The 136,252-nt window shown below is 37.7% G+C and overlaps 9 protein-coding genes, 3 long non-coding RNA genes and 2 pseudogenes across 16 annotated transcripts; 9 read left to right on the top strand and 5 right to left on the bottom strand.

Moving 5' to 3' along the window:
• Positions 1-2,428: 2,428 nt before the first annotated feature.
• LOC149037470 (intraflagellar transport protein 25 homolog) lies at positions 2,429-7,680 on the bottom strand (annotated as a pseudogene). The gene is made up of 5 exons (XR_016181185.1): positions 7,526-7,680; positions 6,431-6,541; positions 4,999-5,067; positions 4,569-4,612; positions 2,429-4,295 (listed from the first exon to the last, which is right to left on the bottom strand). The product of XR_016181185.1 is annotated as an intraflagellar transport protein 25 homolog (transcript).
• Positions 7,681-9,573: 1,893 nt separating this feature from the next.
• Positions 9,574-13,036, top strand: LOC149037469 (uncharacterized). Of its 2 annotated transcripts, XM_089187814.1 has the most exons (3): positions 9,574-10,096; positions 10,664-11,020; positions 12,919-13,036. In XM_089187814.1, exons 1-3 carry the CDS (start codon positions 9,887-9,889, stop codon positions 12,964-12,966), a joined length of 615 nt encoding a protein of 204 aa, XP_089043940.1. In that variant the 5' UTR covers positions 9,574-9,886; the 3' UTR covers positions 12,967-13,036. The 2 variants fall into 2 exon arrangements, with proteins under 2 accessions (XP_089043940.1, XP_089043939.1); XM_089187813.1 differs by lacking the exon at positions 12,919-13,036 and having other exon boundaries at positions 10,664-11,222.
• On the top strand, positions 12,246-15,124 carry LOC149037468 (uncharacterized). The gene is made up of 4 exons (XM_089187837.1): positions 12,246-13,092; positions 13,458-13,746; positions 14,226-14,464; positions 15,053-15,124. Exons 2-4 carry the CDS (start codon positions 13,698-13,700, stop codon positions 15,092-15,094), a joined length of 330 nt encoding a protein of 109 aa, XP_089043963.1. The 5' UTR covers positions 12,246-13,092; positions 13,458-13,697; the 3' UTR covers positions 15,095-15,124.
• A 547-nt stretch (positions 15,125-15,671) lies between these two features.
• On the top strand, positions 15,672-16,816 carry LOC149037467 (uncharacterized). The gene is made up of 3 exons (XR_016181192.1): positions 15,672-15,807; positions 16,487-16,602; positions 16,720-16,816. It is a non-coding gene; the product is annotated as an uncharacterized LOC149037467 (long non-coding RNA).
• Positions 16,817-29,135: 12,319 nt separating this feature from the next.
• Positions 29,136-47,618, top strand: LOC113664468 (fibroblast growth factor receptor 1-A). The gene is made up of 22 exons (XM_089187845.1): positions 29,136-29,354; positions 30,487-30,657; positions 31,244-31,417; positions 34,570-34,842; positions 35,289-35,612; positions 35,795-36,058; positions 36,232-36,516; positions 37,131-37,379; positions 38,680-38,925; positions 40,116-40,400; positions 41,175-41,456; positions 42,022-42,123; positions 42,482-42,497; positions 42,826-43,016; positions 43,444-43,560; positions 43,688-43,872; positions 44,221-44,340; positions 44,643-44,719; positions 44,820-44,860; positions 45,347-45,443; positions 45,784-45,880; positions 46,665-47,618. The coding sequence occupies exons 1-22, from the start codon at positions 29,267-29,269 to the stop codon at positions 46,815-46,817; spliced, it is 3,837 nt and encodes a 1,278-aa protein (XP_089043971.1). The 5' UTR covers positions 29,136-29,266; the 3' UTR covers positions 46,818-47,618.
• Positions 47,619-51,083: 3,465 nt separating this feature from the next.
• Positions 51,084-56,373, bottom strand: LOC149037466 (intraflagellar transport protein 25 homolog). Of its 2 annotated transcripts, XM_089187747.1 has the most exons (5): positions 56,161-56,373; positions 55,071-55,177; positions 53,640-53,708; positions 53,209-53,252; positions 51,084-52,942 (listed from the first exon to the last, which is right to left on the bottom strand). In XM_089187747.1, the coding sequence occupies exons 1-5, from the start codon at positions 56,250-56,252 to the stop codon at positions 52,838-52,840; spliced, it is 417 nt and encodes a 138-aa protein (XP_089043873.1). In that variant the 5' UTR covers positions 56,253-56,373; the 3' UTR covers positions 51,084-52,837. The 2 variants fall into 2 exon arrangements, with proteins under 2 accessions (XP_089043873.1, XP_089043874.1); XM_089187748.1 differs by lacking the exon at positions 53,640-53,708 and having other exon boundaries at positions 52,306-52,942; positions 56,161-56,298.
• LOC149037465 (uncharacterized) lies at positions 56,289-59,470 on the top strand. Its single transcript, XM_089187746.1, has 2 exons — positions 56,289-57,664; positions 58,312-59,470. Exons 1-2 carry the CDS (start codon positions 56,459-56,461, stop codon positions 58,717-58,719), a joined length of 1,614 nt encoding a protein of 537 aa, XP_089043872.1. The 5' UTR covers positions 56,289-56,458; the 3' UTR covers positions 58,720-59,470.
• A 2,216-nt stretch (positions 59,471-61,686) lies between these two features.
• Positions 61,687-65,119, bottom strand: LOC149037464 (uncharacterized protein KIAA1958-like; annotated as a pseudogene).
• A 1,453-nt stretch (positions 65,120-66,572) lies between these two features.
• On the bottom strand, positions 66,573-78,772 carry LOC113681328 (aplysianin-A). Of its 2 annotated transcripts, XM_089187745.1 has the most exons (7): positions 78,608-78,770; positions 78,418-78,490; positions 72,120-72,305; positions 71,158-71,200; positions 69,953-70,711; positions 68,996-69,196; positions 66,573-67,553 (listed from the first exon to the last, which is right to left on the bottom strand). In XM_089187745.1, the coding sequence occupies exons 1-7, from the start codon at positions 78,614-78,616 to the stop codon at positions 67,358-67,360; spliced, it is 1,467 nt and encodes a 488-aa protein (XP_089043871.1). In that variant the 5' UTR covers positions 78,617-78,770; the 3' UTR covers positions 66,573-67,357. The 2 variants fall into 2 exon arrangements, with proteins under 2 accessions (XP_089043871.1, XP_089043870.1); XM_089187744.1 differs by having other exon boundaries at positions 78,418-78,772.
• LOC149037463 (uncharacterized) lies at positions 72,673-75,422 on the top strand. The gene is made up of 3 exons (XR_016181174.1): positions 72,673-72,790; positions 73,152-73,231; positions 74,691-75,422. It is a non-coding gene; the product is annotated as an uncharacterized LOC149037463 (long non-coding RNA).
• Positions 78,773-80,116: 1,344 nt separating the features above from the next.
• Positions 80,117-80,655, bottom strand: LOC149037462 (uncharacterized). The gene is made up of 2 exons (XR_016180752.1): positions 80,394-80,655; positions 80,117-80,277 (listed from the first exon to the last, which is right to left on the bottom strand). It is a non-coding gene; the product is annotated as an uncharacterized LOC149037462 (long non-coding RNA).
• An 18,084-nt stretch (positions 80,656-98,739) lies between these two features.
• On the top strand, positions 98,740-101,141 carry LOC149037461 (melanocyte-stimulating hormone receptor-like). Its single transcript, XM_089186462.1, has one exon. It carries the CDS (start codon positions 98,867-98,869, stop codon positions 99,809-99,811), a length of 945 nt encoding a protein of 314 aa, XP_089042588.1. The 5' UTR covers positions 98,740-98,866; the 3' UTR covers positions 99,812-101,141.
• A 729-nt stretch (positions 101,142-101,870) lies between these two features.
• Positions 101,871-106,560, top strand: LOC113665733 (microfibril-associated glycoprotein 4-like). Its single transcript, XM_089188530.1, has 6 exons — positions 101,871-101,971; positions 102,312-102,401; positions 102,889-103,145; positions 103,368-103,485; positions 103,710-104,093; positions 104,526-106,560. The coding sequence occupies exons 2-6, from the start codon at positions 102,314-102,316 to the stop codon at positions 104,789-104,791; spliced, it is 1,113 nt and encodes a 370-aa protein (XP_089044656.1). The 5' UTR covers positions 101,871-101,971; positions 102,312-102,313; the 3' UTR covers positions 104,792-106,560.
• Positions 106,561-118,693: 12,133 nt separating this feature from the next.
• On the top strand, positions 118,694-119,998 carry LOC149037460 (melanocyte-stimulating hormone receptor-like). Its single transcript, XM_089187094.1, has one exon. It carries the CDS (start codon positions 118,958-118,960, stop codon positions 119,963-119,965), a length of 1,008 nt encoding a protein of 335 aa, XP_089043220.1. The 5' UTR covers positions 118,694-118,957; the 3' UTR covers positions 119,966-119,998.
• Positions 119,999-136,252: the final 16,254 nt, after the last annotated feature.

Here is a 136,252-nt window from a genome sequence, read left to right as displayed (position 1 = left end):
TTGAGACGACATGGTACAGTGCGAGTTGTGCGAGGAATGGTTGCACATAAGCTGCGAGGGATTTAAGACTGCCCCGGAGGGCAAGTGGCTCTGTATCGTCTGCAGACCGCCAGACTCTAGACATCTTCGTAATTGTTAAGGATCGGATCCCTCAACAGTTAATAATCGTTAAAATTAGAAAATAAGATTGAGTTAGATGTAATAGTCTCCACTTCTGTTAAGACGTAGACATCAATATTGATTTTCATTTGAAAATAAGCTGAGAGTTCCAATAGTTCAGAATAGAAACATTTTTATCATCATAGGCTTTATAAACGACTTGTAGTAGGAGTAGTTACTTCGTTCTTGTTCAAAAACTGTTTAATGTTATTCAATTAGAAAATCAGAGTTATTTTTGTGACTGGACGCAACAGATCCGCTGCAACACCGGCTCTCATTGCGTCAATAGGTAATCTCAGTTCCCTGCCAAACATTAGCACCTTGGGGAGTACCCTGTAGTCATGCGTTGATACTCGCAATGCAAAGGGAACCTAAGGAAAGTGCTGGCCCCATTCTTTCTGCTCTTCTGCAATCTTGGCAATAACATCGGCAACCATACGGATAAGTAGTTCAGGGCTGAATCAAGCTATGTAACCAACGGAAATTCCGAGACTAAAAATTTCGACTTTCGTCACGAAGCACTCGACGAAGATGACCAAAGCGGCATATAAAGTCGTCCACGACAGATTGCCCTCGGTCGAGGAATTGGCTCATTTCTGGTGCCACTTGTGTGACACGTTGTACAATTAATCATCCGTACAGAATGTACTGACCAGTAAAAGCGTCCCTAGTCTTACGCACTGACAAGTGTCTGCACTCGTCATCTAGCTCCTTCAGCAGATCTCCCTTCAAATGCAGTCAGACCCTCAACTGTAGGCTCACGTGCACTGTCTTTTCGTCAAACCATCCCCACTACAAAACTCTATCCTGTGACTTCCACAAGGCCTCAGCGACATATGCAATTAGGCGCTCCTCGGCGCTCCTCGTCCTTTTGCAATTAAGACAACACAGCAGCGACACAAGCTGTACTAGGGTCAGTTAATAGTAAGAATGGAAGGTCAAATCTTGGGAATGCTAGTACTGGACCTTCACAGAGGACTTGTTTCAGAGTATCGTAAAAGATTTTCATAGTCAATGGACCACAGAAAGCTGGAGGAGAGGGGTTTCAAGTGTAGCAAAATCTGGTATGAACTTTCTATTGTAAGCTAACGTTCTCAGAAAAACATTCAGCTTGGAAAGACGGCTGGGTGGTGACCAGGACTTCACTGCTGAAACCTTGTCGAGGTCTGTGGACACTCCTTGCGCCGACTAGTTATGGCCAACAAAGGGTGCCTTTGGTGGTAGGATACAGCTTTTTACCCTCTCTGAAAGCGTCCTGGATATTTTCTGTTGAATTCATTGAGTTAAAATCTCGGAATTTGGCAAATGATTAGGAACGATAACTTTATATCGGTACTATCATTAAAGCACATTGCGGAAAGTTTTGTTAACACATTATTAGTTTACAATTCGTGAACCATCTCTGTAATCTGCTTGGATACTTTCTTTTGAATTAATTGAGTTACACCCTCGGAATTTAATCATTAATTAAAAATGATAACAAGCACAAGTGAAGCACATTTCAAACTTTCCATACGATTTTAGGAAACTACACTTAATTAAATGCTGATTCTCGATAAAATGGCCCGGCATAACTCGTTCATTATTTGATTACCTTGTAGCCCCAAAAACCTGGCTTATGACTCTGGAGGTACCGAATTGATGCATTTGATACACAAGGCACCCTTTATGGGGGAAGGTTAGAATAAAATTGCTTCACCTCCGTAGACTACACCCGGTTTACAGATGTAATTGCACAAAAAATTCCTATTTTTTTGTATTCAGAAGCATAGACATGTGGGTAATATGCTTCTGCTTTGTTTAATTGTAATGGGTTTCTCTTAATGTAACATGATCCATTCCTGGAATTTCCTATCTAACCCGCGCGCAAATAATCAAATTTTGTCATAATTTAAGTGTGAGAAGATAAGAAGTGTTGCAGATTTCTTTTTCCAGATTGAGTTCAGGTGAGGAGACCAGTAAACTAACTGATGTCATATGCTTCTCCTGAATCTTTAATTTTATCGCCCAGGTTTTTTTACAAAGCCTCTTTTACATCTGTGTGCCAGCTAATGATTAAAATCGCAGTGAATAGGTATGCCATATTTCAGCAGTTTTTTTTAATATTCCATCTTTAGTTTCTGGTATTTTCTATTTTAAAATTTGTAAATGGCATTGCTTTTTCATCTTTGAAAATAGGCACTACACATTTCCTTAACCAAAATCTGAATCATTAAGTTAACTTAATTTAAATTAGTTTGAAACTTCATTCTACACAAGAACACTTTCCTGGAGTATAACGTTATATTTATTTTCCGTCTTTCTCGTACATATGATTACTACATGTGTCTTAAAATGGGGATTTCATTATATTGTAATGATTAGAATAAACTTATGCTTTCAAATGTAAAAAAAGCGTGATGATACTTGCGATACCGCTGCAGTGCTCTACCAACTGAGCTAACAAGCGAACTGGGAGCCGGTCACTGTGTTGGTTCCAGATAAACCCGTGAAGTAGTGAATAAACGGCTGTGAGTATACGAAAGTCATATATTTGAACTGCGCCAGCACTACACCGGTATCGCGGAAGTCATGGGTTCAAATCTCGTACAGGCCTGAATTTTTTACAGGCCTTCTTTTCACTACTGCTTAAGTAGTGTTCATTACTGCGAAGATCGCTTTCATATCCACGTCTTCATCCACAGTTCAAATATATGACTTTCATATACTCACAGCCGCTTAAAAAGATTGTTTGGTATGGCCGTTGTTCGTGTTAATCTTTGTAGCCAAAAAGCTACTGAAGGCACTGAACTTCAATCTTTATGTACACAAGGCACCCTCAAGGTGGAAGACTAAGGCATTCTTGGACAACAATTTTGAAACTCCTTTTTTCTTCTTTTTCTCCGCTCACGTTGCTTGTATTCGATGTTCCGACACGTGCGTCGTTTTAGTCCGCTCTTCAGTCTTGCGTTCAATTGAAACAGAGTTCACATTACTTTTGGTTGTTATTTGATAACAATAAAACTGTCCATCCTTTTCCTTAAACAAAGTTGCGTTTTCATCCCAATAAATCCATCATTACTCTTTAAATGTACATAGAAGTTTTAATCTATAACAAATTGTAGGTGACAAATTTCTTTTTAAAATGAAATTCTTTACGAATGCCGCTTAAAAAGTTGGAATTAAATTAATTTATTCCTCCCGGCCCTCCAGCGCGATGCTTTTAGAACGAGGAAATTTTTGTTCTTTGAGCACTTCGTGAAGTGTTTTTTTTTGTAGAACGAGGAATACTCTTGTTGATTGTGCCCTTCGCGCGGAGCTTTTAGAACGAGGAATGCATTTCGCGCGGTGCTTTTAGAACGACGAATAGACTTGCTGTTACATTCCTGGTAGAGTGCGGAACTTTTAAGCAACTCCTTTGATAACCAGAAAATAACTGACTTTCAGAGTTTGGCCCATTGCTGCGGGACTGTTAATAGTCTATTTCCCATAGTGACAGTTCTCTTAGCTTTAACCTTCTCTTTAATAATAAATAAATATACCAAGGTATTCCCTTTTCCCTAAAGTGGACACAATTATTACAACTATGTTGTCCAAGAAAAGGGTTTATTATTTCGCTTTCTCTTTTCGCCTTATTTTCTTGGTCTGTTTTTTTTTTACCCCCTAAATAAATACCTGAATTGTTGTAAGGAATCGTTAGGATGAAGGTCACAGTAATACTGTCTAATAACTAATAATCATGTCTCTACACATGGGGAAAATGTAACATACTAAAAGTTCTCAATGATAATAATAAAAAACTGAAGAAACTTTTATATTTGTCAAGTGGGGGGGAGGGGGGGGGGCAGTTGGTGAGGGGACCTACATTTAATACTTAGTGTTAAACCAAGTTTTCCCAGAGGACAGTGACAAAAAGGTTTTACATTACACCCATATAGAACTGTAACCAGAAGTCAACACCCTTCTGCTAAGAGATAACTATAATTATTTGCTTCACTCATGTACATGTATTTACTTATATTCACAACTTGTCTGAATGTGGAGACTGAAGTTCAGTGCACAGCTGTGCCATCAACACTGACATTATGAATGGAAACAAAATGGTCAAATCCACTTTTGATAAGAAATCTTAGATGACATGCTGATGTAACAGGAATCTACAAAGGAAAAAACATACAAATAATATCAAAATGTAACAGCCCTACATTCACAATTAGGAGTGAATATTTGTATTTTTATACACTGATCAATTCTAAGTTTCAACAAGTCTCCCTCCCCCCCCCCTCCCCCCCGAGGAACCCATGGCATTCAACTGAAAGTGCACGTCTTTCCATCAGAACACACACATGGTTCAGAATGCCGGATACATATATTTTAGACCTGAAACACCATTGAAGCAGGATTCAATTTGCTGAATTCTGAATACTTACCTTGATCTCATCTCTCTGCATCTGACCCTCTAAATGTTCATACTCTGTCACAGATAACAATTACACATTATTAATAAATTGCATGTATGTTTCATTGAATTTGTCAGTCTTAAATTCTACAGTCAACCACACTCTGCAATCAGTCAGGCCTGGGCCATGTCAATGTGCATTGTACTGTGCTGTCGGTGATCAAAATCAGAGGATTATTTGACTGAATGTCCTTGCTTAAACTTGTTTTAATTATTTTGTTATCATGTTCATAATTTTTTCCTAATTAAATTTTCAAAGAAAAATCAGGCTATCAATTGTATCATAAATGGTAGCCTTACTTTACATTGTGAGACAAATGCTTTTAAAAAAAACCATTTACCTCTAATTAACCAGGATGAACAACAACATTTTCTATAACATATCTATGGCTTCTTTTTACCTTTGTCCACAAGAGGTTCAAAGTCTACTGGTTCTGTTTTTGTGCTTTTCTCAATGCAGAGGCTTTTAACTGCAAATAAAAATTCATATATGCTACAAAACCTTGAAGCTCCTGGTCTCTAATGAGCTGATAACCCACATGTACCTGACTCCTCACGAAGACTTTTCTCAATTTTTTACATCACAATAAAAAAAAATTAGGTCTAATTTTTCACAATGCAGCACAAAAACAATGATGTAGTCCTTGTGATAAAACACAGGCATGCATAGCATGCAAGAGTTATTTTTTTGGCAGGGTGGGTTGAGATTGGACACTTTGCATACCTAATGTTTTCATTTTTGTGACAGGAAAAGAGCATAACTTTCAAAAGAACAAAAAAATATTGCATTACTTCACCTTAAGAGAAAGAAAAAATAATCTAATTCACCTGAATTCACACAGGTAGTTTTTGGTCTATTGTTTCTATGGTATAATACTTCTAAGCAAAAATAGAATGCAGCGGTGCCATGCTTATACTGTTGTCTTCTTCACACCCATTGTTTGATCTCATCACACAACACCATCTATTCTTCATTGAAGAGAGAGTGCGTTGCATGGCAAGAGACCAAATAATGGTTGCAAAAGGGACTATGCTTACTACTGTTCCTCTACAAAAAAGAATATCAAAATTATTTGTCTAAAGTTAGTTGCCTTAAAAATATCATTCTATGTAATTTTACTACGAAAAGCAAACTGAAACTCTGTTGGACAATGCTGTTACTAGACATAATAAAATGCAGGTTATTTACATGGAAATGATACAAGATGGAGCAAAGTCTAAGGTGGCAAAATGGAATTTGATGGGTGGAGTACAATTCAAGCATGTGAAACATTGCCTACTGTTCATGTAGAGCAATGATTGGGCATGTTCTAATTAGATTTTGGACGTTGTTTTCATGGTACGTGTTTACCATGTGCATTGTAAGTAAAGGAGTGTAAAAGACACCTTTTAACTTAAAAAATGATGCCGAAAGTTAAATAGAAACCTTTCATATCACAAGAAGTCTTGACCTTTTGATGAAGATCTTGTGAAGGCCACAAAACATTGCCCTTATCAAATGAGCCCAAAATATTTGATTAATGTCATTATTTATGCACAGCCCCCTAATTCCATGACATCATTTGCAAGAAAAGCTGATTGGTACAAGATATCAAAATGTTGTGATATGATTGGTGTAAGATACATACCCCACTGCAGCGATCTGATTGATGTGAGATACATTACATACCCTAATGCAGGGAATCTGATTGGTGCAAGCAACATACCACTCCACTCGTTAACATAGAGTTAATTATTGTTATGAAAAAAAAAAACTCAAAAACCATTAAATTGATAATGCCCATGTTACATTACACTAAACACAATTTCAAGATCTTCCACCATCATCCTCACCATTTGAAGATAGGAATTTTATATTTCCAATGCTCATTAATATATGCACTAAAGGTGATGATGAATTCTTGAGGAAACATTCCAGTTGTTGGCCAGAAAGTATCAAGGCTTCTATGGAGCAGAATAAAAAGACAATTAGTTCTGTTTTGGCTGATCAGGATGCAGCCATAGGAGTCACAGATGGTAAAATTTGAGACTCGCAGATTACAAAGACCCTTGTTTGAAAATGCAAGAGCGTGACTATATATAATTTAAGCTGCTTCACATGACCTCTCACTTTGGCTGTAAGACTTCTAGATGGGAACTTGAGTTGATTCTAAACAAGCTTTTTAGCCATAAACAATTGACGGCTCATGATCTTAAAGGTATCATTCATCAACCTTTGCCTTAGAGTTTTCCATTTACTTATTACTGAAATGTACTATAATAAAGTAAAACCCTGCCAACTTGAAACCCAAACTAACTCAAAGAAGATCCAATTTTCCCTGGATTTGACCCTAACTTTTTCTGTCATTGGTAAAATTTCCACACAGCCCCATACTGTTGTAAAACAAATCTGTTTTCCCAATGGCAGTGTATAGTTTTAGTCATTGTTTTCTCTACCCAAGAACTGAATGCATAATGTAGTATGGGGCTGTGTGGAAATTTTTACCCTGTCATTAAATATCACCTAACTTAAACCATTTTCTGTTTCCCTTTGGAGTTTGAGTTTGCAGGGTGCTAACTTAGTTTTCAACTTTTGTGTGACATTACCAAATACAGATAAAAGCAAGCATCTGCAAATATTGCGTTACTCCTCATACCTTTCTTTCCCTAAATCTTGCTTTTTAAGAATAAACAGATCATGCACATTCAAGAGGGCCACGGGTTACCATGACAACTACTATCGTAAAAATGTTCACGATAATACATGTAGAATGATTAGGTCATGGTCTACCAGTTTAGCAATTCCAAAAAGCATAGCATTACTGGGTTTCACATAAATTGGAAGTGGTCTTGAAATATCTTAATTGTCCTTATCAAAACCTCAATTAACTTTGCTTGTTCGAAATTTGAAATGTTTGGCAAGATCTTCACCGAACGTAAAATACTTACCCATCAATGATATTTTCTGGTGGATGATTTTCATCAAATGATGTAGCAAGGGCAATAGTTGCTCCAGCACTACTTAAAGCCACATCAAACATGTTTTTAGTGCTATTTTCTGAGGAGGAAAACCCTCTATCTCGCAAGTGAGGGGTTCAAAACATTTCAAAATCGATTGCCCCGGAGAATACTGGGCCGAGCTCCATGCTGAATATGCGCAGCTTGGTTTTAATTGCTGACAAGCAGCATACTCATTGAAACTGCCATAAACCTGCAAGACTCCTGGCCTTGAATAATAACACCACACACCAAATAAAAAGAAAAAGATTTATTGGAGCCGAACGTGCTTGATACTAAGAGTGTGGGTTGAAACTAAAACGGGAAAAAAAAAAAGCAAAAAGGTTACAAGTTGCGACTAAGGTAAATAGAGTAAAGAAATAACAAAACTGCAAAACGAGGACTGTGAAGTACACTTACATTGTTTTGGCCAGAGAAAACTTCTGTAAAGAGGACTGCGAATAACGCGAAGAGGCTAGAAACAAACTAAACAGAACTGCGCTAAGCGCGGACCAAACTGAACTCACAAACTGTACTGACAAACTACGATATTCAAATACGCTAGAACATGCGGAAAATAAAACTATAGAAAGGCGCTAATGAAGATAAAACAGCACGAAAACGCTAACGAGGGCACGAAAACTGACAGAAAGAGATAAACACCCAAATTAACGCCAAAAAAGATGACTAAACAAATGAACGAAAGGAAGTATAAACTAATTTGCGTACGCAAAGGAAAAACAAATTAGGCAAGAACGAATAATCAAAAAAAATGTTACACTTGGATCTAACACTCATGTTCAAGATGGCGGACGTTCTATGCAGAAATTGTTGCTGGTATTGATAAGAAATGTTTTTCACTAAATACGAAACAATTTTCTGCTGCATTCCTGGATGTAAAGCGTAATAGTCAAGGTTATAACGAGGAGGTCAGTTCAGTCGACAGGGGTGCAACCAAGAAGCTACTGAGGCCCTTCCATATTCCCCAAATCGGGCCTTCTTCTATTCCACAATGTCATCATCTTGGGACCATGATGTGGAATTTCATGTGGAATTGTGCGAGGATGTCATCCGCCCGCTCATCATTTGAAATCAAGAGAAGACTCGCGAGTGGAATCGCGAAAAACACCTGAACAATCATGTTCTTCAGTTCTTCCGGAATTTGAATTACATCGTATAACTTCAAAACGTAAAGGGCGAGAAGCAAACGAGCGACAGAGTGCGGAAAATATTGAACTTTCAAGACTAAATAAAACACAATATTTAAACAAGACCTCTTCTACAAGGAGTATTGATTCTTCTCGAAATAATGTGTAAATGCGTGACTTTCGAACTTGCGTGACATTTGCGTTACAGTTGGCCTTTGTGCCATTTGATTCCTTTAAATAGTTTTTCTCGCCCGCTTTCATTAATCGCCTGTTCATGTTCGGAGTGCATACAAAGTTAATTTATAAAGTGTGATTTCAAGCCACCGGCGTATAGGGACTGATATGTAAGTTGTTTTCGCTTTTTTGTTGTTTATCTCGTTTCGAGCAAGCTCTTTCGTCCTTATTTGTATGTATATTTTGTGTTTACCGTAGCATTTGGTTCATTTATTAGTTCCTTTATTATGTTAGATTCATTTACGCTGTTAAGTCGCCACGTGTTTAATTGAATACAATCTATTATATAAGTCCCTTTTTAAATTCGTTTACAGTTTACGAGATTGATTAAAGTTATGTCCCTGTAATATATTCCCTGGATTTGGTTGGCATTTTTCTCCGGTCACGATTTTCTTGGTATTTCATCGAGCCTTGATGTTCGTTTGCCGCAACATAATGTTTGTTGTGAGGAAGCAGATCAACCACAAAACAGAAGTATCCTCCAGCAATCTAGCTGTGAAGAAGCAAATGTTTCCAATGAGACTTTTGTTAATAGCAAATTAAGTAAATCGATAAGAGCATCCCACTGGGATAGTGACATGAAATCTTCAGAGTCTGAATATTGTATATTTGTCTCAGATTATTTTGACAGAGAATCAAAGTTAAGTCCAACTTGCAATGTACTAAGTGAGTTGGAAACCAAGGTGGATGTTAATGGTATATATGGCAGAGAAAGTTTGCAAAGCGATTTGGTCTGCAATGGTGATTGGTGGCTAAACAGTGAAAATATTTCAAACCCCAAGGATTCGACTGCATCTCTCATTCCTTGTGCATGTAGAGATTGCTTGAGACAGAGCTGCAAATAAAGCCTTTGACTCTGGTTAAGGATGGCATTTATAGCTAAAGGTCAGTTTCAAATACTTTTACCCTAAATCTGAACTTGGAGACAGTGATGTCTGTTCTCTTCACTGATGAGGAACATTCAAAGAATGCTGAACACAGTGATACTGATCTATGTGGGAAGATTTCCATTCTGTATGGCATCCAGGATACAATAGTGTCAGTGGTTGCTAGTGAGGTGGTAGGAATGTATGATTATATTTCAGGAGCTGTGTATGGATTGAAGGGATGCTGTCATGATGAATCTGAATATCAGTTAAAGGTAATTTATTCAAGTAGCTAGAGAGTTGGTGGCTTTGATGACCTAACATAAATGAACTGGTTGTATCTTTAGACTCCTGCTTGTTTCGTTGAATGATTCTGCCTTCTACAAAAATGTGTCTATGCTTGAAAATTGACTCGTAAAAATTTGGCAGATTTATCATGTAGTCTAAGCATTAGTAACATTGTGTTTCATCCAGTTCTAGGATGATTCATCCTGCAATCTATTAGTTACCTTTTGTTCATAGTCAGTTCTCAATCAGGCTTTCCAACCAGTCCAGATATAAAATTGTCTGGAACTTGTCGTCAAGGTTGTGGGAAAGTGCATGTAGTTCGTCTTTGTGTGTGGCAGTGGACGTTTCACAGTGGCATAGCTAAAGCCAGACATCTTTTATCAGCTTGTCTTGCACTGTTTCCCAGTGGGCCCATGGAATTGGATGATATATCTCAGTAACTGTAGCTAAGTTGTTAACATATATTTATCAAAATTGCCATGATATTAAAGCTAGAAAGCTGTAATTTCATAAAGTACTTTAAATCAGTGCTTAGAATTTGTTTATCTATGTAGGACAAGAAGTACCCCCTTTCATCAAGTGCAGTGAATTTGGACCTTAAGGAATTCATAGTTCATTTTCAACAAAAACTGAGAATGTCATCTCACAGTGTTGACAATGACAATGACAATTTGTTAAAGGAGCACTCTCCTGTTGCCTGGTTACTGATCTCACTAGCTCTTGGAGTGACCCTTGACTGGCAAGTACAAGAGAAAGTCCTTGAATTTATAGAAACTTTGTCATCAGAGGAATTTGCTGACGAGCAAGCATCTGACAGTTACAACAAAGGATGTTTTTCTAGCCAGTGGTACAATCTGTTGGTAGTTGTTGACCAATATCGTTGTTGTGAGAAAGATATTCCACTGATTGAGGTATTTGAGTTTTGCAGGAATGGTGAAATTAATGTTGTAAACTTTGACTTAACTTAAACGATCAGTCCATGTGAAACAAGCCTAACTAAAGAATGGAACAATTGAAGTATTGCTGGTCATGCTGTGCTTTGATACATGTATGTCATCATGTAAAGTATTGATTATATTCATCTGCAAGGTTTTGTTTTACAGTACATTGTATGAGCTCTCTCATGAAGCAAAAGTTTAACATTTGTTTGTAGCAACTCTCATATTTTTGCAAGATTTTTGAACTGCTATAAAGAGGTTAAACTTCCTTCAGGAAGTGTTCAAAGATGAACTTTAACCTTTAACCCCTAAGAGTGATTTACTTCTAATTTCTCCTTACAGTATCAACCTTGATTCAAATGTAAAGGTTATCAGAATGTAGGAAATAATCACCAATTTAAGTAGTTCCTGATTGTCAAACAAATTCTCCTTGTCAGTACCAAATGTAAGGGCAACAGTGTGGAGAATATTGACACTAGTTAGAATGTACAGGGTAAGGAACTCAAAATGAGAATTAAGCTTTTTTTAATTTTCCTTGACTTGGCCAATCAATTACCCAGCTGAAACATTTTGAAGTGAAGGAGGAAAAAACAGGCAAGGTTACAGTTGTATTTATTAGTTACATAACAGGAAGTGCCATTTACCAAATTTAAAGCAAGAGCAACATTGTTAAGCACAGCTAAAGTAGACACCCCAAAGATCTCCATACATCCAATAGTTCCAGTTGCAACATTATGCCATTTTTTTTTCGTATTAAATATGCTGCTCTTATTGAGTATTGTTGTTTATCTCATAATGTACTCACTTCGAATATGGATGGCGATGATTCAACTGCATGCTAATAAATTTTATTACATAAACTGCAGTGTTATATAGGGATTTCCAGCCCTAAGAAAAGCCATAACAACACAGGTGAAAAAAAAATACGTTTTTTTTTCACGAGTGCTTGATATCGCTAATCAGCTGCTTACATGTTACTCACCTTTTACACCACTCAGTCATGTTGATGAATGAATGGCAAAGCCCTCACTGTTGTTTGTCGGAATTTCCTCAGATTATGGCTGCTAAAAAACCGAAAAATCCCTATCACTTACAGACAGTAACGTTCAAACTTGCCTAGAAGGGGAAGAAAATCAAAATACGAAAAGGAAAAATGAAAGTTATGTATTCAGTGGCTTTGGTAATAATGGGAAAATGGTCACTAAGAGAGTGGCAGTGTAATGTGGCCTTACATGTTACAGAATTATAAAATGTTTGCGTGCATCATGGATTCTCATGGGCTTACATGTGAAGCCATATCAACAGTACAATAAAGTGGCAAAATTTGGAAGAATGGAAAAATGACGCAACTATTTGCCTTGGTTTAGAGGCAAGTACAAGAGTTAGGCTTGAAACTTTTTCCACTGACTGTCCTTTGACAGGGACATAAAATATTTAAAATTGCCATTTTAGCAGGATATGTTACAGTTGTAGTAATATGTATTGAACAATCTAGATGAACTGTGTTCAAATGAACACTTAAAATTTGTGACAGATTTCTACAATTCAGGAATGTTTGGAAGAGATATTTGAGCAATCTGTGGATATAAAAATGAAAACAAGTGTGAGCAGTGCATAAGCCATGCAAGGGCATAAGGCAAAAGCAAGAAAGAAAGGGGAAGCTAGGAAAGGGTAAAGCAAGGCATGGTGTGCCACTGTGTCTAGAGAATCCAGAAAATTCACTTAAATTATTTCACAATGGTCCATAATACAGGTTAGCCCCAGCATTTCATCAGACTTTCCTGACAATTTTTGTTTACCCACTTATACTCCTGTAATATCTTTATGTTATTATTTTGGTTGATTTTAGTTGATTTATCTTTTCAATCCAGGTGGAAGGGAAGTGTTATTTCAGGCAGGTCCTGAACATCCTTGGCTGATCAAGACATATTCAGAGGTAGTCCCACACCCCTGTGCACAAGCTCTGGGCCAAGAATTCTTTCAGAGTGGAATCATACCTAGTGACACTGATTTCAGGATTTACAGGGACTTTGGCCAAGTACCAGGTATCTGAACTATGGACTGACACCCAGAGACTGATTGAATGACTGAATGACTGACTAAGGGAATAAATGACTTATTGACTGATTGTTTGAACGAATGAGTGAATAAACAACTTGATGACTGGCTTACTGAACAACTTACTGACAGATTGACTGACTGATTGAATGACTGACTGACTGATTGTATGATTGACTGACTTACTGAATGAATGAATGAAATGCTCCTTAACTGACTGAATGACTGGTTAGTATTTGATCAATTCATTATTCACTGATTACCTTATTGACTGATTGATTGTAATCTTAGTGAAAATCTCTTTTGCATTGAACCAATCTGGTTAGCATACTAATAATTTTCTGATGTGTAGGAATGGACCTTGCCTATATTGCCAATGGTTATGTTTATCACACAAATTACGATACACCAGCTGCTGTTACTCCAGGCTCTATCCAGCGTGCTGGTGGTAACATACTGGCTTTGGTCAGGAGCATAGTTAATTCACCATTTCTGGCTGACCCTGGAGAGTATCGTTTTTGTGGTACATTACCCTGAAAGAATTGCTTTGGTGATAAATCTGACATCAGCTTTTGTGGCAGTTCTTTGTCTTATGAAAAAATTCCTTCATTTTCCAGCAAAGAGAACCATCTTTGAAGAGGGTAAGGCATAATTTACAAGTAGATATCTATTATTAACATTCTACATTTTCTAAATTTTGTACAATGCGCTATGAAAGCATAGGCCTTAGAGCTGACCTGAGTACATCTTCTTTTCCGTGTGTGAATTAATCAAAGTTTTGTGGTCTAAAAAAAAAAAAAAACCATGCACAACAAAATAAACAAGGTAACAATGGGGGTTTTTTTTTTTTTTTTTTTTTATCAACTCTTTTAGAGCATTTCGTAAAATATGATTAGGTCATTTTTGGGACTGGTAAGTTTTTATATTCTGTTCATTGTTTCCATGCATGTTGATAAAATTGTCAACATTTTCAATTTTCTGTTAAGCCAGTTTCCTACTGTGATAGGGAAAATGGCATAGATGGGGGGTGTCATACAATGTTTACAATATTGTGGATCTTAAAGTACACTGCAATTGAAAGCTGTCCTTAACACTCTTTTTAACTGTTTTTTTTCATCAGGCAAAGTATTAAGACTTTCATCTGGTATAGGAGACCTTATCATCTCTCTGTTCATCCTATTACTCTCATGGATAGTTGGAACATCATTTTCTGTGGCTGTAGGTGTCCTTCTGATGTACTCCGGTCACTCACTAACTTGGTACTGCCGACCCTACCTACTCTTGGCATTATACACAGCACCATCTCTACTGGGCATTGGTTTGGTTCATTTTCTCATTAAGAAGTCTATTGTGGCAAAGGTAGACACAATTTAGTTGTCAATTTAGTGACAAGCAAAGAAAATTTGACAATTTCCTTTCTTCTTATGACCAATATATTTGATCTGGGGGGTGACAGTCATGGACTTCAAGACAAGCTGTTGACTACCAGAGTTCCACCACATACTTAATATGTCCCTGGTTAATCTGGTCAAAATAATCACCTTTTGGCCTCTTAATGAACTAATTCCCACTCACATACTTTTGCTGCATCTAATGCTGACTTCAATACATTTTGAAACACCTGGACAGCAAGGGGTTAATGGGTCAACAGAAAAGTTAATATTGTTTCGCCTCCTTTTTGGTCTGCATAACGTACTTTTTGTGAACTGATCATCTCAAGTCTTTGTTTGTGCTCATTTGAATTTCATTATTTGTCTCCAGCAAGGGGTTAATGGGTCAACAGAAAAGTTAATATTGTTTTGCCTCCTTTTTGGTCTGCATAACGTACTTTTTGTGAACTGATCATCTCAAGTCTTTGTTTGTGCTCATTTGAATTTCATTATTTGTCTCCATTGAAAGTGAATTTTATTGTTGGGTTAAAGATTTATCAATGTCTTAATTCTTAAGTATGAAAAGAACCAAGAAGAAAGAACAAAGAACAACATATGAAAAGAACCAAGAACCAAACTTTATATTTTCATTTTGAACTCTGCTTTCAGTTTGCAGAATTTGTAGCACTGAGCTATGTAGTGTCCTCCTTTTCAGGCAGTAACTGGTAAAATTCATCACCAGTAGCACCTCTTGTTACCACCTAAAATCACTAAATATTCTGGAAAATTCAACATTTTGAAGGATTGGTCTAGAAATTTAATATACCTGTTGTGCTTAAAATAATGGAGAACAGTGGCTATGCACACTTGTTATGCTTCCAATGAAGCAGAACAACCAGGATTTGCTGAAAATGCAAGTTGCAAAGCCCTAACACTGTGCATGCTTGCATTTTAATTATTCAAGCCTTCAGCATAGATTATTACTTTTTGGAGGGTTCTAAATTCACACTGGAGTGCACATTTTCACAACCATTTATTAGACCATTAAATAGTGGGTATGTTCACACCATTGATGACACCATCCAAAAGATGTTTTTCAGTTATACCAGTCCTCTCATCAACATTTTTTCTACATGCAACACACATCAAAAACATTTTACAATAATGCTGGTGAAGTGGTTCAACAAGATGCAGGTGCCTGGATCACTCCACTAGACTATCTTGGCATACAGCCATTCAGTGATATACCCATGTTTAAAAAGGCTTTGCCTCACCTCAGGATGGAGTTTATGGAGGTTTTCCTTATTACCTGCCATTGAAGCATCTTGTGCGGTATGTGGTACTTGCTCATTCAATGTTTATCTGTTGGTCTCTGGTCATTCAGTGCATGGCCAATTCACTGGAATTTCATCAAAGAAAAGTATGGAATAGAATACAAGCTGTCAGGCTTTGCTAACTTAATATGTTAGGCAAGTTGGGCAGAAAAATACACAGCCTTGCTTTAACTCTGGAAAGAGAGGGGTCAACAGAAAATGGCACAGAAATATTCTGGTGAAACAGTAGCTCTATGTACCCAGATTTTCAGAGCTTGTACATCATCATGATCCAATTTTGCTTCATTAATCAACTGGCTAAAAAATGGGGACCATGTGTTATCTAAGTGTTGATCTTCCTTTCATACCATATTTGATTTATTTACTTTGCTTACCTATCCTTGAATCTTTAAGGAGCACTTTCACAGCTACTTGATAACAAAGCTACAGTAAACAATAGGTACCATGAGCCGTTGCACTTTTTTTCTTTCACTGTTACTCCAAAATACCTATAGCATTAAGTTTGTGACATTTACTAGGTGATTTGTTGTACTTGTTCCATAGATCCTATATATAGAGAAAGAATCCTGCAGGAACTTAACTCTGAATTTATTTTATTACCATTCTAAATATTTAAAACTACTGTCTAGTTCAATTTATAATTCTGTTTAACTGTGAAGTGTTATATTTGCAATCAGAAAATCTTGGTATCTCCCTGGTCCTCCACCCCAAGTCAAAACATCTCCAATGGAAGTGAAATTGCTACATAGGAAGAAACAGGATCAAGTTTACTCATTTAAATTCTCAATATCAGGTCAGGTTTCTCTCTTTTAACCCTTTGACCCCTTGAAGTGACCAGCATCTAATTTCTCCTTTCATTATCATGTCATGCATTCATATCTCACTAGTGTCTGACTTCTCACTGCCTTAGGTCCTGATCACATGGCTGTATATGTATCACCTGCTAATGACATATATATATATATATATATATATATATATATATATATATATATATATATATATATATATATATATATATATATATAAAGACTCACTTATGTGGTAGTTGGAGTAGTTGTTGTTGTTGTTGGAGCAATGACATAGAAAGCTATACTGAGAGAGGGTTACTGCTGAAGATCACTTATTTCAAGGAACTGTGGAGACAGCAGTGAGATTGTGTCAGTGGTGAGCTATGATTTAGACTGTGGTGGGCTTAATTAAGTTTATTAATGTTAAGTATTTTACTGCTTTGAGGAGTTGCTCCTTCTCAATAACATCACTTGCTGTTTAATAAAATATTAAGTTTGTAGGATTGTAGTGTTTTCTGTCAGTTAGATTATACAATAACAAAATAAACTACCAGTATTAGTATCTGGTGTTTGAAAATTGATAACCTTAGTCTGTAAGCAGGTCCTTATTATAGGTGCTTTGGCACAAGTGTTTCTTCACTTGCAGGAAAATATGAGGCCTTGAGTAACACAGCACCACAGCTGTAGAAATGTACACTTTTTAAAAAGTGCAAGACTTCATTTTGTTGTTATAGAAATGAAGAATGCTTCATATTGTTGTTATAAAAACAAACAATGCTTTGAGAGTCATTACTCAAACATATTTCAGTTCTGACTAAATGATTGCTTTCTGTGTGTTAGTCAAAGTCTTCATGGTTTTGGTGGAAATGAACACTGCATAAGTGATAAAAATTTCTCAAATTCACAAAACGTTTGTGAGTTCAAAACAAGTTCATATCAAATGAACAATGCTTCATTTTGTTGTCATAACTAGAACATATTTCTTTTCTGATCATCATCTTCATGGTATTATTAGGAACAAACAGCGCTTTATTGATAAAGATTTCTCAACTTCATTTAGAGTCTGTCAGTTAGATCTTTTCAGTATTTGTTTCCTCGTGAGGCATGACTCAGGATTTCTGGCAACAAGACTTAAAGTTTCAGGCAACTTGACTCTGGTTTTGAGCAACATGACTTTTGGGTGACTTGACTTGAGCCCTGGTGAACCCCCTCCTTGACCTGTCTCAAGTATTCCTTGGGTAGAGAAACGTGGGTCCTGCAGTACTGATAGCAAGCACTTGCTCTCAGGCTAATATATCCCAAGATTCTTTTAATTTAAATATCATTTCAGCCAAAAAGACACCTCCCGGCCAAGAGCAATTTGTTGGACTTTGCTGTGGCAGCTCAATATATTCACGGTAAAGAGTCATCTTCACCTTTCCTCAAAGAAGTCATTCAAGCTATTCCAGACTGGATTTTTGCTAATGATTGGGTGGACACATACAACAGCTGGTCTTACACTAAATAATTCCCTGTATTGCAAGAATGCATCAGTCCAAGACCTTCTAAACACTACTATGAAATACTGAAAAACAAAAATTTCAAGCCAGGAATTTAAAGAATTGCACCAGTTTGAAACAGTTCACAGGTTGAAAATTATCATGAAGATTTTTACATTTTAGGGCGGATGACCTCAAAATTATTTATCAGGATTATAAGAAAATTTGACAGGAAAAAAATGGATGTGAAATAACACATCATCAGAAGAAGTCAGGCTGGTCATACATGAATCCAAAAAATTTTTAAAATCACCTTAATTAATTTATAACGATTTTATCTGGAAATTAAGTTCCAAATAAAACTAAGGAATCAAGAAACAAAGTAAAGGATTGTTTGCTAGCCTGTGGTCTGTCAGCAGACCCTCAGTATAATGATCCCCTTTAATGCCCAAGAGTGCCATAAGGGACAAAGCATGTTGAGGGCATAAAAACATAGCCCCCTCCACTATAACACTTGATATACCACCCTTCAACTTTTTGTCTTTTTACTGTATTGGTCTATATCTCACAACAAACAATGCTGTAGGAGCTACAATTTAAGCTATAGTTTATTTCACAATCGGTTCATACGTCAGCGTGCGTTCATCGAGATATGAAGCACGCGGAAAGTTTGGAGAGCACGAGAGATGCGTAAGAGTTGCTCGTGGCGTAGCTCTAGCTTCTCGAGTGCTCTCTAAACTTCCCAAGTGCTTCATATCTCGATGAACGCACAGCTGACGTATGAACCAATTGTTTTAAAACATTTTCAACTCAATGGAAAATTTTTTCTCGAGGGGTTTTGTTTGCTGACGTTATGAGCGTGCACAATAGGAATATGAAGTACGCTCGCGCAATTGAATTTGATTATACAAATTTACTAGCCGTTATAATATAACATAGCGTGTGAATTTGTCTAATCAAATTCAATTGCATGAGCGTGCTTCATATTCCTTTTGTGCACGCTCATGACGTGAGCAAACAAATCCCTCGAGAATTTTGCACTCAATCAGAAAATGAATTCACCTGTCAGGTTTTTGACCAATCTAAGACAAGATCGTTTACAGCGTAGCGAAATGTTTTCCTGAAATAAAATTATTAACGGGCTGAAGCGTAGCAGAGGGATTATCGACCCTTTCACAACATTTAAACCATCGGGTTGAAAATGTTATAAAACAATTGGTTCATACGTCAGCTGTGCGTTCATCGAGATATAAAGCACGCGGGAAGTTTGGAGAGCACGAAAGATGCGTAAGAGTTGCTCAAGGCGTAGCCGAGAGCAACTCTAGCCTCTTGAGTATATACCTATATACCCCATATGTATAAGGCAAACAAAATTTCAACCTTTTTTTTATTTTTCGCTTTGAACACTTCTCAGTATTTTTAGTTACATTCTCCTCGCCTGTTTGTGTCGTTATAGCATACCCCTGAAAATATCTTTGAAATGATATATTATACGTGGTCTAAAGGTTCATCGTTCTCGTTTTAGAAAAATTTGGCATTTCCCTAAGGCAGTAAAGGGATAACCGTTTCCGCACGAGTGGTTCTTTGTTTGCGGGAGAATATTAGGCCTTGTGTGACGCAATCCAGTCAGCAAGGGGTCTAGTACTCATTATTGATGCTAACCCCCCGTCAAACTTCTCCCTGACTTTATTCAAACTTTCCTGTGGAAAGAGAAACGCATGTCCTACACCCTGTTAAAGCAGTTTAGTCAGAAAAATGGAGCATGATGGTAAACTGAGCGAGAGTAGCTGCAGAGCGAAAAGAGGAGGGAGGTTTTGGGTTGAGTTAGATAATAGTGGAAACCTTGATTCTATTTTCGCTCTACTGCTACTATGTGCTGTTCACTATTGTGCTCTGTTTTACTGACCGAACACCTGGAACAGGCTAGTTGTTTTCAAATTTTAAGCTCTTAACCAATTGAAAGGCGATATAGCTATCACCCCTGGCTTTTATAAGCCTTTAAAGAAAAAGCTGAAATGAGTTGGAACTCCCCCTATTGCCAGCGTAACTGGCATTTTTGTATGCGCTTTGATATGTCAAACCAGGAGGAGCCTTGGAAACAAGTGACAAAGCCATGAGAGGTTTGGAACAGAAAAAGTGGTTTCTCTGACCAAACTTCCACTTCTTATGGGGAGCCACTTGTGCCAATATCATCAATCGCTAGTGATAAAACTCAGTTATTAGTGCTAAAATATCAATCGCTAGTGATAAAACTCAATCGTTAGTGCTAGCAACAACTCCACGAACTCCTTGTGACAGAAGAGACCTTAGGTAGATCATCCTGTCTACCTACCTCACGCCCTGACTTGAAACCGACTCAAAGCCTGAGTCTCCGAGGATGACGCAACACGCGCTTAGCCCAAAAGAACAGCACAACTCTGTCGATTGTGACTGTGCTCGGCGCCTGATGGACAGCAAAAAACCCGTTTTCTTTAACTTCTCGATGCAAAACATTAATTGATTGCAAGAAAGCCTCATTTTGGGGGTTAGAGCATTTACTGTAACAGAAACTCAGTCCGACTCAGGACTGATGCTGAGAAAAAAAATTGTTATCTCTCATATATGCTACATGCGCCGCCGTTTGCAATTTGTACGCAACATATTTCATCGTATGAAAATCTGACAATTTTTGTCCTACGCAGTAAGACATCGAGGCTTGATATTTTGAGAAAGTTTCATTTTTCACGAGAAGATCGAACAACGAAATAAACCTTGCAATAATTGTTTTTAAAGCACATAAATAGAGATATATATTGGTCAATGTTTGCACATTATTTGAATGACTTCAAATTTGATTCCACTAGTAGTACGGTCATTTGAAAACTTTTTTCTCGGCTTAATGAGTTACTAGCAAATTTTATAGGTATGGTTGGCTCTGTGAGCTCTACTTTAATAATATAAAATAGATATATGGGATCGGACGAGGTAAAAGCGATTGATGATAAATGGACTCTTCCCCGGGATAAAGTTAATTCTGTTTTCGTATGGTTTCAGCTGGTTTGTGCTAATTTAAGTTTCAAGTGAAACTTTTCATTAATAGTTGATTAAAAGATGACAATCTGTTAGTAAGCCTTTGCTCTTTTGTTTCAATAGCCTTGATAATTGGTCGTCAAACACTTGAATACTTATTTGTTTTGATAGTATGCCAAAACAGTACTAGCACTGTGCGCCCTCTGTGCGCCTGTCACGCTTTAAGTTCGCAAGAAAATTACTCCATCATCGAAGAAACTCAACTTTGAAAGGTAAATGGACACTTACGTATTTTATTTTTTTTGTCATGAATGCATGGTGCGAGTATAAATGCGGTCTAGTTTTGCTGGTAGTTTTTCTTTAATTTTTCATCTTTCAAATGCGAAAAAAAAAAAACTTCAAGGAAGTTTTCCCTTTCACAATGATGACATTTTAAACAGGCTAAGTCTTGCAAGTTTACAATTGTAGTAAATGAAAAATGACGAGTTCAGACCTGATAGTTTTAAAAGCGTGATGTATACTACTCAGTTTAAGATACGGCTGTCTAAGACAGCCGTAATCTTCACAAGAAACGTGACCAAAAATTGGTTTATTACTTGGTTGAAAGCTATATTGAGAAAAAACATTGACAGTCCTCTGGCATCAAGTAGACTGAGCTTCCCTTTAATGTACCGTTGTTATCGACGTAAAATGACCCATTTTAGATAAAGAAGTGAAAATATAAAAAATAAAATGTATAATATAAAATATTCTGTGAATTTCCATTTTTGGAAAAAAGAAATAGGACGTCTTTCCCATATCAGTAATGATGTTTTAAAGACGTTGACCTTGATACTTCATTTTAATAATTTTGGAAAATCGGAAACGATAGGTTCTGGGAAAAGATTTCAAAAGCGTGATGTATATTCGTCAGTTTTAGACAGTTGTTTAAGCCGGAATCTTCACAGGAAACCTGGCTCAGAATTAATTCATTTTTTCGTGAACAGGTGGAGTTGAGAAAACATGTTCAGGTCTTTTGCTTCAAATCGACCGAGCTACCCTTTATGTACCACTTTTCATAAACACAAAATGACCTATACTAGAAAAAGAAGCTGGCACTTGATGGGGAACATTTTATGCCCATTTGAGATTTTATGGACTTCAAAAGAGGTGCGAGGTCCTCCACCTAGTTTTCTAATTAAAACGCATGGTGCTAAGAACTTTGCTAATTTCAATCATTTTAAAACATTCCCCACTTAGATCGCTGGCTTACATCTGAAATAAGGTATTCTCTTTTTTTTTCTTAATCAAGGTGAGTGAAACCTGATATTCTGCTTGCTGCTCCAGAGTAAACTGACATGAAGGTATTAAAACGTAAAGATGTTTTGCGCATGCAATCTAAATTTAGAATGATGCCCCTTTTCTCCAAGCTTACCTTCTTGAAAGTCGTCTTTCACGACTTGAAATCAATGATATGTCACCTAAGAACAAGACCAAAAACATCAAAACAAATAAAAGGCGGAAAACACACTTTGCACAATATTGCGGGAGTTATTTTACCGTTGGCCTCACATTTGTCTTTAGAAAAAGCAATACATTGACGCATGAGTGAGACATTTGGCCACAAAATGGCTGGCAATTGTTTCAGGAAGTTCGGGTGATATCTAAAAAGCTCACTACACGGACATCCGAACAAAAAAAAAAAGAATTCGAAGGAGTGAATATTACTGTACTCAACAGCTGTTCTCACGTTAACCTCAAGTTAGGTAAGACTCGGCTTTAATCATCAAGCTACAGGAACATATAAATTGAATAGTGAAAGAAGTGGCCCACATTGTACTCAGTTTTAGGCCTGAAACTTAAATCGGCTAAGCTCTGGGATTTGCTGTTTAAATCTAAAAAAAAAAAAAAGAGAGAGCAAACGGAACGAAAAGGCCATTTGTTAATGTTTTATGCAATCAAACGTGAGTTTGTGATAAGGTGGATCTGAAGCCCATGTGCTTCTATGACGTATTTTGATGTGATAACCACTTTGCAGTAAAATTAGAGGAGCCAACAAGCGTGGTTTTAGATTGTCATTACTTAACCGGAAATTAACAAATTCAGTTGACGCCTCCATCTTTCAGTAAGTGTTCAATAATAATGTATTTATTTTAGTTATTTTTTTTTACCAACTAAAAACTACCAAGATTACACAAATGAAATGGATGTGTGTACGAGAGTTTATTATATCGCTGGCAGAGCCCGCGGGCAATATGAGGCGAATTCTGTGTTACAATTGCCCACCTGAGAGGGGCCCATCTTGTCCGCAGGGAATTTCCCATTTTGATTCAGCGCAAGAAAAAAATTACTTAGAAAAACAACTTTCTTATGTTTGGACAATATCGGCGATAAGGTCGCAAAAAGCGGCAAAAGACAGTAAAAACACAAGATAACATAAATGATAAACTTAAACGATCCTCGTAGGTTTATTTTCTACAAACACAGGGGGCTTCCTTTCCAGTCTTTCGAAATGAATGAGTGTTGATTCTTAATAAAGCGATGATCTTTTTGTTTATCATGAATCCTTTATTGACTAAGCTTGTTCGGTCTAAATGGCTGGATATTAGCCTCATTCTTTTTCCGTGTTATTGACCTCGACTTAGTCTCGTCTATGAAAGTACAAGAAAGGAACTCGGCCAATATCTAGCCCTCGTGACCTCACACTTGTTCAATACCGCATATATAGGATAAACTAATAAGATTACCGTTTTTCATTGATACTAATTTTAAAAATAATTTTATTTTCCCCAAGGGATGCCTCAGCCACAAATTGTTTTCCTATTAGTGATGTTATTTGGGGTACAATGCTTAGGTATGTTGACACTTTATTCTTATCGCCTACACATAATGTGTTACAAGTCTTATCAGATGCCTAAGCTGAGAAAACTCTTTAAGGTGGCCAATTTACGTTATAAACTAAGTTTATAAGAAGAATTATGGGTTGTGTGTCAGTTTATATGCAGAAAATGAAACTAAGCTATTGGTGGGAACAGGGTGTCGAGAAAAACAAGAATAAATTAGGTGAATGAAGAGCGTTCGCTGATACCGTGGGAATTACGAGTGAGCACATGGCAGTCTGCGACCTTCCTTACAACTAAGCAGTTTCGAAAGCCGCAAAACTCTTGAACAACTATTTATCTTTCAAATCGGAACTCTTAATCCCCGCGGTATCAACGAATGCTCTTCAATCAACTAATGTATTCTTATATTAAAGTTCACACGGCAACCAGGTGGACAATCAGACATAGTTTGAAGCTACACTGGTTTGCAGATTTAATGAATGTAACCGAAGAAGTTACAATTCATAGACCCAACGTTTCGACACTCCTGTCTAGTGCCTTCATCAGGGGTGATCTAAACGCTGCAACAAGTGGTCCTTTTATATGATCACTAATTAGCGGCCTTTTTTCTGACGAGGTGTAAATAGGCGTCAGGAAGCAGACCGCCATCGTCACGGTTTAAAGGAGCGTGGGCGGAGTTAATGTGCCAAGCCTCCAAACAAAGGCGCTGGTGGTAACGCCGATTAGTGGTGATAATTTTAGAATTATGTATTCTTATTTATCCATTTCCTGCATAGAAACACACACGCAACCCACAATTCCTCCATTCTCTGTGAAGAAGGGCTAGCGCTCGAAAGTCAGCTTTGAAACTCTTTGCGGTGGCCAATTTACATTATCAACTCACTTGATAAAGCCAAAATTATCTTGTTCTACTCCCTCACCGACGCGGCACCATAGTTTCTTTGGAAACTGACCCCCTTTATCAAATGATAAATAGCATGGTTTCCGCAGGGCATTTGGGACAACTTCCAATTAAATACCACTCGCAGCTTCGCCGTTGGTGATATGAGTGTTGAACGCCCATGATTTTCAATTTTCACTAAAGAAGTAACGTAACGTCAGTCACAGTCCACAGCAAGTTATCAGTATCGGTCCAATTAGAACGAAATTCAATACCAGCAAGATCTCCCCTAGTAACACCCCAGAAATATAGTGGTGAGGAACTGCAAATGCAATTATAATTTATTTATCGCTGACAAGAATTCTCAGCCCTTATTTCAAATCAAGAATTACTGTAATAACTGGAATTCTTGATAACGAACGTCTCTGAACGAATCAGGGGGAAAAAATTCATTCAAAAATGTAAAAATTTTAGATTAGAGTGAAGTAAGTTCAACTTTGAAAATTATTATTTTTCTAATAATTATCTCATTTTCTTTCTCTTCCTGTGGAAATCTATAAACAAATCAGGAAGTAAGTGTTCTAATTATTTTATTCACTTAGTTAGGAATACATGCGTGTGGCATTTTCCTTTCAGTAGATAGTAGTTCTGACATTAATAACTGACAGAATTGATTAAAAATTCAAATGGTGTATATATTTCAGATAGATTGATACTCTTATAAAAATCAGGGGCAGTCCTTCATCAAGGAATCTGCATGACTACTCGATGAACAAACAGATTGAAACAACTTCCAAGATGATTCTTTTCTTCATTAAAAAGTTTCATATTTTTTCCTTTTTACGTGTCTGCATGCTGTTATCCAATGTTGGAAATGAATGATCTTATTATCTTCATATGAATGTTTTTATCAAACTCACTGAGACAGTAATTTAATTAGCAAATCTAAGCTTTGACCAAATCATAACTTTTAAGATAACTCTTTTCTTATATTGATAACTTGAATCTCCTAACTTTATCAAGAATTCTATCAACGATTCTCCTAACTCTTCAAAAAAGAATCAAGGATTCTGCTAATATGAGAATGAATCAAATTAACTTTTCAAATGATTACTTTCTTTTAATAATTAATAATATCCTTTTACTTTTCATGTGTACTTTGTGGAACGAATCAGTTTGTAAGTGTCTTCATACTTTACATAATGATTAATATGAAATTGGCTTGTTCCTTTTCGTGAGGATGTGGTGCAATAACCCCCATTATGTACAGTATTGATCTAAAGACATCCTCATAACTGATCAATCCTATAAAGTTATCACGCCCATAAGAGCCCAATAGAGACGACAGATCATCAGTGATTTCAAAATAATACTATAATAATATGAGAAAAATGATTTTTCTTCACATTATATTTATTATTATCATTTAAGTCCTGTATCAAGGATTCTGCCACCTCTTGAGTTTGAGAATAAAATTAACTTTTCAGATGATTACTTTCTTTTAATAATTAATATAATCCTTTTACTTTTCATGTGGATTTTGTGGAACTAATCAGTTTGTAAGTGTCTTCCTACTTTACTCAATTGTTAATTAGAATGTGACTTGTTTACTTTTCATAAGGATATGGTGCAGTAACTACCGTAATATGCAGCATTGATTCACTTCTAATCACATCTCATAATTAATCCATCTTATGATGTTCATCATGTCCATGAGAGCCAATCAGATGGCATGGATCACCAGTGACTTCGAAATACTATCCCTACTGATATAATAAAAATGACTTTTCTCTACATTATATCACATTATATTTATTATTATCATTTAAGTCCATGATATATTCTTTGGTGCAAGAACATGATTACTTTAATCATAGCAAAAAACCCTGATTTCCTTTCATATTAATGCTATCTGACCAGAAAAAAATTGGCTTAAAATATGAGCCTGGCTGTTTTTCTGATTTACATTACTTGTTTACATGATAGTTAATGAGCATCCCGTAGTGTGGTGATTTCATTTTACTTTCAAATTAAGGTTGTTGTTTTTTTAAATTGAATCTTTTTACTTAGATTGAGAACTCTAGCAAGGATTCTGCTAACTCTTCAATATCAGAGTGATTGAAATGAACTTTTCTAATGATTACTTTTTTTAAACAAATAATACTATCTCTACTTTTCATGTGGATTTTGTGGAACAAATCAGATAGTAAGTGACTTCATACTTTACTTAGCTGATTTATATTGATTTTTGACATCATGAGCATTTGGTAGTGTGGTGACTTCATTTTACTTTCAAATTAAGGTTGTTGTTTTTTTTAAATTGAATCTTCTTACTCTGATTGAGAACTCTCTCAAGGATTTTGCTAACTCTTCAATATCAGAGTGAATGAAATTAACTTTTCAGATGATTACTATTTTTAACAAATAATACTATCTCTTAACTTTTCATTTGGTTTTGGTGAAACGTATAAGATCGTAAGTGTCTTCATACTTTACTTAATTGTTTGAGAGAACTTGGCCTTCTCTTTTTTATAAGGGCATGGTGAAATAGCTACCATTATATGCAGTATCGATCAAGTCTAAAGACATCCTCATAATCGATCAATCCTTTAAAGTTATCACGCCCATGAGAGCCCACCAAAAAGGACAGATCATCAGTGATTTCAAAATAATTAAAGAGAAATGACTCTTCTTCACATTATCTTTATTATTATCATTTGAGTCCTGTACCAAGGATTCTGCTAACTCTTGAGTATGAGAATGAATAAAAATACCTTTACAGATGATTAATTTCTTTTAATAATCAAATTAATCCCTTTACTTTTCATGTGGATTTCGTGGAACAAATCAGCACGTAGGTGACTTCATACTTTACTTAGCTGATTTATATTGACTTTTGACATCATGATGATATTTAATGAGCATTTGGTAGTGTAGTGATTTCATTTTCCTTTCAAATTAAGGTTGTTGTTGTTTTTAAATTGAATCTTCTTACTTTGATTGAGAACTCTTTCAAGGATTCTAACTCTTCAATATCAGAGTGAATGAAATTAACTTTTCTAATGATTACTTTTTTTAAACAAATAATACTATCTCTACTTTTCATGTGGATTTTGTGGAACAAATCAGATGGTAAGTGACTTATTATCATTTAAGTTCATGATATATTTTTTGGTGCAGGAAAATGAGCACTTTAATCATAGCAAAAGGACCTGATTTCCTCTCATATTAATGCTATCTGACCAGAATAAAGTCAGTTTAAAATATGAGCCTGGCTGTATTTCTGATTTACATTACTTGTTGACATGATGGTTAATGAGCATCCCATAGTGTGGTGATTTCATGTTACTTTCAAATCAAGGTTGTTGTTTTTTTTAATTGAACCTTTTTACTTTGATTGTTTGCTAACTCTTCAATATCAGAATGAATGAAACTAACTTTTCTAATGATTACTTTTTTTTTAACAAATAATATTATCTCTTTACTTTTCATGTGGATTTTGTGGAACAAATCAGGTGGTAAGTATCTTCATACCTTACTTAATGGTTAATGAGAATGTGATTTGTTCCTTTTCATGAGGATATGGTGCAGTAACCACTATAATATGCAGAATAATAATATAATATCTGACCAGAATAAAGTCAGTTTAAAATATGAGCCTGGCTGTTTTCCTGATTTACATTTAATTGTTGACATCATAATGAGCATCCTGTAGTGTGGTGAATTCACTTTACTTTCAAAGTAAGGTTGTTGTTTTTTTTTAATTGAACCTTTTTACTTTGATTGTTTGCTAACTCTTCAATATCAGAATGAATGAAATTAACTTTTCTAATGATTACTTTTTTTTAACAAATAATATTATCTCTTTCCTTTTCATGTGGATTTTGTGGAACAAATCAGGTGGTAAGTATCTTCATACCTTACTTAATGGTTAATGAGAATGTGATTTGTCCCTTTTCATGAGGATATGGTGCAGTAACTACTATAATATGCAGAATAATAATATAATATCTCACCAGAATAAAGTCAGTTTAAAATATGAGCCTGGCTGTTTTCCTGATTTACATTTAATTGTTGACATCATAATGAGCATCCTGTAGTGTGGTGAATTCACTTTACTTTCAAAGTAAGGTTGTTGTTTTTTTTAATTGAACCTTTTTACTTTGATTGTTTGCTAACTCTTCAATATCAGAATGAATGAAATTAACTTTTCTAATGATTACTTTTTTTTAACAAATAATACTATCTCTACTTTTCATGTGGATTTTGTGGAACAAATCAGATTGTAACTAAAGTGACTTCATACTTTACTTAGCTGATTTATATTGATTTTTTACATGATATTTAATGAGCATTCGGTAGTGTGGTGATTTCATTTTACTTTCAAATTAAGGTTGTTGTTGTTTTTAAATTGAATCTTCTTACTTTGATTGAGAACTCTTTCAAGGATTTTGCTAACTCTTCAATAGCAGAATGAATGAAACTAACTTTTCTAATGATTACTTTTTTAACAAATAATATTATCTCTTTACTTTTCATGTGGATTTTGTGGAACAAATCAGATGGTAAGTGACTTATTATCATTTAAGTTCATGATATATTTTTTGGTGCAGGAAAATGAGCACTTTAATCATAGCAAAAGGACCTGATTTCCTCTCATATTAATGCTATCTGACCAGAATAAAGTCAGTTTAAAATATGAGCCTGGCTGTATTTCTGATTTACATTGACATGATAGTTAATGAGCATCCCATAGTGTGGTGATTTCATGTTACTTTCAAATCAAGGTTGTTGTTTTTTTTAAATTGAATCTTCTTACTTTGATTGAGAACTCTATCGACGATTCTACTAACTCTTCAATATAAGAATGAATGAAATTAACTTTTCAGATGATTACTTTCTTTCAACAAATAATACTATCTCTTTACTTTTCATGTGGATTTTGTGGAACAAATCAGCTAGTAATTATCTTCATACCTTACTTCATGGTTAATGACAACTTGGCTTGTTCTTTTTGATGAGGATATGGTGAAATAGCTACCGTTCTATGCAGTATCGATCAAGTCTAAAGACATCCTCATAATTGATTAATCCTTTAAAGTTATCAAGTCCATGAGAGCCCACCAAAAAGGACAGATCATCAGTGATTTCAAAATAATACCATTATTAATATAATGAAAATGACTTTTCTTCGCATCATTTTTGTTATTATCATTTAAGTCCTCTAAGATAGATATATTTTTTGCTGCAAAAAATTACAAAAAGGTAATTTCCTTTTATATTGATGCTATCTGATCAGAATGGAGTAAGATCAAAAGTGATTTTCAAACTATCAATATTGATATAAGAAAAATGACTTTTCCTCACACTATATCACATTATATTTATTATTAATACTTAAGTCCTAAAAAATGGCTGAAATCGTCTGTACATCTATCACAATCATCATTCTTTAAACTTTGACACCCTAACATATTGGTATGCGTATTCTCAATAGCAAGTGAGCATGGAAACTACCAGCCATCTGTTACCATGGTTATAACTCATGAGGTCTTATAGTTATTTTAATTTGATATAGTGAAAAACTTAAATGAATGGGCAATGTTTTTTGCATGCAATTTGCAATAATGACATGCAGTTCTTCTATTTAGAGTCATTTTAACTTGTTAATCATTTAAAGTTCTGATATAAATATAGTTTATGGTGGCTGGTCATCCTGGGGGTCATGGGGGAGGTGCAACCAAACCTGTGGTGGTGGGTCACAGTACCGAAGTCGCAGTTGTACAAATCCTCCCCCAAGTGGGGATGGATACTTTTGCTATGGACATAATAACATGATACAATCTTGCAACACCAATTATTGTCCTGGTAAGAGTGTGTAATCAGTGTTAAAACAATAATCTTTTATCAATTTGATTATTAATTTTGCTGGTTCCAGGTGCTCCATGCATCTTTAAATTAATTACATAGTTTTTTAGAAATCAATGTTTAGTAATTACAAGGTTTTTACCATAAGCTGCTATTTAGATTTGGTTAAGTTCTAGTCATGCCTTATCTTTATATGCTTTGTTCAAAAAGTTTAATGAATCAGCATTGTATATGCATGCATTTTGCAATATCAATGTAGGTGTTAATTTTTAGTAGTTGCAAGTTTTCTACCACATGCTGGTATTAAGATTTTGTAAAGTTTCTTTCATGCCTTATTCTTATTTGAAACGGTTAAAATGTTGAATGAATTAGCAATATATATGCAAGCAATTTGCAATATCCACAAGCAGTTCTTCATTTTGTAATATATTTAACTTGTTAATCATGTTAACCTCTGATATGATGAGAGTTGATGGTGGCTTGTCATCCTGGGGAGCATTAGAGAGCTGCAATGTAACTTGAGGGGGTGGATTACAAGGGCGAGTTTTAAAGTTTTTAAGTTGTTTCTTAATGGCTTATTCTTTAGTCAATGGTGGCTGGAGTGAGTGGAGTCCCTGGAGTATCTGCACTAAAACAGTCAGTGGCATACAAATAAGGTTTAGAGAATGTTTCAATCCAGAACCAGCATATGGCGGGGAACATTGTAATGGGAGCAGAGCACTTGTAAGGGAATGTAACAAAATGTCCAGCTGCCACGAAGGTAACATACAGATGGTAAAATAAGTGAGTCAGAGTTTTAGTTACAAAGGGTAACATTAATTGAAATACAGACATCATGGATGGTCCGAAGTCTAATCATAGTTGAACCCCACATTTTATAAAGGCTAAGTCCTGTCAAAAGCCGTTGTCGTTTAATCTACATACTAATAAATTGACCTTGTCCAAAATAAGCATTAGCATTACATCGCAGCTTGAATCACAGGCGGCCCAAGCTCCAGCTCTTAGATGATCATCTTGCGTAATAACAGTCATGGCGGAATTTACGAACGCTTGAAGGAATTAGAAAATACGTCAAATTCTCAATAAAAATACCTACCTTACTTCCACAGCGTATTACTTGTTACCTGACCCCTAACTTTGATGAAAAGAACCCCTTTTAGCGAGTTGTCCATTTCGAGGTTTCTCACGTACGTAAGAAAAGCCCACGTCTGAACACTCCATTTCCGAACGTCCGATCCGAGAAGCGAAAAATTCCAGCGCAAAATGACCGGGCGGCCACAAATCCAACGCAGAATCCAAGCACATATACTTTGGTTACATTTCAACTCACTACAAACTCAATCTTTCCCGTGCAACCGACGCTAAACCGCAGTTTGCCTCAGAAATGTCCAGTTTAGAGGTTTCTGCCAGCCTTCGTTCACATCAACCTTGACACACGACCGTTGAGAATCAGCTTGGTAGCCCTGCCTCCTTTTCAAATTGAATATCGCCAGGGACCAGCACCATGGGTGCCAAGTTACGGTGTGGGCCCCGGCGAGGCCCAGTTTAAAAAGGAGGCAGAGTTACCAAGCAAGGCCATTTTTCGCTGGGATTTTTCGCTTCTCGGATCGGGCGTTCGGAAATGGAGTGTTCAGCCTTGGGCTTTTCTTATGTACGCGGAAAACCTCGAAATGGACAACTCGCTAAAATGGGTTCTTTTCATCGAAGTAAGCGGTCAGATAACAAGTGATACGCTGTGGAAGTAAGGTGAGGTATTTTTACTGTGAATTCGACGTACTTTTTAATTCCATAGAGCGGTCGTAAATATTCCCATACAAACTCTTATAATTCCGCCACGACTGTTATTGCGTAAGATGATCATCTCACAGCTGGACTTTGGGCCGCCTGTGCTTGAATAAAGTTGTTTTCATTACTATTATCATTATTATTTTCTCACTTATTATTATCATCAGGATCATCATCGTTATCATTATTATCATTATTATTATCCAGGCGGTGTGCGCACTCCGATTGCGTTGCATTGGGGTAGCTTTATTTTCAATATGGCGGTGAAAGCGGCAGAAATCGGCAGATTTTGACTGAACATTCCGTAAAAGTTAGGCCGCTCCTTTTTCCTTTCACCATAGGTAAATATAACCTGGTTTATTCTGAATGTGTAAAAGTATTTTTTGTACGTATTTGTTGCGTATTCTATGGTTCTCAAGGACAAACGCAATCACTGTTTTTTTAGTATGTAATTTGAGACCAGTTTTCGAAAAGGTCAAATTTGATGTACGTCGTAGTTTGGAGCCTTTCAAAGATTTGGATGGCCGCTTTGATCCTTCTTCAACAGCTCTGACTAAACACTCTCAAACGCTCTCCAACGGTACACGTGTTTCGCGTATTTTAAGTGCTAGTGTTTGAGACCGATTATGACCAAAAAAAGGCCCATTGTTGCGTTACACAGCGTTACTATTGTATACTCAATTGTGTAGTAAATCTACTTTCTTAAGTAGAAGCAAATTAACTAATCGTGAGTGTTGTATGGTAAATCTATTATCTTGATCACTGAATGAAGGACAGTTGAATTAGAGCAATGAAAGAAGTCACTTGGCCACTGAATAACTCTACAATGCATATGGCGACACGCTAGGTAAGCCGGAAAGCAAAATGCAGTCGATCGTGAAAAGGTGTTGATAGGCTTATGAACGCTTGTGTTTTTAAATCTTCTGACCTGAAAACTTAGCTGTTATAAATATATCTTTTAATGACTTGCCTCTGTGATGTGATAATAAGGGTTAGTTTTTAAGGTGTAATTCCCTGTCTGTATGTTCTTGAGGTTTAGCAAAGCCGAATGAGATCGTGTTACAAAAGGTAATATTTTCATGTGCGCGCGCTATTTTCTTTGTTTTCAAATATACTGTCTCTCCCACAGAAGATAACTCCAGAGATATGGTTTTCAAAACCTTATTTTAAGTATTCTCTATTCTTTTAAGTATATTTGAAAATCTGTATGTTTTTTTATTAAACGTTGAGCGTGACAAATTTGGTCGTAGAAGGCGTAACGCTTCTCCTTTTGTGAATCCCGTATTTACACCTTTAAGTGTATGACATGAAAAATAACTCGTATAAGAAGGTAGCTGTCTCTTTGTAATGAGTTTGCATGTCAAGGGTTGATTCCCTATTAAATAACTCGGGAATTTGATATTATTCACACAGCCATCGGGTGTGAGTGTAACTGCTGCCAAATGAATAGATTCTTGGCCAAGGCTGCAGTTTCAATTCTTTCTGAATCTCTTCAATTGCCTCCTAACAACAAGTTTGTCACAGAGGAATAACAGGAGTTGGGCAGGCCTATCAACGCTTTTTAACTTTCAAAAGAATGGCAACAGCAGTGAATCCCCATTACATTCAATGCGCTATCTTGCTGCCACCAGAGATGTTCACTCGACCACGACAGGATGTAAATGACTCACTTTTCATTTTACGACCATCATGCAACACAATCAGAGTGTGCACACCGCCTGATTATTATCATACAATCCCTATTACTATTATTGCAAATGTTTATGTTACTTTAGTATCATCATTTAAATTGTTATTATCCTCATTACAGTGTGCACTGTTGTCATTCGTAAGCATTTAGCACTAAATTTCTTGTCAATCACTACTGAAATATTTAGTTTCTTGATAGAATAGTATGGGATGTCTGATGTGAGCAGTATCAATTATTTTCTTTTTTTAAACTGGTCCTGAAAGATACTATTTAATTTGAGGCTGATGATTATGTTTCTAACTCTCTTAGAACTGGTATTAACATATGAAACTAAGTACCTATTTGGGGCAATCATCAACAAAATAATTAAAATTTGTAGAATCGTGAAGAGGGCCTCTCAAGATGTACATATACTTTTGTATTATTTCTTTCATTAGTATTTCCACTGCGCTTTAAAACGGAGAGCAACCCGTCAGTTGGTACAATGGAAATCCATACAAACAGCAGCTGGAAAAAGCTTTGCACCAGTACGTGGAATAAAGTTGAAGTAGATTTGACATGCATGGCAATGGGATACTCTAACAGCAGTGATTATGGTAGATGGTATGAAGACAGTGGCAATGTATCAGAGACATCTACTAATTTCAACTGCACCACCACTTTGACTAAATGTGAAGAAAGCTTCTCAAACAAACTGCAATTCTGCAAAGGTATTAATCAATTATGCATTTTGGAATCTGTTGTCAGATCTATTTCAGTCTGTACATCCTATTCAAGGTACCCTTATAGACTTGATCATAATTCCAGTGGTAGACCTCACCAAAACATCCCTTCTTGCTTTGGTAATTGATTATGTACCAGTGTTTTCTCGAAGACTGCTCTCTAAAAAAATATGATGTATATTGACAATTAGATTTTTTTTAAAGGAATAATTTAAATTGTTGAAGGTGTAAAGAGGCCCAAAAATGATACCTGAACAGCTGCCCATCAAAGAACCCGTACAGCTAAATTGGATTTCTAAACCTGTATGAACACCTTGAACTTTTAAATTTCTTCCTAATCCTGCTGTCCCCTTCTCTTATCCATATTTCTTCCTTTTATAAATTCACTGTTAACTTACCTTTACTGATTGCTCAATATTTTGTGACTTTATAAGTTCCCGTTTGCTTGAATGGTGCAAATGTAGAGTATGGTGGTAGAGTGGAAGTATTTTACAAAGGGAAATGGGGAAAAATTTGTACCAATGGATGGGATTTCAATGATGCCCAAGTTATTTGCCGTCAACTCGGCTTTGAAGAGGCTCTTGCTGAATTCATTGGCTCAAACGTAGAGGATGGAAACATTACTTCTGTAATGGTGGATGTTTCCTGCAATGGAGAGGAGGTAGAACTTGCATCTTGTGCACGCACTGATGGAAAGTTAAATGTCCCCAGTCAATGTCGAGGAGATGGCAAAGGTTCTCAAGCACTGTGTCAACCAAGTAAGTAAGATATTAATAACATCGAGGTGGAAATTCCTAAAGGTGACTGGTCCTCATGAATAGTCACATGTTTAAAGTTAAACATCAAAGATCAAGATATTATTAGTTTTGAAACAAACTAATGTCAAAATACTGAGACAGAATGCACTGATAATTGTGCTACTTGAAAACATTTCTTTCAGAGAACAAAAAAGTATTGGGAAAAGAGAATCTTTACTTTGATATTGGCAGCAATGAAATCCTTCACTGCTCAATACGTAACAAAACCAGTTTTGCGAGATGGGTCATAAATGGTCAAAAGGTGCAAGAGATGAATTCTTCTTCTAAGAGGGTCAAGACCACAGAAGATGGTAAACTGGTCATAGAAAATGTGCAGTTGTCTGATGGAGGAACATATGAATGCCTCAGACTGGAATATGTTCAGTATTACACGGTTTACATTAATGGTAGGAAAATCCTTTTCAACACATTTAGAAGACCTTAATTGCCTCATTGTAGAGTAAGTTAACACAGCAGTGAATGTGCCCGGCACTCACAATATAGACACACAATAGGGACTAGTTAGCTTTTCTTCATTGCAGCTTCAGTAAGCGGTTATTTTCTTTATTTATTTCAACAGCAAGATTCACTGAGAACACTAGAGACCAGCAGAGCCTCACTGCTTACACATCTGGTATTATAAACTGTGGTGCTGAAGGAACACCACGTCCACAGATAACTTGGAGGAAACAAGGAGAAATGTTAGTACCTGATGGGAGAAGAGTCACTCAAATTCCCAGTGGCAGTCTACAAATTGATCCTGTTCACCCTGAAGACGGTGGCACATACAGATGTACCATGACACAAAATAAAGGATCAAAAAGGGTCACAAGCAGACAAAAAAGCATAAATGTGTCTGTTATAGGTGAGTGAGTTATTGGAAAAATCTGAAACTGGTTCAGTCATTATACCAACACATAATAATAGTAAAAATAGTGATAAAAACTTTATTTTAGTGTCAAACCATGAAGCCTGAGGAATCCATGCTAATAAGGGAACACAGACTAATACAAAATACAAAAATTAAACAACTTAGATATCTACTCTAAAATATGAATAGTACAAAATGCAGTCTAAAATATATTAAAGATGAAGCTAAACATTATAGGTAACTATCAAAAGCTGTTTTTAAGAATTTAGTCATTAAGTAGTTCAGTTGCATGTAGATAATGCTGGTAAGATGGGTTTCTGATTTCATTTGAGGTTAAAACAATCTTTGTTACTTTTTTTTTAAGGGCTTTTGATTTTTTGCCAATAGGCATTTCTGCAAGGTCACCTTATATGTTCCAATGATTTGTTGTTTTTAGCTGTTCGAAAAGGACTTTCATCTGGTTATTCAAATTAGTCAGATGAAAATGCATTGTCTAATTTATACCCTGATGTTAGTAACCAAAAATGAAATTGCCCTTTAGGATATTTGTATTATGTGTGTATAACTAAAGCCACTGTGTTTTAACTTTTTTACTTGTTTATTCAAAGTTCGACCAGTGGTGAATGTTTCAGGGTCAAGCAATCTAATCAGAGAAGGAGACACTGTGACTTTGACTTGTAAAATCATTCAAGGTCAGCCTCAGCCACAGATAACCTGGTCTAAGAATAACTCTTTTAAGGGACACAACATGTCTCTCTCCTTCAATAAGATAACAAAGGAAGACGCAGGTCTGTACACCTGTGAAGCAAAAAATCGTGGAGGAATTTCTACTGGAAATCTCTATATTTCTGTTAATGGTAAGTTATCAGGTCTAAAATTGGATTTTAAATCATTCAGTTCTGTAAGCTGCGGCCGGATAGACTCTGGACTAATTGCTGTGGGTTAAGGTGCTGGCCAGGATCATTATGCCGTCTTCTTGAGTGAGGAAATACCTCCATCTAGTTGGAGGGTTTTCTTCTTGAAATCTCTTCCTTTTTTTAACATTTACTTTAAAATTTTGAACTGCAAATCGATATGATACATATGTACTGCTGGTTAGTGGAGCAAGATCATTTCTGTGGTATCCTCTTGGATGACAGGCCTCGCCTGCATGGTGCCTGACTCTCCACACAGACAGTGGAGCTACGCTATTGGTGGGAATGTGGTGACGAGAAAACACGAATAAATTAGTTGAGCGCTTTTCATTCAACTAATATATTCTTGTTTCTCATCACTATGTTCCCACCAATAGCATAGCTCTATTTTCTGCATATAAACCCACACACAATCCAAAATTCCTCCAATTAATCTGGCAAAGGGCTAATGCTTGAAATGTCAGCCTTTAAGTTCTTTACGGTGGCCAATTTACGTTTTCAACTCAGTTGATAACACTCAATTACCCTGTTATACTCTCCCACTGACGCAGCACCAAAGTTTTTTTAGAAACTTACCCCCTTTCTCCACACAGATGTAGTGTTGAACTTATAAGAAAAATTAACAATTGATAAGTGGTAGTAACTAATTTCCGTTACTTCTGTTACGTTCCTCTTGATTGATGACCGTGAAATCTCTTGTGGTTCCCTATTATTCACAAATCAGACTTAAAGAATCTGCCACAACATTACATTTTGCTAACTTTTCAATTTCGAACTCCATATGGCAATGATGCGGTTGTATTGGTGGTTAGCCATGAAAAATCATTTGTGTAAGTCTCTGAGGATGACAGTCTTCACTCTCATGATGCCTGAATCTCCACCAGGAATTTTAATGAACTTTTAGGAAAACCCTTACTAGTTGTTAAGGGTTTGTAATTAATTTTCCGAGCTTGATCCATAAGCGAAGAGTTACGAGTGATTTGCGATCATTCACAAGTTCAATAGGAAATATTTTTCTCCCAATTTAATGTGTAGTTGAATCCTTCTTCAGTAAACTGAGAAGTGTGGTGCTTGCTTCCAACTTTTCGTTTCTTAGCTTAGTTATATTACACAGCTGCTATTTGTTAGTCATTGGCTGGAGCAATGAGTTGGAACCAAAACAAAATGTATGCCATGACAATATTTTCTCTGTATCTGTTAATATTATCTCATCGTGACTTTTATTTTAAATTTTTCTTTGTAGTTCCACCACATCTAAATCCTGAACTCAAGAATCTTTCAGTCCCACTGAACTCCACATTTGAAACATATTGTTTTAAAGGGGGTGATCCACTAATATCTGTCAACTGGACCAAGGATGGTAAAGCTCTTCCTAGCAACAATACGTTAGTTATTAAGCGCGTGACCTTTGACGATGGAGGTTTCTATGAATGTGCTGCTGAAAATCAGGTTGGAAAAGTTAACATCTCCTTCTGGATCGATGTTACTGGTAAATCAAAATCATTTTATGAAGATTTACAAACGGTGCTTGGTTACTTCACGTTGTAGAGTGTTGTACTGCCGTGCGATAGTTCAAGCCCTTGACTGGACCAACGTAACGTCTTAAATAGAGGAGGAGAATGTGCTGCCTTTGCTATGGCATGAGCAAATGGATAGGCATTCTAGTTTCTTGGACAAGGAGAATAAACTTTTAAGCCCCATTTCCTGCGTCCTGCATCTTCTAGGAGGCCTTGGGTTCGACTTGGAGTTCTTTTTCCATTAATGCCTGTGTCACTCACTGAAGAACATCATCTTAAAAAAAAAAACAAAACAAAAAACATAAAAATTGCCTGAAGCTTGAGAAACCGCAGATAACCTTTTCGGGCATCTATGGGTCGAGTCTTATGACTAACGATGTGTATTTTACCATTAGCAAGCATTTTCTCGCAAAACCTGCCTCCGAGGCTACCAAGATAGGCTGGTGACAAAAAGTCCAATCTTATTATTTGTCGTCTAAATCTTAATTTTTTTCTAATTTCAAATTCATTGAACCTATCTCACTTAACTTTATCCTACTCTATTCTCTGCATGCCGCTCATGCCTAAGGTAATCTTGACACTATCTGCCCGTTAAGGACTCGAAATCCTAATGACAGAAGGTTGGAGTTGCTCACGGTCCACTTTCTGATCCTCAATAGATTCTTCATTATTTTGGGGAATTTTGTATTATATCAACTGCAGTTGATAATTCCCCTATTGATATTTCTCGTTATTCTCAAAACTCTTGTCTGCTTGATATGGTGTTGATGCTGTTAGAAGAAATTCTACCTTGAAGCGACTTCAAAGTGGCAGCAACCTGTTTACATAATGGATCAGAAATTCAACGAATTTATTCTGGCAGCAATTCAACCCGCAAAGGCGATCCGACCGATAGGTTAAATCCAATAAACATTACAATTAGGATTTATCGAAGATTACCTAAACTGTCTCAATTTCTCTCAACTTTAAAGAGGTTTGTCAATAAAACACGAAAACAAAGTGTTTCTGCGCATGTTTAAACAAAACTATTGGCTTTGTATTTTAGAGATTTTAAACTAGAAGGCTCCCAAATTTGCTCTTCTTACTGCCAGATTACTTGTGGTCATTTGATTGTATCTTGAGAACCTTTGTTGAACATCAGTGGTGCTCTTTTTATTTTCAGTGTGTCCTCAGATCAAACTGTCTCCGGTAAACCAATCTGTTATTGATGGAGACCCAGTAAACTTTACTTGCCGTGCCACAGGTGTTCCAACACCAAAACTGACCCGGACATTTAATGGCGGTAGACTTCCATTGGGGATCAATGAAAAAAATTTTAAGGGAGACTTATTCCAGGAATCATTCCTGAAAATACAGAGAGCAACAAAGAAAATGGAAGGAACATACAAGTGTACAGCAAAAAACAAAGCAAATGGAACAAGTTATTCCACAATACTTCAAGTATTTGGTAGGTTCAATAATTATAATGATTACGATGATAATAATAGTAATACTGACAGGGATGGTGTTGATTGTAATGATAGTAATAGTAATCTTAATTTTAATAGCAATAAGGGTAATGATGGCGATAGATCCGTTGCAACAATGATATTTAAAGATACCTTCCAAATATGAGGTGAAAATGGTGGCTGGTGGCTAGAGGTTGCCCAAGAAGAACTGATAGCTTGTTAAGAATGAGATGGAGTCTCGATAACCCTGGAATTTCTCCAAGACAATGGAGTCAAAGAGTGCAAATACAAGCTGAGTGAAAAATATCGTAATGAATTGTGGGAAAGATAGTTGTTGCACATGCATCATTTACCAGTTGTTTAAGATGACTCTTCCCTATAATCACTTTGTGACATTTTGTTATGGTCACTCTAATCATTTTGATCCAAAAGCTTATGATCACTGAGATGATCTGTAGCTCTGTATAGGGCAATATGTCTTTATAATAAGAAAGAAAGGGCCGGGTCTCAGTTTATTTAGAAACATCTTTGAATGGGATCTGAGACCCTTTGGCAAATCTTCAGACACATTTTGGACAAGTATTTCAAACCTTCTTTAAAACGTCTTTGAAGCCAAGTTCCACTCAAATTGGCACGTTATACCCCGTATGTACCATTTGGAGGGTTGATTTCGAATCACTTAGTTTCTCTGATAATTACCTTACTGAGGTATTTTGAGTAAATTTTTTTAATGAAAACCAAGTTATGTATAAATTATCTTTTTCTCAACACAGAAAAACCCACCGCCAAAGTAACTCCAAAACCATATCCAACGCTCACCCAAGGTGATAAGCTTAGGTTAACTTGCAGCGTCAACAAAGCAACGGTAAATATCACTTGGAAAAAAGATGGAGACCCAGTAAAAGAACGGGCAGTCATTGAAACGCAATTAGATGAGACAACAAGTTATCTGATTATTGCAAAAGTTGTGGAGGAGGACAGTGGTGAATATTCCTGTGAAGCCCGTAACAGAGTAGGAAATGTGGCCCGCTCTATTGTGATGATAAAAGTCAACCGTAAGTTGGCAGTATTGTAGTGTAGAAACAATCTAAAATTTAACAGCAGTAAATCGTTCAACTTGATGGAACCTGAAACTTTTAAGCATGCTATTTGCTGTTTTCTGTTTGTTTGTTTGTTTGTTTTGTTTGTCTTTGCTTTTATTGTTGTTTTTTGTGTGTGTGAATGCGTGTATGGATGTCGGGTGGAAGCCTATAATTAAAATATGGGTCCCCTGGCCTGTTAGATACAGTAGAACCTACTTTTAGATACCCAAATAATTATCACCATTATTGCTTGTTTCCTATTTGGCAAAGGGAATTGCTCTACATCTATTCAACAAAAAAGCAGATAATTTCTCAATTAAAGACAAGATTCTGGCCAGGTCTTCTCCAAATAGTTTTGATTTACCTTTCTTTGAATCTCAGCCATAAAACAGTAGCCATTTCTAATGAGCCAGCTAGGCTCAAGCGAAAAAAGTATCCAGAGGAGCTGGCTAATATTGTGTAACAACCTTTTCCTTATCATCACATCTACTACCTTTGTCATTTGGCTAAGAAGCATGTGTTTAATTTACACCAACAGCTGTTAGTCCATTTCTGGTGTGGTATTATATTTTTGGATCAATGGCTGCTGTCATTGTTATTTTGCTCATGGGCTGCTATTTTTGGAAACGTCGGAGGACAGGTAAACCTCTTTCTTCAGATCTTGTTTTGGGTAATTTTTCCAGACAATAATAAGTTGTGTGAGACGCAAAAACTTGGACCAGTTTATGTTTACTTTTACTCCACCTCGTATTTCAATTGTTCTCCTCAAGTTCGCTATTAGTTAGGTATTAATATCATCTCGGTTTGCAGGAAAATGAAAACCCTTGAGGCACTATAGGCATGTTTCTACTGTTTCTTGTCTTGCGATTTTATCTGATTTCTAATCTTTTATTAACCACTGACCAAAGTGCATATTATTTTTATTTAAATATTAAAGTTAAGGCAGAACTTTTATCCCTTCTTTATTTCTTTCTTTGATTTGTCAATCGGACCTACAGTGGCTGCTACCGCTCTGTAAGTCAATTAGTTTGCCTTTTATTTACCAAATTGAAATGTTTTTTGAAAAAAAATTGAAGTTGGGGTTTATATCTTACTGTCATGTCAACCATTCCATTTGGAAAGTTAACTTGAATGATAGTCTGTGTGAACGAGTAGTTCTACAACTGTAGTTTTTCTGCACAAGAAAATGTTGTTTTTTCATTTCTAGAGTGATTATCTTTCCTTAAATTAAAAAAAATCAGTCAGATAATTAAGAAACTCAAAACGTTTCCGTAACTTCTTTTCCTTGATCACTTATACTTTGATTTAGCAATAGAAATTGTGTGATTTTCATAATATTTAGTCCTGATCAAGGGGAGGCAGTTGAGATGGAGCTGTTGAATGTAGAAGTGGATGAATGGGAGATTGAAGTGAACCGAATCCTGCTTCAAGATGTCATTGGGCGAGGGGCATTTGGAGCAGTGTGGAGAGCTCTTCTTAGTTCTCCAAATGGGAGACCTGGAAATCGTACAGTTGCTGCTAAATGCTTTACACGTAAGATCCATTCAACTATCTCTCCTCAAAGCACGTGGGTGGGTACTTAGCGTTTCTTGCCAAGGGTACTTTGCACTTTCCAGTAATCATTTATCTCAGGTTGACCAAGGCGCTCTAAGAGATTCGTGCAAAGTTATTTTTTATAACAAAAGCAACAATTAAACAATAGAGGCATCAATAACAATAAAAAATTTGAAGATGGCAGGCATGTGCCACAATCGTGAGGCAAAGAAAATATGAATTCCTCGAAAGAATTCGCTCGCCGACCGGTTCCATTTTTGCAGTTATGAGCTTCGACAACTGGGTTTCAAAGACCTCCTAAGATGTGAGGTCTAAATCCTCACCCGAAATTTCGCTTCTTAAGCACGAGAAAATTCGTCAATAAGGATTTTTTCCCCGGTTATAAAGTATTTCCTTTTTATTGTAGCCACCGCAGGGGAGGAAGGAAGAAAATGTTTGATGAGAGAGATCGAGCTGGGAAAAATTATCGGTGACAGCAATCAGCCAAACATAGTGAAGTTCATTGGCTGCGTCACTAGACAAGGTACATGCTAAGTTTAAGGCGTCATTCTTATTATATGCAATAATATTTCAACTGAGTATGAGATTGTTAGCTTGTTTGTTTGTTTGTTTGTTTTTACTGATTCGTTCCTTCTTTTCGTTATTTTAAGTTCATCCGATCCTTATCATGGAACATTTGCCGTGTGGCGACCTGCTTGGTTACATGAGAAAATGCCGAGGAATTAATGATCGGTATTATCTTGGAGAAGGAAGGCCTCAAGTTTTGAACAACTATGACCTTGTGCTCTTTGCCAAACAAATCGCCGCCGGTATGGTATTCCTTGGATCAAGGGGGGTAAGTAACTAAAATGCTTCTACATTCAATTTTACCGCAGAAATATCTGTAAGGGATTGTTACACCTTTTGAGTTGCTTGAATATAGATATATCTAAATTATATGAATTTTTTCGGAAGCAGGTTTCATATTCTCAATATTTCTCAAGAGTTCCTTTGGTATTGTCAGTGGGTCACCTAATGTCGCAGTCATTCTGGTATATGTTTGGTTTGTAATGAACACCCTAGGAACAATAGTTCTTACAACCCATGAAAACGTCTGTATAATTTTCCCTCTGGTCATGGTAGATTTCACAAAAGATATGCATTTGTTAGCAAGTTTACATTTTGGATCTTTGTCTTTGGGTAGATAATCCATCGTGACCTGGCGGCTCGAAACGTCCTCCTTGATAACAACTATGTGTGCAAAGTGACCGACTTTGGCATGGCATATCAAAGCTTCAAATACGGTCATGGAAATGCCAAAAAGGTAGAAGATCGTCTTTGCTTTAATTTTTTTTCGGTGGCACTTGTAAACAGATTCCTAAGGTTAGCTTTGATTCTGCCTAAAATTCACCTTAACTGCCAACTGAGGATAGCTCCACGTTTTGCCATGCAACAGAATACAATTGAGTTAGTTGACTTTATCATTTAAATTTATGACATTTGCTAAATTTTGACACTCCATAAAAGTCTCGGAAGAGGTACACCAGCCACCTCACGTTTACGTGCATGTCCTTTGTTAACTCGCTAGTATTAAAACCCTTATTTTTAAACAAACTGTCGTTGCAGGGCTGTTTGCCAATCAAATGGACTGCACCAGAGATTTTGTTGGGAAATTTCGCTGGACTTTCCACGTTGAGTGACGTGTATGTATATTTTTGCACTGAGCTGGCCCTCTCTTTAGTTTTTGTCTTTACATGCTCACTTAGAGAATATCTCGGCAACACTTTTTCGAAATTTTTTCAGGTGGTCTTACGGAATCGTCCTGTATGAGATAGTTACCCTTGGTAAGTCAAACTATGTTCAACAAAAAATATTTATACTTCCCGTCCGTCTATGTCTGGAAATGTTGTAGGTATCGTTTTTGGAACTCGTTAGTAATGTCAATGCCTTTAGGACCCAATTGGCAGACGTTAGTTTGATGAGCTGTGGCAGAAAAACTTGTTGTGCCAAAGTTTACCTCAATGATGAATTTTGCTCCGCTTGTCGAAGTTTCATTCTCTGTAACTGAGAACCGTTGTTTCAGGACTTTCCTTGCCCTGGCTATCACCCAAGACGATTGGCATTTTGTGTTCGACTTTAAATGACGAAAAACCTTTCAAATTACTTGGCAGAAAAGTGGTAATCAATTACATAAAACATCAGGCTAGGAAACATCAAGTTTCGAATGCTGCTGTCAAGCACTAGAAGTGGATCTCTCTGATTTAAATCTCAACATTTTTAAACGAAATATTCGGGTGTATCACGGCCACAATTTGTTTATTTCTTCGCAGGAGGAATTCCATATGAGGGATGGACAGAAGGGAATGTGGTTGCACGAGTCACGCATGGATACAAACTTCCAAAGCCCGATCATGTTGATGATAAACTGTGAGTCTTGACTTTCAAGTTGCCATGTTCCATTTTAAATCGCCCAATCCCCCTAACCCCGATGAAAAACACATTCTCTCGTATAATCTGATTTCTTCTTCCGTTACTGAGCTCTGCTAAATGAAACAAATTTAACAGTGGTCACCAGTTTGTTCAGTTAAAAGTTGTCTTTTCACTCAAGAATTTTGAAAAGATGAATTTGCAGCTATAACAGCTAGACATTTCTCATCATTTTAGCCATTATTTGCCCAGGGCTCTCTTAAGATTTCTGTAATGGTTGACTTTTATCACATATTACATAAACCACAGTCCAGTATTGACCATCATTCCTTTGTTCCAGGTATGCTATAATGAAAAGGTGCTGGAATTTTGACCCCGACTTTCGTCCTCCCTTTGAAAACCTTCGAAGAAGAATGGATACCTACCTTCGTGAAGAGGTTTGTAGCACGATTTGAACAAGTCCTTGACGTTCTTGTAGGCCTCTAAGATTATTTATTCCTCCAAAATTACTTCATAGACCACTACTCTTTCAAAGTTGGTTTCAGCAGATTAATGGAAGTGATTTAGGATTGTATTGGTTTCTTCTAACTACGGCTGCGGCCGCTTGCGGGAATTTCAGTGCCTTGAGATTTCATTTTGACGGCTCCTGCCTGTAGTTACGTTTCTTACTATTTGCCTCAGCTTATCGATGTTTTTTAAGTTTTAAAACATTCAAACATAAAACGCGCTAAGATGTCCCATGCCTACGAACCCATCTATCACCATTCCTTCCGCCCTTCCTGCTACTTCCCTTCCAAAGTGCCTGAGCATCTACATTCATAATAAAGGTTGATGGGAGAGTATAACAGGGTAATTTGGTATTTTCAACTGTGTTGATAACGTAAATTGGCCACCTTTAAGATTTTAAAAGCTGACGTTTCGAGCGTTAGCCCTTCGTCAGCGCAAATAGCAAAGTTCTAACGCTCGAAACGTCAGCTTTTAGACTCTTTACGGTGGCCAATACGTCACGTTATCAACTCAGTTGAAAATACCAAATTACTCATCTACATTCATAACTTCGTACCTACCAACCAACCTGCCTAAGAAAACGCATTACTCTGTGCCTTTAAAGCGAGGATCATTTCTGTGCTTTGAAGTAGTCATTAAAATTTTCTTCTTGACTTGAAGTTAGAGAACATTGTGACGATCGTGAAAATCCTCTCTTATTGCTTTCCCCTTTAGACATATCTGCACCTGCTCGACATGGGATCTTATGACACGACCAAATACTCCAAGGTTGAAGATCTCGGAGGTGAAGATGCCGAACCAAGTGCACGACCTCTAGGGAACGCCGCGGCAAAGAGATTAGGAAAGTGGGCCAGCGACCGTCGTTAGACAGTGTCATTCTGAATATTGCTTAGGAACCAAGCACTCTGTAGTGCATAAAGTATTAGAAGAAAATATGTACTGGTGATAACGGTGATAATTTAAGGGCCTTATTGTGTTATAATAAATCAAAGCTGTTTCCTCGATGAGGCACCTTTAAGTCAGTTTTTTCTTAAGGTGCAATTGATAAATAACTCGATTTAGCTGGTAAAGTCCGGATATTTAAAAAGGGAGGTTATTGGTAAAACAAGACGACTAGTTGTTAGCAATCATGTTATTGAAGTGTCCCCTGCTGGTGATATAGTCCTGATAAGATATTTAGTAGTTTAGTGTTGATTTAGTCATGGATCTTTCAGTAGCGTGTCCTTTATCGACGAGACTGGTGACATGTCTTGTAATATGGTGTTACATGGGTCGTAAATTGCTTAAATTTTGTGTCATTGGTATCAGAAAACAAAAAAAAGTGCATCGCTATCGGTATGTTTACTCTAACTTTCTTGTTGTTATTGTTAAATGCTTTTTCATAAACGGAGAGAACCGTCTCAATAGAGTGATTCTAAAATCAAATTAATCAAGTTATTATTCCAATATTTTCGACTTGTACAAGAAACAGAGAGCGCTATTCAGAGGGGTTGTGGCTGATAGACAGACCTTTACTATGATGAAATGAACCGCTTACTTCAAAGTGGAAATGTCGCTAGAGCAAGGATAAGCGTTTATTTCTGTACATTATCGAAACACACTAAGCTGTATTTAAAATTTTGTAAAACACTCTATTTGATATCTGCAATAAAAGAGTAGAAGCGTACCGCATGGCGGTATTCACAATGTTATATCACTATTTAAGCCGCTCTAGATATACACAGAAGAAAGAAAAACACCTAATCTTGTATCATATACAACGCAATTTTCTTTTAAAGGACATATTTGAACAGTTCGTTCGTAGTTTTTTTCTAATTAACTCCGAGTTCATTTTACGGGTTTGTTGATGTTTACTGCCTCGCTCACGCTTGGACGTAATACCCATATTTAATATGGAAGACTTCGAGAGATAATCGATACCAGCGTTGCAGTGTGTATCATAAACATCCTTCGGAGGTTGGTATCCCGATTTCCCTCCACCCGTCCCTTCACGCTGTTCTTGACAAGAAAAAGGGTAATCAGTAAATTATTCCCATGTAGGTCCGGTGTCCTAGCGGATTTGGACCCCCAACAAAACCGAGTGAAAATATCATCCTTAACACTCTAGTAGAAATAGATAATGCTTAACGTTCCGGTGCGTACTAAAGTATGTTTTTAATTGAAAATATGCGTATCCCCAATGCATACGAACTGAAAGCTGGAAATGACCCTTTTGACCAAGGGAAAATGCGCAAGCATTTAGTTTAATGTTTCGAGAAAGGTCGTTTTTGAAACTTTTCCGCGATAGTGGAACACCGCTAAATTTAATAAGAGACAAAATTGTGACACTAATTTATTTTGTTATTGTTCAATGTCCGAGGGTTGGGACGACATGGTACAGTGCGAGTTGTGCGAGGAATGGTTGCACATAAGCTGCGAGGGACTTAAGACTGCCCCGGAGGGCGAGTGGCATCGTCTGCAGACCGCCAGACTCTAGACGTCTTCGCAATTGTTAAGGATCGGATCCCTCAACAATTAATAATCGTGAAAATTAGAAAATAAGACTGAGTTAGATGTAATAGTCTCCACTTTTGTTAAGACGTATACATTAATGTTGATTTGCATTTGAAAATAAGCTGAGAGTTCCAATAGTTCAGAATAGAAACATTTCTACTATCATAGGCTTTATGAACGACTTGTAATGGGTGTAATTACTTCGCTCTTGTTCAGAAACTGTTTAATGTTATTTAATAAGAAAATCAGAGTAATTTTTGTGACTGGACACAACAGTCTCCACCATTGTTATGACGTTTCGTATCAATGTTAATTCGCATCAAAAGAAGCAAAGATTTATTGTAACAATTTCACTAGTTCGAATGTAGTAGTTTGTTCGCATCTAATTTTTGTGTTTGCTGTACGACTCGCCATAATAAATGCGGAAGAATTGGAACGAAATGGCTGTTTTTCTTTACCTTTATCGAGGAATGTTGTGTTGTAATTGAAAAGAACATCCACAAAAAGCTTGCAAATAGGATTAGTTACCAAATATGATACAAACGATTCTTAAAAGGAAAGTTTGGTCGGGGGTCCAAATCTGCGAGGGGGGGGGGGGGGGGGTCCAAATCCGCTGCAACACCGGCTCTCTTTGCGTCAATAGGTAATCTCAGTTCCATGCCAAACATGAGCACCTAGGGGAGTACCCTGTACTTATGCGTTGATACTCGCAATGCAAAGTGAACCTAAGGAAAGTGCTGGCCCCATTCTTTCTGCTCCTCTGCAATCTTGGCAATAACATCGGCAACCATACCACGGATAAGTAGTTCAGGGCTCAATCAAGTTGCGTAACCAACGGAAATTCCGAGACTAAAATTTCGACTTTCGTCACGAAGCACTCGACGAGGATAACCAAAGCGGCATATAAAGCCGTCCATGACAGATTGTCCTCGGTCAAGGGATTGGCTCAATTCTGGTGCCACTTGTGTGACACGTTGTACAGTTCATCATTCGTACAAACTATACTGACCAGTAAAAGCGTCCCTAATCTTACGCACTGACAAGTGTCTGCACTCGTCATCTAGCTCCTTTAGCAGATCTCCCTTCAAATACTGTGAGACCCTCAACTGTAGGCTCACATGCACTGTCTTTTCATCAAACCATCGCCACTACAAAACTCTGTCCTGTGACTTCCTCATAGCCTCAGCGGCATATGCAATTCGGCGTTGCTCGTCCTTTTGCAATTAAGACAACGCAGCAGCGACACAAGTTGTACTAGGGTCTGTTAATGGTATGAATGGAAGGTCACATCTTGGGAATGCTAGTACTGGACTTTCGATGAGGACTTTTTTCAGAGTATCGTAAAAAGTTTTGACAATCAGTGGACCACGGAAATTACGTCCCTTCTTCTAAAGCTGGAAGAGAGGGGTTTCAAGTGTAGCAAAATCTGGTATGAACTTTCTGTAGTAACATAACGTTCTCAGAAAAACATTCAGCTGGGAAACACGGCTCGGTGGTGTCCAGGAATTCACTACTGAAACCTTGTCGAGGTCTATGGACACTCCTTGTGCCGACTAGTATGGCCAACAAAGGGTATCTTTGGTGGCAGGATACAGCTTTTCACCCTCTCTGAAAGCGTCCTGGATATTTTCTGTTGAATTCATTGAGTTACAATCTCGGAATTTGGTAAGTGATTAGGAACAATAACTTTATATCGGTACTATCATTAAAGCACATTTCGGAAAGTTTTGTTAATACATTATTAGTTTACAATTCGTGAACCATCTCTGTAATCTGCTTGGATACTTTCCTTTGAATTAATTGAGTTACACCCTCGGAATTTAATCAGTAATTAAGAATAATAAATCCGTATATGTAGCACAAATGAAGCATATTTTAAACTTTCCATACAATTTTAGGAAACTACACTTAATTAAATGCTGATTCTCGATAAAATGGCCTGGCATAACTCATTCATTATTTGATTACTTTGTAGCCCCAAAAACCCGGCTTATGACTCTGGAGGTACCGAATTGATGCATTTGATACGCAAGGCACCCTTTATGGGGGAAGGTTAGAATAAAATTGCTTCGCTACCGTAGACTGTTACCGGTTTACAGATGTAATCGCACAAAAAATTTCTATTTTTTTCTATTTAAAAGGATAGAAATGTGGGTAATATGCTTCTGCTTTATTTGATTGTAATGGGTTTCTCTTAATGTAACCATTCTATTACTGGAATTTTCCATCTAACCCGCGCGCAAATAATCAAATTTTGTCATAATTTAAGTGTGAGAAGATAAGAAGTGTTGCAGATTTCTTTTTCCAGATTGAGTTCAGGTGAGGAGACCAGTAAACTAACTGATGTCATATGCTTCTCCTGAATCTTTAATTTTATTGCCCAGGTTTTTTTACAAAGCCTCATTTACATCTATGTGTGCCAGCTAATGATTAAAATCGCAGTGAATAGGTATGCCATATTTCAGCAGTTTTTTTTTAATATTCCATCTTTAGTTTCTGGCATTTTCTATTTTAAAATGTGTAAATGGCATTGCTTTTTCATCTTTGAAAATAGGCACTACACATTTCCTTAACCAAAATCTGAATCATTAAGTTAACTTAATTTAAATTAGTTTGAAACTTCATTCTACACAAGAACACTTTCCTGGAGTATAACGTTATATTTATTTTCCATCTTTCTCGTACATATGATTACTACATGTGTCTTAAAATGGGGATTTCATTATATTGTAATGATTAGAATACACTTATGCTTTCAAATGTAAAAAAGCGTGATGATACTTGCGATACCGCTGCAGTGCTCTACCAACTGAGCTAACAAGCGAACTGGGAGCCGGTCACTGTGTTGGTTTCAAATAAATCCGTGAAGTAGTGAATAAACGGCTGTGGGTGTACGAAAGTCATATATTTGAACTGCGCCGGCACTGCACCGGTATCGCAAAGGTCATGGGTTCAAATCTCGTACAGGCTTGAATTTTTTTCAGGCCTTCTTTTCCCTACTGCTTAAGTAGTGTTCCTTACTGCGAAGATCGCTTTCGTATCCACGTCTTTATCCACAGTTCAAATATATGACTTTCATATACTCACAGCCGCTTAAAAAGATTGTTTGGTATGGCCGTTGTTCGTTGTTAATCTTTGTAGCCAAAAAGCTATTGAAGGCACTGAACTTCAATCTTTATGTACACAAGGCACCCTCAAGGTGGAAGACTAAGGTATTCTTGGACAACAATTTTGAAACTCCTTTTTTCTTCCTTTTCTCCGCTCACGTTGCGTGTATTCGATGTTCCGACACGTATGTCGTTTTAGTCCGCTCTTTAGTCTTGCGTTCAATTGAAACAGAGTTCACATTACTTTTGGTTGTTATTTGATAACAATAAAACTGTCCATCCTTTTCCTTAAACAAAGTTGCGTTTCCATCCCAATAAATCCACCATTACTATTTAAATGTGCATAGAAGTTTTAATCTATAACAAATTGTAGGTGACAAATTTTCTTTTTAAAATTAAATTCTTTACGAATGCCGCCAAAAAAGGTTGGAATCAAATTAATTTATTCCTACCGGCCCTCCAGCGCGGTGCTTTTAGAACGAGGAAATTTTTGTTCTTTGAGCACTTCGTGAAGTGTTTTTTTTGTAGAACGAGGAAACTCTTGTTGATTGTGCCCTTCGCGCGGAGCTTTTAGAACGAGGAATGCACTTCGCGCGGTGCTTTTAGAACGACGAATAGACTTGCTGTTACATTCCTGGTAGAGTGAGGAACTTTTAAGCAACTCCTTTGATAACAAGAAAATAACTGACTTTCAGAGTTTGGCCCATTGCTGCGGGACTGTTAATAGTCTATTTCCCATAGTGACAATTCTCTTAGCTTCAACCTTCTCTTTAATAATAAATAAATATACAAAGGTATTCCCTTTTCCCTAAAGTGGACACAATTATTACAACTATTTTGTCCAAGAAAAGGGTTTATTATTTCGCTTTCTCTTTTCGCCTTTTTTTCTTGGTCTTTTATTTTTACCCTCTAAATACCTGAATTGCTGCAAGGAATCGTCAGGATGAAGGTCACAGTAATACTGTCTAATAACTTAATCATGTCTCTACACATGGGGAAAATGTAACATACTAAAAGTTCACAATGATAATAATAAAAAACTGAAGAAACTTTCATTTTTGTCAAGTGGGGGGGATGTTTGAGAGGGGACCTACACTTAATACTTAGTGTTAAACCAAGTATTCCCAGAGGACAGTGACAAAAACCACAAGGTTTTACATTACACCCATATAGAGCTGTAACCAGAAGTCAACACCCTTCTGCTAAGAGATAACTATAATTATTTGCTTCATTCATGTACATGTATTTACTTCTATTCACAACTTGTCTGAATGTGGAGACTGAAGTTCAGTGCACAGCTGTGCCATCAACACTGACATTATGAATGGAAACAAAATGGTCAAATCCACTTTTGATAAGAAATCTCAGATGACATGCTGATGTAACAGGAATCTACAAAGGAAAAAACATACAAATAATATCAAAATGTAACAGCCCTACATTCACAGTTAGGACTGAATATTTGTACTTTTATACACTGATCAATTTTAAGTTTCAACAAGTCTTCCCCCCCCCCCCCCGAGGAACCCACAGCATTCAACTGAAAGTGCATGTCTTTCCATCAGAACACACACATGGTTCAGAAAGCCAGATACATATATTTTAGACCTGAAACACCATTGAAGCAGGATTCAATTTGCTGAATTCTAAATACTTACCTTAATCTCATCTCTCTGCATCTGACCCTCTAAATGTTCATACTCTGTCACAGATAACAATTACACATTATTAATAAATTGCATGTATGTTTCGTTGAATTTGTCAGTTTTAAATTCTACAGTCAACCACACCCTGCAATAAGTCATGCCTTGGCCATGTCAATGTGCATTGTACTGTGCTGTCAGTGATCAAAAATAGAGGATTATTTGACGGAATGTCCTTGCTTAAACTTGTTTTAATTATTTTGTTATCATGTTCATCATTTTTTCCTAATTAAATTTTCAAAGTAAAATCAGGCTATCAATTGTATCATAAATGGTAGCCTTACTTTACATTGTGAGACAAATGCTTTTAAAAAAAAACCATTTACCTCTAATTAACCAGGATGAACAACAACATTTTCTATAACATATCTATGGCTTCTTTTTACCTTTGTCCACAAGAGGTTCAAAGTCTACTGGTTCTGTTTTTGTGCTTTTCTCAATGCAGAGGCTTTTAACTGCAAATAAAAATTCATATATGCTACAAAACCTTGAAGCTCCTGGTCTCTAATGAGCTGGTAACCCACATGTACCTGACTCCTCACGAAGACTTTTCTCAATTTTTTACATCACAATAAAAAAAAAAATCACGTCTAATTTTTCACAATGTAGCACAAAAACAATGATGTAGCCCCTGTGATAAAACACACATAGCATGCAAGAGTTATTTTTTTGGCAGGGTGGGTTGAGATGGGACACTTTGCATACCTAATGTTTTCATTTTTGTGACAGGAAAAGAGCATAACTTTCAAAAGAACAAAAAAATATTTCATTACTTCACCATAAGAGAAAGAAAAAAATAATCTAATTTACCTGAACTCACACAGGTAGTTTTTGGTCTGTTGTTTCTATGGTATAATACTTCTAAGCAAAAATAGAATGCAGCAGTACCATGCTTATACTGTTGTCTCCTTAACACCCATTGTTTGATTTCGTCACACAATACGAGCTATTCTTCATTGAAGAGAGAGCGCGTTGCATGGCTAGAGACCAAATAATGGTTGCGAAAGGGACTATGCTTTCTACTGTTCCACTACCAGAAAGAATATCAAAATTATTTGTCTAAAGTTAGTTGCCGTAAAAATATCATTCTATGTAATTTTACTGCAAAAAGCAAACTGAAACTCTGTTGGACAATGCTGTTACTATAAATAACGAAATGCAGGTTATTTACATGGAAATGACACAAGATTGAGCAAAGTCTAATGTGGCAAAATGGAATTTGATGGGTGGTACAATTCAAGCACGTGAAACATTGCCTACTGTTCATGTAGAGCAATGATTGGGCATGTTCTGATTAGATTTTGGATGTTGTTTTCATGGTGCGTGTTTGGCATGTGCATTGTAAGTAAAGGAGCGGAAAAGACACCTTTTAACTTTAAAAAATGATGCAAAAAGTTAAATGGAAACCTTTCGTATCACAAGAAGTCTTGACCTTTTGATGAGGATCTTACGAAGGCCACAAACCTTTGCCCTTATCAAATGAGCCCAAAATATTTGATTAATGTCATTATTTGTGCACAGCCCCCTAATTCCATGACATCATTTGCAAGAAAAGCTATGATTGGTACAAGATATCAAAATGTTGTGATATGATTGGTGTAAGATATATACCCCAATGCAGCAATCTGATTGATGTGAGATACATTACATACCTAATGCAGGGATCTGATTGGTGCAAGAAACATACCATTCCACTCACTAACATAGAGTTATTTATTCATTTATGAAAAAAAAAAAACTCAAAAACCATTAAATTGATAATGCCCATGTTACATTACACTAAACACAATTTCAAGATCTTCCACCATCATCCTCACCATTTGAAGATAGGAATTTTATATTTCCAATGCTCATTAATGCACTAAAGGTGATGATGAATTCTTGAGGAAACATTCCAGTTGTTGGCCAGAAAGTATCAAGGCTTCTATGGAGCAAAATAAAAAGACAATTAGTTCTGTTTTGGCTGATCAGGATGCAGCCATAGGAGTTACAGATGGTAAAATTTGAGACTCGCAGATTACAAAGACCCTTGTTTGAAAATGCAAGAGCATGACTATATATAATTTAAGCTGCTTCACATGACCTCTCACTTTGGCTGTAAGACTTCTAGATGGGAACTTGAGTTGATTCTAAACAAGCTTTTTAGCCATAAACAATTGACGGCTCATGATCTTAAAGGTATCATTCATCAACCTTGCCTTAGAGTTTTCCATTTACTTGTTACTGAAATGTACTATAATAAAGTAAAACCCAGCTAACTTGAAACCCAAACTAACTCAAAGAAGATCCAATTTTCCCTGGATTTGACCCCAACTTTTTCTGTCATTGGTAAAATTTCCACACAGCCCCATACTGTTGTAAAACAAATCTGTTTTCTCAATGGCAGTGTATAGTTTTAGTCATTGTTTTCTCTATTCAAGAACTGAATGCATAATGTAGTATGGGGCTGTGTGGAAATTTTTACCCTGTCATTAAATATCACCTAACTTAAAGCATTTTCTGTTTCCCTTTGGGGTTTGAGTTTGCAGAGTGCTAACATAGTTTTCAACTTTTGTGTGACATTACCAAGTACAGATAAAAGCAAGCATCTGCAAATATTGCGTTACTCTTCATACCTTTCTTTTCTTAAATCTTGCTTTTTCAGAATAAACAGATCATGCACATTCAAGAGGGCCACGGGTTACCATGACAACTACTACAGTAAAAATGTTCACGATAGTACATGCAGAATGATTAGGTCATGGTCTACCAGTTTAGCAATTCTAAAAAGCATAGCATTACTGGGTTTCAGATAAATTGGAAGTGGTCTTGAAATATCTTAATTGTCCTTATCAAAACCTCAATTAACTTTGCTTGTTCGAAATTTGAAATGTTTGGCAACATCTTCACCGAACGTAAAATACTTACCCATCAATGATATTTTCTGGTGGATGATTTTCATCAAATGATGTAGCAAGGGCAATAGTTGCTCCAGCACTACTTAAAGCCACGTCAAACATGTTTTTAGTGCTATTTTCTGAGGAGGAAAACCCTCTATCTCGCAAGTGAGGGGTTCAAAACATTTCAAAATCGATTGCCCCGGAGAATACTGGGCCGAGCTCCATGCTGAATATGCGCAGCTTGGTTTTAATTGCTGACAAGTAGCATACTCATGTTCAAGATGGCGGACGTTTCGTGCAGAAATTGTTGCTGGCATTGATAAGAAATGTTTCCACTAAATACGAAACAATTTTCTGCTGCATTCCTGGATGTAAAGCGTAATAGTCAAGGTTATAACGAGGAGGTCAGTTCAGTCGACAGGGATGCAACCAAGAAACTACTGCGGCCCTTCCATATTTCCCAAATCGGGCCTTCTTCTATTCCACAATGTCATCATCTTGGGACCATGACGTGGAATTTCATGTGGAATTGTGCGAGAAGAGAATGTTATCCACCCGCTCATCATTTGGAATCAAGAGAAGACTCACGAATAGAATCGCGAAGAGCACCTGAACAATCATGTTCTTCAGTTCTTCCGGAATTTGAATTACATCGCGTAACTTCAAAACATAAAGCACGAGAAGCAAACGAGCGACAGAGTGCGGAAAATATTGAACTTTCAAGACTAGTTAAAACACAATCTTTAAACAAGACCTCTTCTACAAGAAGTACTGATTCTTCTCGAAACAATGTTTGTTGTGTGAAAGCAGAACCACAAAACAGAGGTATCCTCCAGCAATTTAGCTGTGAAGAAGCAAATGTTTCCAATGAGACTTTTGTTAATAACAAATTAAGTAAATCGATAAGAGCATCCCACTGGGATAGTGACATGAAATCTTCAGAGTCTGAACATTGTATTGTCTCAGATTATTTTGACAGAGAATCAAAGTTAAGTCCAACTTGCAATGTACTAAGTGAGTTGGAAACCAAGGTGGATGTTAATGGTATATATGGCAGAGAAAGTTTGCAAAGCGATTTAGTCTGTAATGGCGATTGGTGTCTAAACAGTGACAATATTTCAAACCTCAAGGATTCGACTGCACCTCTCATACCTCATGCATATAGCATTGAGGAGGGTGATTTTGTTGGCAAAAAGAAATTTTTAGAGAGATTGCTTGAGACAGAGCTGCAAATAAAGCCTTTGACTCTGGTTAAGGATGGCATTTACAGCCAAAGGCCAGTTTCAAATACTTTTACCCTAAATCTGAACTTGGAGACAGTGATGTCTGTGCTCTGCACTGATGAGAAACATTCAAAAAATGCTGAACACAGTGATATTGATCTATGTGGGAAGATTTCCATTCTGTATGGCATCCAGGATACAATAGTGTCAGTGGTTGCTAGTGAGGTGGTAGGAATGTATGATTATATCTCAGGAGCTGTGTATGGATTGAAGGGATGCTGTCATGATGAATCTGAATATCAGTTAAAGGTAATTTATTCTAGTAACTAGAAGGTTGGTGGCTTTGATGAACTAACATAAATGAATTGGTTGTACTAGACTCAGGTTAAATATAGAACAGGTTTCTAGTTAAAATGATGGTCAGTGTCTCTTGTCAGTGTTCAGTCAGTGTTGTGTGGGGACTCCTGCCTGTTTTGTTGAATGATTCTGCCTTCTACAAAAATGTGTCTATGTTTGAAAATTGACTCATAAAAATTTGGCAGATTTGTCATGTAGTCTAAGCATTAGTAACTTTGTGTTTTGTCCAGTTCTAGGATGATTTGTCCTGCAATCTATTAGTAACCTTTTGTTCATAGTGAGTTCTCAATCAGGCTTTCCAACCAGTCCAGATATAAAATTGTCTGGAACTTGTCGTCAAGGTTGTGGGGAAGTGCATGTATTTCGTCTTTGTGTGTGGCTGTGGACGTTTAGCAGTAGCATAGCTAAAGCCAGACATCTTTTGTCAGCTTGTCTTGCAATGGTTCCCAGTGGGCCTATGAAATTGGATGATATATCTCAGTAACTGTAGCTAAGTTGTTAACATATATTTATCAAAATTTCCATAATATTAAAGCTAGAAATGCTGTAATTTCATAAAGTACTTTAATTCAGTGCTGAGAATTTGTTTATATATGTAGGACAAGAAGTACCCCCTTTCATCAAGTGCAGTGAATTTGGACCTTAAGGAATTCATAGTTCATTTTCAACAAGAACTGACAATGTCATCTCACAACGTTGACAATGACAATGTGTTAAAGGAGCACTCTCCTGTTGCCTGGTTACTGATCTCGCCAGCTCTTGGAGCGACCCTTGACTGGCAAGTACAAGAGAAAGTCCTTGAATTTATAGAAACTTTGTCATCAGAGGAATTTGCTGACAAGCAAGCATCTGATAGTTACAACGAAGGATGCTTTTCAAGCCAGTGGTACAATCTGTTGGTAGTTGTCGACCAATATCGTTGTTGTGAGAAGAATATTCCACTGATTGAGGTATTTGAGTTTTGCAGGAATGGTGAAATTAATGTTGTAAACTTTGACTTAACTTAAACGAGTAGTTCATGTGAAACAAGCCTGACTGAAGAATAGAACAATTGAAGTATTGCTGGTAATGCTGTGTTTTAATACATGTATGTCATCATGTAAACTACTGGTTATATTAATCTGCAAGTTTTTGTTTTACAGTACGTTGTATGAGCTCTCTCATGTAGCAAAAGTTTAACATTTGTTTGTAGCTACTCTTATATTTTTGCAAGATTTTCAACTGCTATAAAGAGATTAAACTTCCTTCAGGAAGTGTTCAAAGATGAACTTTAACCTTTAACCCCTAAGAGTGATTTACTTCTAATTTCTCCTTACAGTATCAACCTTGATTCAAATGTAAAGGTTATCAGAATGTAGGAAATAATCACCAATTTAAGTAGTTCCTGATTGTCAAACCAATTCTCCTTGTCAGTAACAAGGAAAATGTAAGGGCAACAGTGTGGAGACTATCAATACTAGTTAGAATGTACAGGGAAGGAACTCGAGATGAGAATAAAGCTCTTTTTAATTTTTCTCAACTTGGCCAATCAATTACTCAGCTGAAACATTTTGAAGTGAAGGAGGAAAAAAAAAGGCGAGGTTACAGTTGTATTTATTAGTTCCATAACAAGAAGTGCCATTTGCCAAATTTAAAGCAAGATCAACATTGTTAGGCACAGCTTAAGTAGACACCCCAATAGATTTCCATTCATCAAATAGTTCCGGTTGCAGCATTATGCAATTTTTTTGTTCGTATTAAAATATGCTGCTCTTATTGAGTATTGTTGTTTATCTCATAATGTACTCACTTCGAATATGGATCGCGACGTTTGAACTGCATGCCAATAAATTTTATTATAAACTGCGGTGTTACACAGGGATTTTCATCCCTGAGAAAAGCCGTAACAACACACGTGAAAAAAAAATACGGTTTTTCTTCAGGTGTGTGTGATATCGCTAATCAGCTGCTTACACGTCACTCGCCTTTCGCGCCACTCGGTCATGTTGATGAATGAACGGCAAAGCCCTCACTGTTGTTTGTCGGAATTTTTCTCGGATTATGGCCGCTAAAAAACCGAAAAATCCGTATCGCTTACAGACAGTAACGTTCAAACTTGCTTAGAAGGGGAAGAAAATCAAAACACGAAAAGAAAAAACGAAAGTTAAGTATTCAGTGGCTTTGGTAATGGGTGATCCTCCATGGGGAAAACGGACACTAACGCTTTTCCGTTTAAACTGCGAAACCGTTTACTATCCGTTTAAATCCGTTTAAACGGTTCATGAAAGCGTTTAAGCGGTTTGGTCATCCGTTTAAAAAATTTGCATCCGTTTAACGCTGTAGCAAAAACGTTTAAACAGTTTCCTTATCCGTTTTAAAAAAATTATTTCCGTTTAACGTTCCAAGGAAAACTTTTAACTGTTTATCATTCTGTTACTGGCAGTTCGAAGTATCAATCTTACGTTCGCTCGATACTCGCCGGCTCTTGAAATGCAGATTTATTTTTGTTTTATCTTTTCCGTCACATCCTTGGACAAACTAGTTAAGTTAAAATATCCGTTTGTACAAACGTAGAGCATCGACAGCCAATTAAGCCATTCATTTGACCATGATCTTGCTATCGATCTTGTTTGAACAGTGCGCCTGATCTTGATTACAGATTTGGTGAAATCGAGATAACCCTGTCTTGGTTCTCGTGTAATGGTTTTGCTAGATCGACTACTCTCTATCTGTTTATATCACCTTGATTCATCTTTCTTGGTTTTATTGACAATTGGCCCCGCTTGGTGCGTGACACCGATTGGACCTTTTATTTGCAATGGAACTTCATTGCGCTATTTGACCCTGAAGCGTCTCGGCTTCTGACAAGGTCGCGGCATTGCGTCTGCAGATTTTTTTCGTGAAACTTTAAAAAAAAAAAAAAAATGAAGTTCATTTTCAATAATAATAAGAATAAACAAAGGAGGAGATTATGAGTTTCTCGTAATAGCCGATCAGGATATTTGGCCGCGAAACTATTCTCGGTAAATTGCGCTTATTTCATAAAATGCGCAAGTGTATCTTAGTTATTATTTTTCAAATTATTATGCTCAAATAGTTATCGGTTATCGCCCGAAAAGTTTTTCCGCAAAAGATCTCGCCGGCTCAACCACAACCGTTTAACATTAATTTTTAACCCTCCGTTTATCGATTTTGGTCAACCGTTTCTTGGTTTAAGCTATCTACTTTTTGAGACTTTTGGTCAACCGTTTAACCTTTCGAGCTAACCGCTTTTTTATTTTTGGTCAACCGTTTAGCAGTTTTAGCTATCCGTTTTTGGACTTTGGTAAACCGTTTAACGTTTCTTGCTATCCGTTTTTATTTTTGGTTAACCGTTTGAAGGCCTAAGATATCCGTTTTTGGACTTTGGTAAACCGTTTAACGTTTCTTGCTATCCGTTTTTATTTTTGGTTAACCGTTTGAAGGCCTAAGATATCCGTTTTTGGACTTTGGTAAACCGTTTAACGTTTCTTGCTATCCGTTTTTATTTTTGGTTAACCGTTTGAAGGCCTAAGATATCCGTTTTTGGACTTTGGTAAACCGTTTAACGTTTCTTGCTATCCGTTTTTATTTTTGGTTAACCGTTTGAAGGCCTAAGATATCCGTTTTTGGACTTTGGTAAACCGTTTAACGTTTCTTGCTATCCGTTTTTATTTTTGGTTAACCGTTTGAAGGCCTAAGATATCCGTTTTTGGACTTTGGTAAACCGTTTAACGTTTCTTGCTATCCGTTTTTATTTTTGGTTAACCGTTTGAAGGCCTAAGATATCCGTTTTTGGACTTTGGTAAACCGTTTAACGTTTCTTGCTATCCGTTTTTATTTTTGGTTAACCGTTTGAAGGCCTAAGATATCCGTTTTTGGACTTTGGTAAACCGTTTAACGTTTCTTGCTATCCGTTTTTATTTTTGGTTAACCGTTTGAAGGCCTAAGATATCCGTTTTTGGACTTTGGTAAACCGTTTAACGTTTCTTGCTATCCGTTTTTATTTTTGGTTAACCGTTTGAAGGCCTAAGATATCCGTTTTTGGACTTTGGACAACCGTTTAAATTTTTTGCCACCCGTTTAAGCGGTTATGGAAACCGTTTAAACGCTTGAGTTAGCCGTTTAGTATTCGTTTAAAACCGTTTTTCTAGACCGTTTAATGGAAAAGAGTTAGTGTCCGTTTTTCCATGGAGGGTCACCAATTTAAGTATTTAGGCATGGTATTTCTCGTGGCTTAGAGTGAAAATTGACAACTTAAAGAATTGCCAGAGTTCTATTTTGGCTGTGTACCTGAAAAGATTTCTTTTGTTGGTAAGGACAAAGTCAATAACTGAGAATTTTGTATATTGAAAATTACGCCCATTGTTGTTTTCGTAATGATTCTAGGCATTTTCCATCGTAAGCCTTAGTGCCAGCACACTTTACGATTTTTATTCGGGGATTGTCGATCCTTTTACCTTCATTCGTAAATGAAAACGACTTTTCTTGTCAGTTAGGGGCTTTTGTGTTTGTATGATAAACAGAATGATACATGGTTGCTTGTAGATACGGAATTATTCTTGTCGTGTTCAACTCGATAGCTATCGAGTTGAACAAACGAAGAGAAATTGCATATCAACGCGCGCCCATGTATTATTCCGTATGAAAATTTCGGTTTTGTGATTTTGTCAATGCAAGGTTTTGTAACGGAAACCAGCGTTTTCCGGTTGTAAGTGATTTATTGCAATTTACGATTTGCCTAGCTCTTTTCAGTTTCCGTATTTAGACCAACACTGCAGCAGTGATTTGGAGTTAGTACTCATCGTGAGCTCCGGTTATGCGATCAAAGGAAAAGGTATTCAGTCGTTTAGTACCCACAGTCGTTTCGTACCTAATCATTTCGTAACCAGCCCGTACCCAAATTCAGCCGATTCGCACCCAGTCTGAGTCGGATCTAACCCGAAGCACCCAATGCTCAATATATATAGATTACTTCGTGGGCACGCATACGGTATTTTCGCATGAGTTGGTGATGTATCAGAAATGGAACGAGTGAGATTTCTAATACAAACCATCAAGTGCGAAAATGCTGTACAAGTGCCCACGAAGTAATCTATACATACATACTGAGATTTTCACTTTTTTTTTGTTTGTTTTATTTCACTTTTATTTTCAAATGAGCTCACAAGTCATTCAAATAAAAGTGAATACGCTGCTTTCACTTGCAAAAACGTAGCTCTAAATGCAAGAAAATTAGCTCAAGTAGCTCTACAAAATTTCAAACGAGCTTTATTCATGATTAAGTCGATCACTTTAATAATTTTTCAAAAAAAGGCAGTTAGTGGTAAAGTTTTTCATTGAAGTTGTGGGCTGCCGTCATCCTCCGACGATTCAAGAATTCGTTTGATTCGTTAGTAGCTTCGTTCCATTAAAAATTAACCACCTGCACAAGTGTCTGGTGACTTGTTCACAGCGTTTATAGTTATGTTGAATTGTCCACCATGGAATACGGCTCCACTGAAGGGACAAGCAGAAGGAAACATCGAGGTTTTTATGAACGAAGCCCCTGCTTCGGCCATCAAAGCGGTGGTTGCAACAGTGCGTGAAGCATTGTTGTTTGCGTTGCTCGCGGCATTGCATATTGAAGACTTTGAGCTCAGTATCAATGACATATTCTTCTGTTGCTCTTTAGAAACACAGCTGTAGTCGTTTACACTTTTTTCATGACGGTGACCTGAAAGCTTCACGATGTGAGTGGGGGAACATTGCTGTCGTTAAGTTTTTGTATTATCGTTTTTCTTACGCTGCGGTTCGTAAGCCGTCGCTTCTTGTCGAGTCCAGCTTTGTTTGCTTTAGTTTTCATTAACGATTTCAGTTTGTTTACCCCCATTGCATTTGCCTTAAACCAACATCTACTAGAGTCCTTTGAATAGTTGAAACTAAGATAGAAAGGGGCCTCGGTGGTCAGCATTGAGTTTAGTCTTTTCTTGCGATAAAGTTTCTAAACAAACACGGGGTTTCTCTCATCTCGCCCGTCTTAAGTAGCGAAAGCTTTAGGCTTGGCTGATCTGATATTTCGGGTTTCCGCTCCAGTTCGTGATTTGGTCTGTCGTTCAGAATATTCTAAATATTCGGTTTTGTCCACATCTCCTGATAAGTTGAACATCTCCCCAAGTCATTTGTCGGTGCTCGTCGCAGCCTCTCAACCCGAAATGAACAGAGTTCATAAACCGCAGCGTGTTCAATAAAGCCTCAGCACTCGTGATTCCAAGCAGGTTTTTCATGTATAGAATGTTGACCTCTTCGTCTTTCAAAGCCTCTGCTGCGTTTGGCTTGTTGCCCTTCCCTTCCTTTTCCAGTTGTCTGCTTTGAGCCTCCAAAGCTTTTCGAGTTTGTTCAAAATCAAGGTCCCCCATTATCACGGTTCTTTGGATATTTACAAACTTTCAATTGACTGCTGAAGCTGAAAAGAAATCCTCTGAGGCTTGAAGGCTCGAATTCGTCTCTGTCTTTTCTCTTGAAAGTTATGATAAATTCACTCAAGAAATCATTTAGCTGCTCTGACGGAATGACATCCAGTTTTCTCTCCTCATTCTTTTCTTTCAAAAACGCCATTAAAATGGCAATGTCTCTCCGCGTTTTTGATAGCGTGTTCTTACTTTCCTGCTCCTGAATAAACTAATTTACGGGCTTTTCTAACGCAGGAAATCGTAAACCTGAGGTTTCAGCCGTCTCAAAAAGCTAATTTTAGGAAATAAATTTGGCTACAGAACTCCAAACCCCTTTCAAAATGTTCACACAACCAACGACGAGTAAACTGACGGGGCAGGAAGAGGAGAATTCGAAGGCGCGAAAACCCAGTACTTCTGACGGGTTCTTCTTGATTGGACGAAACGTTTTCTCCACGCGCGAAATTTTAGTTTCTCTGATTTGACTGGCTGTAAACAGCTATGAACTGGGTTTTGAGACTAAAGATTTCGTAGTGAAAATCTCTCTATGTATGAAATAAGCATTCATTCGTAATACCTCACGTGCGGGAGAGTGAACAGGTGTCAGTTGTTGCGTACGACAAATTAGTAAAATCAAGTGAGTAAGATACAAGCAAAATGATGTTGCGTATTCATGCGACCTTAAAGAAAATTTCAAATCATTGCCTATCGCGAGGTAGGTGCGATGTCTTTAAAAGAACAGTCTATTGTTTATACTTCTGACTTTAGTAACTGAATAACAGCAAATGTAAGTGTAATTATTTTACTTCCTTGGTTGCTAACCGTGATAAGTAATGCTAAAAGGAGTGAAATTTGGTCTGAATAACGCGTGAATAATGCGTGACTTCAAATCAAACGAGTGCGCAGATTTGAAATCACAAGTATGATTTTAGACCAAATTGCACAATAGGAAGTTCAATTACCACTTTATTACATCCATTTTGAAATCGCAAATTGAGTCTCTCAGAGTCAGGATTCTTTAGTCTGTACAAATGTTTTGTTGATCCAGTAGTGAGCTGGTTTAGAGAAAGTTACAAAAGTTGTTTTTCATTTTCTTGAAATTTGTTCATTGTTGTATTTTAGTAAAGCTTCCTTACTGGTTGGGTAAAAGATGCAAGAAAAGATAAGATTCGTGAATAAATCGTACCAATGGGAGCCAATCAGATTCATGGAATACCATTGATTTCAAAATGAATAGAATAAAGTCTAAGAACTAAAGTTCTCTCCGTGTGTTTTAAGACTTTGCGCATTTTCTAGTTGTTCGTTGCTTGATTAATGAAAATATAAAATCGCCAAACTGTCATCAAAGTCTGTCTCGATCCTGAAGCGGTTTATGTCAGTTTTTCGTGGCGCTGACAGATATTGACAATAAACAAGCGATAATAAAGCCCGTTTTGTCTTGAGTAAAATGATGATCAATTCCGACGAAGATGCCGAAAATCTGAAAATATCTCGATAAAAAATAAACACTCAAACGTCTTGAGACTGACTGACATCTAATTTCTAATTTCTTCTTACAATATAAACCACGAATCACAAATTAAGGTCACAAGAATAAAGGAAATGATCACCATCCAAACAGGCTCTTGATTGTTAAACAAATCATGTTTGTCAGTACCTTAGGAAATGTTAAGAAAACAGTATGGTGAATATGTGTACTGATGTCGTGGTGTAAAGTGTTAATATGGCACAGAATCTGATATTCCCCATCCTTCCTTCCTTCCTTCCTTTTTTCTTTTCTTCCTTTCTTCTTTCCTTCCTTCCTTTTTTCTTTTCTTCCTTTCTTCTTTCCTTCCTTCCTTCCTTCCCTCCTCCTCCTCCTTCCTTCCTTCCTTCCTCCCCGCAAACACATCAAACGATGAAGGGGATGGTAATTCCGATAGGACATTTTCGTGCGGTGAATACTTATGCGCAAGTTCAAAAATGAAAATGTCACTAACTTTTCGGCCAACACTCCAATTTCCATAAAGATACATTTTTTTTATAATAAACAGTTGTTGAGTAAAGATTCTAAAACCCTTTCTTGATTAACGGCTTGAATATAGGGATTTTGTTCATTGTATGAGGTACAGACGGGCAGGCGTACATTTCAAGAGGCGAGTATGATATGACCCTTCTGTAATGGATACTGAAGTGTTAACGTTCCTCTTTTTTTTTTATCACAAAGGCGGCTGGTGTTCTTTTATCGAGTTAACGTCCTGTCGAATTCAATTTCTGTCGAAAGACGGTACAATGCCCAATTTGAAAATTTTTAAGGACCATTTTGGAAAACAAAATAGAACGAAGAAAGAGAACAATTATCATCAATATCTTTAAAATAATTGTCAACATAATTTCCATTGAATTACATTCTATACTCCCCTGTTCCTCAGGAAAGAACCGAATAAACAATATTGGAAGACGCAAAGTTGAACAAATCAATTTTTAGATTTTGATCAATAAAATTACAATAAAATTAAAAATTACAATAAAATTAAATTAAGCGAATAAGAGAGCAAAGTAATAAACTAAACTTTTGTTTCGAGCCAACAGCCTAGGTTAAGGAGTAGGGATGAAATTCTGGTTTTTGAGTCACCATCCGAGCTACCATCACTTTTACTCAGAGTTAGAATAAGGTACCGATAGCCGGTACTTGAGAAACGGTACTTGAGAAACGGGTCCCTAGCCTAACAGCAGGACTGAGTTTGCTGTTGTTTCTCATCCTTATTTTAAGGGTTTCTTTTCTCTGAGTGATACGGTTTTCCTCCCTCCACCAAAACCAGTACTTTGATTTACAATGATAACTTTCCAATTTTAAGACGAGTTCTAGACTGAAGTTTCAGCTTTCAGAGAAATTAAAATCTGTATAGTTTTTGTATCCGCAGTGGTGATGTAAGCTCATGTTGACTAACATTCACTCATTAGGTAAAGTAAAAGTTATCCCTTTCATTTTGTTTTACTAAACGTTTCAGTAGTCACATCCATATTGTTTGATGATATAAAACTGTCCCAGTCTCTTGTGTCTTTGCTGACGAACACTTGTATCACATAGAATCACTTAAAAATTATTTTTCAGGTTTCAGATTTCAGAACCTTAACCTCGCCCAGACATGTGATCATGGTTAAGAACGTGAAGGGAAGGATTCAAAAAATATTCTATTTTTCCGAAGTATAACCTGGCACAACATCGGCTCCTCTTTCAATTCGTCTCAGGATCTGATATTTCCCATCCTTCCTTGAGTGCGTTGTACGCACTCGACAGAGCTCCTTCATTCCATCCAACCTGTAACGAAAACGCTTCACCAACCAAGTAAATTTCTTCTCCAGGGAAAGGACGTTTCGCCCATTTCTTCACATCGTGTCGGCTCACGTTGGACCCTGCCTTTGTTTCATGCCTGTTAAATAGAGGCGTGAACAAATCTAAATATATACGAAGGTCTTAATCTCGCTACTTAAACGAATAAATAGCTTTCTATAATGGAGGGAACTCCCTCGTGCGAAACGGTGGACTAAGTCGAAGTCTATCAAGATTAGGTAGTAAGGGTACATATGAATGTTGTGCCGCGTAGCACTGGGAACACAAATGGTGAAACAGAGAATTAACTCTGAAGTGTAAATTAAAGTGCTATTTAAACCCATGAATAACCCACAGGGCGTTAGCCCTAATAAAGGGAAACAGGGAACCACACGAGGCAAAGAAAAAATCTTTTGACCTCGGTGGGAATCGAACCCACGACCTCCGGATTAGATCTACCGTTACTCTGCCGACTGAGCTACGAGGTCGCACAGAGAAAGTCGGGGACGATTTAGGATGGTGAATCGCGGCGAAGAGAAAGTAAGGGTACATATGAATGTTGTGCCGCGTAGCACTGGGAACACAAATGGTGAAACAGAGAATTAACTCTGAAGTGTAAATTAAAGTGCTATTTAAACCCATGAATAACCCACAGGGCGTTAGCCCTAATAAAGGGAAACAGGGAACCACACGAGGCAAAGAAAAAATCTTTTGACCTCGGTGGGAATCGAACCCACGACCTCCGGATTAGATCTACCGTTACTCTGCCGACTGAGCTACGAGGTCGCACAGAGAAAGTCGGGGACGATTTAGGATGGTGAATCGCGGCGAAGAGAAAGTAAGGGTACATATGAATGTTGTGCCGCGTAGCACTGGGAACACAAATGGTGAAACAGAGAATTAACTCTGAAGTGTAAATTAAAGTGCTATTTAAACCCATGAATAACCCACAGGGCGTTAGCCATTTGTGTTCCCAGTGCTACGCGGCACAACATTCATATGTACCCTTACTTTCTCTTCGCCGCGATTCACCATCCTAAATCGTCCCCGACTTTCTCTGTGCGACCTCGTAGCTCAGTCGGCAGAGTAACGGTAGATCTAATCCGGAGGTCGTGGGTTCGATTCCCACCGAGGTCAAAAGATTTTTTCTTTGCCTCGTGTGGTTCCCTGTTTCCCTTTATTAGGGCTAACGCCCTGTGGGTTATTCATGGGTTTAAATAGCACTTTAATTTACACTTCAGAGTTAATTCTCTGTTTCACCATCTATCAAGATTAGGCCTCGGAAAATTCTCTATGCGAACCAACCTACAATGAACGAGATTTACGGCTATAAAATCACAGAATCTGGTTCCCTGGAACTCAGTCGGTGAAGTAGCAGGCCATTATCTAGGAAGTGGTGAACAACGCGTCCAACTTATGAGAAAATCTCACTTTGAAAAAGTATTTTTGAGTGAAGAAAATCAAAGACATTACAACAGACTACTTCAGCTACGAGGTTATTCCTAAAGCGATTTAAAGTTGATCCTAAGGTAGCCTACGTACCAAGCTACTTTATCCCAAAATTTGAACACCATATCCAGTGGATCTGGCACAACTTTATCTGGAAACACTTCTTGGACAGCTTTCTTTATTTCCGCTTCAAAGATTGATCGTGGAAGCTCAGACATCTTTCCCCACTTTGCAGCGCATCCCAACCAGGCATACGACAATTGGATAATGGCTTCTCCTTGGGGTCCTCGTCCACTTAATAAACAACAACAGTGATGAAGACAATGTCAGCTACCACAAAAAAAATAGTGCTACGCTCCTACTCTTTATGTTTGCTGATTGATATCTTAAAATAATTCTTCATGGCCACCCGACCCGTGAAAGATATATCTCCTTCTCTTTTTTTGTGTTTCCAGAGCTTTTCAATAATAATAACAGGTTTTTATGCTATCCATTCAAACTCCTAACCGTAATTATTTTAACATCGGGAGAAAATTAGAAATAGAAGGAACATGAGAGGAAAATGTGGTGATTGGAGGCGTTTCTTTCCATAAAAGTGGGAGCCATACGAATGCATAAGGTGAAAGAGAGCAAACGGACTAAGGGCAGATGGAGGTGAATAATGTGTTACTCCTCTCTGGAAAGGAGTGATGATTGTCTTTCATGTTACAATGAGCGTGACTAGTGACACCCCGAGGAAGTGGAAGTATCAGGGAAGTAAGGCAGCAGCAGGCTCTTCTTTTTTTTTTTTTTTTCTTTTTTTTCTTCTTCTGTATTTTCGCTCCTTAAGCCCTATGCCTTCGTTTTAGTTCCGCTTAGCCCATGCGTCTCCCGTTTGGCTTAACGGTAACAAAATGGACCGGCACAGACTATTCTAGTAGTGGTGCTGGCAGCAACAAAGATAATATCAACAAATTTAGGAGTGACAATGGTGTCAGTTTAGAATTATAATAGCAAAAACTCATGGTGGTCATAGAACGTAAACTAGATAGAAATTCCGCTTTTACTTACTTATAAGGGACTAACACAAGACATGTCGATGCTGACCAAAACGTTTCGACAATTGGCTCGGTTCGGTTCCGTTTGGGAAGATAATCTTCCCACCAAGGAGAACTGTAAATGGCCACTGCTTTAAATGCGTTTGCTCCCTGAATGGAACCAAATAAAACATTACTTTTGACATCTGCAGCGACATCTCCCCTAATGGCTTCAAATGGAAGAGTCGGAACAGCAATAATTAGTTTTTTGGCGGACACTTTAAAATGATCCGTATGGACGTCAAAACCATCTGCCTTCCTCTCTAAAGCATTTATTTTCTCTTTTAAAACCAGCTTTGCTCCAAAGCGCTGCGCAGAAATTTTTAATGCTGTTGTAATATCTGATATACCGCCTCTTGGTTTGTAGAAATCGTACGAAAAGTAGCTGACAGCTTCATCGTTTTCGTATTTGTCTAACGTACTTTCTTCGTAGAAATCTCTCTTGTCAACGTATCTGGCATATAGTAGCTCGCAACCTTCACTTCCAAGTCTTTCGCACATGAAGTCTCGGTAAAAAGGAAACTCAAGTGCTTTTTCTTTGGTCATGTTCCTCCAAGCAAACAGATACATTTCCAACCACGTCATATTGGAAAACGGTCCTGACATAAGCGTAGGGAAAGCTTTTTCCTTAAGAGACTGAAAGGTGTATGCACGAACACCTCTTGCTTGAAAAAAAATGTCTGTGAGTTTTCCAATAGACAACATGGGAATGTTGAGGCGTCGCGCTATATCCCTGACAACAAGATAAGATAACGACAAACGTTCATCAATGTTTTAAAAATAAGTAAGAGGTTTTTGGACAGTTGTGCAGTGAGACATACTGAAACGGATAGATAGATAGATAGATCAGACCAAGAAAAACAACAGACAGACGGGGTACGTTCGATGGATAGATGAACGGTCAGGCGAAAGTAAGCAGAGAAACACTGATCAGGCAGACAGAAGTAATCAAAAAGGTAGAGGCAAACAGATAACCACAACCTGCTTGAAATGTTTGAAGTTTCAGATATGGATATTTATCCGCACAGCAGCGCTCGTTCGAATTTTCAAGAACAGTGCAATGGTTATAGTGAGATAAGTCACTCGGCCCTTCAACATTTAACACTACCTCCTCACATCGTTCCGACATCATCATCAAGCACTTAGCTATAAACAGACCTAAAAGAGATATTTCCTTACATTACTCTTTTGTTTTTCTTATCCACACGCCAGGATCCTAGATCTTTTGGAAATAAGACAACAGAAATAAAAGACAAAGTTAAATAAGTATAAAGCTTAAAAAAAAAGCTAAATTGGAATTAAAGAGAGACTCTCCTCTTCCACAATAAAGTTTGATAAATAAACAGATAAATAAATAAATGAGTAGGTAAATGAGTAATCAAATCAATCGAGAAAACCTTTCTTTTATTTCACCCTTTAACTCCCAGAAATAGTAAACATGAAACTTCTTCTTATAATATTCATACATTATCCAACAAAGCTACAATGAGAGTACTAAACCGTATCAGGTAGAAGTTTTTATCCTGATCTAACACCAAATTCTCACAGCTAATTTACAAGGAAATATGTAGCAGCTAAAGGGGAGAATTAAAGATTAAATCATGGGAGTTAAAGGGTTAAAAAATATATTATATGCTGTCGTGCGCCTGTTCAGTAATGGATCAAGGATAATGTCAAAATGTGGTTTGAAGGAAAAAATTGGCGCCTCCCGTATCACTGTCCTCTGTGATGTTTCATTGGATAGATTCACGGTAAGATGGAATATCTTAGTTTTATTTGATAAAAATGTTGTTAGAGGTGATGCGTCCGTCTTCCAGTAGCTCATAGTAAGAACCAATCGAAATGAGTGCATAATTCAGCTTATCATATCAATCGCGATAGGGCGAATTTTGTATTCGTTGTACTCACTTTAAGTTAAATTGTTGTTTGAGAGGACATTAGCTCTCGACGCACGTCCGTTATTATGGTTTGCATAGAGCACTATGGAGTATAGAGTTGGAACAAGGGTACCTGATTTGCCATAACCCGTGGAGAGTCGTAAATTCATTTTTTTCAGCTTACCACATACTCGCTACATAGGAATTTAATCTCCTTCATAACGGAAAAATTTGTTTCTTTGCAAAAATTAGTACATTTCTTACTAATGCTGATGTTTGGTGCTTGCTTAAACCTGACGTCGTAATTCCTTCCACCAAATCTGGAATCTTTCTCGAACAAGCAAACGTTGTTTTCTTTTTTCAACCGCATGAGTGTCTCTGCCATGTACAATCCTGATATACCCCCACCAACCACGACGACATTACAGGTCATTTGTTTCACGTGGGACTCTTAAAATGAAAGAAAAACCAAATGATTCATAGCCAATCCGGAGATAAATGGACACCTCTAAGTTTAAATTCTACTCTACCCCTCTGGCCCTTTAATGATAAGGAAAACTATGAAAATTTCACGTTCATCGTCCTTAGTTTATCGTTCGGTTGCTAACCTGGAGTCCGTTTCTCAAAAGTCCTAGTAATTAAATGGGCCAAAGGTTAGGGTTGGGTTTAGGAAACAAGCTTATTCTGCTAAAATTCTCATAGATTTTCTCAAACTCAGGTTAATTAAGGCCTGGGTCAAAAATGATTTTCGCCTCCAGTGCCCCCCGAGCAAGGTTCGCGGAATTCGCGTGGACTGCGCGAGTAACCATAGTTACTTGGGATCCAGATCGCGTAATTCGTGAACGGCATCCGCCATTTTGAAGTGTCGGCTTTGCATTGGTTTTTCCCATCTTCGCTGGTGAATGCGACAATCAAGAGGAAGACATCAAAAGAAGGTAATAAAATTTTCTTTGCTATCTTCATTTCCTCAAAAAATGGCATGATATCGCTATCTTAAAGCCAAAGAGAACCATTTTGAACCTACGAAGACTTCTAAACACCGCTCTCAACATGTTCATTGATTTCACTGCAAATACAATGCAACATGAATTTATAATATAGCGCTCATTTCTAGAGCTCAATAGCGTTTTACAATGTTTGTAACTTTTGCATAGAAAAAAGTACCATGTTTTGTAACAAATGTATAGAAAAAAGTTTCATTGTGGATATACCATTCAATTTTGAAATTAAATTTAGCTTGATAAATCCTCTATCACATCGTGATGTGTAAACTTATGGTGTTTATCAAAATTTAAGCTTTTGAATGCTTTGGAAACAATTTCTCCAAGAAGCAGATGAATTTACGGACAAACGTAATCCCCCAAAGCAGTTGTTGGGTAAGTTTAATTGGTAACATGTAAGATGCAGATTGTCTCGTCATAAATAATCCCTTGAAAACTAAGAGGAAAAAAGCTGTACTAATGCGTGTTAGTTTATTCCGAGGTCCCTTACTGAATTGCTATAAATATATAATAATAATAATAATAATTTTAATTACTCACACAGAAAACCAGCCAGCCCTTGCAGATTCCAAAGGGAATCTACTTGATTAAAACCAGTTTTATTTACTGTTATCCCTGTTTGTTTTCTTGAAGAGGTCCTTCCAGTTATTCCACACAACTAATTTATTACAAGCATGTTAATGGTGTTATTTATGAGGCATTTTTTTGGTTTTTAAATCATGTTATATCAGTTTTAATTATAGTCAACAGTTTGGTTTTTAAGTTTTGACCGGTAATAATTGCAACAATCATTGTCAATGATGGACTTGTAATTGATATATGTGTCTATTTGAATGTAAATATTCTACCCACTACACCAGTGGAGTGTCTTTTAATTCAAATGTATCACAAAAGTTCTGATACATGCATATGATTCTGACCATAGCCTTCTCTCTTTTTTGATAAGACGTGATTAATTACCAGTGCTTACTGTTGCCCCAAGTGGGGCACTGTTTTTTTTTTGTGACAAGAGCAAACACAAACTGGTATAAGATGTGTCATCTTCTCAGCCCTACTCATAAAAGATGTGCCATCTTAAGAGCAGGATAGGTTGCCCTTGTTACAAAGTCAGAAAGGAAAATTTTAAAATTGTATTTCTTACTTTTTTTTGTTGCTCTTCTAAGTCAATATTCCTGTTAGAAGGCTATGGTGGTCTAACTGGTTAAAACTCTGGTTTATAATTTTAAGTTTGATCTAGCAGTTGCTTGCCTAAATTCAATCTCATAGATCAATAATTGGCAGGAATTGGGAAATAAATCGGTACATGTATGTTATCTAGCAGCGATGTAAAATTATAGACATGAGTATGACCTATGAAGTAATTTGTACCTGATGGACCCTAGAGCACCTTATCTGTGCATTATTAAAAATGTCCCTCTAACATTCATTCACAATTCGTAAAGCAGAAGTACAAAATTAGTTTAGACCAAGAGCACACATAAACTTGCTAAAGACATGCACATACATTGTGATTTTAACTTTGCAAAGCCCAATAAAAAGACTCCTGCCGTGACATGGCTAGGGTCACTTTACCTGATTAGAGTGTTAATTATTACTTTCTTAAGCAGAGGTTTCATTAAGATTTTGAGGTGATGGGAAATGTACATGGAAGCAGGCAAAATATGTTTTGATTCTGATTTATGTCAGTCACAACATGCAGGAAAAATTATATTCCCAGCCAGTCAATTTGCCCAGTGTCAGGCCCGTGAAACCCCTGCTTAAGCTTATAGTATTTAGTGAGATATTATGGAAGCCAGTGTTGCCATAATGCCTGTTGTTGTTGGTCTTCTTACAGGGCTGGCATCCAAACATTCTTGAGCCATGGAAACCAAAAGTGGAATGTATTGCTTAACACCTACTTTGAACAGAATTTTACTAAGGGAAAAAATATCACTGGCTTCATTAATTCTTTGCAGGAGGAAAGGAGCTGTCACATGCTTTTCCAAAATCGATGATGTAGCCATGTTTGTTACTCACAAGAAAATTATTAGCCTTCAAATCACAGTGAAGAAAGCCTTTTGTGTGAATATGTGAAAGGGCTTCTGTCAAATCATTTGAAATAATTAACCAGTCATTTGTTATGAGTGAGCTTTGCACATTCTGTATTGTTGCACTGTTTTTCTGACAAGACAATAGTTTGCTTATTGTTACAGATGTATTGTCTTCCCCTTTAAACTCCATTATTAAGGAAATGGGCTGCTTTTGAAGCTGCACACCTATTATGGTTGGGATATTTTTATGTGGGAGTGCCTGCATAATGTGAGCCTCCTTCATTATCTCTGTGGTGTCCTGCATCAAGACTGTTTTTCCACAACCTCTATATCAAATCGTGTGTACTGTCTCAGAAGGCATCGACCATAGGATCCTTCTCCCAGTATTATATTCTCTTCATTGGTTGAAAGAAGTTCAGTATGATTGATTAAGTTTACAGTGGATTATCTGGTACTTGCATTCCTTTTAAAAAACTGGAAAATGAAGGCAAATATATTATAGAGTGTGCTTAAATAAATGCTAGATTGCAACACAAGTAAAGGTGAAGATTGTTGATCTCATTGTTTGGCATGCAAATTACTGCAAAGTAAGTAGAAACATTACTCCTCCTCCAGATGGACTAGACATTAGCATTGGATTTTATTTTTTTCTTGGCGTGCTCTCCCTCGACGCTGCCGCTTTTTCTCAATTGCGTCTTTCTCTTTTTGGAGCTGAAGTTCCTTCACTTTTGTTTGTGCTTCAGGAAAGCTTATTTTAAATATTTTCTCAAAGTGGCCATTCACTTAAGAATAAATGTGTTTTACAGCAGTTTTAATGGCTTTTTGCGTTGGTTTCACTTTACTTTGTGTCTTCACCCCACTTTCAATAAGGGCCTCTTTTAAAAGTTTTCGGGTTTTGAAAGTTTTTCCACCAGGGAAAAAATTATGGATGGCATAATAGTGCACTTGACAACCTCCACAATTTGACAGTGTGTGCTGTTTCTTCTGCGTTGTATTAAGAGCTTTCCAGTCAACCATTGAAAACGTGTCTTGGTACTGGGCCCTGGCTTTTAAGTTCATCTTTCGGAAAGAGTTGTAAATTGCTTTGGATTTCTTGACGTAGGTGGAACGTTCGACCGCAAAGACTTCCTGACTGTCACCCTCGAACGCTGCAAGTTCTTCCACTTTTCACTAGGGTTAGTTTCAACCCGCATTACGACTCCAGCCCGGATTATTTGTGACTTACTGAAATGGGTGACACCGCTGGTTTTTTACCTCGAAGGCTCGGTTTATTCCTTTGGGCATTGCTTTCGGTGGCTGCCGAAAACGTATCGAATGATTTCGGTTTTATTCGTTTTGGAAGAAGACCAAAGGAACTGCGGAAGGGACTTCAAAAGACTTGGACAATAGTGTAATTAAGCTACCTTGCGCGAACAGACTTGTGATCTTGTATCCTTTTGTTTACATTGTCTTGAGATGAATGAACTCGAGATCGATAAACTGCAATCATTTGAATGGATTTAGTTTCTATTCACGGTGTATTTTTAGCCTTAATATGTTTTTAGGATTAAAGAGCGTCGCAAAAGGTTTAAAAATGGATCTTGGACGAGTTGTTGTAATCACTGCGAAGAGCAAAAGCGAAAATAGTTTATCATTTCGAGCGCCGATCGTTTTGTTTTGATCCGAATGAGTGCACTTGAATTAAACTACTTCTTTATTATGTAAATATTGCGTGTCATAAATAGTGTTCGTGTTCGCGCGCTGGCGGTTCATTCTTTCACAACTTTCGAAAGAAGAAAAGAAAAATATCTCACCCACATCAAAGAAGTTGCGCTCTTCACGATCTTCGCAAGCATGCCGGCATGTCGGCAAACTCATCGGAATGAATAAGTAATGAGAAAGAACAATAGCTTGAATATATGAATACTTAACAACCTCAATTTTTGAGGTTCACGTTTAATCCGCAATGGAGTTGTCATACGAAGCACTTCCAACCTTACGAAAGCTCTCCTTTACAGCAACTCTTGCAAATCCCGCACAATTAAAAATGACAGACATTTTCGTTTCACACGAATACACTTAGCTCGTTATCGAGTGGTACCGTTGTTAGGGAACAAAACCTTGAAGAGTTTCAAGGAATCGGTGCGATAACTTTCAAGTTTTGCGCCAAAATTGCAATTGTGTTTTATTAGAACTATCAAAGTCGATCTAACCCTGGATTTACAGAGATGCAATCGACCTCAGAAAACGAGAAAAAGAAATAAATATCACCAAAAGTAAACAAAGTTTGCCTGTATTACTTCTTAGATTGCTCCAATTAGTATTTGGTAGTGTATCAGCCGTTAAATTATTGCTTCTGAACACTCGCGTGACTCGCGTGTCAAAATGGCGGACACTAAGTTGAATTACGTGACTGCGAGTTTTCAGAATTCCCACCTCTTAAACAGTTTTAATTTGTCTTTTTTTCCAAATAAATAGGAACCTGTGGGATTACTTTCGTTGACAGCGGTTGGAACCAGGTAAAGGCTAAGATGTTTTCGGGCGGAAACCATGATAGAGGAAGCAGCTTCGCAGAGACAAAACTTGATTTAATCTGCCTAGCACATCTCTCTTTTTTTTGGCAGCCATTCCAAGTGGGAAAACAATGAAAAACGTCTCAAATATTCATAGCGATAACTGCATTTTGATTTGCCTTGTGTTTTGTGGTAAGAAAGCAACCGACGAATTTGGCGCCTAAATTAACTGTTTTTGGCTGTTGAGAGTATCATATTACGCTGCCACAATTCAGTCCGAGAGAGATGGTAGTGATACACATTTCTGCCAAGTATGATAAAAATCCCTCGCAAAATAGCTAAGTTATTCTCAATTTTGTGAAAATATGGGTTAAAGACAGGGTGACCCAGGCCTTAATTAACCTGAGAAGTTGGTATTTTTAAAGCCGTTTCTACCTGTATCAAGCACCTCCTCAAAAAGCTTCCATTTTAATTGCATTGAACTAGATAGAGTGCACGTTGCGTGACTATATAACAGTGATACAAGTATCACTGTGGCGATAACACAGAGACAATTCCCGGGAGTAAAAACTCTCAAGTCTTCTCTGACTTCTCGGTGTCCGATGATATGGCTGAAACTCATTATCTCTTATAAGAACAGTTTACGTCGAAATCATCTCCTGCTTGGCAGAAATCATTATAGGGAAGTCGTTGTAACACAAACGGGTCGGGTCAAACAGTTGTCATACACTGAGCTTCGACTGAGGTAAACAAATAGCAGGGTCGCAACAAGGTATATTTTTTCATAACTGATCCTGTATTTTTGCCCCAAATTTTGATCCCTGATCACAAAAACGTTGAGAATTTTAATCCCTGATCACAAAATCATTGGGAATTTTGATCCCTGAATCCCTGATCCTACTAAAACACTGCTGATCCCGATCCCAAGTGTTGTGATCCCAGATCCCGGGGCTGTGATCCCTGATCTCATATACCTTGTTACGACCCTGAAATAGACACATATTTAAAAACCACCATAGACTGCGACCATTCCACCTACCTTGATTGCCAGCTTGATTCCCTGACACTCCAGTGATATCTCCTTTACTCTTTTCGTGAGCCAGCAATGCAGCTAAAACGACAACAGCGACCAAAAACAAAACAAACAGAAATGTAGCTACAAATGCTTTAAGTCGACTGACAAAGTAACCGTGAACTTCAAAGCTGCGTATTCCGCCGTATTCCTTATCAATTTCCATGTTAGCGTTGGGAAAAACTAATGCTAAATTCTCAGTCGACTAGATCACAACGTCAAACCTGTGCGGCCCAAAAAAAACTTTCGACAAATCGCGTGGAAGCTATATTTAGTCGGGATGATGTTGTATTTCGTGAATTGTGTAAGAATCACTGAGCTGGAAAAAATTGAAATGTTGTCAATACCCTCGAGTATTGGAGAGGTGGCTCCATATATAGTCAAAACGTTGCCTACCATACCAGGCCCCCACACGAGACCTTAACATACGATATCAGACCCCTTCCTTCATGTACAATAATATCAGCCCTCGACATACCATATGAGAACCCGATCATTGTAGGTTCTCGACACCATTTAATGTGAAACGTAATTATTGACATTTATATGAGCAATTCGCAAAATATGTTTCAAGTCAGCATAATCAAGAAAGGGGAAAAGAAAGGGTCGTTGTAGACTTATATGTTTTTAGAGTTTAGATCAGGTATTGTCTCAGCGTATTTAAGCGCTGGCTCATAATGGAATATAGAGATGAAGGAATTACAGTGAATGATGTCTTGAAGCGAAAGTCTTTCCCCTGAAAGGCTCCGCGACAATTCATAGTGGCAGGTTCAACAAATTTTTTTTTTGTTTCTTGACCTTCAAATCTATTTGTTCATTAAAACTTTTTATGAGAGAGTTCAAGGAGTCACTTGCGGATGACCCCTATTTTGTTCAATCACGCAACATGCTCTGTCCGTCTGTCTGTCTGTCTGTCTGTCTTTCTCTCTCTGAAACATTTTTTTGAAATGATAGACTAGTGAGCAGTACTGCACGAGCTAAAATAGTAATTACTTGATTTAATCTGCTTCGCCTTACGCGCAAAAAGCTTGGGATAAGGTATTTTTCAATGCTCGCGACTAGCTGTCTTAGTCTTGTGAGAAACGTATAGAGTCGGATATGTTTTTTTTATGTCTGGGTCCTGATGTTTTAGTATCACGCGAAAATTTTGGGGTCCAACGTGGTAATCTTCATGTCTAGGCCTTGCTGTTGTAGTCTTGTATCTTAGTCCTCTGAAACGTTTGCAAAGAGCTTTTACAGAATTTGTCTACGGAGCGCTTGTAGGCTGCACGAAAAAGCCCATTTCTCGAAATGTAGGGGGATATATTGCAAAAATATATTTCTCGAGATTGCTTACTTTACTAAAACTCTTCAGAATTTTTCAAGTGTTTGGAAAAATTCATGACAACTCCATAGCGGATTAAACGTGAACCTCAAAAATAGGGGGGTTCTTAAATCATTGAGAACTTGAAATTTACAACAATTGCGTTGTCCGATTTGCTGACAACTTTCGCTTTTGTCCAAATTCCTAACTGATCGACAGCTTCGACAGAATCGCCAACACTAAACTCCATCGCGACAATAAACAACACGGTCAGATCACAACAAGTTCATTCGAACAAGACGAAAGTTGTGAAAGAATGAACCGCCAGCGCGCGAACACGAACACTATTTATGACACGCAATATTTACATAATAAAGAAGTAGTTTAATTCAAGTGCACTCATTCGGATCAAAACAAAACGATCGGCGCTCGAAATGATAAACTATTTTCGCTTTTGCTCTTCGCAGTGATTACAACAACTCGTCCAAGATCCATTTTTAAACCTTTTGCGACGCTCTTTAATCCTAAAAACATATTAAGGCTAAAAATACACCGTGAATAGAAACTAAATCCATTCAAATGATTGCAGTTTATCGATCTCGAGTTCATTCATCTCAAGACAATGTAAACAAAAGGATACAAGATCACAAGTCTGTTCGCGCAAGGTAGCTTAATTACACTATTGTCCAAGTCTTTTGAAGTACCTTCCGCAATTCCTTTGGTCTTCTTCCAAAATATCTCACCTTTTTCGAAACGAATAAAACCGAAATCATTCGACACGTTTTCGGCAGCCACCGAAAGCAATGCCCAAAGGAATAAACCGAGCCTTCGAGGTAAAAAATCCAGCGGTGTCACCCATTTCAGTAAGTCACAAATAATCCGGGCTGGAGTCGTAATGTGATTGAAATTTGTGGTAGTGACATAATGAAGGTCAGACACGACACTGCTCCCCGGCTTTTTAATCGCGCTGTTCCTTTTAGCGAGCATCTATAGTAGAAATGACGCGGGATATAGCTTCCTAATATCTCAGAGACGGTCCTGGGCAACTTTTCACGTTGGAAACTGGCAAGAAAACGCTATAATTTGGTATTTTTAAGAATTATCGTTGAGACCTTGGATCTTTGACTACAGCGAATTTTACGAGTCTGTTGTTTTACCGTGGAACAACAATGGCAAAGCTGTCACAACTGTGTACCCAACGCGATCTGTGTCAAACAAAGGAGCCTTTGTTTTCTCCATGAAGAATAGATCTAAGCGGAGCAAGAGCCCTTATACTTATTATACTAATAGCACCGCAACATTCCACCCGCTGTTAGGAGGAGATTTAGTTTTCAAATTAAATCCTGGTCCTTTACAACAAGACGCTAGTTCTACTCACTTGGGGCAAGCTTCTAGAGCAAAGTGTCAGTCAGCTCGTAACACCTCCGATCTTACTGAAATTAAACGGGCTCCGTTGAATAGAACACCAGACAATAGTGGACTGTTATCACTTTGTTTACTAAATGCGCAATCAGTTAGGAATAAGACGGAAGACTTTGTTGACTAGACAAGCGAAAACGAATATGATCTCGTCGCAATTACCGAGACCTGGCTACAAAAGAGAGATGATGTAGTCAGAGTTGAACTTTGCCCCACTGGTTATAAGCTAATAGACCATCCTTGTTCGGGAAGGGGCGGAGGAGGCATAGGATTGCTCTTCCGTGACTGCTTAAGAGTTAATACCGTCAGATCTGCTGAGGAGGAAGCCATCGATCATTCTGAGCCACCTGTACAACTGTCGACATCTTGCAAGCTAAGGATTATTATTGCTTATGGAACACCACCTTCGGAAAACCACAGGGTCTCGTGTGCACCTTCCTAAAGGAGTTCGCTGATTCCATGGAATCTGTTATTCATTTATTCATTTACTCAACTTTAATTATACAGATCTTAATATACCAATTGAAGATAAATTAACAATTAAAATAAATAAAAAGAAAAAAATGAAAAAAATCACAAGATCTGAATAGTTAGGTCAGTTTATACAGAAAACGAAGATTCCTTATAAAAATAAACTGCCTCAATTAAAAAACATATATATATATATATATATATATATATATATATATATATAGAGAGAGAGAGAGAGAGAGAGAGAGAGAGAGAGAGAGAGCTAGACGAAACGGCACTTTTGTAACGTTGATGTGGCACTTTCGCAACGTTAAGTGGCACTTTTGCACCCCTCAAGTGGCACTTTTGTAACTAGTGGCACAATTCTAACGTACCTTATGGCACTTTTCTAACTTCACGTGGCACTTTATTAACCTTGCATGGCACTTTTGTACCATTGTGGCACTTTGGCACCTTTATGGCACTTTGGCAACTTTCATGTGCCACTTTGGGAAAGTCAGGGTTACGTGTTATTATTTTTGTTATTATTTTCAGAACCTAACCTTCATAGTGTTGTCAAATCTGCAACCTCTTTTCATGGTTTACACACTTTATAATACACAGTAGGAATATCACAAAATGCTCAAATATAGAGTAAAACGCAAGGTGCAGGAGAGAGGTTTGAATACTAAGAATTGGCATCATTTGTATGGCAATTTCACAACTCGTTATCGTTTTTATAACGCGCGCACCAGTGTCGTTTATCGGCGCTCTACTAACTTTGATAGTTGACTTGGGCCTTCTTCCCTTGTCAACTATCAGCAAATAAAAACCACGGGTTTGCCGTCTTATTGTTAAATAGTCATGAATGACATGGAAAGAATACAAGCTGAATTTGATTTTTTCTGGGTTGAGAAACGCGCCAACCACAGAACCACAGCAACAACAACCACAGGGGAGGGGTAGGTGGGCAGTTTCCCAGAAACGACCGTTAATCCAGAAATTCTCTGTCTCTTTTTGTTATTGGGAGACGTTGTCACGATTGCATTTGCTTGTGCCCTTACGAATTGAAAATGCCCAGCAAATTTCCTAGTTCCAATTACCTCAGGCCCTCACGATTCACGTTGGGGAACGTTTTAGTTTGATTGTCATCAGTCGTCAATTTAACTCACGCTATTTCGTTCAGTCGTTATTGAAAACACTGCCTTCGGCAGACAGGCTCAGTCTCAATTCAACATGCAGCACATTCAGTCGTTCGTATACTTTATTTGCTTTCATTTTAGTCATTCTTTATTTCCCGCGCCTGTTTGATTGACGTCTTTAATTTTGCAACGCAGCATATTACATGTCAACGGAAGCATTAGTTTTTAGTCGCGGATTGTATGTCATTGTTATTTCTGCTTTTAATTTCTCCCTCTTTTCTTCCCCTCAACGTCTTAGCCTTGAAATCCTACCCCCACCACCCTGTAAATCTTCTTTGGGCATCTTTCTGATCGATTTCTCAGTTTGGCTCCTCTCGTGTTCTCGATCCGCCCTTTCGCTTGTTCATTAAGATGGCCGGATTCTCTGGCTTTTGATTCAATCTGTCGAAGTGCAAGGGAGGAATATTAGGGGAATAATTAAAGGAGCTACGTCACGGAAATTTTGTGGATAGTTGGTCTAAACTGCTCTGAAATTATTGATAGACTATTTAACCCAGAAAAACATGCAGAGAAAAATAATAAAAAAATAAATAAATTTGCGGAAAGAAATAAGACCCCTACTATTAATTTCGATTTTTGATGGCCCGAGGAAACAACTTGAAACGTTTAGCCTAAATTTTTCACGTTGTAATTCATTTCCATCCAAGCCATTCGCAGCCAAAGACGGTTGTAAGCTGTTTCAGTGCTCTGATATAGCAATTGTTAATAAAAATGGCAGTTATTTTCAGGTTTCCTACGACACCAATACATAATTTGGCTGTTTAAAAATTTGTTAAAATCCCTGACAAAGCCCCTTCAAGTCGTATAGTGTCTATCGCGTGTCCCCTTCGTGCAGAACGCTTACCCTTACAATGCAGTACTTAAAATGTTTCAAAAATTGCTCATGGTGTAAAAAAAAATTGCTTCAGTGTGTGGCTGTAGCTGCAGCATTAGTTGTCTTGGGAGCAGCCATCATTTTTATTATTATTTATGGGCTAGCATACTCAGATAATCTGGAAATGGTGTTCAACCCTGATATTAATCCATCATCCAACAGCGACTGATTCACCTTGGGAATTACTGTGCTCTTGCAATGTTGTGCAAGACATTCCACGGTGCCTTCAATGAATTATTTGAGGTTTTAAATCCACGCAAAAAAAAAATGGTTATTAGAAAATTGAACTTCTTTTTTTAAGCTCGACGTCATTACTTTGTCGGTAAAAAGAAACAAAAAACGAGCAAAAGCAACAGCCAAAATAAATAGACCTATAGGTAAGCTGAAAACATCTGACTTCTTTTAATTCTGACGACGTTGTGCAATTTTCTATGCTCGATGAAAAAATCCTTGCCGCCCTTGCCTCTCTGACACAAGTTGTATTATTTTCAGTCTTCAAAGGAATAAAACTTCAGTGAGATTACCTCAAACATTTTAACTACGGCACATTCATGCGAGTATGCTGACTAATTCGTGCATTTTTCTCTTAAGTGAGGAATTTTATCACGGAACGGAGCTTTTCTGCATTAGAGATGCCTAGAGGTCATTAACTATTTAACATTCGCTAAAAACCGAATAACTGCCTGTTTTATTATAACAAGCAAACTTAACTGAAGTTTGAACCCCTTACTTCCCCTGCTCATCTTTCTTTATATGGCGCTAAAAATAAGCGGCCGATTTCCCGGAGTTTTATACCAGCTCATTGAAATTGGATGACTGGGTATTTTATTATGCTATAAAGTCAGTAGAATTCTAATATTATCAAGTACAAAATATGGTGTTTAAAACTTCCCATTGACAACAAAATCAGTCGAAACACCAAAAGCATGTGTATGGAGGATGAGCAGGTTTTACCTCTAACTGCAGGAATGGGTTATAAGCTGCTAGCTTGGAATTACTAGCAGAACAAGATATATACAAAGAGAGTTTATGTGCAACAGGATTTGAAATCAGGCGCTGTGCAAGGTCATTTCTCCCTTTGTCGCAAATCCTAGCTCAATGTTACCAAATGTGGCACTTTTGCAACGCGGCTTCGCAACAAGACATGGTTCCAAAAAAGTGGCTGTAATTGCAAAACAACGCAAGCTGAAAAGCTGTAACTTGGTGAACATAATGCTAAGTAGACAAGGTCAAACATAATAACGTTTCAGACTTTTTCCTCAAATGCCTTGACCGCAGTAAAACATTCAAGTTCAAAGAGTAAACTTTAGGCCTTTTTCGAAACGGTAAACTTGAACGTAGATGAAAGTTTAAACTATTACACCCGACTCTCTGCCAATCTCTTCAATACCCTGTTTAAAATTGGCGGGAATATACCAGCGTTTATTAGTCTCTCATCTATCTATTTATTCAACATAAAATTGGATTGTTCCCTTCTTTTGTTTGCGAAACCCCGATCACTGGCACTTTTGTATCTTTTTTTATGTAAAAAGCCATCTAAGATAAAAGCATTTTAAGTTGTGGACGTAAAACTCTGGACAAACATGCACAGTACTCTGCTATTGTAACTCCTAGAGTTTCATTGAAAAGGGCAAGATTTTGAAGAAGTTCTAACAAGGGAGAAAAAAGGTGACTAAAGTGCCACACTTCTCGTCTAGAGAGAGAGAGAGAGAGAGAGAGAGAGAGAGAGAGAGAGAGAGTGAGAGAGTGAGGGAGTGAGAGAGAGAGAGAGAGAGAGAGAGAGAGAGAGAGAGAGAGAGAGAGAGAGAGAGAGAGAGAGAGAGAGAGAGAGAGAGTGAGAGAGTGAGGGGGTGAGAGAGAGAGAGAGAGAGAGAGAGAGAGAGAGAGAGAGAGAGAGAGAGAGAGAGAGAGAGAGAGAGAGAGAGAGAGAGAGAGAGAGAGAGAGAGAGAGAGAGAGAGAGAGAGAGAGAGAGTGAGTTAAGAAAAATGCGAGGATGGACAACTTCTGACGTAAACTTCCACAAGATTGAGAATAAATTGTTCTGAAGAAATTTTTCTTGCCGAGAGAACAGCTGAGTACAAAGACGGAGTACCTTGTTAACCAGGGCTATCCCTCTAAATTTTTCGGATCAATTCTCCAAAGCCTCCGCCATTCCTAGAAATGATTTACTTAGGACTCGTGGAAAAGAAACGGAGAAATTATTTCCATTTGTTATAACATTTAATCTAAATTTACCCGACGTAGGCAACATAATCAGAAAGCATTTGTTCATTCCACAATCCAACCCCAAATTAAAAAAACCTTTTCCTCGAGGTTCTATCATACCATCTTTTTATCGGTCAAAAAATCTCAAAGAATTATGAGCACTATCTCTTTAAAACTGTCAACGAGGGACAAACAATTCATCACAACAATGGCTGCTTCAAATGCAAGAGGAATAGATGCGACCTCTGTCGGAACTTCTTTGTTGAATCTAAATCATTTCTTAGCTTTCAAACGGGCAAAAAATACACCATTCATTCCAGACTTCCTTGTGATTCTAAAAATGTGATTTATTTGGTTTCTTGCGAGAAATGTCGCTTGCAATACGTGGGATCTACCACTACCGACTTTAGAATTAGGTTTCATTATCACAAATCTGCTATGCTCACAAACAAAACAACTTGTGAAGTAGCAATACATTTTACCAGAATCCCACATACCCTAGGTGATTTTTCGTTCCAGTGTATTAATCAGGTACAGGCCCCAAGCGGCTCTGAAGAGATCGATGGGCTTTTAATAACAAAAGAGGCTTATTGGAGTGCTCAGCTGTTCTCTTTGGCACCCCATAGTTTAAATAAAAGAAAGGAATTTCATTCGAAAAACAGAATTTGCTATAATTAATTTTCCATTCTATATTGTTCGTTACTGATTAATCGTTCAAAGGCCCTTTTCTTGGATTTTGTCAGCCTTTTGGGTGTTGATTGGACTCAGAGGCCCTGCCAAGGGATCTTATTATGATTAATTTTATTTAAGGGCCCCTCCAGGGATTTTGTCGCTAATTTTCCCTTTTCAGGCTCCAAAGGCCTTGTTTTGGGATTTTGGTACGGTTTACAGTTGTAGGTAAGAGTGGGTCTATGCTTTTCTAATGCTTGCCGCATTGCCTCTTCAGTTGCGCTATTCGTTTTAGCAAGTTTAATTTTTTAGTTTTTATCTCTTGTATTTTGTCCATTAATTTCTTTGTGGCTTGTTTTTTTTTCGATATTTTTCGCTTTTTTGATTTTGTTCTTTTCATCTCTTTATTAACACCACTTTCTGCTCTTTCACGTGATTTTGTATCTTATTCATTAGTTGTCGCCTGTAATTACGTAATAAGTAGCACCTCGATCTTATTTAAAGCTCTTTTTTACTCAAAAGTTGTAAATAACTGAAGAAGGTCTCTGACCGAAACGTTTTTATTAAATTTTGTATCTTTTTTACGTCGGAAGTTGTCCATCCTCGCATTTTTCTAAACTCTCTACGTTCGTGTTTGCTGTGAGGTTTGGACTGCGAATCTTTATTGATCCTCCTGGTGCGGTGCACCTTTTTTGACCTGAGAGTTCTAGTAACAATTTTATATATATATATATATATATATATATATATATATATATATACACATAAAAAATTATACAAGTCTGCTCAAATAGTATGAAATATCATGACAATATAATATTAATCAATTATAAAAATCATAATATTAATCAATTATAAAAATCTTTATTTACGTTAAATTTATTTAGATAAAATTTATTACTACTGTTCTTAATTGATGAGAAATGTTCAATTGTTCCGATATCTAGTGTTAGGCAATTCCACAGGTCTACAATACGACTGAAGAAAGAAAACTTAAAAACATCAGTTTTAAAGAGGCCTTTCACCAGCCAGTGTAGGTTCACTATTTCTGATGTTATATTTGGGTGTCTTAAAATTTACACATGACAAAACATTGAAATCAGTATAACCTTTCAGGTATACGTAAAGAAAAAACAAAGATCCAAGATCTCTCTTCTATATTCTAAAGGTAAAAGTTTCAGTTGGTAACGTTTCCGCTCAGCCCCATACTATTGTAAAACAAATCTGTTTTCCTAATGGCAATGTGTTTTTGTCATTGTTTTCTCTATCCAAGAACTGAATGCATAATGAAGTATGGGGTTGTGCGGAAATTTTACCTTTCAGTTTGACAAGTCTCTCAGGATAACTTAAGTCAGTTTTCAGGATAAATTTAGTTGCACGTCTTTGTGCACACTCAAGTGCAGTGATCTTTTCTTTAATGTAAAGTGACCAGACCTGTGAAGCATACTCCAGCTGTGATCGAAAAGGTGATTTGTATGAAAGTATCAATGTTTTCTGATCACATTCATTGGTACAAGTTCTTTTGATCATGCCCAGCATCATGTTGACAAACAAACATATACAATCTTATCAAAGGAATGCTTGCTTGTCCTTGGGGATTTCAATATCCACGTGGACGTTCCAAATGATATCGACGCGGTGAAGTTCCTTGATCTTCGTGGATCGCTTGGGCTTGAACAGCACGTTACCAAACCGACACATATTTGGTCGCACATAAGATCTCTTTATCACGAGGAGAACTGAGACACTGCTGGGGTCAACTCGCTACTTCTCTGATCATTCGGCTGTTTGCTGTAGTATTCGCATAAAAAAGCCTGCGCCCTAAGCCAAGAGGGTGACTTATAGGAAGACCAAGTCTGTTGATCTTGACGGCCTCAAGCAAGATATCGCGAAGTCAAGGCTGTGTTGTCCATCCTCTTGTGAAGATTTTGACAAGTTTGTACAAAGTTACAACTACACCCTAAGCAGTATAATAGATCGCCATGCGCCACTGAAATCAAAAGTAATGAGGTCAAGGCCCCAGGTCCCCTGGTACAGCCAAGAAATTGCCGAGGCGAAAAGACAGTGACGCAAGGTTGACCAAACGTGGAGAAAGACAAAGTCCGCTGAAGACCTGCTGTTGTTCAAGAGATTACGAAATCAAGTTAACCGGGCACGGAGAAATTTTTACGTGGGCTTTGTAAAGGACCAAGGTGGTGATCAGCGAAAACTTTTCAGGGCAACAAAGGCACTCCTTATGCAGAAGGATGAAATCTGTTTCCCCAATTGTCATGATGCGGCTCTGGCAAATGACATTGTCCGCTATTTCCATCGTAAGATCCTTAATATCCGTAATGAACTAGACGGTACCGATGTTACCCAGAACAGATGTGGTGACCTGATTGACGACCCTGTTTTCAGCTCAAATCTCGAACCACCACATGGTTTCAAGGAAGAGACAGAGAAGGATGTATACCAGCTCATTTAGGCTTCAGTTAAGAAAAGCTGTATGCTCGATCCTTTGCCAAATTCTGTCTTACTGGGCAGCCTTGAAGAACTCCTTCCAATAATAATGTGGTCCCCCCAAAAAGGATCCTTCCCCCATCCCCGCCCCCCTAATCATCACATGTCAGTCCGACCAGATTGTAAGATCCACACCTCGAATCGACTGCTATTTCTCTGATCATGCACCAGTGTTGTGTCATCTTCATTCAATAAAGCCTTCTTTCTCCACCAGGACTCTCTCGTATAGGAAAATAAAACTAGTGAACGTGGATTCCCTGAATGATGACCGAGCTAATTCTGAGCTGTGTAAAAATCCACCGGACGACCTCGAGGAACTTCTTTTGTCCTATAACAAAACCCTTATAGCTGTGCTGGAAAAACATGCCCCTGTTAAGACTCGAACGATTGTTACGCGTCCGCAAGTTCCATGGTACACAGACGAAATCAGACAAGCCAAGAGAGAGCGACGGAAAGCTGAAAGAAGATGGAGATTGTCGAAACTTTATTACGACCTGGCTGTATTTAAAGTTAAGCGCAATGCTGTCTACAATCTTATGAACAAGGCACGACAGGCGTTTTACGCTAAACTTATCGAGGATAACAGCTGTAATCAGCGAAAGTTATTTCGTGTTAGTAAACGCCTGTTTAATCAGTCGCAGGGTGATGAGTTACCTCCGAATCTGCACGCCCACACTTTTGCAAACGAAGTTGGAAAGTATTTTGTGTCAAAGATTGATATAATCCAGAGACAAATCGATGCTGATATTACAGATTTACCTGCCTCCCCATCCACCCTTGCTGATGGCTTTACTCGGTCCACTCCATCGTTATCTGCATTCAAGATCCTGTCTGCCAACAGTGTTAAGTCGGTTAAACATAATTCAACATTTAAGTGTTGCCCACTTGACCCAATGCCCTTTCGCTTGGTCAGCTGATGTGATGCTCTTCTTCCCATCATTACTACGATCATTAACAAATCATTACAAGCCGGACACTTTCCTAAGTCCTGGAAGGAGGCAGTAGTATGTCCGTTACTCAAAAATCCTGGTCTTGATATCATATTCAAGAATTTCAGACCGGTAAGCAATTTAGCTTTCTTATCGAAGCTCACTGAGAAAGCAGTCTTCCATTAGATACACGAACACATGGTCGACACGAATCTATACCCGAACGCTCAATCAGCTCACAGGGTGCATCATAGCACTGAAACTAACTCTTCTGAAAGTGAAGAATGACATCCTGCTCAATATGAATAAACAACATGTAACCCTTCTAGTGCTACTCGATCTTATTGCTGCTTTCGATACAGTCGAGTATAATATCTTGCTGGAAGCACTCAATACGCTGGGACTTGGGGGCAGGATGTCCAAGTGGTTCCATTCGTATTTATCAGGGCGCAGTCAGAGGATATTAGTCCGTGGGTGTCCGTCGAAGAAGTTTGATTTGAACTGCGGAATACACTAAGGCTCCTGTTTAGGACCGCTCTTGTTTACCATCTATACGAGCTCGTTACCAGACGTCGTCGAAAAATATCTTCCATCTGTCCACTGCTATGCAGACGATACTCAACTTTACGTCTCTTCCGCCCTGCACATGAGACAGGTCACCTAGATGCCATTACTGCTATTGATTGTTGTATTAAGGCGATCAGGTGTTGGATGCGTGAGAATAAACTATTGTTGAACGAGGAAAAAACTGAGTTTCTTTTAATTGGCACGAAGCAGCAGCTCGCCAAAGTTGATGTTGGACACATTAAAGTTGGCAAAGTAAATATAGCTCCGCACTCTCCTGTCAAAAACCTTGGAGTCTGGTTTGACTCAAACCTATCTATGGTTGATCATATCACCAAGACTTGCTCTGCAGCGTTTTACTATCTTTGTAACATTAGAAGAATTAGAAAATATTTAACAAAAGAACGCACGGAGACACTTATTCATGTCTTTATATCTAGCCGCTTGGACTATTGTAACAGCCTCCTATTTGGAGTTCCTGAGTGCCATCTTCACAAATTACAGAGAGTCCAGAATGCAGCTGCACGTCTTATATTCCAGGAGAGCAGATTTTGTCATATCACACCTCTGCTCAAATCATTACACTGGCTGCCTATAAAATATCGCATAGTTTTTAAAATTATCTTAATTACTTTTAAAGCAATACATGATCTTGCCCCGGTCTGATTTCTGTTAGAGACACCGGAAGATATAATTTCCGTTCCAATGACGGCTTACTCCTTTCTCCTTGCAGGGGCAAAACACTCACCACGCTAGGCGATCGATCTTTCCATGCCGCCGCCCCTAAATTGTGGAACGATCTTCCGGGCTCTATCAGAAACACCCAATCTTTAAACAAGTTTAAGAAGGCCATTAAAACTTTTTTATTTGTCAAAGCTTTTTAATTCTTTGTGTCTAATTTCATATTTTTACATTTTCTTAGTGATCATTTTTATTTATTTATTTAATTTTTTTAAAATTTTTTTTATTTTTTATTTTATTTTAATTTTTTTTAGTTTTTAGTATCTATGTAGGGGTTGAATTTTTAACATTTAATTGTAATGCACAATTGAAAATTCTTATATTGACAATTGCGCAATATAAGTCTATAAATTATTGTTATTATTATTATTTATTCCTTTTCACTATCCACGTTAGGTAGTTATGTTGAATGAGAAAGACTTAAGCGTACGAAAGCTTATCTTTGCTAAAGAGTTGACCAGCTGTAGTGGATAGGTTATGTTTGACTCGTTTTCAAGGATCAGTGAACTGGAATCAATTTAAAGGTTGAATGTTTATCATCTACTTAGGTGACAGTGAAATTCTGTCTGACTCCTACTTTTGCAACCTGCGCTTCACACGCAAACGTATCAGATGGTTGAGGGGTAATTTCCACGGGGGTTCTAATAAACAATTCACTTGCAGATAATTTGAGCGCATAAATTTCGATTTGATTTTGTCATAAACAGCGACATGCTGATGACTTTAAATATATCATCACGCTTATTTTTGTTTTCGTCATTGAGCGAACCATGGGCAAGGAGAGATTGGGCTCAGCCAAGGAACAGGAATCTAAATCCAGCTCCTCCTCGTCCTAATCACAATAACGCGTTTGCCTTCCCTCTACTCTCGTAGGACCGTAAGATGATAAAACGGTCACTAGCCGTCTCTAAGATCGGTTTTTGTTGCAGGTTAGAATCATTTTAGCAGCAGGACCACAAGAACCCCCCCCTCCCTTACCGAGATTGTGTCCGTTTAAATATTTATTCTTGCACATCAAGAAAGCTTCTTTATGCTCGAATTCAAACAACTTTCCGGAAGTAATCGAAATAACTGTTACTCCGTAGATATTTCTTATTTTTACTCTTTGTTCTGATTTTTTAACCTTAAATGTTCCATTTATAGTGATGTTTCCGTTACAAGAAGTATGAAACCTCAGACATAAAAAGCGATTTGTAAAAGTTGTTGAGTTCGAAAGGATTGTGACTTTTGGTCCTTCACGGTTTTTGAATGACATTTTAATCACAAGTGTGTCCGCAGTGGTCAGAAAACACAACTAGAGGCAGGCTTTGGAGACCCTTGTTTACCAATATACTGCTGTATATTATGTGCATATCTAGATTCGAATTGGTGTAAATGTTCACCTATTGTGGTTGCATGAAGAATGTTAGTTTTTGAAAATGGATTTATCCTAGAAGGCTGTAGTAAATAGTATGTGTACAATGGAGACCAGATCAGGAAGTTATTCGTTGAAAAATCATTCACTTGGATGACATACTAAAGAAAACAGAATTGACTGGAAAATAAACATTTATTCTATCAAATTTCTCAGATGTCAAACTGTTGTATGGGAAAAAATTCTTATAACTTCAACATGCAAATGTTTGTGCTGGTCGAGGTTTCTGGTGTTCGCAAGGTGAAATGGAATGTGTTCTCTAACACGACTTTCTTTCAACACGGCGACTGCGTTTTTGTCCTCGGCATTTTCCGGCTTTGGTTGCAAAAGTAAAATTTCACCGCACGTAGGAGTCCACCAGTCCTTGTAAACATGAAATCCTCTTATCCAGGAAGAAATTTTTAGAATTCGGTTGTCACTCATACTTTTCGGGACCCTCTCAGTGTTAGTTGACACACTACATATGCTACATAATATGCCGATTTCCGTAGTGTGAGGTGAGAATTACAGTATGCTAATCACAATTGAAAGTGCCTTTATTTCAAGCAAGAATGCACTCTCAAAACGAGCTAGAGCATCACAAACGCAAAATATAGACGAGGTAACGTATGAGTGGTAGCAAAAGGCAACAATCAAGAATATTCCCCTGACCGGACCAATGTTGCAAGGAAAAGCCAAACGACCTAGTTAAGAGCTTGGAGACTCAGAATTCACAATGTCTAACGGATGGCTCGACAGATTCAAGAAAAGGTTTAACATTAGAAGCAAAGTTACAAGTGGTGAGGCAGGAGACGTTAGGGACGAAATTGTAACATCTTGGCAAGAGCGTTTACCAAATATCTTGAATGGCTACTCCCCAGAGAACATCTTCAACAAGGACGAAACAGGTCAATTTTTTCGAGCACTTCCAAACAGATCTCTAGCCGAGGTATCAAAGCAGTGTACTGGAAGGAAAAAATCCAAAGAAAGAGTAACGTGCACATTTTTTGTGGGCGGTAGAGAAAAATCGATTGCTATCGGCAAGTCAAAAAATCCGCGTTGCTTCAGAACAATCAGGGATACGTCTCAACTACCCTGCTTATACTTCAGACAGCCTAAAGCCTGGATGGATTTTAACATCCTAGATGACGTGCTATTCAAGCTTGACCGGAAATTAGCACGGAGCGAAGGAATGTTATTTTATTTCTAGACAATGCCCCTTGCCATCCTCCAGATATGAAGGCAAATACGATCATATCAAGATTGTGTTTTTTCCACCAAAATGTAAATTCAGACTCCAGCCTCTTTATCTTGGAATAATTCAAACATTCAAGCTAAAATACATGAAACTGATGCTGACACATGTCGTCAGCAAAATAGATGACTGCGACTGTGGAATTACTCCAAGCCATTAGGTGGATTGCTCAAGCCGGGGAAAACGTGTCAGAATCGACTATCAAGAAATGCTTTATAAAGGCAGGTTATCTTTTGGAAGACGAATCTCCAGTTTCATTTCCTGAGGAACACCAAGAATTTGATCCATTCCAGGAACTAGCAGATAGTGAACTGGTGCAGGTGAATTCATTGTTGATGCAAGATTTTAAGTTTTCACAGCTGCTGAAAGGAGATTACATGCCGAGCTGTCCTAAAACGTTTCGTAAACGTGATCGGACGTAACGCTTGCGCGCTTGCGTGACTTACAAAGTAGGCAAAGGTGATCGGAAGGCGCCTTCTCGATAATTTACGTTGAAATATCAGGTCATGAACTACGCACAGTGTGGAGTAGATCAAAATTAGAGAATAAAATTTGGCAATCTGGTCATAACAGACATATCGCGTTGCTTAAAAGGACACAAAAACAAGTTGAAATAAGTTACAGTGTTTATATTTACAAAACAACACGCATACACTCTGAAATAATTCTTGCAGTTTCTCCCGAGATCTAGTATACGAAACCCGATGAACTAACTCTCCTTTCCGCAGATTTGTTTCCACCACTAACGATGTTACGCTCTTATGGACCACAGCGGTTTTGAACGACAAACTCGACATTTTCCTACGACCATCAAAATCAACTGGACAAACCCAGCTTGATATACTGCGTGACGGGATTGTGCAAATTTTTCCCCTTCCCGTATGGCCTGTTTCGCGGGTTCTACAAATTGAAACCAAAATTAGTTAATGTAACGAATTAGAATCGAAAGTTATGAAAATGGACTGAATTGCATTTTAATGAGAATTTTAACATTTAGAAAGGTTTACTTGATTCATGGAAAGCAAAGATTGGAATGGATTTGGGTATTTCAGCCCTGATTTCTCTCCTGGAATGCCAGTGTCACAGCGGGTTTGGACCTCCCGCGGATTTGGACCCCCTACCAAACTTTCCTTTTAAGCATCCTTTGTAACATGTTTGGTAACTAATTCTATTTGCAAGCTTTTTGTCGATGTTCTTTTCAATCACGACACAACATTCCTCAATAAAGGTTAAAAAAAAAATCCAGCCATTTCTTTCTAATTCTACCGCATTTATTATAGCGAGTCGTACAATATAGGCAAGAATTAGATGTGAACAAACTACTGCATTCGAACCATTGAAATTTTTACAATAAACCTTTACTTCTTCTGATGCGAATCAACATTGATACGAAACGTTATAACAGTTGTGGAAACTATTGTGTCCAGTCACAAAAATGACTCAGTCTGATTTTCTAAAATAATAACATTAAATAGTTTGTGAACAAGAACGAAGAAAGTACTTCTACTACAAGTCGTTCGTAAAGCCTATGATAAGTAAAATGTTTCTATTCTGAACTATTGGAACTCTCAGCTTATTTTCAGATGCAAATAAACATTAATGTCAATGTCTTAACAAAAGTGGAGACTATTACATCGAACTCAATCTTCTTTTCTAATTTTAACGATTATTAACTGTTGAGGGATCCGTAATAACACTTTAACAACTACGAAGACGTCTAGAGTCTGGCGATCTGCATACAATGCAGAGCCACTCGCCTTCCAGGGCAGTCTTAAATCCCTCGCAGTTCATGTGTAACCGTTCCTCGCACAACTCGCACTGTACCATGTCGTCCCAAGACTCGGGCATTGAACAGCGACAAAATAAATTAGTGTCACAAGTTTGACTCTTATTGAATCTAGCGGTGTTCGGCTATCGCGGAAAAGGTTCAAAAACGACCTCTCTCCAGACATTAAACATCCGACAGGATGCCAGTTCGTACGCATTAACGATACGCATGTTTTGAATTAAAAACATACTTTGGTACGCACTGGAACGTAAAGTATCATCCATATCATCCCAAACCCACTTCAATCTTTGCTTTCCATGAATCAAGCAAACATTTAAAAGATAAAATTCTCATAAAAATGTAAAATTCTTCAGCCATTTTAATAACTTTTGATTCTAATTCGTTACATTAACTAATTTTGGTTCCAACTTGTAGAACCTGTGAAACAGGTCGTATGACAAAGAGAAAAGTTTGCACAATCACGTCACGCAATATATTAAGCTGGTTTTGTCCAGTGGATTTTGATGGTCGCAGGGAAATGTTGAGATTATCGCTCAAAACCGTTGTGGTCCATAAGAGCGTAACATCATTAATGACGGAAACAAATTTGCAGAAAGAAGGGTTAGTTCATCGGGTTCCGCATGCTAAATCTTGGGAGAAACTGCAAGAATTGTTTCAGAGTGTATGCGTGTTGTTTTGTAGATATAAACACTGTAACCTATTTTAACTTGTTTTTGTGTCCTTTTAAGCAACGCGATATGCCTGTTATGACTGACCAGAGTACCAAATTTTATTCTTTAAGTTTGATCTTCTCCACACTGCGCGTAGTTCATGACCTGATATTTCAACGTAAATTATCAAGAAGGCGCCTTCCGATCACCTTTGCCTACTTTTAGGACAACTCGATATCTAATCTCCATTCAGTTGCTGTGGAAACCTAAAATCCTCAACGTAGAAGATAAACGAACGAAGTTTGAACGGTCAAAAGGTGATCTTTGTCAATTTTAAGAATCATGCAAGTGATCTTTGGCACCAGCGCAATAGAGCAAACACATGGATTTGCGTTGTTTTTAAGAAGTTGGTGGATGGAAGCTAGAGGTATACCCGCGGGTTTGAGGCAATCCATGACCTCATTGGTGTAGAAACTATGTACTGATATGTTTTTTCAGCCCGATTAACGCCTGCATTATGAGAATTCTTTCGTACAAAGTAGTGAATTTTTGATATGCAAGTTAAGGTCGAAGATAAGGGTTTCCTCTGATCACGCTGGTATGAAAAACATTTTAGCTGAAGTTTCCATATTTTATCTGTGAACTAACTGAATATATCTTGTAACTTGTAGCAAGATAGAATTCCGTGAGCTACATTGTTGCATTCGCTGCGCGCTGGACAAAATATTTGAAATTTACACTTTCGATCGCTGTCCACAGGGGTGGTCTGGCCAAAAATCATTTTTGACTCGTGGCGACGCAAAAAAAGAGAATTGGAGAACAACTAAACTATTTTTGAAACATGTGTCCTAAACACTTTTCATGGGCAAAAAATAAAAGAGAATTTTTTCTTCCGACGGGAAGTCGAGAGGACCGCTCTTAGCGAGAGCGGCACTTAAAAGATTTTACTCCGAGACTGAACTTTTTACTTTTACAGTTAAGAAATTATACGACGTTTTCTCGTAAAACTGTCTGCTTTGGTCTTTATATCGATAAAACATGCGTCCCTGAGAGCCCACTTAATACGGACACCCAGATAATACAGACACTATGGCGTGTCCCCTTGGTGTCCGTATTAACTGGGTTCCACTGTATTTCGTCTACACAGTACAAATCCATTGACTATCACCGAAACCTTACTTCCTAAATAATGATCAGATAAAGACTTTACTCAGTAGCCTTCACTCATTTAAAATTAGTCATTGAACATACTGATCGCAAACAGCTGTTTACTCCAGTAGATGAAAATTGATTTTACTTCAAATTAGCATTTAAGGTTAAGTCCCTCGGCAAACACAAAGACATTGGCTATAATTGTCACTTTTTTTAAATGCTGAAATGGTCAATACACTTAAATTTGCCGTCGTTTTGTCAAGGTTCGACAATTAGGAGAAAATATTCTCTTAGTTTATTGTCAATTTTGAATTAAAAAAAAAGCTTTACAAAACAAGGAGTTAAAGTTAGGGACAGTTAATTGTTCGGAAGCGAAAGACAAAGAATCAATAAAACTTAAGGACAATTTAAAGACAAACCAGCTACAAACTGGATATAAAGCGATCCTTTATTTTACATAATTTTTTTTAGATTATTTGTATCTTTTCGTCTTTAATTTCCTTTCCCATGAAACATAGTTATTTTATGAGAAGTTTTCATGTGTACCCAATTCTCAATTTCAATAATTTTTACAACATAGCAAGTAAATTTGTCTAATCAAATTCAATTGCGCGAGCGTGCTTCATATTCCTATTGTGCACGCTCATGACGTCAGCAAACAAATCCCTCGAGAAAAAAATTTCCATCGGGTTGAAAATGTTCTAAAACAATTAGTTCATACGTCAGCTGTGCGTTCATCGAGATATGAAGCACAGAAAGAAGCAAGAAGCTAGAACTCTTGCACATCTTTCTTGCTCTCCAAACTTCCCGCGTGCTTCATATCTCAATGAACGCACGCTGACGTATGAACCAATTGTTAATGAGCATTTAGAGATTGTGACTTATTCAACTTATTCCTCAACCAAGTAAAGTGGCCAGCTTAAACTTTTTATTTTCAGTTTGCCATGATGACTCAAGTCTCAACTTCACACAGATGATTTGGACACTCAATTAGCACTCTATCAATGAAAATTCATCCAAGTAAAGAGGAATTTTTTTCGCACCGAAAAAATTTTATAGTACAGATGTCTCCATATTTGCCTTTTATTATCAATTCATACCGGAGGCACCTCATTTATTCCGCTTCCTTCCTTTTAACTCTATAAGCAATTTTCTGACGCGTTTTAAATGAGAAAACGTTGGTGAGGAAGTCCTCATGTGATTATAACTGAGGTGAGTAAGGTTTCAGCGATCGTGGCTGGCGTGTGCTGTTTAGACGAAATATTTCTCGCTGCGATCACAGATAACCTATAAGAAAAAAGGAAACGAATACAGAGTTATGTCGAAAACAAATTTTACGTCAGGTGGAATACAAACGAAAACATTCGGGGAACGGCTATGTTCCCCCTCGCTGGTGGGTGGGTTAAAGCAAGAAACACTTCCTTTCGCAGCAGTTAACATTCTCCTCGCCATCACGGCATTTGTTGGGAATTCTCTCATCCTGGTTGCCCTTCACAAGGAATCTTCACTCCATCCGCCATCCAAACTCTTGTATCGTTGTTTGGCGACAACTGACCTGACGAGTTGTCTTGTTACGCAACTTCCTCACGCTACTCTCTGGATGTACGTGGATGGTGAACTGTGGAGTCTTTGTCTATTCGCATATGACGCAGGCCACATCACAGGCTATGCCTTGTGTTTGGTGTCTTTGTTGACGATAACGGCCATAAGTGTGGACAGACTTCTCGCCCTGTTGTTGGGGCTAAGATACAAACAAATTGTTACTTTGAAGCGCACATATATTACTGTAGTTACCTTTTGGGTTGTATCTTTCGTCGCTGCTTTGTGCTTCATTTTAAACTACCATATAACATTATGGTATGGCCGTATAATAATACCTTCATGCCTTGTTATCTCGGTTGCCTCGTACAGCAAGATTTTCCACACACTCAGTCAACATCAGGCTAAAATACACGATCCTGTTCAACAACATCCGCGGCTACCAAATGCACTTAACATGGCGAGATACAGAAAGGCAGTGAACGGTGCACTGTGGGTGCAGTTAGCAATAGTTGTTTGTTATTTGCCATATTGTTTGGTGGAAATTGTGATCACCCGTAGCAAAACATATTCATCACACTTGGTCGTCTTGTGGGAAATAGCAATTATCTTAATTTACTTCAACTCAACATTAAATCCGTTTCTTTACTGCTGGAAGATTAGTGAGGTGAGACAAGCAGTGAAGCAGACAATCAGACAAGAACTTTGTTGTCCATGGAGTTAGATCTCTCTTGAGCTAAAATTTGATTGAATACTCTTAAAGCTGACTCAAAAAGTCACAGTTATTATTACGGATATGTTATCGAACAGGAAGAACTAGAAACGTTGCATGAGCTGTTGTCTATATTCTTTATTTCTACAGTAACAATTTATCCACAGCCCACGGTCAGACTAGTCTCGGATTAAAAAAAAAGGAAAATACGTTTCTTGCTATCATGCTTATAATTGGCTTTGACGCCATTTTACCTTACGAACCGTTCATAAGTCTTGTTAGAGACTCGAATTCGTTTTGATGTTTGAAAAAGTCTATAATGTATGCTTGTCAATTTGTAAAGATACTTTTATAACTATGCAAGCGTAGGATATAGAATTAACCATTTCAGGCCATTACTGAGAGAATTCTCTCAGAGATCGATCGTTTCTTCCTGAAATTAAAGATTGCATTTAATTGTATACCCCTAGCTGTCAAAAACGTTTGGCCTAACAGAACGGAGTTTTATGTTTTGTTGCAAAATAATAATAGTAGCTCAAATTTCCTGTCGAAGAATTCATACCTAGTCATGCCTTGATTGAACTTTGTCAATGAAACAACTCGAAGTTGTGTTATTTACTTTTATTTAGTAAGACACCCAGCCTCTATTTTGTGACATTTAAGGATGAACAGCAAGAACCATATGTTTCCAAGTACTATTGATTCTCAGTCTTCGAATTCTGACAGAAAAACTTCCCTTAATTTGACTTGTCTTTATTTTTTTTTCCGATTGTTTTGTGGAGCTTTTTTCGAGTCAAGAATTTGCCAATTTCCAGAGAGAGAAGCTGAACAGTTAATTATCGGCCCTCTTCAGGTTTTCATTTAAAAAGTGATTGAAAAGAGTTTTAATATCGTATTGTCAAATGACAATATAATCGATGTTCAAATGTTTACCATATTAGTTAACACTATTGTTAATTTGTTAAGTGTTGGCAGGTGCCCACATATTGGTGATTGTTACTGAGTAGCAGTCGCTACTCTGAATAATTAGAGAAAATTCACTAAAAATTTTGGGCGAAGCAATTCGTTCTCAGTCTTCGCTGAATTCCAACCAACTCATATCATAATAAAGGGGGTAAATTTCTAAAGAAACAGTGGTGCTACGTCGGTGGGAGAGTATGACAGGGTAATTTAGAGTTAACAACTGAGTTGAAAACGTAAATTAACCACTGTAAAGAATTGAAAGGCTGACGTTTCGAGCGTTAGCCCTTCGTCAGAGCAATTGTATTTTCGTAGTCAGGATAATTGGTTATAGCGCTTCGATTCGCTGTCTTTCATATAGAAATAAAGAATATCAACAACAGCTTTCACGACGATTTCAATGAGTCACTTATTTCTCCCTTCTTGAAAAATATCCTTCGAGCCTTCTTAAATAATAACTCAACTTTGACTGTCCGCGGATTCTCAATATTTTATAACGTACCCTCTTAATTTTCATATGATTCGAAACCGCTCGTAGAAAGCAAGTGCTTGTCTGATGCGGATGCGTAGTTGCGACCAGCCTTTTAATATTTTACTACACTTTAAAAAAAGAGTTTTTTTCTTCCGTGTAAGATAACTGAGTTGGCTCTCTTCCACTAGCCTTGTTTCTTTTCGTCGGAAATAATCCGAAAGCAGACCGGGTTTATAGCGTGGTAATCGTCTGGTGATTTTGCACCACGTCATGTAAAGTAGCCATTAAAACGACGCGAAAATGAATGGGTGGATTACAACGATATAGGTTTGAATAACATTTCGCTCGAGACTGTCTCGCTTGTTTGGGTTCCTACAATTACTGACCATATTTCATAATTTCAAGCTTTGTGTAAGAGTTAGACTGGCTGACTTTTTCAAAAATCCTCCTGGTCTTTTATAGAGGTATTTCATTGACTATTATACTTGTCCAATGCTACTTAGAGAAAACCAACCACCCAGAGTTAACAGAAAAGCAATGATCCGATTACTGAAAATAGGTAGAACAGCTGAACAGGAAGAAGACCTGAGGCGTTTATGTTAACCACGCACTAAACCGTTCTGTTTTGTAACCATAGTTACAGCACCTTAAACACTTCTCTAGAGGGGAGCAAAAAATATTTCACTCCTGACACATCCGAACACAGTATCGAGTACGACAAGCATTTTGTCTGTCAGATGGTAAGAAAAATATTTGTGAGTTACTTATGGATATTTAGCTCAAATAAATTGCACTTGAATCTGTTTCAGCAAGTTAAAAGACAAACAAGTTTAAGCTAAAAACCGTAAACTCCGTTCATTAGAGTGATGTGTTCAGTCTTCGTCTGTACCGATGCTTTAGAAAAGATTATGGCTTATTAAATGGTAAAAGCAGAAATAGCTAAGAAATAAATGATGAACAACTGCGTAGCCTTTATGAGCATTTAAATTTATAAAGAAACAGAAAGTTTAATAATTTGTGACGACTTTAAATGCTCACGATCATGATTCTTAACTTGGAGTTATAATTTTTAATTCATAGCAATGCAGTTCAAGTCTTTCCTTGAAGCTATCATCGGCAATATCTATATTCTTCTTGGAATAACCCTTCCACCGTGTTTTTGTTGCACTGGTGAGTATAACTACACTATTATTAAATTTCTTGAGTTTCATTTTTCTGGCGCTGCTCCCTCGAATCTATTAGAAGAACTAGGCCACCGGCGAACAATGTAAACAATCTTTAAGCAAATACTTATTTTTCTAACTCAAAATGTCTCCTTTACAATCTATAAATCTCCTTTTCCTTCACCGTATTTGAAAAAAGCCCTCAATTAATTTCGTGGTAATTAACGCCATGAAAATTATTAATTTTTCAGATATTTTTTTCGTAACATACACCCTTTACACTGGTTAGCTCATCTACATAGCTCTGTTTTAATCATTAAAACCTCCTGTTAGAATTGAAGTATAAAAAGATGAAAATATCCTATAAAGGTTTTCATGCGGTAAGTTGGCAAAATAGCGTGCTTTAATGTGTTACTTTACCAATTGACAATAAGAAATTTTGTACGAGTAAGCGATAACAGGACGAGTAATTCCATTCGTTTTGCTTTCTCTAGGTGACGATTGTCGAAACATTATATTTAGGAACCCAATACAAAACATGGCCATGAAGGATCGTGTGATCTGGAGTGCAGAGGTGCCCAATGAGGGAAGCTGCAGAGTGATGTGTTATATGGAGCCTGATTGTGTGTCCATTAATGTTGGACCTGTAGAAGGAGGAGACCAAAAATGCGAGTTGAACAACGCCACCGAGGAAAACCATGCTCCATTTCTTCTTGTGAATAAACCAGGCTTCATATATCTTGCAATCGAGGTATAAATTTCACATTTTTGCCAACCTGAGGGGAGTCAGACACATGATTTATTTTCATCTCAGGTCAAAGTGATCTTATTCTTGATTCTTGTCTAATGGGAAAGCTACAAGAGCTTTATTTTGTTATTGATCAGAGGAGGTTGTTCATTTCTTGGCGCTAAAATGATTTTATTCTTGACGTAAGGAAAAGTTTCACGAAGTTTACTTTATTTTTACCAACAGAATCCCTGCAATAGCAGTCCATGTTTGAACAATGGCACCTGTCAAGCTGGATTCACCAGTAAAGGTTTTCGTTGTGTTTGTCGTCATGGATTTAGTGGAGAAAACTGCCAATTGCAAGGTAGCATAAACTGCGTTTTTGTTCACTAATCCTCCTGGGTTAAATGAACCACTGAAGTTTGGGTAATTTACTGACTGCTTTTAAAATCTGGTAACAGAAGTAGATTTAAACTCATTCGTAAATTGATAATTGTAGAGTATTTAGAATTGATTGAAATTTTATTCCTTGGACGAGTATCTAGTGTGCGCGGTATCGAATCCTACAATTTTCTCATATATTCATAGGCCTGAAAAAAAATTGTGCTGAAATTTACAAAGCTGGGGAAAGAAGAGATGGTATGTACACCATAAAACCTGATAACTTACTTGCCTTTGATGTATTCTGTGACCAAACAACGGAGGGTGGAGGATGGACTGTGTTCCAGAGGAGACTGGACGGCTCGGTTGATTTCTACCGCCTCTGGAACGACTACAAACATGGCTTTGGTGACCTATGTGGTGAGTTTTGGCTCGGATTGGACAAGATTCACCGCCTAACCTCTGGCGTTAACAATGTGCTGCGTGTAGACTTGGGAGACTTTGAAGGAAAAAATACTTATGCTGAGTATGAAAAGTTTGGTGTTATGGGTGAGAATGACAAGTACAAGCTGATCCTTGGTTCTTATTCAGGTAGAACTGTCATTTCGTCTCTTCTATCTAGTCATGCTAAGAACGGGAGGGGGGAGAGGAGAGTACTAAGTGACGTAAATATGCTTAAACTCTTTTACATCAATAGCTTTGGAAGACAAAAAAGTAACCTCAGCTCATCGATATGCAATCCTGGACAGCGCATAGGTATTCGCCGGTGGATGATGCGCAGTTAATCTGACGAGCTAGTCCAACTCTGAGGAGTGTCTCGGCGAATATATTTATTGTAATTATCATATTGAGCATTTTAATCCCTTGAATCTTCGACAAGAATAATAGATATTACTAAGAATGCTTTTAATCCATATCATTATTGTTGAAGTATACTTATCTGACATTTCAAGATTTGTTCTGTCTTATGAACGGCTCATTGTTGGTCAAACGTAATACTCATAGTGCGGCTCATTTTGTCAGGAAATTCTGGTGACTCTCTTGCTTTCCATCGCGGTATGCCATTCACCACTAGAGATCAAGAGAATGACGATCATGTGGATCACAACTGCGCCATTAAGTTCAAAGGAGCCTGGTGGTACCGTTGGTGTCACCGCTCAAATCTCAATGGCTTGTATCTTAATGGAAATCACTCCTCCTATGCTGATGGAGTGAACTGGAAAGACTGGAAAGGTTATCATTACTCCCTAAAGAAAACCGAGATGAAAATTAGACCAGTGGGTTTCTGAACTGTCATGATTATGGCACAACAATGAAACAGTGCCAACTTAACTGTAACGGCTGCCACGCCTTTGCTACCGGACATTGATTTGTTATAAGTTTGTTTCGTGTTAAACGTGTTAAACCGCAATAGTGACGTTACTGTTTGCCCATTAGGGACGTGATCTTTAAGTTCCACCCAGAACCGCATTTTAGTTAGTTATCTTGCGTTGGACTAACGATAAGACGTGTTTAACGAAAGGCGCCCTTTTGCCCACCTTATCTTGAAGTTCGTTTTGGTCAAAATTTTTACAAGCGGGACTGTTATGTAAGTGCTTATGTTCCTTCTCTTCGTACTTGTTTAAACATCTAGTCTTTCGGTAATTTCGCCCAGTTTTTTATACCAGTTTCTTTGCAACCTTGTAACACGTGGCTTACGTTGTTCATGCTTTGTTAGGAAGCTGCTCGTTTTTCCCACTCGGTTATTAGTTTTGTTAGAATTCGTTTGCAAGCCCTTCTCCTTTATCCTTGAAGATAGTCTTTTGTGAGTTTGTTTCAGAGTTTAAGCTAGTCTTTTGAGATCTTTCCTTTATATCGGAATGATTGGAATGTTGGTCCGTATCTTAGAATTTAGCTCAGCTTCTTCCTTATAATTTCATATTTCAGTTTACGATGAGTACTTGGATACCTCGACTACGCTAATAAAACGATTCAAATCTTTTCCGCACAATATATCCTCGCTTCATAGTGCGTCTTCACTAGCGAAACTCATAGTTGTCGTTGAAATTTGCTTCGTTTGTGTCGGCCGCTACATTAGCAGAAAAAAAACGAGTGTCTCGATCAAGTATATTCAGCATTAACCAATCACTCTTAAATTGGAGCTTAGCGAAACGTTGTTCAGGATTTTTCTTGCTTCTTTGTGCGTGTTTTTCAAAATGGAAATAGTTGATTCTGTAAAATCAGCCAGCTAACCAGTAATAATAATCATCATAATAGTAATAATAAATTAATATATATAGCGGTACATACGAAAAGCTCCTTATCATAGTTGGAAATTGACCGTTAATCACAAGTAGCTCTGAAAAAGAAACCAATGGACTCAATTCAAGGTTTATGGGTGAGACATTATATAGCCTGAGGACAGCGGCTGAAAAGACCCTAAAAATTTTAGTTGGGTCTTGGGTATTTACAAGAGTTATCCTAGAATCGCAGTGGCTCGTATCATCATGGCCATTAGGACTCCTATGCTCCTTCTATCTCGGTTATACAAGTTTTGATTCTTTAAATTTTTGACTCGTATTTTTACTTGACGGAACTCAAAGCGATCAGAGAGCCTTCATTTTTTTCAGAAGAGTAAACCCAGTCGCTCATTCAGTTCTAGTTCCATTTGATTTCTATAACGAAACCCCAAACAATTACCGAATGTTTTGACCCTAAAGAACGCTATCAGAAAAACAAATGTTTCAAGTTTTGTTTTCAAGTGTACAATAGGATGCGGTAACGTAATGTCGATGATTCTAATGCTTCATGTTTTGCTTTTATTTGTATTTTCTTAGCTTTCGTTAAAGTAAATACCTTGCACTGTTATTGATATTGATAGGATGAGTAGGTGAAATTTCTTTTGTTTTATTCCCACTAGCCTCGAGCCATGTTAGAATTTTAATATCGAAAGTGGCCTCTTAGATAACTTGTGATCATTGGTTTGCAGGCTACAAGAAGACTCTTTACAGCTTTGTTTACTTATAATTGATTAAAATCTTTATTACATTAAAGTTTTGAATTTTTCACAATTTGAATACGATGGGGAACGAAATCAAAAAACCGACACCGTTCTTTTGGCTCGTTCTGCGGCTATGGCGTCCAACTCGTGTAGATTTTTAATTTAGACGTGAGTTCGTCCATATCTTTAGGTGCACGCCCCAGGTGCTGAAGAATCTGGAGTAGTTTTCCACCATCCACGCTCTGACTCATGGATCTAGTGACAAAAAGAAATTTGTTAGTGACAGGCTCAAACGGTTCGTCTTCGTTTCACCATTTACACCCTAACATCAGGATGCATATTCTCCATTCTGCCCTCTATACATTTCCTAAGCTGATGACAGGGAGAATTCGTTTAACAATCAAGAGTTTCTTGAGTTGGTGATCATTTACTTTCCGTGACCTTAATGTTTGATTCAGGGGCAATAATGTGAGGAAAAATTAACTTCTAGTCATTCTACAAGATCAGCACGGATTCAATGAAAGCCGATTACCTGCGGTGTTTCTCCGCATATAAAACCTCTTACCGCCGTCTGTTTAGCCTACGACCTGGCTCTTGTGTTTGGGCTTTGGGTTTAAAACCTATCAGATGCCAGTCGTAAAACGTATGCTCGGATGTGATGTAGCAGTATCATCCAGTAACTGGAAGTACAATAATCGGAAGTAGATTCGTAACATAGAACCGGAAGTCAGAACACTTTAAGGACGGGGAAGGAAGAAACGTCGTTCGAGCTAGCGGGCTCCCTATGCGACGATAACTCGTTTTGCGAACCGTAAAAATTCTATATATACGTCTGAACCAGTCGCTACCGTGGAAACTTTTGAAATTTTCCAAAACTCGATCTATATTTATACTGGTAGATTAACTGGAAATCTCTTTTCTTACCTTCGAAGTATTTCGATAAAAACAATCAAAAACCGTGAAAAAAAGCAAAAGCAAAAACAAAACGGAAAGATTTCGTAGAAAAGGTTGTGGTTATTCATCGTGATGAATAACAATAAAAGCTAAGTTTTTCGCTTGTCTCACGATGTAGTCGCGTGTGATGTAGATTGCGACGTTTCGACTGCATACTGCTAGTCTTCTTCAAGCGATGAGGTCGACTGGTCATGCGTGATGTTATAAAGCATGATCCTCTGCTGTGATTAGTTGTTTTCCAACAGCTTGGTGAATTTCGATCCTTACTGTTCACTCAGTAATTCGCTCCCTCGGCGGTCCGCTGTCGCACGGCTCTCCTGTTGTTGTGTTTTTTGATTTCTATTCCAATATCCCTGTTGATATTGTAAGGGTGCAAGCTCGCACGCTACACCAACCATCTCACCTTCCTAACAAGGTGCATCAGGAACCGCGTTGTTACTTGTTTTATTAAAACAGAAAGAAGACCACGGGATACAAATATTTTTCACCAACCATCTGGCCATGAGAACAAATTTATCCACTGTTTCTCCTAGTTCCTGATTAATGTGTCGAACTGTGTTTAAGTTCCTGAAAAGAAAGAGAGAGAGAGAGAGAGAGAGAGAGAGAGAGAGAGAGAGAGAGAGAGAGAGAGAGAGTTAAGAAAATTGCGAGGATGGACAACTTCTGACGTAAACTTCCACAAGATTGAGAATAAATTGTTCTGAAGAAATTTTTCTTGCCGAGAGAACAGCTGAGTACAAAGACGGAGTACCTTGTTAACCAGGGCTATCCCTCTAAATTAGTTTCGGATCAATTCTCCAAAGCCTCCGCCATTCCTAGAAATGATTTACTTAGGACTCGTGGAAAAGAGACGGAGAAATTATTTCCATTTGTTATTACATTTAATCCAAAAGTTAACTTGTTTTCTCTATCCAAGAACTGAATACATAATGTAGTATGGGGTTGTGCGGACAGTTTACCTTTCAGTTTGACAAGTCTCTCAGGATAACTTAAGTCAGTTTTCAGGATAAATTTAGTTGCATGTCTTTGTGTACGCTCAAGTGCAGTGATCTTTCCTTTAATGTAAGGTGACCAGACCTGTGAAGCATACTCCAGCTGTGATCTAAAAAGTGATTTGTATAAAAGTATCAATGTTTTCTGATCACATTCATTGGTACAAGTTCTTTTGATAATGCCCAGCATCTTGTTGGCAAACAAGCATATACAATCTTATCAAAGGAATGCTTGCTTGTCCCTGGGGATTTCAATATCCACGTGGACGTTCCAAATGATATCGACGCGGTGAAGTTCCTTGATCTGCTTGAATCGCTTGGGTTTGAACAGCACGTTACCAAACCGACACATATATTTGGTCGCACGTTAGATCTCTTTATCACGAGGAGAACTGAGACACTGCTGGGGTCAACTCCACGCAGTTGTCGCTACTTCTCTGATCATTCGGCTGTTTGCTGTAGTATTCGCATAAAAAAGCCTGCGCTCCAAGCCAAGAGGGTAACTTATAGGAAGACCAAGTCTGTTGATCTTGACGGCCTCAAGCAAGATATCGCGAAGTCAAGGCTGGGTTGTCCATCCTCTTGTGAAGATTTTGACAAGTTTGTACAAAGTTACAACTACACCCTAAGCAGTATAATAGATCGCCATGCGCCACTGAAATCAAAAGTAATGAGGACAAGGCCCCAGGTCCCCTGGTACAGCCAAGAAATTGCCGAGGCGAAAAGAGAGTGACGCAAGGCTGAGCAAACGTAGAGAAAGACAAAGTCCGCTGAAGACCTGCTGTTGTTCAAGAGATTACGAAATCAAGTTAACCGGGCACGGAGAAATTTTTACGTGGGCTTTGTAAAGGACCAAGGTGGTGATCAGCGAAAACTTTTCAGGGCAACAAAGGCACTCCTTATGCAGAAGGATGAAATCTGTTTCCCCAATTGTCATGATGCGGCTCTGGCAAATGACATTGTCCGCTATTTCCATCGTAAGATCCTTAATATCCGTAATGAACTAGACGGTACCGATGTTACCCAGAACAGATGTGGTGACCTGATTGACGACCCTGTTTTCAGCTCAAATCTCGAACCACCACATGGTTTCAAGGAAGAGACAGAGAAGGATGTATACCAGCTCATTTAGGCTTCAGCTAAGAAAAGCTGTATGCTCGATCCTTTGCCAAATTCTGTCTTACTGGGCAGCCTTGAAGAACTCCTTCCAATAATAATGTGGTCCCCCCAAAAAGAATCCTTCCCCCATCCCCGCCCCCCTAATCATCACATGTCAGTCCGACCAGATTGTAAGATCCACACCTCGAATCGACTGCTATTTCTCTGATCATGCACCAGTGTTGTGTCATCTTCATTCAATAAAGCCTTCTTTCTCCACCAGGACTCTCTCGTATAGGAAAATAAAACTAGTGAACGTGGATTCCCTGAATGATGACCGAGCTAATTCTGAGCTGTGTAAAAATCCACCGGACGACCTCGAGGAACTTCTTTTGTCCTATAACAAAACCCTTATAGCTGTGCTGGAAAAACATGCCCCTGTTAAGACTCGAACGATTGTTACGCGTCCGCAAGTTCCATGGTACACAGACGAAATCAGACAAGCCAAGAGAGAGCGACGGAAAGCTGAAAGAAGATGGAGATTGTCGAAACTTTATTACGACCTGGCTGTATTTAAAGTTAAGCGCAATGCTGTCTACAATCTTATGAACAAGGCACGACAGGCGTTTTACGCTAAACTTATCGAGGATAACAGCTGTAATCAGCGAAAGTTATTTCGTGTTAGTAAACGCCTGTTTAATCAGTCACAGGGCGATGAGTTACCTCCGAATCTGCACGCCCACACTTTTGCAAACGAAGTTGGAAAGTATTTTGTGTCAAAGATTGATATAATCCAGAGACAAATCGATGCTGATATTACAGATTTACCTGCCTCCCCATCCACCCTTGCTGATGGCTTTACTCGGTCCACTCCATCGTTATCTGCATTCAAGATCCTGTCTGCCAACAGTGTTAAGTCGCTTATACATAATTCAACATTTAAGTGTTGCCCACTTGACCCAATGCCCTTTCGCTTGGTCAGCTGATGTGATGCTCTTCTTCCCATCATTACTACGATCATTAACAAATCATTACAAGCCGGACACTTTCCTAAGTCCTGGAAGGAGGCAGTGGTATGTCCGTTACTCAAAAATCCTGGTCTTGATATCATATTCAAGAATTTCAAACCGGTAAGCAATTTAGCTTTCTTATCGAAGCTCACTGAGAAAGCAGTCTTTCATCAGATACACGAACACATGGTCGACACGAATCTATACCCGAACGCTCAATCAGCTTACAGGGTGCATCATAGCACTGAAACTAACTCTTCTGAAAGTGAAGAATGACATCCTGCTCAATATGAATAAACAACATGTAACTTTTCTAGTGCTACTCGATCTTATTGCTACTTTCGATACAGTCGAGTATAATATCTTGCTGGAAGCACTCAATACGCTGGGACTTGGGGGCAGGATGTCCAAGTGGTTCCGATCGTATTTATCAGGGCGCAGTCAGAGGATATTAGTTCGTGGGTGTCCGTCGAAGAAGTTTGATTTGAACTGCGGAATACCCCAAGGCTCCTGTTTAGGACCGCTCTTGTTTACCATCTATACGAGCTCGTTACCAGACGTCGTCGAAAAATATCTTCCATCTGTCCACTGTTATGACGATACGATACTGAACTTTACGTCTCTTTCCGCCCCGCACATGAGACAGGTCACCTGGATGCCATTACTGCTATTGATTGTTGTATTAAGGCGATCAGGTGTTGGATGCGTGAGAATAAACTATTGTTGAAAGAGGACAAAACTGAGTTTCTTTTAATTGGCACGAAGCAGCAGCTCGCCAAAGTTGATATTGGACACATTAAAGTTGGCAAAGTAAATATAGCTCCGCACTCTCCTGTCAAAAACCTTGGAGTCTGGTTTGACTCAAACCTATCTATGGTTGATCATATCACCAAGACTTGCTCTGCAGCGTTTTACTATCTTTGTAGCATTAGAAGAATTAGAAAATATTTAACAAAAGAATGCACGGAGACACTTATTCATGTCTTTATATCTAGCCGCTTGGACTATTGTAACAGCCTCCTATTTGGAGTTCCTGAGTGCCATCTTCACAAATTACAGAGAGTCAAGAATGCAGCTGCACGTCTTATATTCCAGGAGAGCAGATTTTGTCATATCACACCTCTGCTCAAATCATTACACTGGCTGCCTGTAAAATATCGCATAGTTTTTAAAATTATCTTAATTACTTTTAAAGCAATACATGATCTTGCCCCGGCCTGATTTCTGTTAGAGACACTGGAAGATATAATTTCCGTTCCAATCCTTTCTCCTTGCAGGGGTAAAACACTCACCACGCTCGGCGATCGATCTTTCCATGCCGCCGCCCCTAAATTGTGGAACGATCTTCCGGGCTCTATCAGAAACACCCAATCTTTAAACAAGTTTAAGAAGGCCATTAAAACTCTTTTATTTGCCAAAGCTTTTTAATTCTTTGTGTCTAATTTCATATTTTTACATTTTCTTAGTGATCGTTTTTATTTATTTATTTAATTTATTTAAAAATTTTTTATTTTTTATTTCATTTTTATTTTTTTTAGTTTTTAGTATCTATGTAGGGGTTGAATTTTTAACATTTAATTGTAATGCACAATTGAAAATTCTTATATTGAAAATCGCGCAATATAAGTCTATAAATTATTATTATTATTTATTCCTTTTCACTATCCACGTTAGGTAGTTATGTTGAATGAGAAAAACTTAAGAGTACGAAAGCTTATCTTTGCTAAAGAGTTGACCAGCTGTAGTGGATAGGTTGTGTTTGACTCGTTTTCAAGGATCAATGAACTGGAATCAATTTAAAGGTTGAATGTTTATCATCTACTTAGGTGACAGAGAAATTCTGTCTGACTCCTACTTTTGCAACCTGCGCTTCACACGCAAACGTATCAGATGGTTGAGGGGTAATTTCGACAGGGGTTCTAATAGACAATTCACATGCAGATAATTTGAGCGCATAAATTTCTATTTGATTTTGTCATAAACAGCGACATGCTGATGACTTTAAATATATCATCACGCTTATTTTTGTTTTCGTCATTGAGCGAACTATGGGCAAGGAGAGATTGGGCTCAGCCAAGGAACAGGAATCTAAATCCAGCTCCTCCTCGTCCTAATCACAATTACTCGTTTGCCTTCCCTCTCCTCTCGTAGGACCGTAAGATGATAAAACGGTCACTAGCCGTCTCTAAGATCGGTTTTTGTTGCAGGTTAGAATCATTTTAGCAGCAGGACCACAAGAACCCCCCCCCCCCTCCCTTACCGAGATTGTGTCCGTTTAAATATTTATTCTTGCACATCAAGAAAGCTTCTTTATGCTCGAATTCAAACAACTTTCCGGAAGTAATCGAAATAACTGTTACTCCGTAGATATTTCTTATTTTTACTCTTTGTTCTGATTTTTTAACCTTAAATGTTCCATTTATAGTGATGTTTCCGTTACAAGAAGTATGAAACCTCAGACATAAAAAGCGATTTGTAAAAGTTGTTGAGTTCGAAAGGATTGTGACTTTTGGTCCTTCACGGTTTTTGAATGACATTTTAATCACAAGTGTGTCCGCAGTGGTCAGAAAACACAACTAGAGGCAGGCTTTGGAGACCCTTGTTTACCAATATACTGCTGTATATTATGTGCATATCTAGATTCGAATTGGTGTAAATGTTCACCTATTGTGGTTGCATGAGGAATGTTAGTTTTTGAAAATGGATTTATCCTAGAAGGCTGTAGTAAATAGTATGTGTACAATGGAGACCAGATCAGGAAGTTATTCGTTGAAAAATCATTCACTTGGATGACATACTAAAGAAAACAGAATTGACTGGAAAATAAACATTTATTCTATCAAATTTCTCAGATGTCAAACTGTTGTATGGGAAAAAATTCTTATAACTTCAACATGCAAATGTTTGTGCTGGTCGAGGTTTCTGGTGTTCGCAAGGTGAAATGGAATGTGTTCTCTAACACGACTTTCTTTCAACACGGCGACTGCGTTTTTGTCCTCGGCATTTTCCGGCTTTGGTTGCAAAAGTAAAATTTCACCGCACGTAGAAGTCCACCAGTCCTTGTAAACATGAAATCCTCTTATCCAGGAAGAAATTTTTAGAATTCGGTTGTCACTCATACTTTTCGGGACCCTCTCAGTGTTAGTTGACACACTACATATGCTACATTATATGCCGATCTCCGTAGTGTGAGGTGAGAAGTACAGTATGCTAATTACAATTGAAAGTGCCTTTATTTCAAGCAAGAATGCACTCTCAAAACGAGCTAGAGCATCACAAACGCAAAATATAGACGAGGTAACGTATGAGTGGTAGCAAAAGGCAACAATCAAGAATATTCCCCTGACCGGACCAATGTTGCAAGGAAAAGCCAAACGACCTAGTGGAGAGCTTGGAGACTCAGAATTCACAATGTCTAACGGATGGCTCGACAGATTCAAGAAAAGGTTTAACATTAGAAGCAAAGTTAAAGTGGTGAGGCAGGAGGCGTTAGGGAGGAAATTGTAACATCTTGGCAAGAGCGTTTACCGAATATCTTGAGCGGCTACTCCCCAGAGAACATCTTCAACAAGGACGAAACAGGTCAATTTTTTCGAGCACTTCCAAACAGATCTCTAGCCGAGGTATCAAAGCAGTGTACCGGAGGGAAAAAATCCAAAGAAAGAGTAACGTGCACATTTTTTGTGGAGGTAGGTAGGTAGGTAGAGAAAAATCGATTGGTATCGGCAAGTCAAAAAATCCGCGTTGCTTCAGAACAATCAGGGATACGTCTCAACTACCCTGCTCATACTTCAGACAGCCTAAAGCCTGGATGGATTTTAACATCCTAGATGACGTGCTATTCAAGCTTAACCGGAAATTAGCACGGAGCGAAGGAATGTTATTTTATTTTTAGAAAATGCCCCTTTCCATCCTCCAGATATGAAAGGTAAATACGATCATATCAAGATTGTGTTTTTTCCACCAAAATGTAAATCCAGACTCCAGCCTCTTTATCTTGGAATAATTCAAACATTCAAGCTAAAATACATGAAACTGATGCTGACACATGTCGTCAGCAAAATAGATGACTGCGACTGTGGAATTACTCCAAGCCATTAGGTGGATTGCTCAAGCCGGGGAAAACGTGTCAGAATCGACTATCAAGAAATGCTTTATAAAGGCAGATTATCTTTTGGAAGACGAATCTCTAGTTTCATTTCCTGAGGAATACCAAGAATTTGATCCATTCCAGGAACTAGCAGATAGTGAACTGGTGCAGGTGAATTCATTGTTGATGCAAGATTTTAAGTTTTCACAGCTGCTGAATGGAGATTACATGCCGAGCTGTCCTAAAACGTTTCGTAAACGTGATCGGACGTAACGCTTGCGCGCTTGCGTGACTTACAAAGTAGGCAAAGGTGATCGGAAGGCGCCTTCTCGATAATTTACGTTGAAATATCAGGTCATGAACTACGCACAGTGTGGAGTAGATCAAAATTAGAGAATAAAATTTGGCAATCTGGTCGTAACAGACATATCGCGTTGCTTAAAAGGACACAAAAACAAGTTAAAATAAGTTACAGTGTTTATATTTACAAAACAACACGCATACACTCTGAAATAATTCTTGCAGTTTCTCCCGAGATTTAGTATACGGAACCCGATGAACTAACTCTCCTTTCCGCAGATTTGTTTCCACCACTAACGATGTTACGCTCTTATGGACCACAGCGGTTTTGAACGACAAACTCGACATTTTCCTACGACCATCAAAATCAACTGGACAAACCCAGCTTGATATACTGCGTGACGGGATTGTGCAAATTTTTCCCCTTCCCGTATGGCCTGTTTCGCGGGTTCTACAAATTGAAACCAAAATTAGTTAATGTAACGAATTAGAATCGAAAGTTATGAAAATGGACTGAATTGCATTTTAATGAGAATTTTAACATTTAGAAAGGTTTACTTGATTCATGGAAAGCAAAGGTTGGAATGGCTTTGGGTATTTCAGCCCTGATTTCTCTCCTGGAATGCCAGTGTCACAGCGGGTTTGGACCTCCCGCGGATTTGGACCCCCTACCAAACTTTCCTTTTAAGCATCCTTTGTAACATGTTTGGTAACTAATTCTATTTGCAAGCTTTTTGTCGATGTTCTTTTCAATCACGACACAACATTCCTCAATAAAGGTTAAAAAAAAAATCCAGCCATTTCTTTCTAATTCTACCGCATTTATTATAGCGAGTCGTACAATATAGGCAAGAATTAGATGTGAAAAAACTACTGCATTCGAACCATTGAAATTGTTACAATAAATCTTTGCTTCTTCTGATGCGAATCAACATTGATACGAAACGTTATAACAGTTGTGGAAACTATTGTGTCCAGTCACAAAAATGACTCAGTCTGATTTTCTAATTAAATAACATTAAACAGTTTGTGAACAAGAACGAAGAAAGTACTTCTACTACAAGTCGTTCGTAAAGCCTATGATAAGTAAAATGTTTCTATTCTGAACTATTGGAACTCTCAGCTTATTTTCAGATGCAAATAAACATTAATGTCAATGTCTTAACAAAAGTGGAGACTATTACATCGAACTCAATCTTCTTTTCTAATTTTAACGATTATTAACTGTTGAGGGATCCGAAATAACACTTTAACAACTACGAAGACGTCTAGAGTCTGGCGATCTGCAGACAATGCAGAGCCACTCGCCTTCCAGGGCAGTCTTAAATCCCTCGCAGTTCATGTGTAACCGTTCCTCGCACAACTCGCACTGTACCATGTCGTCCCAAGACTCGGGCATTGAACAACGACAAAATAAATTAGTGTCACAAGTTTGACTCTTATTGAATCTAGCGGTGTTCGGCTATGGCGGAAAAGGTTCAAAAGCGACCTCTCTCCAGACATTAAACATCCGACAGGATGCCAGTTCGTACGCATTAACGATACGCATGTTTTGAATTAAAAACATACTTTGGTACGCACTGGAACGTAACGTATCATCCATATCATCCCAAACCCACTTCAATCTTTGCTTTCCATGAATCAAGCAAACATTTAAAAGATAAAATTCTCATTAAAATGTAAAATTCTTCTGCCATTTTAATAACTTTTGATTCTAATTCGTTACATTAACTAATTTTGGTTCCAACTTGTATGACAAAGAGAAAAGTTTGCACAATCACGTCACGCAATATATTAAGCTGGGTTTGTCCAGTGGATTTTGATGGTCGCAGGGAAATGTTGAGTTTATCGCTCAAAACCGTTGTGGTCCATAAGAGCGTAACATCATTAATGACGGAAACAAATTTGCAGAAAGAAGGGTTAGTTCATCGGGTTCCGCATGCTAAATCTTGGGAGATTTAAGAATCATGCAAGTGATCTTTGGCACCAGCGCAATAGAGCAAACACATGGATTTGCGTTGTTTTTAAGAAGTTGGTGGATGGAAGCTAGAGGTATACCCGCGGGTTTGAGGCAATCCATGACCTCATTGGTGTATAAACTATGTACTGATATGCTTTTTCAGCCCGATTAACGCCTGCATTATGAGAATTCTTTCGTACAAAGTAGTGAATTTTTGATATGCAAGTTAAGGTCGAAGAGAAGGGTCTCCTCTGATCACGCTGGTATGAAAAACATTTTAGCTGAAGTTTCCGTATTTTATCTGTGAACTAACTGAATATATCTTGTAACTTGTAGCAAGATAGAATTCCGTGAGCTACATTGTTGCATTCGCTGCGCGCTGGACAAAATATTTGAAATTTACACTTTCGATCGCTGTCCACAGGGGTGGTCTAGCCAAAAATCATTTTTGACTTGTGGCGACGCAAAAAAAAAGAGAATTGGAGAACAACTAAATTATTTTTGAAACATGTGTCCTAAACCCTTTTCATGGGCAAAAAATAAAAGAGAATTTTTTTCCGACGGGAAGTCGAGAGGACCGCTCTTAGTGAGAGCGGCACTTAAAAGATTTTACTCCGAGACTGAACTTTTTACTTTTACAGTTAAGAAATTAAACAACGTTTTCTCGTAAAACTGTCTGCTTTGGTCTTTATATCGATAAAACATGCGTCCCTGAGAGCCCATTTAATACGGACACCCAGATAATACAGACACTATGGCATGTCCCCTTGGTGTCCGTATTAACCGGGTCCCACTGTATTTCGTCTACACAGTACAAATCCATTGACTATCACCGAAACCTTACTTCCTAAATAATGATCAGATAAAGACTTTACTCAGTAGCTTTTACTCATTTAAAATTAGTCATTGAACATACTGATCGCAAACAGCTGTTTACTCCAGTAGATGAAAATTGATTTTACTTCAAATTAGCATTTAAGGTTAAGTCCCTCGGCAAACACAAAGACATTGGCTATAATTGTCACCTTTTTTAAATGCTGAAATGGTCAATACACTTAAATTTGCCGTCGTTTAGTTAAGGTTCGACAATTAGGAGAAAATATTCTCTTAGTTTGTTGTCAATTTTGAATTTAAAAAAAGCTTTACAAGACAAGGAGTTAAAGTTAGGGACAGTTAATTGCTCGGAAGCGAAAGACAAAGAATCAAGAAAACTTAAGGACAATTTAAAGATACACCAGCTACAAACTGGATATAAAGCGATCCTTTATTTTACATAATTTTTTTTAGATTAGTTGTATCTTTTCGTCTTTAATTCCCTTTCCCCTTAAACATAGTTATTTTATGAGAAGTTTTCATGTGTAATCAATTCTCGATTTCAATAATTTTTACAACATAGCTAGTAAATTTGTCTAATCAAATTCAATTGCGCGAGCGTGCTTCATATTCCTATTGTGCACGCTCATGACGTCAGCAAACAAATCCCTCGAGAAAAAAATTTCCATCGGGTTGAAAATGTTATAAAACAATTGGTTCATACGTCAGCTGTGCGTTCATCGAGATATGAAGCACAGAAAGAAGCAAGAAGCTAGAACTCTTGCGCATCTTTCTTGCTCTCCAAACTTCCCGCGTGCTTCATATCTCGATGAACGCACGCTGACGTATGAACCAATTGTTAATGAGCATTTAGAGATTGTGACTTATTCAACTTATTCCTCAACCAAGTAAAGTGGCCAGCTTAAACTTTTTATTTCCAGTTTGCCATGATGACTCAAGTCTCAACTTCACACAGATGATCTGGACACTCAATTAGCACTCTATCAATGAAAATTCATCCAGGTAAGGAGGAATTGTTTTCGCACCGAAAAAATTTTATTGTACAGATGTCTCCATATTTGCCTTTTATTATCAATTCATACCGGAGGCACCTAATTTATTCCGCTTCCTTCCTTTTAACTCTATAAACAATTTTCTGACGCGTTTTAAATGAGAAAACGTTGGTGAGGAAGTCCTCATGTGATTATAACTGAGGTGAGTAAGGTTTCAGCGATCGTGGCTGGCGTGTGCTGTTTAGATGAAATATTTCTTGCTGCGATCACAGATAACCTATAAGAAAAAAGGAAACGAATACAGAGTTATGTCAAAAACAAATTTTACGTCAGGTGGAATACAAACGAAAACATTCGGGGAACGGCTATGTTCCCCCTCGCTGGTGGGTGGGTTAAAGCAAGAAACACTTCCTTTCGCAGCAGTTAACATTCTCCTCGCCATCACGGCATTTGTTGGGAATTCTCTCATCCTGGTTGCCCTTCACAAGGAATCTTCACTCCATCCGCCATCCAAACTCTTGTATCGTTGTTTGGCGACAACTGACCTGACGAGTTGTCTTGTTACGCAACTTCCTCACGCTACTCTCTGGATGTACGTGGATGGTGAACTGTGGAGTCTTTGTCTATTCGCATATGACGCAGGCCACATCACAGGCTATGCCTTGTGTTTGGTGTCTTTGTTGACGATAACGGCCATAAGTTTGGACAGACTTCTCGCCCTGTTGTTGGGGCTAAGATACAAACAAATTGTTACTTTGAAGCGCACATATATTACTGTAGTTACCTTTTGGGTTGTATCTGTCGTCGCTGCTTTGTGCTTCATTTTAAACTACCATATAACATTATGGTATGGCCGTATAATAATACCTTCTTGCCTTGTTATCTCGGTTGCCTCGTACAGCAAGATTTTCCACACACTCAGTCAACATCAGGCTAAAATACACGATCCTGTTCAACAACATCCGCGGCTACCAAATGCACTTAACATGGCGAGATACAGAAAGGCAGTGAACGGTGCACTGTGGGTGCAGTTAGCAATAGTTGTTTGTTATTTGCCATATTGTTTGGTGGAAATTGTGATCACCCGTAGCAAAACATATTCATCACACTTGGTCGTCTTGTGGGAAATAACAATTATCTTAATTTACTTCAACTCAACATTAAATCCGTTTCTTTACTGCTGGAAGATTAGTGAGGTGAGACAAGCAGTGAAGCAGACAATCAGACAAGAACTTTGTTGTCCATGGAGTTAGATCTCTCTTGAGCTAAAATTTGATTGAATACTCTTAAAGCTGACTCAAAAAGTCATAGTTATTATTACGGATATGTTATCGAACAGGAAGAACTAGAAACGTTGCATGAGCTGTTGTCTATATTCTTTATTTCTACAGTAACAATTTATCCACAGCCCACGGTCAGACTAGTCTCGGATTAAAAAAAAAGGAAAATACGTTTCTTGCTATCATGCTTATAATTGGCTTTGACGCCATTTTACCTTACGAACCGTTCATAAGTCTTGTTAGAGACTCGAATTCGTTTTGATGTTTGAAAAAGTCTATAATGTATGCTTGTCAATTTGTAAAGATACTTTTATAACTATGCAAGCGTAGGATATAGAATTGACCATTTCAGGCCATTAATGAGAGAATTCTCTCAGAGATCGATCGTTTCTTCCTGAAATTAAAGATTGCATTTAATTGTATACCCCTAGCTGTCAAAAACGTTTGGCCTAACAGAACGGAGTTTTATGTTTTGTTGCAAAATAATAATAGTAGCTCAAATTTCCTGTCGAAGCATTCATACCTAGTCATGTCTTGATTGAACTTTGTCAATGAAACAACTCGAAGTTGTGTTATTTACTTTTATTTAGTAAGACACCCAGCCTCTATTTTGTGACATTTAAGGATGAACAGCAAGAACCATATGTTTCCAAGTACTATTGATTCTCAGTCTTCGAATTCTGACAGAAAAACTTCCCTTAATTTGACTTGTCTTTATTTTTTTTTTCGATTGTTTTGTGGAGCTTTTTTCGAGTCAAGAATTTGCCAATTTCCAGAGAGAGAAGCTGAACAGTTAATTATCGGCCCTCTTCAGGTTTTCATTTAAAAAGTGATTGAAAAGAGTTTTAATATCGTATTGTCAAATGACAATATAATCGATGTTCAAATGTTTACCATATTAGTTAACACTATTGTTAATTTGTAAAGTGTTGGCAGGTGCCCACATATTGGTGATTGTTACTGAGTACCAGTCGCCACTCTGAATAATTAGAGAAAATTCACTAAAAATTTTGGGCGAAGCAATTCGTTCTCAGTCTTCGCTGAATTCCAACCAACTAACTTCCCTTAGCTGTCAATTTACTCCTTTCATCCATTTTATAATAATGTAATATAGTCCAGAATTTCTCAATACAGAGAGAAAAGATGAACTCTTAATTATCGGTGCTTGTATATAACAGTTCATATAAATAAACTGTTTATCTTATTGGCATTGAAAAAAATGATAAATGGCTCTTTTTATCATATTGTCATCAAATAAGAATAACCTCGACGTCAGTATGTTTGCCATGTAAACTAACTCTATTGCTAATCTCTAATAATCTGAAACTTTATAGTTGGTAGGCGCCCACTTATTACTGTTTGGTTACTGAACTGCAGTCACTATTCTGAACAGTCAGAGAGAATTAATGGAAGATTTCGGGAAAGCGAATTTCTAAAAAACATTAGGTTATTGTCGCATCTTTTAGCGATTAAGAACTTTTCCAATCAAACAAATTTTTTATTCGATAATGTATTTTCATAATAAAGGGGGTAAATTTCTAAAGAAACAGTGGTGCTGCGTCGGTGGGAGAGTATGACAGGGTAATTTAGAGTTAACAACTGAGTTGAAAACGTAAATTAACCACCGTAAAGAATTGAAAGGCTGACGTTTCGAGCGTTAGCCCTTCGTCAGAGCAATTGTATTTTCGTAGTCAGGATAATTGGTTATAGCGCTTCGATTCGCTGTCTTTCATATAGAAATAAAGAATATCAACAACAGCTTTCACGACGATTTCAATGAGTCACTTATTTCTCCCTTCTTGAAAAATATCCTTCGAGCCTTCTTAAATAATAACTCAAGTTTTGACTGTCCGCGAATTCTCAATATTCATCAGCGGTCAGTGACTCTTTCGTGCGTTGCGTAAGCATGATAATTTATTAATCAAGATGTACAATAAAGGGATGGAAAGTTAAAACCTATTAACACTCGATGAAGCGATTACTTTCAGTCTACCTTTATTACCAGCTATTATTACCTTTGAACCTATAGTTGCTCTCGGATCCATCTTAAGCAACTTTTACCCATCTGAAGCACGAATCCACAACACAGTTGGCGCTGGCCTTATTTTTGAGTCTTGAAATTTTTTCAGATACCAAATTATTCATTTCGCTTGCGTTACATAATGACTTCTCATTCAACTTTACATTTCTTTTCACTTCAAATTCATTATTTTATTCCTTGACGGGTAAATAGCTGATAGGCCAACAAAACGATTCATTTAGAGCGAAAAAAAAGTTTTGATTATTGTGTAAGAGTTCTTCCCCTAATTTCCTTCAAATTCTCTTTGATTATTCCGAAAACCGGCTGATCAATAATATGTGGGCCGTAATTAGCTACTTATTTAAATAAATAAAGTGAAATTTAAGCACAAATTAGCAATAAAAGTTACTTCCCATGGCAAATACAAAGATTTCGCCTATGTTTTTATTTGAAAATATGATATACGGGAATATTCTTAGATGACGATTACATTTTTTTCGAAATTTTTAAGTTTTTTTCCTTTTTTTTTCAAAGAACGAAATGAGAGACAACTGCCCTGTAACACTGATAGTCAATTTTATTTAAAATGCCTACAGTTATCAGAAACATCTTCACATATTTATACGGATAAAGGACAATTTTCTGATAACAAAACAAATTCCATTCGATCCGGAAACTGGCCTGTTCGTCTGGCAATAAGGTGTCAATGTTAAGCAACTTCTTTAAGAATGAGAAAAAATTATTCACTTTTTCATTATGATTCTTTAACACGTATTCATCGTACATCACTCTTCAACTACTCTTTTAAGTTTTATCCAATGCTTCATATTGTTGAGAAAAATAAAAATTCAAATCTTTTTTGTCGTTTACAAGTTATTGTCTTCATGTTAAGTGAAGCAGCACGAAAAATGCTGAGAAAAAGAACTGGTCAGTGTTTTTATTGCCTTTTCTTTAGAAGTTTACGTGCGAAAATAAATAAATAAATAAATAAATACATAAATAACGAGACTATCGACATACTTCGAGTAGCGATTTTCCAGTTCCCTATTTCTCTCTACTATTAACAGACCTGATGAGCGTTCTCCAGCAATATTAGTAACCAAATAGGTCATCCTTAAAAGTATTCATTCAAATGTAGCTAAAGAGGGATCTGACTCTATGGACAGCAAAGCACTCGTCTGATTGTCTGTTTCGCTGCCTGTCTTTCTTCACTAATCTTCTAACAGTAAAGAAATTTATTTAACGTCGAGTTAAAGTAAACTAAGGCGCCCTCTATTCTTCCTAGGACGACTAAGTGTGGCGAATATATTTTTTACTTTTGGCGATCCATTACTAGAATCGCGGTAGCCTCTCGTATATCGGGCTCTAGAATAGCTAATAATGAAAATATAGATGTAGTAGAGGGGTAAGGAGGGTGGGAACCGAGTACCAATGGAACAGTGATTTGCTACCACACATTAATTTCGAAAAAAATTTTCTGCTGGCAATCAAAGTGATTTGAGAGTGAGAAAAGAAACAATTCATAAGACATTAATCGGCTTGATTTGCCTAAAAATACATTGCTTGGAAATAATGCCCAGCTGAAAAAAACAATGTAATTCTTGAATTTCCCTATTACAAGCTATCAGTTTTCTGCTTCAACCCTTTGCCTCACAACTTTAGGGCTTTGTATCCATTGACACAGTGCAATTCTTGAATTCCCTTTTACAAGCTCTCAGTTTCCTGCTTAAAACCTGTTGATAAGGCGTCTACTGAAAATTTTTATCGGTCTTTCGTCTTTGGTTCCTTGCAGATACAACAAATGTAATCAACCGAATTGTGTTTCTTCACCGCAATCATTTTGTAAGCGATGGAACGCGATGGAACGCAAAGTGCGCACGGATGAGCAAATGTTCGGCGAGGGGGAAAAATTCAAATCCTCTGAGGCTCTTATTTCACTCGCGTTATGGAAGATGACTTTACAGAAAACTGAAAAAGACTGCTAACGCACTAAACATTTTCAGCAGGAACTCTCAGCTACGCTCGCATTATTTCCCCTTTGTTTGGTAGATCGTAAGCATAAACTCTTTTGGTCCGAAACGCACGAGCTGGAGAAGAAAACAAGGTAACGAAAGTATTTCTTCAACTTAGGTCTTACTCTCAATGTAACCCAGAATTTTAAAGAGCAAAGTCACTGATTGCCCATCTAAAACCAATTTACAGTGATTTAGCACAGACATTTCTAGTTGTTCATTTGCAGTTTGTTTCTATATAATTCGGACAATGACATAATAATTGTTCAATGACTAAGGGCTTAAGTAGCCAGAAAAACACAAAAGTATTCTCGCACTGCTGCACGAGAATTCCCGCCTTTCCAAGCATACAAGATGTCCATTGTCAGCATAAAGAGTGTCTGTATGAAGCATTACAAAATACTTCCATCAATGTGTTGCAATGTCCTCGCTGGAGAACACGGTCCTTCTTGCTTCTGTACGAAGGCGGGCCTCGAAAATTATAGTTAAATCCAAATGTGGTACAACATCCATCGACTATCTTAAATTTCAGAGTTTAGAAGATCACCGTAATGCTAATTTTTTTAGGTTTAGTGAAGAGGTGTTTAAATAATAATGTACCACAATTTGTAAAGAATTATTTTAAGTTGAATAAGGAAGTTATTTCAAGAGAAACAAGAAGAAGCAATTTTATATACTTACCTGCAATAAGAACTGAGACCGCCAAGAAAAGTTTTTATTATAATGGCTCAGTTGTGTATAATAATTATTTAGCAAATAAGAATTAATTTTAATTGTTATACTGTACTATTATTAACTTAAAGTTACTTAGTTTCTTATTATTTATTTTTGAACTTTTTATTAGTTTTAATCTAGGGCTCCTACTGATAAAAGATATACTTTTAAGTATTCTGAAGGGATTACCCTAGTTAAATAAAGGTTTGCTACTGCTACATAGGAAGTTCAAGATAATCTTTGGTCAACCTTGAACTTGTTTCGATAGTCCTTGTTTCCAATTGAAAGCCTGAAGCATTGATAATTAGTAAATAAGTGAGTAAGTAGGTAAGTACGTAAGTAGGCAAGTAGGTAAGTAAGTACGTAAGTAAGTAAGTACGTAAGTAAGTAAGTAACCAATAAGTAAATATCACCTCTATTTGAACACAACGGGGGTGAAATATTACCACCATGTGGGGTCGTGTCATGATCAACATAACATTCTATCTGATCAACATAGTAATGAATAACATGACTAACAAACAATATCGTTTAGCTTACAACGTATAATGACGGACAGCTAGATCCAGCAGAACGGTTTGACAAAGTCATTGTCTTTAATAAGCTTTAGTTTCTGAGTCATTCTGGAGAAGCTATTAAAACAATCTGCTTTATGGCACTTGGTCGGCAAGAGATTCCACAAAAGATTTACCCCTATACGATATGGAATATTTCATGACGTTCGATTTAAAAGGTCGGATGTCGAGTTTAACGCCGTATTTCTAAAATAGCGCAAGAGTTGTGATTTTAATACACTTGTCTGTTCTCTCATACAGTGTATTGAGTCATTGCAGTACTTCCTCTAAATGAGCTTCAGAACAGAATTTTTGTACCACGGTTCTTCAAGTGTCTCGTCGTGATCACATCCTAAGCACAGTATTTTCATTCTGCTACAATTTATTAACTAATCATCGTCAAGAAATATATGTGTATGCTCGGTTATGAAAGAATCAGGACGTCGATTTGATTTTGCTGTCTTATTAACCGTTTATCTCCCAGATATCATTAGTAATTTTCCTTTCCTTTCCACCATACAATTCTTGTGAGGTAAGTTAGGAGAATTTGGTATTGGATCAACTAGTCATCCCCTAATTGATATTTTTCTATTTATTTTCATCACTTTTCTGCTTGGTATTGTGTTGATGTTGTAAGAAGAAATTCTGTCTTGATCACTCGTAGAAGTAAGGGGTTAAACTTTCATTGCAATATGTGAGTATGAATGACGTAACTGCAAAGACTTAGGCGGGAGAACTAGCGATGTAACAGTTTTTTTTGTTTAAATAGACAGAACAATTTCTTCTATCAAACTGAAAGAGGGCGCTTGGCGTTGTTTCCAAGACAACAGAACACAAGACCAGCAACAGACTCAAGTTTGTTTTGTTATTAAACAATTGTCCATATCAATACTTATAAATGTGTGAAGATGGTATTCACTCTTTTTAAGAAGTTCAATTGGGCTTATAAAACAATATATATTGACGTCGCCAATTGTCAGGGAATTCTTGATCGATCTATCTTTCAAAATTCAGTGTTAACATGGGAAAGGAATTTCGAATGAATAATTTAGTAAATATTAAAATTATTCTTTAAAAAGATGGTCGCTGTATATCCAGTATGTCTCTTGTATATCTGCTATTTAGTTCAAAACATACTTCTATTTGTATGACTTTCAAGCGAGTTATAACTACTCTTCTACACATTCAGTTTTTTTCCTATTTGGTTAGGTCTTTTAAGAGGCCTTACCAGAGCAGTATATTTAAGAGTTTTCAGACAGAGGAAAAAGAGTTTCTCTGAATTACTCGTCCTAATAGATGACACGTTATTTAAAGAAACTGCTTAAATTAATATTCAAAAAGTGTCTGAATGGCGCTTTCTTTTCACACTCTTAATTAATGATTTAGCCGATGTCTTTACATTTGCCGATTTTGCCAAGAATTCTCAGACTGAGTGGTGTGGTCAATCTTTATTCAGTTTAAAATTTTAAAACATTAAAGAGTCTCTAAGTTGTCTAAAGCTTCTTTTTATCAATTCCTTTCACGCAACAGACATGCATTTTGTCCACGCATTTTTAATAGATGAACGCTATTGAGGAAGCCTCTATATGATAAAGGATGAGGAATAAAAGGTTTTAAGTGATCGTGACCAAGCAGGTGCTGTGGAGACGAAATATCTCTCGGGTAAATTGAGGGGGGGAAAGAGAAGACCGTTGATTGACGATGGCGAATTCAAGTTTGACAGGAGAAACACAGACTAACATTAGTTTTCACGAACTTTTTCTGTATCAGCTATTAACTTCTTTCTCAACGGTGCGCATTCTCCTCTCCGTCACAGCATTTCTTGGTAGTTCTTTTATCCTTGTCGCCATTCATAAGGAATCTTCCCTTCATTCGCCGTCCAAACTCTTGTATCTTTGTCTAGCAACAACTGAACTGTTGGTTGGTCTCGTTGCCCTGCCTCTCGCTGCTACTCGGCGGATATTAATTGTTCGCAAACACTGGAGTTTTTGGCGATACGCAGATGACGCAGCCTACGTCATCTGCGTATCGCTTTGCATTTTGAGTAGGGTCTCTAATGACAATGGCGACCATAAGCGTGGAAAGGCTTCTGACCCTATTGTTGGGGCTGAGATACAAAGAGATTACAACTTTGAGGCGCACATATATAATTGCAGCCATCTTTTAGTTTTTGATTCTGATCGCTTGTTTATACCATTTTTGATAAAAGTATAACCTTTTTCAACGACTCCATAGTTATGTCATTATGCCTATCGATCTCAAACATTTCGTACACAAAGATTTTCCGCACTTTCGGTCATTATCAGGCTCAAGAACATGATCATGTTCACCAAGAGCCAAACCTACCAAATGCACTAAACATAACGCGATACAAAAAGGCTGTGTACAGTGCACTTTGGACGCAGTTGGCACTAGTTTTCTGTTTTATATCAATCAGTGTAGTGGAAATTGTGCTGGCTTATAGTAAATCATATCCCTCACACTTAGTCGTCATAAGAGAAGTTGCAATTTCCTTTCTTTATCTTAACTAGACGTTAAATCCATTTTTTTACTGATATAAGATTAATGAAGTAAGACAAGCGGTTAAGCGGACATTTAGACAAGGACTTTGTATATGTTAATAAATTTTAAGAAGGCGTATGAAATAAAACGGACTATGATTTGAGAGGAAGATATAAGAAGCTCAGTGAAATCGTTGCATGAGCCAACTTTTAATTTTTTATTTTATTTATTTTCTTTTTGTACGAAGAACTAAAGGAGAGGGGATACAAGACCTATTTCATATTTGTGTATTATGCTGCTACACTTAATCAAGAGCACAAGGAATTTTATGCCTTTAGTCTCTCACGAATCTTCCTTGCTATTAGAAACTTCAAAGAGTCGTAAAGAAGAGTTGTTAAAATAAATCGGTTTTCACAATAGATCAATTTCCTGCTTTTTTGATGGTGACGATGACGTTGACGCCATATTAGGGAACTTAAGCAATGGACGTTTTCGGGGCGAGGGCGACTTGGACCGGAAGTTAAGTCATGATCCGTGCATTACTGCGCATGATTTAGCCAACTTCCCAGCCGTCGCGTGGACGTCGGTGACGTGAAGAACGGGTGTTTGCCATTGTGGTGAAAAAGTGAGTGTTAGTTTTCTGTTTTGGTCATTTTTGTGACCTCTAACAAATGCTATTTTTCGAAATATTACTTTTGATTTCATTTTCAATATACAGGTGACTTTTTAGCTCGATTTACCTGTTCTTTTTTGCCTTAAATTCGTCCTAACTTGTGAGTTACTCTTCTTTCTAGCTAAACACATATAATGGCCAACTCAACAAGCACAAAATCGTAAGTGAGAATAACAATTGAATCTGTCTGTAGATTTGTACAAAAATATTCAGCCAGGGTGTACCTTGAACTCATTTCTTTGACCATTTCTTTTTATTTCAGCGGGAAAACAGTAGTTTACAGCAAATTGCGATAGTTCACTTCTCTACTAATACTGAAAGGTTTAGCTATATATATAAACATGTTTACAACTGCTTGGTCTCGCTAATTTCATGAGAATGTTATTTTCATACAATTCAGTGTAAGGTTCATTTTTAAAAATCTTTGGAAAGCGAGTTATGTTTTCTTGAGAAATCAGTGCCACTCCAATAAACTAAACTCTTCTTTAAACGGACATTTATGATTTGTATCATTGCTAATTACGTATGCAGGAATGCTGAATTTTAATTCTTACAACACAAAATATGTAAATGATCTAGCCCTAGATGGTTGCTATGGGTTTATTCTTGTCCTGGTTCAACTGAAAAATAGCTTTTCATGTCTGGTGTTGGAACTTTTACAATTATTGTTGTGAAGTAAAATTTGTGTGTTGCATGAACAACCAAACAATTGCACCAGAATTTTACATTAGCCTGTTTCTGTTCTCTGTTGCATGTGCAGCCATCAATCACAAATAAACAACACAATCTTTTTTTGTCTTAATGTTATCTAGAACAGTGATGGAATGGACAAAGCAGCATGACAGGGCTCTTCTGGATGAAATGACAATCAGCGATCTTTTTCAGTACAAGAAGGGCACTCCAGAGAGGGGTCAAGTATAGGATTCTATTGCTGGTAATTTAAATGCAATGGATTACCCAAAGTTTAAAGTTGCAAAACGGTCATGTCGCGGTCGTTGGACACTGTTACGCACAAAGTATAAAAGATGGATTTCAGAAGAAATCCAAGCAACTGGAATAGATGCTGAGGCTGGAGAACTTGATGAGATCATTGAAGATCGTATTGGGAAAGAAGATGCTGCTATTGGCAGTAATAAAGATGGAAAGAAGAAAGCTGAAGCTGATAAAAAGACAGCAGAAGAAATACGGATTAAGGCTATGGAACGATTTGGAAACACCAGCAAAAGAGAAGGACGGGATGGAGAGGAAGAAGCCAAAAAAAAAAAAAAGGAGAAGTGGCAGTGAATCAGTAGAAGTTCTCAGAGAAAAAGCAAAGTTAGAACATTCTCTGAGAGAGAAAGAGCTGCAGTTAAGGAAAGATCAACAAAGCCAAACACTGTTGATATTACAGCAAAAACAGCAGATGAATCAAGCATTGCTCACCCTCATGGAAAAAATGTTGCCTAAAGAGAGGAATGAACTGTTAATTACCATAACTAATTTGTTGTTGTTAGCCAATGATGTCTTTTTGAAAGGCACTTTGCAGAGAGAGGTTTGAATTTATGTTCATGAACTTTTATTGGGCAATAGCATTTATGAAAGAAATGTTTACATTTTCATATTATAATCATTTAAATTCGCTTATGATGATGAATACCTTTTGGAAACTTTGGTGGCTTCTCTGCCATGCAGAAGCTGGTACGAAAAAAGGCAAATTAGGCTTAAACAGTTTGTTGTTAATTTATTGGTCAAAATTGTTTGACTGTCATGTTGAATATATGTTTATAACAAGTGTCTGAAATTTTGTGCCTCACAAACCCAGCTACACCCAACAACCCTTGACCATGATAGGTTTATATGCATTTTTTTTTTTAATCAGCTGATTGAGAGGAGCTGCTCTTCAAATTTCATAAGATAACGTCCAAGTTATTGTATATCATAACTGTTTCAAAGTATAAATTTTCATAAGAAGATAAAGTTCTCTTTTCTTCAACACATCAGCTATACAAAATAGTCTTGCAGGGTGGGAGGCTCAAGGTCAAAAAATGTTGCAGTATTGTTGCCATACAAGCAACTCAAAGCATTTTGCAGATGCGCGTAAACAATGTACATCTTTCCAATGCTGCTCATTCCTATCTTGATATTCTTTTTGAAATCCACGAACTTGAAATATTCTAAGGTATCTCCAAATAACCACTCTACAGACACCCTTACTGAACTCATTGAACTGTTGTTTGCTTCCATCAAGGGAGTAAGGTGGGGGTTCCGGAATGGCCCCTGAAGATGGACTCTGAGGGGGTAAGCGGTCGTCATACAAACACATTGGTAGCCCTGTTGCTGAGTAGGCACAGGCTTTACAGGTCGTGAAGTAGCCCAGAATCATGCAACATCCCTGCATCATGCCTCTTACCCTCTAAAGTACAGAAAAAAAGCAAAGTAATAAAATTAAGGTACTTACTGTATTGATCAACCTATAGCTTCCTAATTTTAATATCGAGCAACAGAAATGATAGTAGTGATCTTTTGTTCTTACATTTGCTCCAAACTTGTAGGATCAGGCAGTACTTTTTATAGACTGCCGTATATAGGCTTAATGACTTTTCATTAAATTTTAGCAATGTCCTTTATAAAAGACTGCATCAGGTTCTTCAAATCAATGCTAGCCCTATTTTTGCAGACAGTGTTAAAGTAATACTGTTCAATGGCACTTACCCACAGGGCCAAACATATTGGCAATGAGCCTATTAGGTATAGCAACCGACTGAAACTTGAGAGCATGTACTCTCTTGTGCCCATTGTAAACGATTCTCTGCATATCTCCTGGTTTGGAGATCGGTCGTTCAAAGCTAAAATAGTTGTCTAGAGCTGCTCCTTTTCTGTGATGACAGTGGCATATTGTTCAAGCAATCCGGGACTCAGTATAGTGTCATTCCACTGAGTGATTCGGTGGCCATGAGCATCATAGATAAAATCCATGACTCGGTTCGTGATTATGCACAGTTCAGGAACAGGTCCTCCAAAACGCGCGATCATATCGCTGTTACGACAAGGATAAGCTAGCCGTTTTAATAGCATGCACAGTCCTTCCATTCCATCGCATATAATCCTCTGTGGGTATTTGAAAGTGGATGGAGTCCCAAGTACTTCTTTTAGTGTAGGAAGATCTCTTTTCTCAACGCGAAACTCAGCTTTGCATTCGGCCTCATCTATGTTTTCGAGGTCGAACGGACCATAACTGTCCCAAGGAAAATCTGGGTTGCTTGACTGATTGTTTTCCAATAAAACGATATATTAATCACCGGAAAGTAAATTTTCAGCGTAACACAGCAGTGTTAATTCTCTCGTTTCTTTAAGAGAAGTCATTCTTTCCTTTGAAAAACCACGCCGTCGCTGTCTGAATGAACTTGCCGCTTAAACACTTGAATTTGGCGGCAGGCGACGGCTACATCGGTCTCAGCTTCCCTCTGCCTCTCCAGTCGCCGTCGCCCCGAAAACTTCCATTGCTTAAGTTCCCTTTTGCCATCCGAGAAGGTCAAAAGGAAATTTGTTTGTTATTAGAAAAAGGTCCACAATACTTGCTCATGGTTGAGGAAAGATGTTAATTTTCTGTGTTTAAAAAGCCCACAAAACAGAATTGACGAAATTCCCGGTCTTCCTCAGAAGTTGTTCAATGGATTTTCAGTGACTTGCAGTTCACAACTTTCTTCCACAATCCCATCCAAATTTGACAGGAGATGAAACACAGACAAGCAATAGTTTTCAAGAAGTTGCTTCATTACCTTCTTTGGTAGATGAGTCGTATCATTTTCTTTCTGAGCGGTGTACATTCTCCTCTCCATCACTACATTTGTTGGGAATTGTCTAATCCTTGCTGCCTTTCACATGGATTCTTCCCTCAATCCGCCGTCAAAACTCTTGCATCGTTGTCTGGCAACAGTTAATCTGATGGTTGGTCTTGTTGCCCAGCCTCGCTGAGTTATTCCGTGGATGGTGATGGATCATCACTGGGGTGTTTGTCGATACGCAGATGACGCAACTTACATAGCAAGCTATTATTGTGTTTGGTCTCTTTATTGACGTTGGCGGCCATAAGCGTACACAGACTTCTCGCCCTACTGTTGGAACTTAGATACAGACAAATTGAAACTTTGAAGCACATATTGAAAATCATATATCTTAGTTGTACGGCTGTATTGTCATGCCATTTTGCCTAACTGTGGGTACAGTTAGCATAGTTGTGTGTTATGTTTCAATCAATAAAGTGGAAATTTTGATTGCTGATAGAAAAACATATTCATCTCACCTAGTAGTCTTAAGAGGAGTAGCAGTCGCTTTAGTTTAACTCGACGTTAAACCCGTTTCTTTACTGCTGGAAGATTAGCGAAGTGAGGCGAGGCAAGTAGTAAAACAGACAATCAGACAAGCACTTTGCTGTCCATGGTGTTAAGTTCCTCTTTAGTTGTAACTGTTTTAATACTCTGAAAGCTAAAGTCACGATTACTATTAGAAGACGCTCCTCATGCCGATATGTCATTGCACAGGAAGAAATATGAAACTAAATTTATCGTTGCTCGGCCGGGTTTGTCGATAGCTTCTTTTTTGCACAACTGAAGGAGATCCCCCACCCTCTGTTGCAGCTCTGGCATAGTATTGTCAACAGAAATGATGATCAGGGTAATTCTTGTGATTACCTTTACTTATTGAATTGTTGGATCCCAAACAAATGTTTCCAGATAAGCTGGGAGGCAAGATTTCGTATCCAGGGAAGGCTCGGACGAGAGGCAAGCTCAGTTGTTTCGAAAAACAGAAAAGCAAGTAGTAGTGGTAAAAAACAAGAACTCAATAACAAAGTGTTCAGAGAAGCATTTTAGTAACTGAGTTAGTTTCTGTTCGAAAGATGGAGGATAATTTACACCTAGCTAATTTAGCTATAGAAGGGTTGCGGAAAAATTGTGGAGATTTACAGAAAGAGAAAGATATTTCTTCAAGGGAAATAGCTGAGGCTACAGAAAGGAAGGATGTAGAGATAGAGAGCCTTAACAGAGAGCTCTCGGAATAAGTACTATACTAGTTGAAACACCCATTTACTATTCTAATGGGAGATGTTTGATGTTTCCATTGCAGGCCAGAAGAAAATGGTTACAGTATATGCAAACATAACGTTATGCACTCATAATATGGTTGTAGTATAATGAAAGAGAAATGATCCCAAGAAAATTTAAGATTGTTGGATTCCGAGAAATTCGCTCATAACATATTTAAGATGTTTCCACGTAACACCAGAAGAAAATGGTTATAGTATCTTGAGAGATACTTTTATCATGGCGTTCGGACGCGGCTTCAAGCTCTCCGCAAATTTATGTGTGTTTCTCTGTATTTACATCACTTTGGAGTTCTTCAGGTTCTCAGATGTATATGAGAACACTTTGCTTAACGATAGAGAGACGTATTTTGTTTCCCAGATGAATTGCAGGGCTGAAGTTGCTGGTGCTTCATTTCATCGAAACGAACCGACCCGGAGGCAAGAGTCTAATGGACGACTGAAGAGTGTTATGCTTTGTAAGCTTTTTCATCGTGCCTGTTTTGCTTTGACTCTTATTGCTCTTGCTGGTGACATTGAGATTAATCCCGGCTACCAGACATTTGCTGATATCAAGTCCACTAGAGGTCTCAAGATTGCTCACTTGAATATACGAAGTCTCGCAAACAAAACCGACTCTCTGCGTCTTGAGGGAATTAACAACAAATCTTTTGACGTGCTAACTCTGTCCGAGACTTGGCTGGATTCCTTAACAAGTGATGCTGAAATAAAACTCCCTGGATTTGTGTGCATAAGGTTAGATCGCACTGGCAATAAAGAGGGATATGGCGGAGTTGCTATGTATGTAAGAGAAGATTTGGCGTTTCGTTTGCGGAATGATATCGATACTGGTGGACAGGAATGTTTATGGATTGAGTCAATTCGAGATAAATGTAAGCCAACGTTATTATGTTGCGCTTATAGAGCACCAGATGCCGATCTCCGCACTTTTATTTCGTCTCTGCGAGATAGTATGCCTGCTGTTGATCTTGAAAAATCGGATGTGGTCATTTTAGGAGATCTAAACGCAAACATGATGCCTAATTCAAAATTGCCCAAGAAAGACAAACAACTACTTCTCAACTTCTCGCGCGCTTTTGACTTCACACAGCTGATAAAAGAGCCTACTCGAATATCTGACACCTCACGGACCTTGATTGACCTGATTTTTGTCAATAATGAACATCGCATTGTTAAATCTGGTGTTGTTCCGTTTCCATTGAGCGACCATTACCTGGTGTTTTGCATTCTAAAGACTGGTGTGCACACAAAAGCACATCCAAGAATGTTTGAGTATCGCTCTTACAAGAATTTCGATGCGAATTCATTTAACGAAGATCTTAGGAATGTTCCTTGGCACGTCGTTGACAATGAAAACAATATCGATGATGCTTGGAACAAACTGTTTTCAGAAGTTGCAGACGATCATGCACCTGTCAAACGACGACGTGTGAAGGGAACACCTATTCCTTGGATGAATAGCAAAATTAGCGAATCAATGAGAGATCGAGACTGGTATCATCGTAAAGCACGTAAATCGAACTCAGAAAAGCACTGGAACACTTACAGGAAACTGAGGAACAAAGTAAACCGCTTAGTAAAATCTGCTAAGTCGAAATATTACTGCGAAATGATCGAGGAAGCCAGAGGAGATCACGGCAAAATGTGGAAAGCTGTAAACGAAGCTTGCAATCGTAATTCATCCTCAGAAAAAGTTCAGTACATCATTTCCGATGGCATTCAGCACACCACTTCCAAATCCATTGCTGTTGCTTTGAATAGCTTCTTTGCATCCATAGGCAAGCGCCCAGCTGACAAAATAACGACTACCTGGTCGAATTGCAACTTGGTTTTAGAACAACCGTTGTCTCAGTTCCAGTTAACTGAACTAGAGGAATCGTTTGTGCTTCAGCAGCTTACCTCTTTGAAGACAAATAAAGCAATTGGTTTGGACAAAATTAGTGCTAGACTACTCAAGAGCTCTGCTAATACAATCACTCCCTCCATCAATAAGCTGTTGAATCGATCGATTCTTACTGGTAAATTTCCTAAATTATGGAAATGCTCAAAAATTACAGCCTTGTTTAAATCAGGCGACCGGTCAAATGCATCGAACTATCGACCTATCTCTATTTTACCGACACTCAGTAAAATTCTCGAGAAAGCCGTGCATTCCCAGCTGTACCAGCACTTGGTTATTAACAACCTTCTCACAAGGAAACAGTTTGGATTCAGGAAGGGGCTCTCTACTGAATCTGCTTTGACATCATTTGCTGATGAAGTCTTATTGAACATGGAACAAGGTAAACTGTGTGGGGCCGTGTTTTTGGATTTAACCAAGGCTTTCGACACTGTGGACCATCGGATTTTGTTACGCAAGCTCTCCAAAACTGGTTTATGTGAGAACTCGCTTCAGTGGTTCCGCTCTTACATTACTGACAGGAAACAGCGTACATGTTGTGGGAATGAGTTGTCTGATGAATTGCCAGTTACCCATGGGGTTCCTCAGGGAAGTATTCTGGGTCCTCTGCTATTTGTCATCTACATTAACGATTTGCCAAGTGTTCTAGATGCCTGTCAAGCATCACTTTATGCAGATGACACGGTGATCTACTGCTATGGGTCTTCCTCTCAGGAGCTGACTGAAAAGCTCAACCAAGACCTCCTGGCTGTGGCGAAATGGCTGAATGAACATAAGTTAACACTGAATCTGGACAAAACCAAAT

This window comes from Pocillopora damicornis, chromosome 11 (genome assembly GCF_964200805.1).
Source record: "Pocillopora damicornis chromosome 11, jaPocDami1.2, whole genome shotgun sequence".
NCBI classification, from domain to species: domain Eukaryota; kingdom Metazoa; phylum Cnidaria; class Anthozoa; order Scleractinia; family Pocilloporidae; genus Pocillopora; species Pocillopora damicornis.
The sequence above is the reverse complement of the archived record's forward strand: the minus strand, read 5'-3'. Positions and strand labels throughout refer to the sequence as shown.

Bases quoted from the DNA above. Each gene is read 5' to 3' on its own strand.
- LOC149037469 (XM_089187813.1), top strand. From the start codon at position 9,887: ATGTCTGTTCTCTTCACTGATGAGGAACATTCAAAGAATGCTGAACAC. The intron at 10,097-10,663 runs GTAATTTATTCA...TTATCTATGTAG, and splicing joins AATCTGAATATCAGTTAAAG to GACAAGAAGTACCCCCTTTC.
- LOC149037468 (XM_089187837.1), top strand. From the start codon at position 13,698: ATGAAAAAATTCCTTCATTTTCCAGCAAAGAGAACCATCTTTGAAGAG. The intron at 13,747-14,225 runs GTAAGGCATAAT...TTTTTTCATCAG, and splicing joins GAGAACCATCTTTGAAGAGG to GCAAAGTATTAAGACTTTCA. The intron at 14,465-15,052 runs GTAGACACAATT...TTAATTCTTAAG, and splicing joins AGAAGTCTATTGTGGCAAAG to TATGAAAAGAACCAAGAAGA.
- LOC113664468 (XM_089187845.1), top strand. From the start codon at position 29,267: ATGAAACTAACTTTTCTAATGATTACTTTTTTAACAAATAATATTATC. The intron at 29,355-30,486 runs GTAAGTGACTTA...ATATAAATATAG, and splicing joins TTTGTGGAACAAATCAGATG to TTTATGGTGGCTGGTCATCC. The intron at 36,517-37,130 runs GTGAGTGAGTTA...GTTTATTCAAAG, and splicing joins CATAAATGTGTCTGTTATAG to TTCGACCAGTGGTGAATGTT.
- LOC149037466 (XM_089187747.1), bottom strand. From the start codon at position 56,252: ATGTTTGACGTGGCTTTAAGTAGTGCTGGAGCAACTATTGCCCTTGCT. The intron at 55,178-56,160 runs GTAAGTATTTTA...TTTGCTCCATAG, and splicing joins CCAGAAAATATCATTGATGG to AAGCCTTGATACTTTCTGGC. The intron at 53,709-55,070 runs GTGAGGATGATG...TTTTATTTGCAG, and splicing joins AAAATTCCTATCTTCAAATG to TTAAAAGCCTCTGCATTGAG.
- LOC149037465 (XM_089187746.1), top strand. From the start codon at position 56,459: ATGTTTCCACTAAATACGAAACAATTTTCTGCTGCATTCCTGGATGTA. The intron at 57,665-58,311 runs GTAATTTATTCT...TTATATATGTAG, and splicing joins AATCTGAATATCAGTTAAAG to GACAAGAAGTACCCCCTTTC.
- LOC113681328 (XM_089187744.1), bottom strand. From the start codon at position 78,616: ATGGAAATTGATAAGGAATACGGCGGAATACGCAGCTTTGAAGTTCAC. The intron at 72,306-78,417 runs GTAGGTGGAATG...TTTCATTTTAAG, and splicing joins GAATCAAGCTGGCAATCAAG to AGTCCCACGTGAAACAAATG. The intron at 71,201-72,119 runs GTAAGAAATGTA...TATTTCCAAAAG, and splicing joins AGCACCAAACATCAGCATTA to ATCTAGGATCCTGGCGTGTG.
- LOC149037461 (XM_089186462.1), top strand. From the start codon at position 98,867: ATGTCGAAAACAAATTTTACGTCAGGTGGAATACAAACGAAAACATTC.
- LOC113665733 (XM_089188530.1), top strand. From the start codon at position 102,314: ATGCAGTTCAAGTCTTTCCTTGAAGCTATCATCGGCAATATCTATATT. The intron at 103,146-103,367 runs GTATAAATTTCA...TTTTACCAACAG, and splicing joins TCATATATCTTGCAATCGAG to AATCCCTGCAATAGCAGTCC. The intron at 103,486-103,709 runs GTAGCATAAACT...ATATATTCATAG, and splicing joins AGAAAACTGCCAATTGCAAG to GCCTGAAAAAAAATTGTGCT.
- LOC149037460 (XM_089187094.1), top strand. From the start codon at position 118,958: ATGAAATATTTCTTGCTGCGATCACAGATAACCTATAAGAAAAAAGGA.